This window comes from Mesoplodon densirostris, chromosome 6, assembly GCF_025265405.1.
Source record: "Mesoplodon densirostris isolate mMesDen1 chromosome 6, mMesDen1 primary haplotype, whole genome shotgun sequence".
Lineage (NCBI taxonomy): Eukaryota > Metazoa > Chordata > Mammalia > Artiodactyla > Ziphiidae > Mesoplodon > Mesoplodon densirostris.
The window spans coordinates 7764514-7902911 of NC_082666.1; the positions used below are offsets into that span (position 1 = coordinate 7764514).

The 138398-nt window shown below is 52.1% G+C and overlaps 6 protein-coding genes and 1 long non-coding RNA gene across 17 annotated transcripts; 4 read left to right on the forward strand and 3 right to left on the reverse strand.

Moving 5' to 3' along the window:
* Positions 1–5565: 5565 nt before the first annotated feature.
* Positions 5566–22992, forward strand: CIZ1 (CDKN1A interacting zinc finger protein 1). 4 transcript variants are annotated; one of them, XM_060101179.1, is made up of 18 exons: positions 5566–5681; positions 6403–6526; positions 6789–6904; positions 8422–8493; positions 10353–10579; positions 13175–13268; positions 13449–13557; positions 14058–14394; positions 14497–14716; positions 14977–15086; positions 15716–15913; positions 16658–16782; positions 19357–19444; positions 19888–20001; positions 20200–20349; positions 21847–21916; positions 22142–22263; positions 22633–22992. In XM_060101179.1, the coding sequence occupies exons 2-18, from the start codon at positions 6408–6410 to the stop codon at positions 22846–22848; spliced, it is 2487 nt and encodes an 828-aa protein (XP_059957162.1). In that variant the 5' UTR covers positions 5566–5681; positions 6403–6407; the 3' UTR covers positions 22849–22992. The 4 variants fall into 4 exon arrangements, with proteins under 4 accessions (XP_059957162.1, XP_059957160.1, XP_059957159.1 ...); XM_060101177.1 differs by having other exon boundaries at positions 5566–5842; positions 14058–14716; XM_060101176.1 differs by having other exon boundaries at positions 14058–14716.
* Positions 22993–24055: 1063 nt separating this feature from the next.
* On the reverse strand, positions 24056–27551 carry BBLN (bublin coiled coil protein). Its single transcript, XM_060102317.1, has 2 exons — positions 27357–27551; positions 24056–24540 (listed from the first exon to the last, which is right to left on the reverse strand). The coding sequence occupies exons 1-2, from the start codon at positions 27433–27435 to the stop codon at positions 24368–24370; spliced, it is 252 nt and encodes an 83-aa protein (XP_059958300.1). The 5' UTR covers positions 27436–27551; the 3' UTR covers positions 24056–24367.
* Positions 27552–27744: 193 nt separating this feature from the next.
* Positions 27745–33800, forward strand: LOC132492189 (uncharacterized). 2 transcript variants are annotated; one of them, XR_009532787.1, is made up of 3 exons: positions 27745–27899; positions 28386–28560; positions 32072–33800. It is a non-coding gene; the product is annotated as an uncharacterized LOC132492189 (long non-coding RNA). The 2 variants fall into 2 exon arrangements; XR_009532786.1 differs by having other exon boundaries at positions 28386–28532.
* On the reverse strand, positions 31018–40368 carry LCN2 (lipocalin 2). Of its 3 annotated transcripts, none has more exons than XM_060101501.1 (8): positions 40191–40368; positions 34681–34856; positions 34023–34159; positions 32736–32815; positions 32421–32540; positions 32083–32184; positions 31307–31336; positions 31018–31203 (listed from the first exon to the last, which is right to left on the reverse strand). In XM_060101501.1, exons 1-7 carry the CDS (start codon positions 40240–40242, stop codon positions 31314–31316), a joined length of 690 nt encoding a protein of 229 aa, XP_059957484.1. In that variant the 5' UTR covers positions 40243–40368; the 3' UTR covers positions 31018–31203; positions 31307–31313. The 3 variants fall into 3 exon arrangements, with proteins under 3 accessions (XP_059957484.1, XP_059957486.1, XP_059957485.1); XM_060101503.1 differs by having other exon boundaries at positions 34681–34714; positions 40148–40368; XM_060101502.1 differs by lacking the exon at positions 40191–40368 and adding an exon at positions 40148–40169.
* A 300-nt stretch (positions 40369–40668) lies between these two features.
* PTGES2 (prostaglandin E synthase 2) lies at positions 40669–49065 on the forward strand. Of its 3 annotated transcripts, none has more exons than XM_060101592.1 (7): positions 40669–41618; positions 42806–43003; positions 43693–43751; positions 44123–44272; positions 44541–44741; positions 45071–45188; positions 48716–49065. In XM_060101592.1, exons 1-7 carry the CDS (start codon positions 41349–41351, stop codon positions 48791–48793), a joined length of 1074 nt encoding a protein of 357 aa, XP_059957575.1. In that variant the 5' UTR covers positions 40669–41348; the 3' UTR covers positions 48794–49065. The 3 variants fall into 3 exon arrangements, with proteins under 3 accessions (XP_059957575.1, XP_059957574.1, XP_059957576.1); XM_060101591.1 differs by lacking the exon at positions 48716–49065 and adding an exon at positions 45656–46326; XM_060101593.1 differs by lacking the exon at positions 48716–49065 and adding an exon at positions 45656–46326 and having other exon boundaries at positions 41297–41618; positions 44127–44272.
* Positions 49066–55872: 6807 nt separating this feature from the next.
* Positions 55873–88289, reverse strand: SLC25A25 (solute carrier family 25 member 25). Of its 2 annotated transcripts, none has more exons than XM_060101011.1 (10): positions 87933–88289; positions 63898–64024; positions 63718–63805; positions 62630–62741; positions 61258–61416; positions 59489–59641; positions 59040–59147; positions 58773–58940; positions 58057–58207; positions 55873–57945 (listed from the first exon to the last, which is right to left on the reverse strand). In XM_060101011.1, the coding sequence occupies exons 1-10, from the start codon at positions 88185–88187 to the stop codon at positions 57761–57763; spliced, it is 1506 nt and encodes a 501-aa protein (XP_059956994.1). In that variant the 5' UTR covers positions 88188–88289; the 3' UTR covers positions 55873–57760. The 2 variants fall into 2 exon arrangements, with proteins under 2 accessions (XP_059956994.1, XP_059956995.1); XM_060101012.1 differs by lacking the exon at positions 87933–88289 and adding an exon at positions 66329–66618.
* Positions 88290–88917: 628 nt separating this feature from the next.
* Positions 88918–94100, forward strand: NAIF1 (nuclear apoptosis inducing factor 1). Of its 2 annotated transcripts, XR_009532766.1 has the most exons (3): positions 88918–89892; positions 91540–92065; positions 93292–94100. XR_009532766.1 is itself a non-coding variant. In XM_060100914.1 (2 exons), the coding sequence occupies exons 1-2, from the start codon at positions 89382–89384 to the stop codon at positions 92010–92012; spliced, it is 984 nt and encodes a 327-aa protein (XP_059956897.1). In that variant the 5' UTR covers positions 88918–89381; the 3' UTR covers positions 92013–94100. The 2 variants fall into 2 exon arrangements, 1 of the variants encoding a protein (XP_059956897.1); XM_060100914.1 differs by having other exon boundaries at positions 91540–94100.
* The last annotated feature ends 44298 nt before the right edge of the window (positions 94101–138398 follow it).

Consider the following 138398-nt stretch of genomic DNA (forward strand, 5'->3'; position numbering starts at 1 on the left):
AGCACAGGCTCCGGACGCGCAGGCTCAGCGGCCATGGCTCACGGGTCCAGCTGCTCCGCAGCATGTAGGATCCTCCCGGACCAGGGCACAAACCCGTGTCCCCTGCATCGGCAGGTGGACCCTCAACCACTGCGCCACCAGGGAAGCCCGCAACCTATACACTTTTAATGCACATGAAATAAAACCCTAGTCCCTTCTGATGGGGTTTTTGTTGGGCATACAGCAAGTGCTCAATAAATGCTGATTGTATTAAATTGTGCAATGGCCTTATTGTGCAGCCTTGACCCTATAGTTCCTGGGTCAAGCCATTATATTTAGTCACTAAGTCTGCTCAGGGTCTGGCCCTTTGGATTCATTCATTCATTTATTCTTCAGCAGGTATTAATCAGTGGCCACTTCATGCCAGACCTCAAGCAAGACATAGCGGGATGAGAGGTTAATAAGATGCAGGACTTGTCCTGCTAGAATGCGGATCCACTGTGAGAAGAAGACAAACTAAGCAGACCAGGTGCATGAAGCCAAGACACCTGGCCGTGTCTGGGGCAAGGTCACTGCTGAAGAAGCATCTGGGCCAGGCTGGGGCACACAGGGTACCCTCCTCTGTGTGGCTGGAGGATGGGCACCAAGATTTCCCAGGGGCTTTGGGGCACCGATGGTCCAGGCCTCTGTGCGTGCACTGCCCCATCTTACAATGAGGAGCTCCCCATAAGCCTGGAACAACAACATAAGCCTAGATGCCTTGTATGCTGAGGAGCAAGGGCGCAGCTCCAAAGCTAGATTGCCTGCTGTTCAAATCCCACCCCTACCACTGTCTAACCCAATGACCTTGGGCAAGTCAGTTCACCTCCCTGGCCCTCAGTTTCTGCATCTGTAAAAGGGGATAAGACTATTACCTAACTCATAGGGTTGTGTGAGGAGGATTCAGTGATGTAATAATTCAGGTAAAACATGAAAACTGTGCCTAAAACAGTGAATCATTAGAACTACGATTACTATAATTATAAACATCATTACCGTTGTACTGTCTGAAGAAACTTCAGCCTCATGAAGGTAGCAAAGCATGTCACCTCTTGGTGGGAAGGATAAGGGATCATAAACAGGCCAGGATTTGTGGGGGAGAAACAGAGCTAGGTCTGGAGGTGTGGATTGGGGGCCAGCTCTATCCCTGGATGGCTCAGCTTGTGGAAATCCCAGGCCCCAGGGGGCCCCAGATTACCCAATTATTCCCCATGTGGACAGAGGGCTTTGAAGGTATATCTGGCAATCAGGAAAGGCCTCCTGAAGAGGCGATGTTTGAACTGAGCTGGGAAGACTGGACAGGGATCGGCCTGGTGACGAGTGAGAGGAGGGGGGAACATTGTAAGGGGAATTTAGTTCCTTTGGGGACAGAAGGCAGCCACTGAACCTGGTAAGCGGTGGGGAGACCCTAGTACACATAAGCCAGTCCTGTCCAGCAGAGATGGCCAGATCCTAAGTCGGGAGAGGTCCTGCCCCAGGTCACTCTGGAAGGTAGGGGCAGGAACAAGGCTGTGCCCACCATGCCACTCCCACCTCTGTTCTCTGTTCCCCTCACCCTGCCTAATAATAGGTAAAGGCACAGGTGGATGACAGATACTGGTGAGGCCACATGATAACCACATGGCCTTATATTTTTCTCTGCTCTAGTCTGTCCGGGAGCTGTCGCTAAGCATGGACTATTCCTGGGGTTTCTGAGCTGGGCGTCTGGTTGTGGGCATACTCTGTGAGCCTGCATTGGTGTGCTGTGCTGGGTGCCTTGATGGGACTTGCTGCTGTGCGGTGATGGACATAGATGTCAAGAAGGGAAGAGCTGCTGTGATGAACACCAACCCGGGGATGGAAGCAGGAAACTGCATCCTGGAGTCATTCGTTCATTTGTTTGCTCATTAATCAACCTTCCCCAAGCAACCATGATGTACAGGGCTCTGAGCTGGTGTCCCAAGGACATGGGGACAACTCAGCAGCTGCTTTCTACTGTCAAAGGGCACGTGACATTACTGAGGGCAGAAATAAGAGGAGGAAGTAGCAGGTTACAGGATAAGGACACTATAATCAATAGCTGGTTACAAAGTGTACTGGGAAAATAGCGACAATAGCCACTATAGAAACTGCGCAGATGCTAGATCAAGAAGCCTGCAAAACCATAACATAACGCAGTGCTTGAATAGATGGAGATGTTTACCTCATTCTTAAACTGAAAAACTTGGGATAAAGTTGGCTGTGTTTCTCCAACTTAAACACATTTCATGCAACACCAGTCGAAATTCTGATGGGATTTTGGCATGGGTGGGGGAGGGAGAAGTTTTGACAAAAATCACTCTGTAACTTACCCCCCAAAATTTACATGATTGGGAATTGGCAAGACATCTAAAAAAAAAACAGTATCATGGGCTCGTGTTGTTAGGTATTAAAATATATTCCAAAACTATAACAATCACACTATGTGATATCATCACGGGAAAAGACAAGTAGATTCCTGGATCAAATAGGTCTGGACATAGAGCCACATGAGTATGAGTCCATTTCATGATAAAGGTGCATCTCAAAGTGGAGGCAGGAATGAAGTCTCCAGGTAATGCTACATCGTCAGACTTCATTTGGGCAGAGAGATGGGGCCTCTCTTCTCCCTCTGAACGTACTTCATTGGGGGGCTTTGCCTGTAAGGGACTGATTAAAAGCAATTAACATGAGTCTAGCCCCAACCAGTGTCCCCAGAGCATTTCCATCCACAATCTAGTCTGGTCTTCAAGGAGGCAGCACAAGGTCATATACATTAAAAAAAAAAGTCCACTCCCTCCCCATGATAAAGTCATCCAAATGGTCACAGCAAATTAGCAAAAAAGGAGAGAAAGTGAATGCCCCCCAGCCTCCTACCCATGAGCCCACTACACACATTTATTCTTTCCAAAATTGGGGTCATAATGTGTATGCACTTTTGTAACCTACTGAGTTCAATTCATATCATATCATGAGTGTTTAAATATCCTTTGAAGACATACTTTCTGAAGGCTGTGTGCTATTCCTTAAGAGGCAGACACCATGATTTATTTAGCTGTTCTCCAGGTTGATTATTTTCCAGACAGCTATTATAAGTAATGTTTCTGTGAGCGACCTGCTGGCTTTTTAAAAAAAGTATACTTTAATTTTATTGGAGTATAGTTGATTTATAATGTTGTGTTAGTTCAGGTATACAGCAAAGTGATTCAATTATACATATACATATATTCATTCTTTTCTAGATGCTTTTCTCGTATAGGTTATCACAGAAACCTGCTGTCTTTTTAAAAAATAAATTTATTTATTTTTGGCTGCGTTGGGTCTTTGTTGCTGCACGTGCGTGGGCTTTCTCTACTTGCGGCAAGCAGGGGCTATTCTTTGTTGCGGTGTGTGGGCTCTTCATTGCAGTGGCTTCTCTTGTCGCGGAGCACGGGCTCTAGGTGTGCAGCCTCAGTAGCTGTGGCACATGGGCTCAGTAGTTGTGGCTCGTGGGCTCTAGAGCACAGGCTCAGTAGTTGTGGCACATGGGCTTAGTTGCTTTGTGGCATGTGGTATCTTCCCGGACCAGGGCTCGACCCTGTGTCCCTGCATTGGCAGGTGGATTCTTAACCACTGTGCCACCAGGGAAGCCCAAAACCTGCTGTCTTTTTTTTTTTTTTTTTTTTGCGGCTTGCGGGCCTCTCACTGTTGTGGCCTCTCCCGTTGCGGAGCACAGGCTCCAGACGCACAGGCTCAGTGGCCATGGCTCACGGGCCCGGCCGCTCCACGGCATGTGGGATCTTCCCGGACTGGGGAACAAACCCATGTCCCCTGCATCGGCAGGCGGACTCTCAAACACTGAGCCACGAGGGAAGCCCCCTGCTGTCTTTTAAAAGGTTTGTTTCTGATTATTTTCTTGGGCTAGATTCCTACAAGTGGGGACCAGGTCAAGGGTCAGAACACGTTCAAGAGTCTTGATAGAGAATTTTCAGATTGCTTTCCAGAAAGATGAATTAGCACAGGAAGGCACCGCTGCCTTCCCTACCTTCACCAGCATGAGCATTATTTTTAGTTGTTGTGGTTTTTTTTTTTTTTACTTTGGCAATTTGCTAAGCTCCCCTGTGCCAGGTGCCAGTGCTAAACATTATGTAATATCATACACAGACACACACACACAGACACACACACACAAAAAAAAACCCCGGGAGGGGGTACTCATTTTACAGACGAAGAAACAGGCTCAGAGAGGACTCCTGCATCAGCCAGGTCGCCTAGCCAGAAGGCAGTGGAGCCCCAATTCAACACCGGGCCTCTCCAAGGCTAGCACCCAGATCTATTGGTTGCAAGCTTAGGCGATCTTGACTCAACCCACCCCTCCGTTCCCATTGCCTCTGTCTTGGTTCTCACCAGAGCCGAGTGATCTAATCTGGGCGGATATGATGCGGTCACACTCTTCCCTAGCACTCCCTGCCCTTCATGGGTAAAGCCCAACTCTTCAGGCCCGCCTTCAAAGCCCGCATTGTCCGGGCTTCCCTTCCACTCAAAGGCGCAAAGTCCCCTGAGCCCGACCCCGCCCCGCCCTCCGGCCACTCCAAGCCGCGTTCGCGCCTCTAAGTCCAGGCAGAGTTAGGCACCTGTGCTGCCACCTGGGGCTGTAGTAGAGCCGGTCCCTAGCTTTAGGGCAGCGCTAAAGTCACATGACTGCAGTCACATGACTGCAGTAACTGGTGGACACTCGGGTCTCCTCTGGGCCGACCTTAGGTCTGCGCGTCCCTAGCGCCACTGTGCGCCGTGTGGCACACAGTCGGCGCCTAATGCAAAGTGAGCGCATTGCCTAGGGCTGTTACAGCTGTGGTCGGTTCTGAGCAACAGAAAAAGCAAAGGGGATTGCTCTTACTAACTGCGGATTGTTTGCCTCAGTGCTTGTGTGGGGTCCGAGGAGAGGTGCACCGGGACGCGGGACAGAGTCGAAATTAAAGGGTCCTTGCGGGCAGGACCGTTCAGGGACAGGATGAGCGCCGTTTTTTACCATTAAACTCCGCCCTCCTCACCCGCTCCCCAGCCAAACCGGAGAAGCAAACAAACAAACAAACAAAAAAACACTTTCAAACCGATCTCCCCACCCCTTCCAGGGCTAATTCTTCTGCCCCGTTGTGCCGGTCGTCCTCTCGCTGGGTCTCGGTCCCCAAATGTACAGCCGGCGGCTGCACGCCCCCTCCCACCCCAGCCCCGCGCGGGGTCTCCGGATCGCGGGACAGTGGCGGCCGCGGCAAGGTCTGTTGGGGATGGCCCTCCTCAAAGTCGCCCGCGATGTCCCTGCCAGACGAGAGACCCCTCTGGGCGACAGACGGACCTGAGGCTCAGAGCCGCCCCTTACCGAGGCGGAGGACGCGGGGCAGAGGGTCTGCGCTGCCCAGGGTCCCCTAGCAGCTCGGAACCACTCCCACCGCCGCCCAGCAGCTGGGCGAGCAGGTGCCGCCCCTGCAGCGCGAAGGGTGCACGGGGCGGGATCTCGCGGCGCGGCCGTGGGCACCCGGACCTCCTGTCCCCCAGAGGGCGCTGCCCTGCCCCGCCCCGCAGACTGGCCTTCGGAGCGGACAGGTCGTTACGGAGCCGCGGGGACCCCGGGAGCTGCGGGGACCCCCGGGAGCCGCGATCCGGAGCGCGCGGCCCGCCCGCCCCCCACGGTGGGGGCTACGCGACTGCGGAGGGGGTGCGGGGAGGAGGCTGTGTGGTTCCTGCGGCCAAAGCCGCGCTGGGAGGCCAAGTGCGCGGGGCCGAGCGCGGCTGGGGGGACGGCGGAAGCCTTAGGGGCCACTTGAATGGAGGCCGAGGGCTTCGTTGGCAGGTGGGGACACCGGCTTTGACGTGTGATGCTGGCTCTGTCTGTAGAGGAAGGGGTCAGCGGAATGGGGGGGATTAGAGTGGAGGGAAGCCTTCCTCCTACTTTGTTCGTGGAAGAAAGGGAAAGGTGGGGGTGGGGCGGCGCTGACGTTATTGACAGAACATGTGCACAAGGGACAGGGTGGGAGTATCAGAGGGGTGTGAGTGGACAGGGGCTGGCTTCGCTACGTGATTGGCGCAGAGAAAGGCTGAAGGGTGGGGTGGGAGGTGTATTTGAGTCGGACGCTCGTCCTGGAGCTGCGGAGCGGAGGGAGTCGGAGGGATGGAGGGTGCGGTTGGGCATTTGGAGGAGAGACTATTGGGAAGATTTGGGGGAAATTGGCGGGAGGGTGGTTGAACTCTGCTGCTGGTGGAATTGGAGGTGTATGGAGAGGATGGGGCGCACGCGTGGCACGCTCTGGGCAGGACCGGGAGGGTAGCTGTGAAGCTCGGTCGGCAGCGTGTGGGGGCCGCGGGCTGGGGGTGGGCGACGAGGACCCGGCCTGACTTCCTCCCTTCCCGCAGCCGCCATGTTCAACCAGCAGCAGCAGCAGCAGCTCCAGCAGCTCCAGCAGCAGCAGTTGCTGCAGCTCCAGCAGCTGCTCCAGCAGTCCCCACCGCAGGCCCCACTGCCCATGGCCGTCAGCAGGTAAGCTCCCCACTGGAGGGGTGGGCGGCTCTAGACCTGCCCCTCTGACCCATGCCTTGGAGACCTCCTCCCAGCCCTTTCTCTCAGGGGCATCCTGAGAGATGCCCTGAGAGATGTCTGAGTCCTGGAGGTCGTCAGTTCCCACCCTAAGGGGATGCTCTGTCTGCGGTAGAGGGGGGCAGAGAATGGAGGTGAGGGGTCTCAGGGAAGAGGGAGGGTTTGACTCTCCCCAGAGCCCTCTGACACCGCTCTCAACACCCAGGGGGCTCCCCCAGCAGCAGCCACAGCAGCAGCTCCTGAATCTCCAGGGCACCAACTCAGCCTCCCTCCTCAATGGCTCTGTGCTTCAGAGAGCTTTGCTTCTGCAGCAGTTGCAAGGTATGACTGCGGGCCCTGTCTCGCTCCATCTTAGCGGGAAATCCCCAGCAGCCCCACGGCACTGAATCTCATCAAATCCACACAGTAACCCTGAGAGGGAGCTGTGTCAGCGTCCTGGTTCACAGATGAGGACACTGAGGCTCCAGGAGGTGGAAGTCCCTAAGTTGCTCAGCTGAATGCAGGTCTGTCTGATCACAGAGGTGTACCCTTGGCCATGGTGTTAGCTCTGTGGGTGCTACTCAGCACAGTTTGCTGACATTCAGATTAGATGATATGATGGATAGCAAGATCTATTTTGACCGCCCTCCTCTGCATCCTGTTTGACAGATGAGGATGCCGAGGTCCAGAGAAGGGAAGTCATTTGCCCTGGGTCACATAGCATCAGCAGTGGCTGAGCTAGACAGAGACCTGGGCCTCCTGACCCCCTGGGTCTCTGAGTGGGTGTCTCTAGCCCTCTGCGTTAAGCCTGTGTCCTTACCTGAGTTTCCCCATGTGGAAAGCAGTCTTTCATCTCTTCCTTACAAGAAGCTGCTCCTGGTACCTTAGCCCCTGCAGGAGTAATCCAGGGGTCCAGAAACGTGGGGCCAGCTCATCTTCAGACCCAGCCTCTCCCGCACGGTAGCTGTGGCTTGCTGGCTGGTTCCTCAGGGCTGGGCAGTGTGCTGAGGCCCTGACGAACCCGATTCCTTGACTCTGCTGACAACCCTAAGGGGAGATACACTCATGATCCCATTTTACAGATGAAGAAACTGAGGCCCAGGTGTTGATTAGTGGTCTTACTACAGAGCTGTGTTCTGAGACACCAGGCTATCCTGCCTCCCAGCAGGGTATGCAGTCAGGTCAGAAGATGTGATGGTCATCACTCTTCAGCCCTCCTGGGGCCACATGGGTGTGGATGGTCCTGAGAGCTGGCTTATAAATGATAGATGGATGGGTAGAGAGATAAAACCACCCACAGGGACCCACAATGTATATATATATTTTCACTTTTTCTTACTCATTTTAAAAGTCATACTCTCCAAAGAAGAGTGAAAGAAATATTTTTAGAGGAGTATAAGAAAACCCAAATTGTCATATGCAGATTCACTCCTAAAGAAAAAACCACCCTTTAAAATGTTGGTGTATTTCCTCCCCTTTTTTTCTAGGCACAGACTTGGGGACTTGTGTATGACTGTGGTTATTGATATAAGTGAAAGGCTGTATCTTGTTTCTTTTTCACTGAATATAGTGGCATGATCATTTACCAAATGATTTGAAAGTCTCTGTAAAGATTGTTTTTGAACAGCTGTTTAATATTCTACTGGAGGTGTGTGCCCTTGTGTCCCTAAACTTCCTCAGCTGTTTTCTTCTACTTCTTTTCTTTTCTTTTTTTCTTTTTTTTTTGCTTTAAATAATGGAATGAATATCATGTTTGAGAATATTCTCTTAGAATGGATTCCCAAAAGTAGAATGACTGGGTCAGGGGGGATGGATATTTTATGGCTCTTGATAAGTATTGCCAAATTGCTTTCCCAAAGGACTGGACCAGTTTGCAATGCCACCAGCCACGTATGACAGTGCCGGTCTCACCATGCCCATGGCAACATTGGGTATTATACTCTTTATATATATATATATGTATATATACATCTAATCTACTAATTTGCTTGGCAAAAGCTATATCATTAATGTTTTAGTTTACATTTCTTGGAGTGCTAGTGTGGTTGAATATTTTATATTTGTCTGTTAAACATTTGTAATTCTTTTTGTGACTTGTCCACGTGCTTTGTCTATTTTTCTTTTAGAGTGTACCACCTTTTATCTTACTGTCTTTAAGAGCTGGTTAGCGTTCTCTCTGCACATATGTGTATATGTATTTGTTTTAAGTTAATGTTAATTAAACCCTTAGTAAATACCAGGCACACTTGTATATCTCATTGAATCCTCATAAAACATTGTGAGTCAAGCACTATTACTATCCCCATTTTACAGATGAGGGAACTGAGGCTAAGAAGGGGAAACTGATTTGCTCAAGGTCACAGATCTTGTACTATGGAGTCCGCATTTGAACCAGTTCTCCCAGCACATCTGACCCATGCATGCCCTTAACCCCTGTGCCTCCCATCCCAGCACTGGGTCAGGGATTTAAACTGTCCTTTATTGGGTCACACAATTCCCAGTGCTGGACCTCTGAGTCAGATGAGGTACCTGCCCTTAAGGAGTTCGCAGGGTGGTTAGGTGGTGGGCAATGGGAAGCAGACAAGGAAGTTGTGCAGGTGGTCCTAGAACAGGGAAGCTGGGGCCTCTGGGGATACAGAGAGGGTCTCCCAAAGGAGAATCACCTAAAGGGAGGAATGAAGGATGATTGGGATGTAGAACAGTCCAGACAGAAGAAACAGCATGTGCAAAGGCCCAGAGGCAGGCAGAGGCCAGGCTTGTTTGAGGGATGCATGGGAGCATGTAGCTGGAATAAAGTGGGCACGTGTGTGGGGAGAATTGCGAGAAAGGAGGTCGGGGAGGAGCGCAGGGCTGGACCTTGCACGGTGAGTAATGGGCTTCATTCCTGAGTATCAGGGAGCTATGGAAGGGTTTAGACAGGGGGAGGGGCGAAGTCAGAATGTGGTTTTTGAAAGATCACTGTTTGCTGCTATCCCGTGGAAAAACCATGGCTGAAATTCACACAGGGGATGAAGTGGCTTTGGAGGAAGGGGGCTAGTAGGAGTGGAGATTTGAAGGGGGGTCAGGCTAGACTGCGAAGAGGAGTAGGAGTCAGTGTTAATAGAATTTGGTGTTGGCTTGGATGGGGGAGGGTAAAGAGAGGGAGGAGTCAGGAGGATGCCCAGAATCCTCTCTGGTAGCCGGCTGTGGACAGCAGTGCCGCTCCCAGAGACCCTGGACAAGCCACTCCTTCGCTTTGTGTCTCTATTTTGTCATCAGTCGAGAGGATAGTACTTACTCTGATGGTAGCTGGGCGGGGTGACTGAGGCCATGCATAGAAAGTGCTTAGCAAGTGCCTGCTTCCCAGGAAACTTTTGATGAAGGGTAGCTGCTATTGGTAGGAGAGTATCTTATTATTCCAGGGACCAGTCATAGTCATCTTGCTGGTTCTCCCTTTGGGTCCTGTGCTGAATCTTTCACATACCTTAAGGTGTACACTAAAGCATGCCTGAGGGTGAGCGGAGTTGCTGGGGGTGCTTAAGCCACTGACCAGGGAGGCATTTGGGGTGGGAAAAGGCCCCCTTCCTTCCCCAGCTGGAGCAGAAAACGCTAGCCCTAAAGCCCCCTCTCCACCAGTGCTCCAGGTGGGACTGCGTCTTCGGCTCCCATCTCTCCCCTCTGGCTGCCCTTGGGTGGGGAGGGTCCCCTTGGAAGTTAACTGTGATGATGCTTTGGGGGACTGACCCCTGACCCTAGCCTCTACCACCCAACCACAGTTGTAATCCCTCTTCTCCCCTCTCTTCACACACAGGTAACCTCCGTGGCTACAACCTGGCAACCCCAAACCTGACAGCTCCCAGCCTCACACCCCCTCAGCTGACCACCCCAAATCTACAGCAATTCTTTCCCCAGGCCACTCGGCAGTCCCTGCTGGGCCCTCCTCCTGTTGGGGTCCCCATAAACCCCTCCCAGCTCAACCTTTCAGGGCGGAATACCCAGAAACAGGCCCGGACCTCCTCTACAACCCCCAGTCGCAAGGTGAGTGGTACCTGGACTGGAGCAGGCAAGGATGGGAATGGGAGAGGGTGTATCTGGGGATCAACCCAGCTCTGCCCTCTCTGGCTCACATTGGCCTTTGGGCAGATCATACCCCTCTTTGTACGTCAGTTTCCTCATCTGTAAAATGGGGAAGGGGGCAGGAGTTAGACTTGCTTAGCGTTTCCCAAACTTTAAATATTCCTGAACCCCGATGTGATTTTTACTATATCCAAACACCACCAGTACTATTATTTATTCCCTTTTTAATTACTAATTATATTATTTACTAATATTACTAATATTATTTATTAATATTTCTCTCTTTTTGAAAAAACTGATACGTAACTGACATATAACATTGTATTCATTTTAGGTGTATTCTACCAATATTCTTTAAATCAGCTCTGCCCAGTAGAAATAAAATGTGAGCCATACATGTAATTTAAAATTTTCTAGTAATCACAGTAAAAAAGTAAAAAAAAAAAGGTGAAATTAATTTTACTCGCATATTTTATTCAACTTAATATATTTTAAAAATTATCTTTTCAACCTGTAATCAATATAAAAAATGAACACGGCATTTTACATTCCTTATTTATTTATTTATTTATTTGTACTAAGTCTTTAAATTCCGGTGTATATTTTATGCTTACGTCTCAATTCGGCTTCCAACATTTCCAGGGCTCAAAAGCCAGGCACATGTGGCTAGTAGCTACTGTCTGGGATAGCACAGCTTTAAATGAAGTAGCTGCTTCTCTGTTACATTTAGTTAAAAAGGAAACATTATATCACTGTCTGAAATTTTTAAAAAAAGCTAAATTAATTGCCGTACATAGAAGTAAAAGAAAAGTGATTGGGGGTAAAACAATGTTATAAAATCCTAAACTCTACACTGTTGCCAGCTGAAGGTTCTGAGCCTCTACAGGCCTTTCCCTGACAAAAGCAGGAAGACTCCGAGAGATTTTCAAAGGGAATAATATCCCCCCTGAGTCTGTCCTGTCCCCGAACGTCCTGGCAGCTCCTCACACACACCACACTCCTGAGAGCATCCGGCGGTGGAGGGGTGGCACACCCTCCTTTTCTGGCTGCTCTGGCGCCAGCCCACATCTGGAGGTGAGGCATTTCCCTCCAGAGAGGGGTCCAGGCGGCCTCTGACTTTACGGTCGGGCTTGCCCTAACACAATCTAGCCTAGTGTTTACCTCCTTACCCCCATTTTACATATGGGAAAACCGAGGCAGTGGGGTGGAGGTTGCCCTGGACTGCACAACTGTCACGACAGACCCAGAGTCCAGCCCTCCTGACTCACAGGCCAGTGCCCATGTCGTGCAGAGTGAGAGCTGGGTAGTTTCTGAAGGGTGTGGAGTCCTGATGTGGTGCATGTTTCCACTCATCCCTGGTTCCTCGGGCTTAGTAGGAGGGAGGGAAGCTGCATGTGGATTCCTGAGGCTTCCTGGGGTGCCCTGGAACCATGTGGAGCTGTGTGTTCATTTCACAAATGTCTGTTAAGTCCTGCGGAGGACTCACTGGTGCAGAGAAGGCATCTGGAGATGCTCTCCTGGAGATCTTGGGCTGGGGAGGGGGTGGTGGTAGTGGTGAGACCTTAATGCAAATAATGCTCCAGCCAATGAATTATGACTATGAAAAATGCCACATAAAGGAAGCCTGGGGCCCCTGGGGGCCTGTACTATGAGTTAGGAAGGCTTCCTGCAAGAAGTGACTTTGAGGCTCTGGGCGAAGGCCTGGGGCTTTGGGGAAACAGAGAAGGCCAGTGTGGACCTAGAGAGGGGGAGGGGGAGCGTGGGGAGAGCTGAGGCTGGAGGGGTGGGCATGGGGTAGGGGCCAGATTGTGCAGGGGGATGGGGCGGGTGGGTAGTTTCAGGCTTGGGGTAAGGAAGGAGTCATCCAGGGCTACGGGAAATCATGGGAGGGTTGCAGCCTGACAGAGATGAGAGACATGATCAGGTTTGAGAAGGGTCCCTCAGGAATTCCCTGGTGGTCCAGCGCTTTCACTGCCATGGCCTGGGTTTGATCCCTGGTCTGGGAGCTAAGATCCCGCAAGCCAAGCGGCATGACCAACAAAAAAAAAAAAAGAGAGAGAGGGCTTCCCTGGTGGCGCAGTGGTTGAGAGTCCACCTGCCGATGCAGGGGACACGGGTTTGTGCCCCGGTCCGGGAGGATCCCACATGCCGCGGAGTGGCTGGGCCTGTGAGCCATGGCCGCTGAGCCTGCGCGTCCGGAGCCTGTGCTTCGCAACGGGAGAGGCCACAACAGTGAGAGGCCCGCGTACCACAAAAAAAAAAAAAAAAAAAGAGAGAGAGAGAAGGATCCTTCTGGCTGCTTTGTGGAGAATGGGGTGGGGAATCAGGAGGCAGCACCGTGGACCACGTGAAGGCATTGCATCCCCCAAACCTGCATTTACTTAACCGGCAGGCAGCTAGATGGAACCCCCTGGACAGAATTCCTGGGGTGTTTAGGATCTTCTCTGGGGCCAGGCCCCGTCATCCCTTGGGGGATGTGTTGCAGCCGCTCTTGGGCAAGGGAGTATTTACTGGGGTGGTTGGCAGGTATCATAAATGGTTTCTGAAAGGAAGCAGGATTCTTCTTCTCAGACGATGCCTGTGGAGGACAAGTCGGACCCCCCAGAGGGGTCTGGGGAAGCCGCAGAGCCTCGAACAGACACACCTGAAGGTGAGAGAGGGAGGTTGCTGGCCCTTTAGAGGGGACGCGGGTTAGGGCAGTGGGGTGCAGGGGTGGTCATGGAGGCAGGGGTCTTGCAGGGTGGGTGGGGGGGTGAGCCCAGGCCCCATCTCCTGGAGCTCGTACGTGCTATATCCAGCACGGCAGTCATTCACTTGCCCTCCATTCCAGACCAAGAATCTCCCCACTGCCCAGATGGCATCACTGAAGAGAAACGCACTGCAGCACCTGAGCCTGAGTCTTGTGTGGTGTCTGAGCCACCAGCTAAAAGGTCAAAGAGGTAACTGATGCTGAAAACCTGCCCAGGGCCCAGGTACCCTGTACCCTGATTCCTGCAAAGGCAGAGGGTAGGGGGTAGGTGGGGTGAGATCCTTCAAGGAAAGGGCCTCGGTTTCTGGCTTGGAGGAATGTCAAACCTAATTCTTCACCTTACCTGGGAAGGCCCTCAGCCAGACGGACTCTGGCATCTTCACTGTGACTGAACCACCTGGAGGCAGGTGAGGTGGCCAGCTTGGAGGGGTGAAGATGTGAACCTGGAACCTCAGAGTGTGGGCAGAGGGTAGGCAGGCTTACAGGACCTCGGATACATATTAGCAAGTTGTGGGAGGTGGGAGCAAGTGATCCAATTTATTTAGGTGAAACTGGGACCCAGAGAGCCGAGGGGGCTTGTCCAAATCCCTAGCTTTGTACGTGGCATAGCTAGTACTGGAGCCTAGGTCATGGCCTTTCTTGGGAGCCCCTGGGGCCAATTGAATTTGATCTTCTTTTGATCCTTCCTAGCTCAGAGGAGCCCACAGAGAAGGGGACCCCAGGGCAGCTGCAGGCAAAGGTCCAGCCACAGGCCCGGGTGATGGCACCGAAGCAGACACAGACGACCGAGCTGCTGCCTGAGCCACTGGAAGCTCGAGTGATGCCACGATTTCAGCCACGAGTTCTGCAGATCCAAGCCCAGGTGCAGCCACAGACTCAGCCACAGACTCAGCCACAGGTGCTACCATTGAAGGCCCAGGTGCAGCCAAAGCTGCAGAAGCAGGCACAGACACAAACCTCTCCAGAGCACTTAGTACCGCAACAGGAGCAGCTGCAGCTGCAGAAGGAGGTAGAGCCGCAGAAACAGGTGCAGCCACAGGCACATTCACAGTCCCCAAGGCAGGTGCAGCCACGGCTGCAGAAGCAGCCACTGCCGCAGAAGCAGGCACAGACGCAGACGTATCCACAGGTCCAGACAGAAGTGCGGCCGAGGGCCCAGCCGCTGGAGCAGCCGCTGGAGCACCCACTGGAGCAACCTCCAGTGCAGTTGCCAGTGCAGCCACTGGAGCCAAACCAGAGACAGCCTCAGACTCAGCCACAGGTGTCGGTGCCGGCACTGGAGAAAGCCCCAGTTCCGGTTCACTCCGCAGTGCAGGAGACGCCACCCGATACACTGGAAGCTGGAGCAGGTAAGTGAGCAGTGGCTCCCAGCCGGCCTGGTGACGGGACAGCTCTACCTGAACCCTTCAGTCCTACCCTGGCACTGTCCAACCCTGACTGGGTGCTGCCTGGGACTGAGGGGTGGGCCTGGATCTAGGGTTCGGGGCCATCTGCGCTGGAGGCTTCAAGGTCCTGGATGTGGGCAGAGAAGGCGGCTCTTGGGCCTGGGTCCCTCAAGGCCCAGGTGGGAGAGGCACCCTGGGGAAGCAGAGCACGTCTGTCATTTCAGGCCTGGAGGAGGCCTCGCCGGAGCCAGTGGGCGCCCAGGAGAGCCAGGAAGAGTTGACCAGTGGCCTGGATGTGGGAGAATGTGAAAAAAGAGCAAGAGAGATGCTGGGGGTGGGTAGAGATGCTGATGAGGGCCACGCGGTGCCCCAGTGGTGGGAGGGCCTCCCTCTGCTTCAGCGCCCCCCCGAGTTTCCCCTCCTGTGAAACGGGACAGCAGCCCTCCACCTGGGTTCATGGGCGGACCAGACTGGGTCTGACAGTGGTTCAGTGGCAGTGGTTCAGCAGACTCTCATGTGGTGCCTTCACATGCCTTTGCTCTGATGATCTGGAGGTACTTTTAGTGATAAGGGTCCCTTCCAGCCGGCTCGCCCCGAAACTAGAGCCCCCAGAGCCCCCCACGGGTAACATTGCTCCAGCGGAGAGGGCGCAGCATGGAAGCCTGTGCCTGGGGCTCGGGGGCCCAGCCCTGCCTTCTGGCCACACCCCCTCCCTTCTTCATGCATCTCCATCTGTCATGTGAGGGGTGGGGTGGGTAGACATTAGAGTGAGGTGGACCTGGGTTTGAATCCTGACTGTGGTGCTTCCTGGCTGAGCGAGCTTGGGCAATCACCTAACAGCTCAGAGCCTCAGTCTCCCCACTTGTAAAGTGGGCTGTCAGGAGGGCTCCTAGATGTTCAGCACGGGGCTGGCCCACTGTAAGCGCCCAGCTGGTGGTAGCTCTGCTCCTGCTTCCGGTGCAGGTGTGGGGTGCCGGGGGCTCCCTGAAGGTCACCATCCTGCAGAGCAGTGACAGCCGGGCCTTCAGCACCGTGCCCCTCACACCTGGGCCCTGGTCCGGCGACTCTACCTCTGCCACCCCTGCGGCGGCCAGCACGCCCTCTAAGCAGGCCCTTCAGTTCTTCTGCTACATCTGCAAGGCCGGCTGCAGCAGCCAGCAGGTACCGCCCCCAGCGGGTGGGTGGGGAGGTCACGTGGGCGGGCGGAGGGTTTGGGGTCTGTATGTGATGCCTAGCCTGCCCTTCCCACGGCTGCCTCTGTGGCCACGTGGGCCCTCAAGCCCCACCCCCAGCAGCTGTACATTTGCTCACAAAACATTTCCTGACCAGCCAAGGGGGCAGGATTTTAGAGTTGGGTGGACCTGGTTCAAATCAGCCCTGACTGGCCGTGTGGGTTTCGGAAGGTGAATTCCACCCTTTGTGCCTCGGTTTCCGCATGTGTCAGAGGAGGAAATATTTAGAACCCACCTCTAGAAAAAAAAAAAATAGAACCCACCTCACTGGGAAGTTCTGGGGATTCAGCAACTTGGCACTGAAGTCATAAGCCCCAGGCCCGGCCCAGAGCGAGTACAGCATTAATAACACCATCATACTGGTATGATTACTACTATCGCTGTTGTTACCTTCGTCCCTCTGTGCCTCCTCTGAGCAGAGTCACGGGGACCTGGAATTTGATCAGACGGCTCCTCACCTTGGAGGCGCTCAGTCTCCGGGGGAGCAGAGACTCTCACTCCGTGCCTCCGTTCACCATCCTTTGGCCCACACAGGGTTGTAAGAGAAACGGCCTCCCAGCGGAGGTGGGGTGACCATGAAGCTAAGGTTGGAGGCCTCTTCCCTGGGCCCCACTCTTGCCCACCGTTCTGGGGCTCACTCCTCATGCCCCTTCCTCCCTCCCGCCTGCTGCAGGAGTTCCAGGACCACATGTCGGGGGCCCAGCACCAGCAGCGGCTCGGAGAGATCCAGCACATGAGCCAAGCCTGCCTCCTGTCCCTGCTTCCTGTGCCCCGGGACGTCCTGGAGCAAGAGGACGAGTGAGTGGGGGATCTCAGAGCCGCTGTAGGGGGGGTAGGCAGTCTCGCAAGCCAGCCCCAGCAGAGAGGGACCCTGAATCTACCATCCACAAGGTCTGCCTTTGGGTTAAGCATTGCCCTCCCCGAGACACCTCGTCACACCACTAACTGTGTGGCCTTGGACCTCAGTTTTCCTTATCTATAAAATGGCCTCACGAGGGATGTAATGCAGGAACTCATGAGCTAGACAGTCTCTTAAGGTTACATCCAGGCAGGAACAGTGTGACCATCTATGTGGGAGGGAAGTGGGTTGTGGCACAGACCCCTGCTCCCCTGGCATATGTGCTGACCCCAACCACAGGGGCCTGAAGGTCAGGATCTGCTCATCTTGTGGCTTGAGGTTAGAGCTTCCCTGGGTCACCCCCTTTCTTTGTCGTGGGGGCTTGGTCCATCAGAAATGTCAGCCCTCCCAGAGTCTGGGACTGGCTCTTGGGGTGCTCTGTGGGCAATCACTGAGGCCTGCAGGGGCTGGGGGGCATCATCAGGGAAAGAAACAGGATGGTGCTGGCTCAGGACACCCTGGGGGATATGGGCTGTGTCTCACAGGACAGCTGCCACTCAGCTCCAGACCTCCTGGTTTTTCAGAGGCATCTAGAAACCTAGATTTGTATGTGAATCTCCCGATTTCAAAATGTTAACAGCTAGTTCAGAATTAAAACAAGATGAAACAAGTCCTGTGCAGGCCAAATCAGACCCTTTCAGAGGCTAGATAGGCCTTGGGTCAATGGTCGGGGACTGTGCCATGAGCATTTATAGAGGGTCACAGCTGGAAGCTCCCTGCATGGGGTGAGGGGACAGGAAGGGCCCTCGGGTAGCTTCAGCTTGCATCTCCTGCGTGACGGGGAGCGCTCTCTCCAAAGGCTTCTGTGTCTCTGTTAGCCAGTTCTCACTAAGAGAAGAGCTTCCCTGTGGCTTTGTAGGGTGTTCTCCAGCCTTAAGGCTCCCTTTGCTTGCTGATCTAGGAGCTATACTTAGGCCAAATCATCATAAAGACAGGAGAAAGGTGACTCACAGAGTTGTTCCTTGCAGAGTTAATGCAACGGTGAAAAAATTTAGTTGGAAATGGTCTATCCAAAACTAGGGGATTAGGGCCTCCCTGGTGGCGCAGTGGTTAAGAGTCCGCCTGCCGATGCAGGGGATACGGGTTCGTGCCCCGGTCTGGGAGGATCCCATATGCCGCGGAGCGGCTGGGCCCGTGAGCCATGGCCGCTGGGCCTGCGCATCCGGAGCCTGTGCTCCGCAACGGGAGAGGCCACAACAGTGAGAGGCCCACATACCGCAAAAAGAAAAAAAAAAAAAAAAAAAAAACTAGGGGATTAGTCAGATCAGTTTACGTCTTATCCACTTGGTGGTAGAACTAATTCTAGGGAATTAGTTCTTGGTGGTAGAACTAATTCTAGGGAATTTCTGATAATGTGGAAACATATGTGTGATGCAATGTCAAGTTAGAACAGGATCCAAAATAGCATTTGCAGAATGAGTTTGATTATATTCAATATAAAAATAGATCTTGGGCTTCCCTGGTGGCGCAGTGGTTAAGAATCTGCCTGCCAATGCAAGGAACACAGGTTTGAGCCCTGGCCTGGGAAGATCCCACATGTCGCAGAGCAACTAAGCCCGTGCGCCACAACTACTGAGCCCACGTGCCACAACTACTGAAGCCCGCGTGCCTAGAGCCCATGCTTCGCAACGAGAGAAGCCACCGCAATGAGAAGCCCGCGCACTGCAACGAAGAGTAGCCCCTGCTCGCCACACCTAGAGAAAGCCCGCATGCAGCAACGAAGACCCAACACAGCCACAAAAATTAAAGAAACAAACTAATTAATTAATTAATTAAAAAAGATCTTGTGACAGAAGAAAACTGCAGGGATGTAGCCCAAGCTATAAACAAGCTTCAGGTGGAGGGGATTCTGATTACACTGTCTTCTGATGATGTCTGCCCTTGAATCTTGACTTGGCCCTGTACAGAACATGGCAGTCCTTCCGATAGGCTGTGTGTCGTTCTGACACAGTCAGAAACTCTGGGCTGATCCCATGCCAGGCCCCGGGGATGCTGGGGTGGTGTCCTGGCTTCCCAGAGCTCGCAGTCCTGTGGGGGCAGAGAAGGGATCAGGTCCTCCCAATCCATCGTGGAAAATGCTGTAGCAGTGGCACTTTGGGGTCCCAGACGGGGGGCCTGGCTAACTGGGATTGGGACGGGTCCAGAAATGGGGGGAGGGGCAAGAACAGCTCTGGGGAAGAGAGGGCATCTAAACTGAAGGATAAGAGATCTCAAGGCCAGATATCCTCAGTTCTGCCACCGTCCTGGTGGCCTCCTGGTATCCCAGATGCTTCTAAATCTCATTTCCCCCCAAGTTTTCTCTCTTATTCCTATTTAAGTATTCTTCCAGATGAGCCTCAGGACCATTTTGTTAAGTTTCCAAAAAAACAATTCTGTTGGAATTGCATTCCGTTTATGGAGCGTCTGGACGAGCTGCTGTCTTTCCAACAAGAATGCGGTGTCACGCTGTACTTGTTTTGATTGTCATCATTCAGAGAGCCTCCACCCAGGCGCTGGTGCAACACCTGCCAGCTCTACTACATGGGGGACCTGATCCAGCACCGGAGGACGCAGGACCACAAGGTTTGAGGGCCCACCTGCTGCGAAGGCGCCCAAGCCCAGGGCTGGGGAGGAGGGAGCCCAGGTTGGGAGCAGAAAGTAAACGTCAGCCTTTGTCACTGCGTGGCCGTAACTCATGACGAGTCAGTCATGTTTCCTCTTTGGGCTTCAGTTTCCCCATCTGTCCAATGTGGGCAAGGCACCATCTCACCCTGCATTCAGCCTCGGGGCTCGTGGGGTCCTCAGGTGCCTGCCCTCTCTCCCTGTCTTCCGACGGTCCTGTCTCTGGTACCATCTGTCATCCTTCCTTATAGCACAGGGACGGGATGTGTTTGCCTGTGTTCTGTGAAGCACAGCCAGCTGATTACAGAAGTGGTGGGCCTGCAAGTGGGAGGCAAGGCTGGGCCCTGCCTGGCTGCACCTGGGGATGCTGCCTGCCGCCCACTGGCCTGCCTTCCTGTCCCCAGATCGCCAAACAATCCCTGCGGCCTTTCTGCACTGTTTGCAACCGCTACTTCAAGACCCCCCGCAAGTTTGTGGAACATGTGAAGTCCCAGGGGCATAAGGACAAAGCCAAGGAGGTAACCCCAGCTCCCTCAGAGGACATGGGCCCAGAGAAGTAGAGTCTTGGCCAAGGCCACACAGCAAATTGAGGTGTATTCCAGTCCAAATTCATAGCAGGTCCAGAGGGACTGGAGTTCTCCGGGGTGTGGGGAGGATGGGGGCTCACACCCTGGCTGCCTAGAGCTGACTTGAGCCTTCACCCACTCCCTGGGAAGCTGAAGATGCTCGAGAAGGAGATTGCCAGCCAAGATGAGGACCACTTCATCACGGTGGACGCCGTGGGCTGCTTTGAGGGTGATGAAGAAGAGGAGGAGGATGACGATGATGAAGAAGAGATCGAGGTTGAGGAGGAATTCTGCAAGCAGGTGCTTGGGGGGAGGTGGTGTGGAACGGAGGCTGGAGGTTGGACTCCCAGCCCAGGAGAGACCTCACCCCACCTCCCAGGGGCCAGGAGGCACTGTGCTGGCCTCTTTGGGCACTAAGGCCTGCCACGATTTAGTATCAATAGGAACTCTATTCAATATGACGATATGTAAATATACATCATGACGCCTGTAGGGTGGCAGGTGAAATATGCAAGGTCTTCAAAGCCTGGCTGCAGTTTTTACTTGTGGAAGAGAAAGGGCATCCTAGGGCAAGAGAACAGCATCATAAAGGCATGGAGAGGGGAGCTATGTGGTGCATACAGGAAAAGTCAGTGAAAGATGATGAGGAGGAGGATGGCGAGAGCAGTCAACATTTTTTGAGCACTTACTATGTGCCACGCGTGTACCAAGCACTTTCCTGGCAGAATCTCACCCACTTGGATGCCAGGAGGCGAGACTGCAGAGCCCGTGCTCAAAATACCCCAGCTCTGCTGCTTCCCATGAGCGAGGAGCTGGAGGAGATTTTCCAGAGCATCCAAGTGTTTCCAGAGCATCTATTCTGGGCTAGGCCCTGGTGCTGGATACCAGGGGTACTTGGGGATGAAGTCCTGGCCCCTGTCCTCACAGAGCTTGTCTGTTCCAGTCCAGGGTGGTGAGGGGGCAGCCAAAGGGGGTGGTGCATAGTGGGGCTGTGGATGGAAGGTTGCGTGGGTGGCCTCCAGCCCTAAGCAGGTTGGGGGAGATGCCAGCTTTGCTACTCAGCGTTCAGCAGTGGCATGACCCTAGGCAAGCCCCTTGGCCTCCATAAGCCTGTTCCTCTGCTTAGAATAATCCCAACTCAGACTGTAAGGAAGGGTCACAGCCCAGGGGGTGGTCGTTACTCTTAAAAGCCAGATTTGTTTGCAAGGCACTGCTAGGCATGGCCTTGTCTGGAAGGGGCTCATGTCCAGCCAGTGAGACAAGGGATCCTTGATCACTTGAAACCTACCCCCTAAGACTGTGGTCGCTGCAGCATTAGGGAGCTGGCGGGGGGCTCACGGCAGAGTGTAACCAGGGCTGGAGGCTCACCAGGGCTCACTACCCTCCACCTCCATAAACCTGCTGTATGACCCTGGGCAAGTGAGTGAATGTGCCTGGGCCTCAGTTTCCTCTTATGTAAAATGGGCAAACCATAGAAAGTTGTGATGAGGATTCAGCGAAATGACACGTGTGATGTGTTGGGCATACCTGGCATGGATTATGGCCAGTGTGGGAGCAGGAGGGCTTCCTGGAGGAGGGGACTGATTGAGCTGAACCTGGAAAGTATAGATCGGGAAAGGCACTCGGGGGGCAGGATCAGCATGTGCAAAGGCTCAGAGCATGCCACCCACAACCTCCTGGAAATCAAGGGTGGGCTCCTTGACTGAAGAGCATGGGTGGGTTCCAGTCCCTGCCTGCGTTTAGGAGGAGGCTAGGGGAAGCCGGAACCAATGGAGGCCCACACCCGTGTGTTTCCAGGTGAGATCCAGAGATATATCCATAGAGGAGTGGAAAGGCTCGGAGACCTACAGCCCCAACACGGCATACGGTAAGACCCCAGCCCTGACCCCACCTGCAGGAGTTGTGGCCCTCAGGTTGCCTCCAGGCGACCCCCCCAGATCCCAGCCACAGCATCCTGGCCAGGCAGCCTGTCCCCTCGTCCTCTTTTCTTTTCCCATCTGGAGGGTGGGGGGGGGTGGCAAATGGGCCCCTAGAGAAGGGGGGACACCTGGCTGGTGAGGCATGTGAGTGCACAGACCCTGCTGTCCCACAGGTGTGGACTTCCTGGTGCCCGTGATGGGCTACATCTGCCGCATCTGCCACAAATTCTACCACAGCAACTCAGGGGCGCAGCTCTCCCACTGCAAGTCCCTGGCCCACTTTGAGAACCTGCAGGTGAGTCAGGCCCCCTGCCCGGCTCTGCCCTGCCCAGGGAGTCAGACTGTGTCCTAGCTGACGGGGACAGCCAGTGGCCACCTCCCTCCTGTGCTTGGCCTTAGCCCCTGGGTACAGCCCCCAGTGAGAGGCTCTGCCCACAAAGGGAATTAGAGCCACGTTGGGGCCAATGTCTTTCTGCAGTTGTTCTGGTGGGTGCTGAGGGCTGGGCTGTTAGCTCTAGAGCCCTGGCCCAGAGGGGCTGAGCACATCACACAGGGTCACACAGCATGTCTGACGCTGTCTCACCTGGGCTGGGGAAACAGCCTGTGGCCAGGAGCACACCAGGTGGGGAGGAAGCCTGGCCTCACCTGCACTCTCTGTGTCCAGAAATATAAGAAGGCCAAGAACCCCAGCCCCACCACCAGGCCCCTGAGCCGCCAGTGTGCAATCAACGCCCGGAACGCCCTGACTGCTCTGTTCACCTCCGGCAGCCGCATACCCACGCAGTCCAGCACCCAGGACACAACCAAAACCCCCAGCAAGGTGACAGCCCAACCCGCTCAGCACCCACTACCCCGGCGCTCAAGCCGCCTCAAAACCTGATGGAGGGGGCGGCCCACAGCTGCCCCATCTGGGTCTAGATCTGCTACGCTTTTTAGGAGTCTGTGTGGAGACTGTGACGTGGTTGGTGTTTTTACTCAAAATCCAATAAAAGAAGGTAGTTTGGCTGTATAGTCCCCAGCAGCACTTCCGTCTGGGTGGACAGGGAAAGGGGGCACCCAGCTAGCTCTCAGTCAGCACCCAGCCCCTGTGGGTAGTGTGGTGGCAGAACTGGAAGGCTGAAGACAGGCTCCCTAACCAGGGACTCTGGGATTACAAGGTGTTTCACCTCTTGAGCCTCAGTTTCCCCTTTAATAATGTAACCAGGTTCGGAAAGTACTACCTTCAAGTAAGATCTCATTTAATCTTCACAATGTCCCTAGGAGGTAGGTCTTGTTATCCCCAAATTATCCCATTATCCCAGATGAAGAAACTGAGGCCTAGCAAGGTCAAGTGCCTGCTGAAAATCATGTATCTGGTGAGTGGCCAGGATTTGACCCCGAGCCTGAACTCTGACCTGGCCTCTCCCAGCTGGACCCTACAGAAGTTGAAGGGCAGGAGTGGGGGCCCTCGCTGCTCAGGCCCTCTGGTTCCAAGTTCATGTTCATTAGCGGGGACCCCACCCTTCTTGTCAGGAGACCTTATGATGAATCATTAGTGAATGGGGCCCAGGCTGAGCTGGCTCTTTAGTTCCACTTCCCCATTTGGAAAGACCCTTAGAGACAAGATAACCAGACCAGCCCTATTATTGGCCAGCTGGAGAGACTGAGGCCAGGAGAAAGAGGGTGGAACCCAAGGTTGCACAGCATGTCTTTTTTTTTTTTGAATTTTATTTATTTTTATACAGCAGGTTCCTATTAGTTATCTATTTTATACATATTGCACAGCATGTCTTGGTGTTGGTTGTCTTAGTGAAAGGCCCTAGAACCCAGAGAAGCTGAGCACATCACACAGGGTCACACAGCATGGCTGACGCTGTCTCAGCTGGGCTGGGACGCAGCCGCTGGCCAGGAGCACACCCGGTGGGGAGGAAGCCCTGACTTCACCTGCACCTCTGTGTCCAGAGATACAAGAAGGCCAAGAAGCCCGGCCCCACCACCATGCCTATGAGCCAGTGTGTGATCTATGCCTGGGATGCCTCCACTGCCCTGTTTACCTCTGGCGCCACTGGGGTCCTCATCCCGGGATACAGAGGAGAGAGGAGGCGCAGTGGTGTTCAGACCAGTTTAATGTGGACGCTCAAGGCCTGGGCAGTGTAGGGAGCGTCCAGGAGTTGGGCAGGCAGGCAAGGTGGGTGGGTCGCTGGCCCACACCTGGCCAGCAGTGGGGAGGAAGCCCTGAGGAGGGGGTGCCGGGAGGTGGGGCGGGCCTAGGTACACCGAGGGAAGTACCAGAAGAGTGGCCTAGGCCGGCAGACACCACCCCTGCCCCGCCCCGGAAAATCTGTAGGCCAGCCCTTGAGAAGGTATCTAAGCCAGGTAGTGAGTGCTCAGGCCAGAGCCTGGCCAGGGGCTCCCAGAGCCTAGGGGCTGGCATCGCTGGGGGCCTCCCCGAGCTGCTGCTGGAACTCAAGGCGCGTCTGCCGGTTGGATTCAAGCAGCTCCTGGAGGCGGGCGTGGAGGTGGTCATTCTTCTCCTCCAGGTGGTCCAGACAGGAGTTGATCTGGTCCAACATGGAGTTGATGGCAGCGTATTCTGGGAGGAAGGGGAAAGAGAGTCAAGGTCCCATATCTCCTCAGGGATCAAAGGCACACCCCGCCCCCCCCCACCACTGTCCCCCAGCCTCTAAAGAGTTTTGGGCAAGTCCCTACTCCTTCCTGAGCCTCACTGTCACCAACTGGAAAATGGGTGGATATCAAAAGAGGAAAGGCTTTGGAGAAATATTTTAGTGTACCAGCTTTTTCTAGGGTTAGGTTGGTCACAGGGAGGTTAGCCAGACAGTGTCCTGCCTGGGAATTCCTGCCAGGTGCCAGGTCTCCTCTCTACTTCCTGCATCAGCTGCCTAGAGGCCAGAGCCCATGCTCCTGAGCCAGGCAATCAAGGCCTCTGTCCCCAGGCAGGCTCTACTCTCCAGCCCTTTCTGGCTCCCCCTGCCCTAGCTCCTAGCAGACTCCAAGGCCCTGCTCCCTTCTCTAGCCCCACCTCCCCTGCCTTTTCCTTTCCTCTCTCACACCTGCCTTTGCCCACCTCAGGCCCATTGAACATGCTGTGGCCTCTGCCTGGAATGTGCTGGGTCCTCCTTCTGTCTTCCTTCCCTCCTCTCCTCCTGGATGAGCCCCACTCATCCTTCAAGCGTCAGCATGGATGTTGCCACAGGGAGCCCTCCCATGCCCCAGCCTGATCGGGCCTCTATTCCTGATCCCCTTGCCCTCTCACACCTCCACGGCCCCCACCTCCGGCTCGGCTGCTGGGACTGTGTGCTAGTCTGTCTCCCCCACCAGACTACAGTGAGCGCTGTGTGAGAGGTGGAATGGTCTTGTGTTCACTGCTGTTTCTCCAGTGCCCTCGGTGTCACACAGTAAGCATCTGTTGAATGAATGAATGAAGCCTGACTTTCCAGGCTTTCTGCCTTTCCTTAACTGTCCCTGCCACCCAGAATGCCTCAGCCGCTCAAGGACCAGCTCCAAATGCCTCCTCTTCCAAGAATCCTTCCCTGGTCTCCACCAGAAACCATCACTCCCTCCTCCACAGACGCTCCTGACCTGCCTCTCTCAGCCACACAATGTCCCCTAGGACCCAAGGTCTGGGCCTGTGCCCACTGCGGGACCCAGTTCTGAGCCAGCCCATGACTCAGATACACTCAGCTGCCAGCCTGGGACAAAGGGGAAGCGGCTGGCGGTGTGTGGAAACGACCAGGGCTAGAGGAGAGTGTCTGGGATAAGGGTGCAAATGTGTCTGCATTCTGGGGGAAAGGTACCCATTGCCCAGAGCTGTCCTAACTCACAGAGGACATGGTCCTGGAAAGCCTCTGCTGGATCCTGGAGTCCAACTCCCTTGTGGTACAAATGGGGAAACCGAGGCCCAAGAAGGAAGAGACCTGCCTAGGGTCCTCCAGATGGTTGGTGGCAGAGCCAAGATTCAGACTTGGGGCGCAGGGGCACTTGGGTCTCAGTCCCACCTCTGCCCCATCCCAGCAAGTTACTACGCCTTTCTGGAAAAAGGGAATAAGAACTGGGTTATTGTGAAGATTCAAATACATATATCAAGAACTCAGGGTCTGGCCACAGCAAGCACTTAGTAGATGGTCGCGATTATCAACGTTTCACATTCCGGTCAAGAGACACAAGTGGGGAGAAAGATGGGGGAGGCAGCTCTCTCCGCCACTGGGGCTAGGCTTTGTCTGCGTCAAGTGTCACGGGTACCTCCCCGTTCCAAGTTTTTGCCCTCCATTGGGGACACCCTCCTCCCCAATGCCCTAAGTCCTGTGAATCTGCCAACTTCCACTCAGCGTGACTCCTGGGAGGCCCTTCTAGAAGCCCCCAGCACAGCTGCCAGCGTGATACCACACCTGGCCTTTGGTCACCAGCAGTGCCCCAGGCAAACCGGGCAGCCCACCACTTACCCCACTTACTCTACCTCTTTATTAAATGCAGACCTTGAGTGATGAAGTGTTCTAAAACTATTGTGGTGATGGTTGCACAACTCTGTGAATATCCTAAAACCCACTGAATCGTACAGTTTAAATGGGTAAATTGTACAGTGTGTGAATTATAGCTCAATAAAGCTGTTACCCAAAACAAAACCAAAAGCAGACTCCATACTTACCCCACATTTACTAAGTCCTGCCCTCTAAGCTAATAAACTAAATTTTATTACACTAAAGGGAATAATAACCACTTACAGAACACTTGCATGTTTGGAGCCTGCCATTTTCCATTCACTTTCTCGTTTAATCCTGATACATCTCAATGCGGGAGACATTACCATTATTGTTATTTTACAGATGGGGAAACTGAGGCTGCAGAGGGGAGAAGGGAGCTGATGGTTCTCTCTCCTTCCCCCCTACCCCCACCCCCTGCAGTGCTGTGTAGGCAACAGGCTTCTCTGTAAGCAAGTCACATTCGCCAGGGCTCCAGGCCACACCAGCAGAGGTGCCTGGGGTTGCTGACTCAGCAGGCCGGCACGCCCACCCTGATAGCCCCTCCTGCCAAGCCACGACGGTCCACTCCCGGCCCCGGCCCTTTAGGAGTCTCCATCTCCACAGGGGCTGAAAGAAGTGTCTGGAGCAAATCCCAATCCCAAAGGGCGAGTGACCTGAAGCGGCCTCAGTTTCCCCATCTGTAAAACGGGGCCTGTCGCCCACAGTTCTCGAAGGCTGCGGTTTCCAGGGACCCGCTCGCAGGTGCTCGTCCCAAACCCCCGGAGGGCACTTGCTGCTCCGGAACCACCCTGGGGCGGGGGGATGGGAGGGCTCTGCGGTTTCTTCCCGGTCCCTATCCCGGCCCCGATTCCCCTTCCCAGGAGGGCACCCCGGAGAAAGCAAAGTCGTTTCAGCAGCCCCCCTGGGTCACCTGCTTCCTCGAAGCCGTCGTCCTCGCCTTCCGCGCCCCCCTCCACCGGCATGCCCAGGTCCCCGTTGGGGCCCGACATTGTGGGCTCGGGAGCGGCAAGTGCAGCGCGACGACTGAACGCGGCGACGGTCGCGCTGACAACCGGCGCGGGGCGGAAGAAGGAAGCGGTGGATGGAACTCGAGGCCGGAAGGGCGGAACGCCGCGACGGAACGCGCCCAGTAGGCCGGGACCCCGCCCCCAAGGCGGAGCCCGGCGGCCAGAGCTCCGCCCTGCCCCGCCGCCAGAACCCCGTCCCCTCCCGTCCGCAAGACTCCGCCCCCACACTCGAGCCCCGCCCACACCCTGCTTCACAGTCGAGCTCCGCCCACTTCCGCCGGTCCCCGGGCCCGCCCCTCTCCCGGCGGCCGGGTTGGACCACCAAGGGATACCCCATGAGAATCTTAGGCGGCGGGGGCTCGGCCCTCAGGTCGAGCAACCCGGCACAAGGGCAGGGCAGCCTGGGACCCCCCACTCTGCCCCATCCTGCTGCTGGGGACCTGCGGGTAAGCTAGCCGGCGCCTCTGCATGGGCGAAATCTGAGACGAGTTGTTTCTAAGGCCCCCAATGTGTAGGGAAGATATCCGTTCACAGCCTACTTGAGAGTCACGGTCAGCAGAGTGCAGCTTGTGGCTGTCAGTCAAGGAAGGCTTCGGGATAGTCTGCCCAGCTGCCATCATACCCGACCCTTTTTACCAGCTGGGAAAGGGGGCCCTGCCCAAAGTTACCCAGCCGGAAAGTGTCGCTCCTGAGCTGGAACCAGACGTGTGATCTTGGTCAGGGATACAGCTGAATGAGGCCCATATCCAGGGGAGAGGGGCTCACTTACTGGGACTCCTGTAGCTGGGCCTCCTGGAGAAGGCCACATGGCTGCTGCAGCCTGGTGCTGGTCTCACACTGGTAGTTCCTGAGAGCAGGCCATCCCTGGGTGGCGGTCAGACCGAGCTATGTGCCCCGATGATGACAATGGGAAGGGATCCTCTCTGTCCCAGGAGCTGCCTTACCGTTTCACTGAGGAACGTGAACCACCACTGACTTGGATGACGGCAGCCCCACCTTCTCCTTGAAGCAGGTTGAGTGGAGGCAAGGCCTACGCTGAACCAGTGCAGGAAGAATTGCAGTGAAAACCCCTCACCCAGGTCAGCTGACCCTCCTTGACTATAATGGGTGGGTACCCTTCCTCCCATCCCCCCAGCTGCCCTCCTCCAGCCAGGCATCCACTTACTTCCCACCACCTGGGGCTACCACAGTATTTCTATTATTTCTTCCCACTACCTGGAACTGGACACATTGGCCAAATAAAGTTGAAATTTTCTGCCAAAAAAAATAAAAAATAAAAAGGTACTAGGCCTATGGATGGAACAGATGGCAGACAGCACCTGGGCCATTCCTGGAGAGGGGTGAGTCTTTGGCTTCAGGAGGGTGATAGGAGTGAGCCCGGGCGTAGCCAGGCGCTCTGATGGGTGGACACATGCATCAGGTATCCCCATGCAGGCTGCATGCATGAGCGCTCGCATCCAACTGCTATGTCTGTGTGGTGTGTATCTGTACGTGCCTCGGCATGTTTCTGAGAACCTGTATGTCTCTCTGAGGGTCTGTTGCCCGTCCCTGTGTGCCTGGGAGTCTTTGTGTTTCTCCCCTTGTCTGTGGGGTCCTGTGATCTCAGGTGTGATTTCATAACTGGGAGAAAACATGTGCCTGTGCTTTTCTTTGGGTGTTCTATGCTTGTAGGGATAAACGTGTTTGGATTGTGTCAGCATGTCCACATATGTGACCTGTGTTTCTGCCGTGTCTCTGCGCACTTGTGTGCTACACAGACACAGGTGTTTCTGCTTCCATCAGAGGACACAGGGCTCTTCTGTCTTAGTGAAATGTCAGGGCCTCAGGGAAGGCCTCTCACTGATCAGCCAAAGGCGGGTGCCCAGCCCTCCTTTCTCAGCCCTGCTCACACCTCTGCCAAGTGTTGACCCCGCACAGCTCCTCTCTTTCCCAAGGAGACAGCGCAGCCCCAGAGAGTACCCCCTCCCCGATCCTGGGGTGCCCGTCCCATTGTGGGGACCAGGCAGGGAGTCACTTAGCTTGTCCTGTTGAAAGTCAGACTCCACGGAGAGCTGGGCAGGGTCTGCAGGATGCTGCACAGCCCTCAGCAGGACCCCACCATAGCATTCAAGGAGTGGCCTTTCTCCTGGGCCTGAGCGTGTGCCTGGGGCCTGGGGCTAGCGGTGTGGGCAGAGGGAGGCAGGCGGGAGGAGAGGAGAGGAGAGCCCGGCCAAAGCCTCATCCCCCAAGTGGCTGAGTGAGGGCGGGAGGATGGAGAGCTGGGTGGCACAGGTGGTGAGGCCCCTACCTGGCTGGCCCCTTCTCTACTCCCAGAACCCAAAGTGAACCTGGACTCTGCCCACCCTACTCCTGTGGTCAAGGTCCACATAGCAGACCACAGGACAAAACAGCCACTACCCCAGCCAGCCCTGATGGGGGGAGGGCGTGTGCTTTGGTGCTACCCGGCCTCTGGCATCCCTGTTCACCTCTCACTCCTCATCTCACGAGCCCTGCCATCACTTCCTCTGCAAGCCCAGTGTGGAAGGCTGCATAACAGTCCCCAAAGATATCTGGGTCCTAGTCCTTGGAACCAGTGAATGGTACCTTATTTGGCAAAGGGGCCTTTGCAGACTTGATTACACTGAGACTTTGAGATAGAGAGATTATCCAGGATTATCACAGCTCCAGTATCTCCCCTTCCCCCAGCCAAGGGTGAAGGGGTAGGTGTGCAAGTCTGTGGGTGGAGAAGCCTGGGTTTCTTCAGAACCGCACCCTCTCTGACCTCTGACCTTGCAACGGAAGAAGAGGCCAGGGAGGGGGTTCCCGTGTGTGGTGCAGACAGGGAGGGGCTCCAGCTGCGGCCTGTGGGTGAACATGGGCTTGTTGGGCCCAGCCAAGCGGAGGGTACAGGTCTGCAGCCCTCGAGTCTCCTGGAATCTGAATTCCCGGCAGCGTATTCCCCTCCCTGCCGCCCCCGGCTCTGCCCGTAGTGGTCTGGAGGTCATCATAGAGGAGAGGTGTGGGTGAGGACGAGATGCTGAATGGGGTCAGCGTGGACACTGCCGCCCGCCAGTGGGAGCCAGAGAGTGAGCACTGGGCCGACAGGGGGCTGGGCGGGGCGGTCCCTTACGGGCAGGGGACCACCCCTGGCGACCCTCAAGCTGGGCATGCCTCTGCCCCACCCACTGTGCACCCCTCCTGCCCTGGCTGCTGTCTTCCAGCATCCACAGGAGTCCTGGTGAGTTGGGGGTGTCAGCACCTCAGCCCTCGCAGCCCCCATCCAGCTCCCCGGCCCTGGCTGGGCCTCTGCTGTGGCACCTACTGCAGGTGATCGAGTGTGGGAATGAGGTGTGGCCCCGTCAGTGTTTCTGTTGGGCCAGGCATCCCTCAAAGGCAGGGACAGGCCTGGGGGTGGGGTGGGGGCAGGTGGAGAGCTAGGAAGTGTCCAGCCAAAGCTGGCCATGGGTTCTGCGGCCACCATCACTTGCTGAGGACCAGCAAGTGGGGGGTCCAGGAGTGATGCTAATGTGAGCCCATCCTTTGCCTGTCCTCCTCCCAGGTGGCCCGGGGGTCAAGGAGCACAGATTGGGGACCGGGGCATGTGTTTATTTAGCCGGCAAGGTGGGGCTCCAGAGAGCAGCTGGTGGGCAGTGCCATGAGAAGGGTCTCTGGACTCTCCTGTCACTGGTGTCTGGGCTGGTGGGGACAGCTGGGCACCAAGCTGGGCAAAGGCTGACAGGAGGGCGATGGGAGCAGAGAGACGGGAGGCACCTGAGAGGGAGACGGGGAAGTAGAGATAACAGCAGTCCTGGGCGGGGGCAGAGGCAGGCCCGCACCCTGGCTCCCATCAGCCCCCTCCCCCAGCCATACTCACTGCACCCTCACTGGGCATCGATGCACTGGTCTGTGGGGGAGAGAGTCTGTCAGAATGGGCAGGTGTGTGTGTGTATGACCCCTGCCCACTGGGACCCCTGCACTGCCCCTGAGCACCCCAGACTCCAGCCTGGCCCAGCAAAGGCATATCTGGGGGTTCCCTTCAGGGCTGGGGGGCTGGGGCAGGGGATTGGGCGAAGGGCCTGAGGACGAGCAGACCTGGGGGACTCCCGTTCTCCAGAGGAGGCAGGTGAGGCCCGGCCACACATCTGCTTGGGCACCCAGGCCTCCTGCCTGTTTACCTGCTGACCCTGGCAACCCTTCAGCTTTGGGGAGCCTCTGGCTCCCTGAGTGGCCTAGCTGGAGCCCCCTGCCCAGTCCAGGCCACCTGAAGACAAGGGCACTTTTCAAGTCAGTGGTGAGCCGGCCTCAAGGCGAGGAGGAAAGTGGCCCCGGATGAGGGGGTGTGAGGAGGAAGTGGTCTAGGATGGTAGGGCCTGGGGTGTCGGGGAAGTGGCCTGGGGCAGGGAGACTGGGGAAATTTGGACCTGGGCCTGAAATTCTCCTCTGTCAGGGAGGAACCCTTGGGGCCCGGATCCCTGGGCGCCCCACGGATCCTTGGGTGGGGCAGGGTCTTCCTAAACCCAAAGTGGCTCCCAGGGGCTCCAGTGACTGCAGTAGAGTACCGAGCCCCTCCTCCCCCCCTTTCCCTGGTGGGGCAGCCTCAGGCCTGGGTCATCCCCACATCCCCTTTTCCTCTCCCCAGCTGGCCATTACCGACTGGAACAGGGAAGAGGATGTACTCATCGGTGAGGCCCAGGGATTTGGCGAAGTGGATGAAGTTCTCCTTCAGTTGAGGGGTCAGCTCCTTGGTCCTCCCTGTGGCCAGATGGCCAGCGAGTGGCCGGCAAACACTCCATAAATATTGTTGAATGCGTGAACAAGGCCTCTGATCCCTTCCTCATGGAGGGTCTGCAGAAGGACCTCCCTCCCTGGCCGCCCACAGGGACTGCGAGCTGACACTGAGAGAGGACCTGGGGGGCTGGGTTGGGATGGGCCTCTCCCCCGACAGTGTGACGCAGAGCCGGGTCCCCGAGGCGGTGGGGCAGACCCACCGTAGAGGGTGGTCTTGAAGTACTCCTGGTTCTTGTAATCCTTCTTGAAGTACACTATGGCAAACTGGTTGTAGTTGGTAGTCGCCACTCGCACGGTATAGCTCTGAACCCCGGGGAAGCCTGTGGGGAGGACGGCGAGGGGTCAGCCTGCCCAGGCTGGGAGGAGGGAGCCGTTCCTTTCTCCCCGGCCCATCTGCAGGGGCCTCTCCCACAGAACAGCATCTGTGTGGAGGGGCAGGGAGGTCTGTGCCCCTTCCTGGAGGACCCTGCCCCCCCAGAAGCCCAGCCCCAGGGCCCACCTCATTCAGGACTCACCCTTAATATTGCCCAGGGTGAACTGGCCAGGCCGGGAACTTGGGACAAAAGTTCTGATCCAGTGGTCACAGCGCTCGTCCCTGTGGGAGGGAGAGATGGGTGAGTGAGACCAGAGGGGACACAGGCTTGGACTCCTTGGGCTGGACGAGGTGGGGGCCAGGGCCGTAGCTGGAGGGGGTGGGATTCTGATGCCCCTGGCCTGGCCCAGCCCAAGACAGTCCATCCCCACCACAGCAGGTGGTCCCTACCCCACCCAGCTGAGATGGGCCTGGGTCTTCCCCTCTGAGCCTACCACTGTCTGTCACTGCCTGGTCTGCCCTGGGACATCTGACCCTGCTCAGACCCTCCCTCCAGCACCCACTGTCCTTTCCTCTTCAGGGCTGTCTCCCCTCGGTGGCCTTCCCTACACACTGTCCCCCTACACCCAACCCCAGGCATTTATCCCCTGCTCCTATCTACCCTCTGCTGCTTCCCTGTCTGTCACCTCTCCTGGGGGAGTCACCCTCCAAGGTTCCAGTCTGCTCCCTGCCAAGGACTCCTCTAGCTCCTGGGCCAACCCTGACCTGAGTCCCACCCTGTCTCCTGGTATTCCACAGCTGATCTCCCCAAACCCATCCTTCTTCTGCTTCTTGCTCCACAGATGCTCCAGCCTCAATCCCCCTGGGTGCCAGAGCCAGAAACTCATAGGGGCTGGGCGATCCTTGGCACCCTACCATTTCTCTCTCCGCCACCCCCAGAGGGACCCTGCTCAGACCCACTCCTCACCAGATCGCTTCTGTGCTGGTGCCTGAGGCCCCTGGCAGTGTGCTAGTGTCTGGGCACAGTTGCCCCCCTGCCAAGCCACTCAGCTGCTGCTCAGGACAGCTGTACGATGGCTGCTTCCTGAAGGAGTGCTTCTCTCTGACTCAGAGTCACCAGCCCCTGCTGTGGACGCCTCATGCCTCCTTCTGAGGCAGGTGGCTCGTTCAAGGCCCAGTTCCTGAGGCTACCTCCCTGTAAGCCCTTGATGAAGCCCTGGGGGGGGGGGGGTTCCAGGCTCTCTCTGTCTTGTTTTCTGAATGACTGTGTCCATCCCCAGCACCCTCTGTGTCTGCTCTGAAGTGACCAATAAATGCTGATCTAATGAAGGAAGAAATGAACAAATGTCTGAATCCGGGGCTGAGCAGAAGGATGAATGACTGTCTCTCACCTTCGGTCAGCCCTTGACTGTGACATCAGTCTGCTGCTAGACCCTCAAGCAGCCCCTCCAGTCTCCCCCACTTTCCCCAAGGAGGTGGCGGCTCTCACCTGAGCAGCGTGGAGGTGACATTGTAGCTGTGATCTTCTTTCAGCTCGTAGGTGGTGGCGAACATCTTAAACTTGCCTTGTTCTTCCTTCTTAAATGCATTCCCTGCCAAGCCTACGACGTACCACTTCCCCTGGAACTACAGGGGGCTGTAATAGGCAGAGCCCACAAACGAACCTAGGGCCCCCGCCACTGCAGGCCCTGAACCAGGGGCCCCCGTAACTAAGCAGCAGAGCCTGGGACTGGGCATTCAGTTCCTGCACTGATGAAGCCAGTGGGAGCTGGAGGCAGCCAGGCCAGGAGGGAGCCCTGAGGATGGCAGGGAGGGGGCGACCCTGGGCAGGGTGGCCAGCTGGCCTCCCTGTGCCTCAGTTTCCTCCTCATGCAGAGGAACTAAAGGTGTTCCCACCACGCATGGACTACAGCAGTTGTGGGAGACAGACTGGATCTAGGAAGGTCTGCCCAGGTGATCCTCTTGTCAGCAAGGTCGGGGTCGGTGTGGGACAATGGAGCGTGGCTTCCATCGGGGGAGCCAGGGCAGGCTAAGCTGAAGCCTGGGCGTCCTGCCTTTACCTGTTTGCTAGGACTCTTCACCTCTCTTCCCCTCTGCTTGCACTCTTCCCTCGGCACCCCCTGCAGCTCTCCCTCCAGGGCCCTTACCTGGTCAGGCTGGAAGTTGGGCTGTAGCGGGACCCTGAACAGAGGTGGGGCCGGGATCAGGTTGGGGGTGGAATCCTGGGCTTGGGTGTGCAGGGCCCCCAGCAGGCTGAGGCCCAGCCACAGGAGACCTAGGGGCATGGCTTCAGGGCTGAGCAGGCTGGCGTTCCCTACAGCAGCTGAGGGGGGAAGTGAGTGCGGAGGCTGCCTGGGCAACCCTATTTATGGTCCACCTGGCTCATGGCCCCTTCCAGGGTGGAGTGATTCATATTTTGCCAAATCCAGGAAGGGTGATGCAATTGCCAGCACTCCTGCTGAAACACCTGGCAAGATTTCTGCCCCTTTCCGCACTGGTCAGGATTGTGCAAGACCAGGGGCAGAAGGTAGGGAGGGCACATTGCCCAGATCTCTGCACGTCTGGCAGGCACGAGGGCTCCCTCCACTCTCTCTGGGCCCCTTCCCTTCATTCTGGTTGGCTCTGTATATGGTCGGTGGTCCCCGATCAGGACAAGCTGTCATCTCTGACTTTCAGGGGCCCCTGCTCAGCCCCAGCCCAGGGTGGGTATGTGTGGTGAGACCCCCTTCCCACATCCGAGGAACACAGACAATTGCTCACCCCGGCAGCCTGTGTGCTGTGGCCTGGTTCTCAGAAGGGACAGGGAAGGGTGGGGCAGCTGAGAGGGAACATTCCTGACCAGGAAGGACAGTGTGTGTGGTGTGTGCCCTGAGTTCTCGGAGCCCAGATCCTGGCCCTCCCGGGGGCCGCACACCAGGCCAGAGGCTGAAGGAAGAGCCCCTCCCCTCCTCCATGCCTTGGACCTTAGCCAACCCCTAAAGGACTTGGTCCCTGCTGTGGGCCCAGGGGATGAGACCCCAAGCTGGGCACTAGAGCCCCACGCGTGGACACTTGGCAAAGCAGAGAGCAGGTGTTGCGGTCCCAGCGCCATGCTGGTGGGGGGCAGCGCGGGGCATGCCTCTGTGCCGGGTGAGGGGCACTGGGGCCTGGGGCCTGAAGGTGGGCTGTCCACCCAGCTGCTCCGGACACCAAGTGCTTTGGGGCACAGGGAATGCAGGGACTTGGACTTGTCTTTGAGAGGTCCTTGAGGCCATCTACTGTCTCTGGCCACAGCCTAGGAGCCCAGTGCCCTGGGCCTGGGACCCCAGAATTGTCCCTGCCATGGCTGATCCCATCTTTGTCCTTGGAGGGATGTAGTTTTCTCACTGGGGGCCTGGCCGTCCTTGGGAGGCAATGGTGGGTCCCAGGCCCTGGGCAGTGTCTCCCAGATAGCTTACCACAAAGGCCAAGGCTGTCTGGATGCCTGATCTGTGATTGAACTGAGGATCCGCTGGCCTCGCATGAGACTGACGGGGACCTCACTGGCTCTGCCTGCCTGCTGCTTGGGAATCAGCTTCCCCAGCCTAGGCTCTGGGGTGCCGAGCCCTGAGGGGAGGGGCTTTGGAGGGGTCCTGAGCTGGTGGGGAGGACACATCCTACTGAGGCAGAGAGGCCCCCACAGGACCCCTGCCCTCTCAGGCCCTGACCTGCCGGCCTGTCCAGGTGATGAAAGCACAGGAAGTAGAGATGAGCAAAGCCTCTTCGGGGATGTTGCCACTGAAGGCCGTGCCCTCTGCAGGCACCCGTGGCCACCCCCACCCCACCCCTTTCATCCCTGCTCGCAGCCCCAGGGCCTCTACCCCTGCTATTCTCTTTGACCTTAAAAGGTACCCTCGAGTCTGTGGTGACTCCTAGACGTTGGGGAAACTCATGGATGGAGGCTCAAAGAATTTTAAGTAGAAGAGGGACAGTACCCTGGATCACCAAGGAGCCATTGCAGGGAATATTCTAGATTCTAAAAGTCAGGGTTGGGACTTCCCTGTTGGCACAGTGGTTAAGAATCCGCCTGCCAAGGCAGGGGACACGGGTTCGAGCCCTGGCCCGGGAACATCCCACATGCCGTGAAGCAACTAAGCCCGTGCGCCACAACTACTGAGCCTGCACTCTAGAGCCCGTGAGCCACAGCTACTAAGCCTGCGTGCCACAACCACTGAAGCCCGCACACCTAGAGCCCGTGCTCCACAGCATGAGAAGCCACCGCAATGAGAAGCCCGCGCACCGCAACAAAGAGTAGCCCCTGCTCGCTGCAACTAGAGAAAGCCCGCGCACAGCGAGACCCAACGCAGCCAAAAATAAATAAGTAAATAAGTAAATAATAAATAAAAACAAAACAAAATTTTCTGTTGTTTATAAGCCATGTAGCTTATGGTATTCTGTTACAACAGCCCAAAGGGACTGATTCAGCCACCTGCCCACACTGCTGGGTCTCCCAGTCGCGGGCCACCTCTTCCCCACCTCAGAGGTCTCCTGCCCAGACACACTCTGGGCCTTCTCTCCAGAGCCTGCTTTCCTAACAGTGAATTTCATAGTTTTAGTATCTTCTGCAGTCTAGACAGGCTGAGAATTTCCCAAATCATCAAATTGCTGTAACAAATGACCATTGAGAGTTCCTTGGTGGCCTAGAGGTTAGGATTCTGGGCTTTCACTGCTGCAGCCTGGGTTCAATCCCTGGTCGGGGAACTGAGATCCCACAAGCCACGCAGCACAGCCAAAAAACAAACAAACAAATGACCATTTGTTGGCTTAAAATAATACATTCTAAAGGCCAGAAGTCCAAAATCAGAAATTCACTGTGCCAAGATCAAGGTGTGGGCAGGCCGCATGCCCTCTGGAGCCTCCAGGGGACCATTCCTTGCCTCTTCCAGCTTCTGGTGGCTGCCAGCACTTGCCGGCTGGTGGCCCCACCACTCCAGTCTCTGCTTATCTTCACAACGCCTTCTCCTTTGTGCATAATCTCCCTCTGCCTCATCTTTTTTTAAATTTATTTATTTGGCTGCGTTGGGTCTTCGTTGCTGCACATGGGCTTTCTCTAGTTGCGGTGAGCTGGGGCTACTCTTCATTGTGGTGCGCAGGCTTCTCGTTGCAGTGGCTTCTCTTGTTGCAGAGCATGGACCCTAGGCGCGTGGGCTTCAGTAGTTGTGGCACGCGGGCTCAGCAGTTGTGGTGCATGGGCTCTAGAGCGCAGGCTCAGTAGTTGTGGCGCACGGGCTTAGTCGTTCAGTGGCATGTGGGATCTTCCCGGACCAGGGCTCGAACCTGTGCATTGGCAGGCGGATTCTTAATCACTAAGCCACCAGGGAAGCCCTCTGAAGTCCTTCTGACATACCGCTTTCATTGTAGTTTTCGAGCAATTTGTTATGACATATATAAATACCCATGGAGCCACCACCACAATCAAGACAGTGAACATATTCATCACCCCCCAAAAATCCCTCACGCCCCTTCCCTCCTGCTCCTCTTCATCACACACCCCCTACCCCACCCCCAGGCAACCCCCAGGCTGCTTTCTTCCCATAAATTAGTTTGCATTTTCTAGTTGTATATAAGTGGAACCAAATAGTACATATGCTTTATTGCCTGGCCTCTTTCATTCAGCACAATCATTTTGAGATTCATCTCTTCAGTAGGTTTTGGGTGGGATGAAGGGGCAGTGGGACATTTGGGTGGAACCCACTGGGGTGTTAGAGAGGGGCGAGTGCTGGGGTCAGGAGGAGTGGCAGAGCAGGGGCTGGGCAGCCATGGAGGGTGAAGAGGTTGGCAGGACTCTTGGGTTCTCCCTTGACGACGGAGGCAGGAGCAGAAAAGGAGAAAATGGTTAGGTGGGAAAGAGAGCCAATTGGGTGGTTATGCCAGGATGAGGGTGGGGTGCCTGGGGGACATCCCGGCTGACCCAGAGGCAGTTGTAAACCCAGGATAGGGTTGACCTGAAACCATAGGCTGGGCATTCACGACACAGATGGTAACAGAAACCAGGGGGGGAAGAGGTGGCCAAGGCCACGTATATGGGGCCTCACCAGTGGGTCCAAGAATGAACCCTGAAGAACCCAATTCTTAAGAGCCAGGGCTAGGGCTTCCCTGGTGGCGCAGTGGTTAAGAATCTGTCTGCCAATGCAGGGGACACGGGTTCGAGCCCTGGTCCGGGAAGATCCCACATGCTGCGGAGCAACTAAGCCCGTGTGCCACAACTACTGAGCCTGTGGTCTAGAGCCTGTGAGCCACAATTACTGAAGCCCGCAAGCCACAACTACTGAAGCCCACGCACCTAGAGCCCATGCTCTGGAACAAGAGAAGCCACTGCAATGAGTAGCCTGTGCACCGCAAGGAAGAGTAGCCCCTGCTTGCCACAACTAGAGAAAGCCCACATGCAGCAAAAATAAATAAATAAATACATTTATTTAAAAAAAAAAAAAAAAAAGAGGCAGGGCCGCAGAAGAGAGGGTGAAGGAAAACAAGGAGGGTGAGGTCACGGACTCACAGAGGGACATGTGTCCAAGAGACTGGCTAGTAGGGTCAGATACCAATGCGAGGTCACAGAAGCTACAGCCTGGAATGGGGCTCCTGCGCTGGCACGATCTGGGCTATGCCTGGACAGAGGCTCTGTCTTCTCTTCCGTGTGAGAACCCTGGGTCTTGGCCACCTGTCCCCAGATGTCCCACAGCAACAGGGAACAGCACAGCTATCCCTAGGGTTTGCTCAGACTCGGGCCTAGAGATCCATCCAGCTCAGCCACAGACAGAAGGTTCCTGGCTGGAATGAACTAAAGAGGCCGTATAGGGACCCAGGGCAGTGAGCACCGGCTGGCAGGCCAAGACACGTGGGCCTGCCCTTAGGTCCTGCCCAATCCTGGCCAGGAAGACAAAGTGAGAATTTGCCAAGTATTTTGGTGGAGGATTGGGTTATTGGGTTTCCTTCCTGTATTTGGCAAAGATGGAGCAAGCTGCCAGGTGGGCAAAAATAGGGGTCTCTAAAACACCCCGGCCTCACTAGCCTCCAGACTCTCCCCATTCATTTCCCCATTTAATCCTGACAGATTTCATTGCAGGAGACACTAACCATTATTCTTATTTTACAGATGGGGAAACTGAGGCTGCAGAAGGGGAGAAGGGAGCTGATGGTTCTCTCTCCTTCCCCCCTACCCCCACCCCCTGCAGTGCTGCTCTGTAAGCAAGTCACATTCGCCAGGGCTCCAGGCCACACCAGCAGAGGTGCCTGGGGTTGCTGACTCAGCAGGCCGGCACGCCCACCCTGATAGCCCCTCCTGCCAAGCCACGACGGTCCACTCCCGGCCCTGGCCCCTTAGGAGTCTCCATCTCCACAGGGGCTGAAAGAAGTGTCTGGAGCAAATCCCAATCCCAAAGGGCGAGTGACCTGAAGCGGCCTCAGTTTCCCCATCTGTAAAACGGGGCCTGTCGCCCACAGTTCTGCGGTTTCCAGGGACCCGCTCGCAGGTGCTCGTCCCAAACCCCCGGAGGGCGCTTGCTGCTCCGGAACCACCCTGGGGCGGGGGGATGGGAGGGCTCTGCGGTTCCTTCCCGGTCCCTATCCCGGCCCCGATTGCCCTTCCCAGGAGGTCACCTCCGAGAAAGCAGAAGTCGCCTCAGCAGCCCCCCTGGGTCACCTGCTTCCCCGAAGCCCTCGTCCTCGCCTTCCGGGCCCGCCTCCACCGGCATGCCCAGGTCCCCGTTAGGGCCCGACACTGTGGGCTTGGGCTCCGCAAGGGCAGCGCGAAGATGGGACACAGCGATTGTAGCACAGAAAGCCGGCGCGGGGCGGAAGGTGGAGGCGGTGGGTGGAACTCAGGACCAGCTGGGCTGAATGCCACAACTGAACGCGCCCGGGCCCCGCCCCCACCCGCTGTCAGACTCCGCCCCACGTCCCGCCCCACTCAGAGCCTGGTCCCAGTCGCAGCCCAGCTCTTGCACCTCATCCCGGGAGCGGAGCTTTGTGCCCGCCTGGCCTTCAGACTCCACCTTGCCCCGCCCACAATCTGTCCAGCCTTCAGATCCCCGTCCACTCCTCGAGCCCCACCCCTCTCCCGGCCGCCGGGAGGGGCCATCCCGGGGCTGCCCGCCGAGAAGCCTAGGTAGTTGAGCCTCGGGCCCTCAGTTTGGGCGAAGGAGCCCGACAGAGGGGCGGGAGGGCTTGGAATCCCCACTCCACCCTATCCTGCCGCTGGGGACCTGCGGGTCGGCGACTCGGCGCCTTCGGGTGGGCGAAATAAATCTGAGATACGTGTTTTCTAAGGCCCCCGCTGTGTGTATGGAAAATTTTATGGTTCGGGCCACAGAAGAAACGGTGCAGCAGTGCGGGAGGGCAGAAAAAGCCCGATTCGAGGACGCCCACCTACTGTGGGTCGGGCTGGGCGGTTTCTGCGGCTCTCATGGACACGATGCCGTGACGCTTTCCCTGATAGTCTGAAGGGTTCACTCTCTTTCGATTGGGTGCGTATTACGGATGACGCTGACGGCCACATGGCGAGCTACGTGGCCGAGTTCCTGCGTTCGTCTCCGGGTCACCACCGAGACCAGTTACATCTACACTTTAGAAGCCGGGGCATTTAGCAGACATCCCTTGGTGTGTTTCTTCGGCTCTGACGGATGTGTGGAACTGGGCTCCGAGTATTCACGCGCAGTCCTACGAGAGCTGGCCCTCCCCACTCGGCATCACTGTCACCCCTGGCAACCTGCGGGGCGCCGGAGACCTGCTCCTTTAAGAGGAGCCTAAGCCCGGGCCATCTTTGTTTCTCGCGCCCTCCCGCTGCGCCGGCGGAGCAAACATGGCCCACGCTGTGCGGGCGCTGTGGCCCAGCGGGCGCGCTCTGACCTGGAAGCTGGGCGGTCGCCCCGCGCTGGGACTCCCCGCGCAGAGCCGGGCCGGCTTAACCGGGGCGGCGGGAGGCCCAGGCCCCGGTGCCACCACCCGCACGGGGGGCCCACGGCTCCTGGGGGCGGCGGCGCTGGCCCTGGGAGGAGCCCTGGGGCTGTACCACACTGCACGGTGGCACCTGCGCGCCCAGAACCTCCGTGCCGACTTCTCAGCCGCGCAGGTAAGCCCGGGTCGGGCCAAGCCTTGGGTAGGGGCGCTCGGGTCAGCGCCGAACTTCGGGACTACTGGGAACCGGCGGTGTCAGGAATCGCCTCCTCCGTCCGCTCTTGACCTTGGACCAGTGACTTGGTTTTAAGCCCTCGAGCCCTCAGCTTCCTCATCTGTGAAATGGGGCGCTACTGATGCCTGCTGACTAGAATTCTCGTTGTTTCAAAGTCGTTTTTCTAACATGTTCTAAGACTTTTTGATGGAAAGATTTGGAGATCACTGAAAAGGGAAAGCCTCTTGTACAGTGGGTGGCTTTACAAACATTTTATCGCGTCCCTCCCACTGTCTCCAAATCCCGAGGTTGTGTATTTATTAGTACTGTTATTAGTATTTTTACGGAACTGATAACCCTTAGACTCCAGGCCCTGAGACACGGAGGAACAAGGGTATGTCCCCCAAGCCGGGTGGTGGCCCAGCTGCCCTTGCGATGCTTTGTACACAGCACCAGCACCCCTCCACGCACACACCCACACCCACAGGCGCCCCTTTCCTGAACCCATGGGAACAGGAACGGTAGATGGGGAGTGGAATTCTGTGTCTCCCTGCCCGCCCACCTCCATGGCCCAGCCTCGGTCTCTCATCTCTGAACAATGGGGGAGCGGTACTGCAGCTGTGGCTTTCGAACATGAATATGCTGTAAGCCCACGTGAGGCTCTCCTGCCCTGTGCAGGCCAATGGCCCAGATATAACGCTCCCCTCTGGTAGATTTGAGGTAGAGCCCGCTCGGAAACACTGGGCTCTGCCTTCACACTCCTTGAAGGGGTCGGGGTGGGCGCTCCCAAGTTGAAACAGTTGCATCCGGGGAGGCACACCTGGCGGTGTCTGAAGTTCCCTTGGGACAGAAGGGAGAGGAGAGATGTCTGTTTAGCGTGGGACAGAGATGAGAAGATTCCTCCTACACAGAACAGACTTTCTACCTGGGGAGCCCACTGGATGGGCGCTTGGCTGTCCACTGCAGGAGCCTGCTCCGCACCTCCCTTCACCTCCCTTTCTCCCTGTCACCCATCCCCCATCTCCTGACGTTCTCAGATCATCCTAGAAAACTCTCCTGGGAAACTTTTGCTTGGGGGTGGGGCCTGGACCTGGGGGCGGGGCCTGGGCACCAGGCCTCAGAAGCGCCCCCCTCTGCTCCTCATCCAGCTCTCCCTGTCCAGCCGCCTGCAGCTGACTCTGTACCAGTACAAAACGTGTCCCTTCTGCAGCAAGGTCCGTGCCTTCCTCGACTTCCACGCCCTGCCCTACCAGGTGGTGGAGGTGAACCCTGTGCGCAGGGCCGAGATCAAGTTCTCCTCCTACAGGAAGGTGCCCATCCTGTTGGCCCAGGAAGGAGACAGCTTGGTGAGCCTTGGGGAGCTCCCCCCCTGCCCCATTGTCCAGGCTTGTCCTGGAATACCCCTGAGTTGGGCCCTGCTCTGCAGCCCTGGAAGGAACTTGGGCTCTCCGGGCCTCGGCTGAGGATTATGAACCCGTGAGTCCAAGGGAGACAGAGGACCACAGAGCTTAACAACATGGGTTCTGAAGTCAGGGTGGTCTGGGTTCAAGGTGGGGCTCACTGGCTCTCACTGGCTGTGTGACTTGGGGCCAGTCACTTAGCCCCTCTGGGTTTGCTTCATTAATCAACAGAGAACCATACTCTCCAGGGTGTAGGGCTTGGTTCCTAGTACGTAGCTTCTGAGTCTTCCCGGCCCCTCAGTGCCCAGGAGGCCAAGCGGGTGAGTGGGCAGGGCTCAGATCCTGGGTCCTCCCCACATTCTTCTCCCCATTAGCCACACTTGGGTCTCCCTTACTCAGGACAGGCTTCCCTGAGGGCAGGGAGTGGTCCTGGGGGAAGGGAAAGCTCAGTGGCCATCGATTTTAGGGGTGAACCTCCAGGGACAGACAGACAATGCCCAGGTTCTACCCGACCAGCTTCTGCAGAGTGCTTGGGTGTCAGGATTAGGAGCCCCTGGTGATCCTGCCAGTGGCCAGTCAACCAGTACCCCCCCCCCGCCCCCCACAATCTTGATCTAAACCATCCTCTTCTCCAGCGACAACTGAACGACTCCTCTGTCATCATCAGTGCCCTCAAGACCTACCTGGTGTCAGGGTAAGGAGCCCCTGAGGCCCAGGCTGGCACTGCATCTCATCCCATCTCCTATCTCAGGGAGGCCTCCCCTAGGTTCCTGCATGGGAGTGGGGTGGAGCTGCTGCTTAGATTTCCAGAATGGGCCATGGGCATCAGTCTGAGACTCGCCCTTCTTCCGCGCATCTCCCTCTGTTGGGGAAGTGCTTCTGGTATCTGCCCCAAGTCCCTCTTGCTGCAGGACCTCCTGTGTCACCCACAAGAGGGTGGGAAAGCTTTGGTGGGTCAGTCCTGGGGCTGGATCAGGCTGGGGTAGATATTCATCCCGAGGAGGTGAGGGCTTAGTCTCCTGGAGGAAGAGGGAGTCAGGGTGAGGCTCTGGCTATCTCCCAAAGGCAGCCCCTCGAAGACATCATCACCTACTATCCACCCATGAAGGCTGTGAACGACCAGGGCAAGGAGGTGACCGAATTCTGCAACAAGTACTGGCTTATGCTGGATGAGAAGGAGGCCCAGCGGATGTATGGTGGGAAGGAGGCCAGGACGTGAGTGGGGCCGGGGCCGGCCCTGGGGATGTGGGGAGGGGCCGGTCTCCCCCAGAGGGAAGCAGGCTGCGCGAGATACCGTGAGCGGGGAGCAGCATGGGAGACCACGAGGGCTGGGGCTGAGCCCCGGGCGTGACTGCCTCTCCTTGAGGACCTCCTGCTCCTGTCCGTACGCTGGGCTGTGTAGATAGTGCATCTGCTCCCCCGCCTCCCGGGCCCTGGCTCAGGGAGCCCACCTGGCCCGCCTTCTGTCCCCCCTTGCCCGCAGGGAGGAGATGAAGTGGCGGCAGTGGGCGGACGACTGGCTGGTGCACCTCATCTCCCCCAACGTGTACCGCACGCCGACCGAAGCCTTGGCCTCCTTTGACTACATTGTCAAGGAGGGCAATTTCGGGACCGTGGAGGGCGCCATGGCCAAGTACATGGGCGCGGCCGCCATGTACCTCATCAGCAAGCGGCTCAAGAGCAGGTGACAGTGCACACGTGTGTGCGTGTGCGCGCATGCACTCATGGGTGCATGCACCTGGGGGCCTGCCATCCCCAAGTCCCCAGCATTAGCCAAGCTGAGACTCAAACCCAGAACCCCTGATTGCCTCCCCCAACCCAGGGGAAGCAGGGCTGGCCTGGGAGTCCAGAGCTGGGTCCCTGCCTTGTATCTTCCTCTGTTTCCCTCTCCATGGTTGGGTCTCTTGTCCCGCTCCATCCCCCGAAGTAGCCTTGGCCTCCGGGCCTTCTCACTCTCCCCACCTGTGCCAGGTTTCGGAGTTCCCCTGATGGACTTCCCCCATTCCTACCTAGGCACCACCTCCAGGATGACGTGCGTGAGGATCTCTACGAGGCTGCCAACAAGTGGGTGGCAGCTGTGGGCAAAGACCGGCCCTTCATGGGGGGCCAGAAGCCGAACCTGGCTGATCTGGTGAGTGTGGTGGTGTCAGAGGGTGCACAGACCAAAGGGTCTGTCCTTGGGGTGGGGGAGACCCAGGCAGGCAATACCTTCATCTCACAGCTCCTCCATCCCAGAGGCATCTGCCTCCACTGGTTGTCAAGGGCTTAAGGAAAACCAGTGCTCCAGGCTTCTGCCCAGCAAAATTCCTGGGACAGTGTCTTGTTGGCCTGACTTCAATGCCAATCCTTGAAGCAGTCCTACAGCCAGGGTAGAATATATTGATTGCAAGGCTCTGGTCTTGGAGCGAGTGGTGGGGTCCCCTCTTCCCGAATCCTACAGCCAAACCACACACTTCATTCAAAGCCCTGCGTGCAAAATTGGCCCGTTAGTGGGTCATGGGGCTCCCAGAAAGGGGAGGTCATGGGCCCAGGGCACACAGCGGGCAGAGAGCGGGGCAGGCGTGGACACCCCCTCTGTACCTGCTCCCACTCCCCCAGGCAGTGTACGGTGTGCTGCGTGTGATGGAGGGTCTGGAGGCCTTCGACGACCTGATGCGTCACACTCACATCCAGCCCTGGTACCTGCGGGTGGAGAAGGCCATCGCTGAGGCTCCCCAGTGAACTGAGCATCCCTGCCGGGAGGTGGGAGGGAACAATGGAAGACACTGGCTGTGGGGGACCAGGGCCGCTGGGCCAGCACCTGCTGATTCTGTGATAACAGTGCAGCAGGGGACAGGATCATTCGACCTCTTGCCCACCCCACCCTAACTGCCCCCTTGCTTCTAACACTGGACATCTCCTGGAGCCCTGGGGCGCTGGGGGACAAAGCCCAGGCTCAGTTTCCATTCACAAATGTACCCCCGCCCCCCGGGGCATGGAAGGCTACGTCCCCTCACCAGCTGGACCCCCTCCCGGGCCTCCCTGCTCTTTAGCCTTCTCTGGGGCTCTCAAGGCTGCCCTGTTTACGGCCCATGGGTGGGAATCAGGTTGGGCTCCTGCCCTGGGCAAGGGAAGTAGGGACCGTCCGGTTTGGGGAGGCCCCATCCCTGGCTCCCCCTGGTTCCTGCTCTTCCCAGGTGTCCCCAGGACTGTGTGTCATGTTCACAATAAAGAAAAGGTTTTCTGCTCCCCGCGTGGCGGCACCATAGTGGAGGTCCGCAGCCAGTAAATACCGTTTGTCCAGTGCTTACTAAGTGTCAGACCTGAGTGAAAGGCTCAGTGGGCTTTGTGTCCCATAACCCCTGGGACACAGCCATGGGATGTGCAGCAGGGAGGTGCAGAGATAGCCCAGGGTGCAAGTCCAGTTCTCCCCACTGACTGTGGGGCTGGGCACCCCTCTCGGCCCGAGTCTCCTCATCTGTCAGATGGGCACAATGGTGGTCCCCACCTCAAGGGGAAGTTGTGAGGGCTTGATGACAGGTTACAGGTCAAGTGTGCAGCAGGGTGCCTGGCGCAGCAGGGGCCGGGGTTGTTCCAGTCCTGCTCTGGAGACCAGGAGACGAGGGTCCAGAGGACACAGTGCCTTCCAGGGGCCCCTCTGGCAGCACACAGCTACCCAGGGCTTCAAATCCCAGGCCTGGCACTTCACGGTGGTGGTGGTGGGGGACGCTGGGACAGGGGTCTATAGAGAGAAGCAGCTCTGGGAACGAGGCAAGGCTGTGGGGTCCCTGTTCCCCTAGTTTCAGCAGATGAGGGGCACACTGGTCTGCCGAGGTGGCCCTGCAGAGGCCCAACAGGCAGCCAGTGAGCTGAATTCTACCTCCCGGGCCCTCCCTATTGTACAGTGACTGGGCAACCCTCTCAGAGCCTCTCAGGAGAGTTTAAATTTTTTCTTTGTTAATTTTTTTTTAAAATTTATTTTATCTTTATTTTTGGCTGCGTTGGGTCTTCGTTGCTGTGCGCGAGCTTTTCTCTAGTTGCGGCAAGCGGGGACCACTCTTTGTTGTGATGCGCAGGCTTCTCATTGCGGTGGCTTCTCTTGTTGCAGAGCATGGACTCTAGACCCGCGGGGTTCAGTAGTTGTGGCACGCGGGCTCAGTAGTTGTGGCTCGTGGGCTCTAGAGCGCAGGCTCAGTAGTTGTGGCGTATGGGCTTAGTTGTTCCACGGCATGTGGGATCTTCCCGGACCAGGGCTCAAACCCGTGTCCCCTGCATTGGCAGGCGGATTCTTTTTTTTTTTTTTTTTTAAATAGATTTATTTATTTTATTATTTATTTATTTATTTATTTAGGCTGCATTGGGTCTTTTGTTGCTGCGCACAGGCTTTCTCTAGTTGCGGTGAGCGGGGGTTACTCTTCGTTGCGGTGCGCAGGCTTCTCCTTGCAGTGGCTTCTCTTGTTGCGGAGCACGGGCTCTAGGCACGCAGGCTTCAGTAGTTGTGGCATGTGGTCTCAGTAGTTGTGGCTCACGGACTCTAGAGCACAGGCTCAGTAGTTGTGGCACACGGGCTTAGTTGCTCCGTGGCATGTGGGATCTTCCCGGACCAGGGCTTGAACCCGTGTCCCCTGCATTGGCAGGCGGATTCTCAACCACTGCACCACCAGGGAAGCCCTGTTAGTTTTTTTTAAAACATAAAAACAATTCATGGTCTTTGGGGACTTCCCTGGCAGTCCAGTGGTTAAGACTCCGTGCTCCTAATGCAGGGGGCACGGGTTCGATTCCTGGTCGGGGAACTAAGATCTCACAAGTTGCAAGGCGTGGCCAAAAAAAAAAAAAAAAAAATTCATGGTTTTTGTATTAGCAAACATTCAAATAAGGTAGAAGCAACAAGCACTCTGAAGGCAGACAGTGTCATTTTGGGAGCAGTGGCCTCGGCTTCTGCAGGGCTGTCTGCCACCTGCTTGTTTTTGTTCCCATGGCAAGCATCTGTCCTTGTCACCGTGTCACACTGGCTGGGTCTTCATGGCTGCAGAGTGCTCCTTCCTCTGGGAGGAATGAGAGAAGCTGAGGCCTGAGGCCACACCAGTCTGTGGGATGAGGAGCCGTGGAAGCTGCCTCCATGGGGCCAACAGGTGTTGAGGTCTCCCGAGTCACCACTGTGTCCAGGATGCAGTTCCCCCTTCACTGATCAGCCTTTAAGTCCCAAGGCGCCTTTGCTCCAGGGACCTGTGATGGCCTGTGGACTCCAGAGTCTCCCTCAGCAGGGCAGGAACTAGGCCAAGAGCGCCTCGGGGCTGCATCCCTGCCCCCCTCCCCACTTTGCCTGCTCTTCACAGACAGCCTTTTCCTTGTCACCCCCCGGGGTTACTTGGTGCTTTTCCAGCTGCTCAAGGAGGCCGACTCGCCTTTCTCTGTCTCAATCCCAAATTCCCCAAAGGGAGCATTTGATGTGACCTGCTTGGGATGAGGCGTCCACCTTCAGTCCATGGCCCCGTGGCCCGGGGAGGGTCTCACATCCCACAGCCCCACCCTGTGCTCCCTGCCCTTTGTGCTGCTGCTAAATCCAGTGATCATGTCTCCCAGCCTCGGCTTCCTCTTGAGGCCTGGTCTGGCTAAGGAGGCACCAGGGGCAGGCCAGACCCCAGCTACTCATCACCACCCCTCTCCTTGTTTTCACAGAGATGTTTTCTTCTGTCTTTGCATTTCTCAGAGGAGGATATGGTTGATGGCAGAGCCATGCCGGGGATAGGGGCCTGACTGTTGACTGGGGCTTTATCCCTGGGGCTGTGGCAGGCAGAGAGGAGCCTGCCCACACCCTCTTCACCCACCTCCACTAAATGGTCACCTTGATGAAAAGTCACCTTGATGAAAAGGACTGTGCTAACTAGACCCATTCCCTGTGACGGGCTGGAGAATGGCCAGTCAACGCAAGGCCACCACGGGGCACTGAGTCCTGCTTCTGTCATGGAGTATTTCCCCCAGAGGTGACAACCTTGCCTCAGTTACCTTTTCCGATAACCAGCAGAGGGCGGTAGAGGATGCAAAAGCCCTGTAGGGGACGGCAACAAGACCTGGTGCTGCCACCTTGTGGCCAATTCTGGGATCGCACCTTCGGGCCATCTTCATTTTCCAGGGACTCTATTTGCTCATCTGTAAAATGGGTTTAGCCTGCAACGTGCTGAAGATGGGTAGGTAGGAAAAGTCACACCTTTCAGGGGAAAAGGCCGCACGCTAGGAACCCTTGCCGCATCTTGGTAATGCTTAGGTCATGGCTTGTGCCTGTGGGCATTGGTAGCAGCAGAAGGCCTGAGGTGGGAACTCTGCAGTTGTTTGCTGTGACCTTGGGCAAGCCCCATCCTTGCCCATCCATGGGCACACTCTCGGAGGTCAGTTACCCTTCATGGGGGTGTTGAACTCAGGGATGGGAAGGTTGCACACAGTCGATGTGCATTGTTGGTGTGGGAGGGGTGGTTCCTGCAGCCGGTGGGGTCTGCTGTCTCTTCCCAGAACACACTCCCTGCTGTTCCCTGCTGGGCTCCTGGAGTTCACGGCCAAGTGCTCCAGGAAGTAAGAAGGGAGGAGAGTCGTGAGAATGGCGAGACCCCTCCTCCCTGGGAGTCAGGGCGGGCTCCCTCGGGAGAGCAAGCCGCAGCAGGAGCTTTAAGGATTCGGATTCTGGTTCACTTTTTTTGTTAGATTATTAAATTTAAAATTTTCATTTTGATTATGCAAGTAATTGTTCATTGTGCGTAAATAGAGCTTGCGGATAAGCAAAAAGATGATACCAATTATTCACAGACCCATCACTGAGATTTAAAAATTTAAATATCAAAAATTTAAAAAGTTTTGGGACTTCCCTGGCAGTCCAGTGGTTAAGACGCCACGCTCTCAATGGAGGGGGCACAGGTTCGATCCCTGGTCGGGGAACTAAGATCCCACAAGCTGCGCGGCGGCGCAGCCAAAAAAAAAATTTTTTTGGGGGGGGAGAATAGCCTTCTAGTTATTTTTTATGTAGTCTGCATATAGTGTGTATGTGTGTGTATATATATATATATATATATATATATACACATAAAATATTTTATATTTATATATATAACATTTTATGTACAGTTTTTTTTATTTTATTTTTTTATATTTTATTTATTTATTTATTTATTTATGGCTGTGTTGGGTCTTTGTTTCTGCGCAAGGGCTTTCTCTAGTTGTGGCAATCGGGGGCCACTCTTCATCGCAATGCGCGGGCCTCTCACTATCGCGGCCTCTCTTGTTGCGGAGCACAGGCTCCAGACGCGCAGGCTCAGTAATTGTGGCTCACGGGCCCAGTTGCTCCGCGGCATGTGGGATCTTCCCAGACCAGGGCTCGAACCCGTGTCCCCTGCATTGGCAGGCAGACTCTCAACCACTGCGCCACCAGGGAAGCCCCATGTACAGTATTTATATCTAACAGTTAAATGGGGCCTATTTTGTGGCAAGCACCATTTGAAGCACTTTACACATATTACCTCATTTAATCCTTTCAACATCCCTATGAGGTAAGTACATATATTCCCATTTTACAGATGAGGAAGCTGAGGCATCAGAAAGGTTAAGTGAATTGCCTGGTGTCACACAGTAAATGGCACAGGCAGGATTTGAACCCAGATCTCCTGGCTCCAGAGTCGATGATCTTAATCACACTGTCACATTACTTCTCTCTCTCTAGATACATATTTTTTAAAATGAAAATTCAGATCACACAGTAGCTCCTGAATCACATTCCAGATCAGTAACTGTTCTCCCTCACCATTTCTAATGACTGTTCCACAGTATGCCATGCTCCACTGGATGACTCTTCCCTAATTCTTTTAACCAGTCCAATGGGAAGGATGTGGACGGGCAGAAGTGTCTAATGGGGAACAGGCCTGGTAGTGGGGGGACGGTGTGGTGTGGGCTAAATAATGGCCCCCTAATATATCCAGGTCCTAATCCCTGGAGCCTGGGAACGTTACCTTACGTGGTAAAGACACTCTGTAGGTGTGATTAAATTAATGATATTGAGATGGAGAGATTTTCCTGGATTATCCAGATGAGCCCTAAATGTAATCACAGTCTCTTTATAAGAGGGAGGCTGAGGGAGGTTTGACTAAAGAAGAGGAGATGTGAGAACGGAAGTGAGAGGTTGGAATGACGCCAGGAAGAGGTCGAAAGCCAAGGAAAGCAGCCGGCCTCTCAGAAGCCAGAAGAGGCAAGGAAATGAATTCTCCTTGAGAGCTTCTGGAAGGAACCAGCCCTGTGGGACACCTTGATTTCGGCTCAGTGAGATTGATTTTGGACTTCTGGCCTCTAGAACTGTAAGGGAATAAGTGTGTGTGTGTGTGTGTGTGTGTGTGTGTGTGTGTGTGTGTGTGTGTTTTGGCTGTGCCATGCAGCATGTGGGATCTTAGTTCCCTGACCAGGGATTGAACCCGTGTCCCCTGCAATGGAAGCATGGAGTCTTAGCCACTGGACTACCAGGGAAGTCGTGCTTTTGTGTTTTATTTATTTATTTATTTACTTACTTACTTACTTATTTATTTATGGCTGTGTTGGGTCTTCGTTGCTACGCACGGGCTTTCTCTGGTTGCAGCAACGGGGGGCTACTCTTTGTTGTGGTGCGCGGGCTTCTCATTGCGGTGGCTTCTCTCATTGCGGTGGCTTCTCTCGTTGCAGAGCATGGGCTCTAGGCACGTGGGTTTCAGTAGTTGTGGCACGTGGGCTTCAGTAGTTGTGGCACGTGGGCTTCAGTAGTTGCGGCACGTGGGCTTCAGTAGTTGCGGCACGTGGGCTTCAGTAGTTGCAGCACGTGGGCTCTAGAGTGCAGGCTCAGTAGCTGTGGCACACGGACCTAGTTGCTCCGCGGCATGTGGGATCCTCCCGGACCAGGGCTCGAACCCATGTCCCCTGCATTAGGAGACGGATTCTTAACCACTGCGCCACCAGGGAAGTCCCTGTGTTGTTTGAAGATGCCACGTTTGTGATGATTTGTAGCAGCAGCCGTAGGACACTAATACAAATGGTACAGACCAGTGTAGTCAGGGAAGAGAAGCGGCTACAGGGAGCCAGGTGACCCGGGGCAAGTCCCTTGCCCTGTGTCAGTTTCCTCCTCCCTAAAATGAGGGGCAGGGGTTGGGCTGTTTGGTGCAGCAGGGAGCCCCCACCCTGGCAGGCGTGGGTGGAGCCAGCTCATGGAACTTTCACAACTGCCATGGGGAGATAATGTTTGGTCCTCGGCCACAGGGACCGTGCTGAATGGCGATAGCAAATGGCCCGAAGAGACTATTCCTTTGTGCCACTCCCCCGCCAGCCTCTGTGTCATGGGACGCTGACAGCAGGAGAGGCCTAGGCTTGCCTGGCCCCTGTGGGCTGGGGTGGGCCTCTGGCCTTCTTGTTTCCTTCCTGCACTCCTGCATCACTCCCCTCCCGCTGGCCTTCCCACCCAGCGCCGTCCAGCCTCTCCAGCCACTATAACTGGGACTCGCTGGTCTGCTCCTGCTTCTTGACCCTGGAGGGCAGGGACCAAGGTCCACGCCTGGGCAGAGGGGCCCGGCAGGCAGGCTGTTCCTCTCCTCACCCTTCCCCTACATTCCAACCCGCCCAGACCAGCGACATGGGGACTGGGGGCAGCCCGGCCAGAGCTGAGGTTGAGAACAGGGCTTCAGAGTCAGCAAAACTGGTTTGAATCCTGGCTCAACATGTGCCCTTTTCTCGGGGGTGGGGGGACGCTGTGGCTTGTGGGATCTTAGTTCCCTGAACAGGGATCGAACCCGGGCCCTCAGCATTGAGAGTGAGAAGTCCTAACCACTGGACCGCCAGGGAATTCCCAACATTTGCCCTTTGTATGAACCGGAGGAGTCCCAGCTCTGAGCTGTAAGGTAAATATTGCGCCCATCTTGCTCATGAGGAAACTGAGGCTCAGAGAGGCATGAGATTTGCCCAAGATCACGCTGCCAGGTGCCAGGATTGAAGCACAGGCCTGCCCCGCTTTTCCCTGGTTCTCTGTGGCCTGGCCAGGAGAGCGGCCAGACGCCAGGTGTCACCTACCTGAGGTGAGGCAAGGAGCACCTGCCCCTCAGTGAAGGTCCCTGCAGGTGGGTCATGGCGTGGTTCCAGGCTGCCGGGCCTGCTCTGGGGGCAGGGGCCCCAGCAGAGCCCATGGCATCTTCACCCCCAAGCATGCAGCACGAGTGGGGTCCTCTGACCTGCCTTCGAGGCCGCGTCACCTGCTCACAGTGAGGCCCTGGGCAAGTCCCTTCCCCTCCTGGAGTCTTAGTTTCTGCCTCTGTAAAATGGGGACATGGCGGCAGGAGCACTTGCGCCCTGTGTGTGCAGAGTCCCAGCTGGCACTCAGCGATGGCGCTCCCATGACTAAGAGATGAGGTCTGGCTTCAGAAAGGAAGCACGAAGAGGATGGGCCAGATCCCATGGTGAGAGCTGCCCCCACCCCCATCCCATGCCGGATCCCAGGCCTCCTCACCCGGGGAAGGAGGGAGGGGGGACTGGAATGAAAAGCATTTAGGGGAAATCACTCTGTGAGTTTGGAATCCAGGATGGGGCAGGGGAGCTGCGAGATAAAACTCTCTATTAAGGACCCGCCATTTCCGTTTCCTGTCTCATTTCAACTTTCCAGCAGCCCTCCCAGGCTCATCTGGAGGTAGGACGGAGGTCTGAAATGCGTCTCGCTGGGCAAAAATCAGGGTTGTCAGCAGGAGAGCATTCCTTCCGCAGGCTCTCCAGGACTTGGTCCTTGCCTTTTCCAGTTTCTAGAGGCCGCAGCATTCCTTGACTCGGGGCTCCTTCCTCCATCTTCAAAGCCAGCGACCTCGGGCTGAGTCCTCGCTTGTCTCCCCGCCTCTCTCCCTGCCTCTGTCTCCCACATGGAAGGATCTTGTGACTACATTGGCCCCCTGGATAATCCAGGCTACTCTCCCTATTTTACGGTCAGCTGATTCGCAACCTTAATTCCATCTGTGACCTTAATTAGCCTTTGCCATGCCACCTAATTCACAGGTGGTGGGGATTAGGACGTGGCTGTCTTTGGGAGGGGGTATAATTCTGCTTCCCACACCATAGAACATTTGGATGGGTTTTATCTGATTAGTTAACTATTCATTAAGCATGTAGTGGGTGCCGGGCACCTACTGGGAACAGCAGTGAGAAAGCCAGCAAGTACACCCACCCTCTAGTTAGCGGGGAGAAGTGCAAGGGAGAAAAACAAACGGGGTGGAACAGGACTGCCATTGGAAATAGGATGGCCAGCGACAGCCTCTGTAAGAAAGTGACATTCAATTAAAGACTGGAAGGAGGGATGAAGGAACAAAGGAGGGAGGTTGGCTTGGTGACACATCAAGTGTCACCCACCTCAAAGCACCTCCCCAAATTAACTTCTGTGCTGGAGAAGCCCCACTCCCAGCTGGAAGGAACTGAGGACCTGGGAACCTGGGACCCGGCCACCGTCCCAAGGAGAAGCCAGGACGGGGGCGGCATGGGGGACGACCAACTTGACAAGACCCAACCAATGGTTGGGAAATGGTTTATGCCCGTTACCCTGGTAACAGGCTGACGCAAGTGGCATATTAGTTTCCTACGGCTGCCGTAACAAATCACCATGAGCTTGGATAGCCGAAAACCATAGAAATGAATTGTCTCACGGTTCAGGAGGCCACAAGCCAGAAATCCAGGTGCCAGCAGGGTTGGTTCCTTCTGGAGGGTCTGAGGGAGAAATGGTTCCTGCCTCTCCCCTCGCTTCAGGTGGCTGCCTGCAATCCTTTTTTTTTTTTTTGGCCGCACCCGAGGCTTGCGGGATCTTAGTTCCCCGACCAGGGCTCGAACCCGCACCCACTGCAGTGGAAGCATGGAGTCTTAACCGCTGGACCACCAGGGAAGTCCCAATCCTTGGCATTTTTTGACATGTCGATGCATCACTCCAACCTCTGCCTCTGTCCTCACGTGGCCTTCTCCCTGCGTGGTGCTCTCTTGCCTGTCCAGATTTCCCTCTTTTATAGACGCCAGTCATTGGACTTGGGCCCAGCCTCACCCAGGATGACCCCATCTTGACTTGATTACATCTGCAAAAACCCTACTTCCAAATCGAGCAACATCTGAGCTTCCCAGTGGACAAGAATTTTGGGGAGACACTGTTCAACCCAGCACAAGTGGTATATGCGTTTCACGCAAGGGCACACTTCTGTGTCTCCCTACAGCCTCTGAATGCCAGGGCCCCCTGGCACGTTCCCCAGGCTGCTTCATACAGTCCCCCACCAGCTAGTGTTACCAAGGGCTGTCAGTGGGGGGATGGGGACTGGGGTGTCGAGTTAGTTACTTAATGAACATTTCATTGAGCACTCTGTGCACTGGGCACTGCCTTAGGTGCTAGAGGTACAACTGCAGACACATTCCCTTTTCCCAGAAAGCGAATGAAGAATGTCCAGGGGGGCCCTCCAGCATCTCTAAGTCAGAAGGATGGGCAGGAACCAAATCTGAGGCTGGGGAGGGGCAGCCAGTGAACTGAAGAGAGGCACAGTGGTGTCTGGAGGTGCTTCAAGCAGGAGACAGGGATCAGCTCTGCTCGACATGGGCTGAATCAGGTGAGGGCTGAGGAAGGACCAGACTCACTATCTCCTGGGGCGCTGGAGACCTGTCAGAGCACCCCAAATCCAATGAACATCCATTCTAAAGAGGGGGTGCCTCCAGAAGCCCAAAGCGGGTAGCTACTCTGAGGGGTAGCTTTCTCATGTTCTCTCACGAGAAAAAGGGATTTGTATTCTAACATGTAAACAGCCCCATGCCACGCAAGCCCAAGTCAGGAAAACCATGGCTCCATCATCAGCTCTGAAACTTTATTAGAAGGCTGTTTTAAATGACAACTTCCAATTCTTTCTTAATTTGCTTTGTCACCAATTCCAGTTATAACTCTATTTATATATAACAATAAATCTTGCATTGATCTTTGCATCCTATTTAAATTGTCCTCATCAGGCCGTTCCGGTGAATGGAAGTGTGGCTGTGCAGTTGCACGCTGACCAGCATTACTGAGCAGGGGTAGCGGGGGGCCCAGGACAGAGGGAGCCCGCTTCACAGGTATGGGTGGGGAGCCGGCCGCCCTCTCCTCTGGCCCCCACCCCAAACTCACAGTGATAGGCACCTCACTGCCTTGTCTTTCAAAAAGGGTGAATAAAGAAATCCCTCCCAGTCCAAGAAATGATTTGGACTTCCATCTTGAACAGGGTTGAGACTTCCCCCACTCTTCCTGGCCCCTGATCAAACCCTCAGATCCTAAGGCTTCCTAGGTGCTGGCCCCGCCCTGACCTGCCAAAGGACCGTCTCTCCGTGATCAGGGCCCTTCTGCCTTCTTGCCTTTCTTCTGTCACCAGTTCCGGAAGGAATTTCTTTGGACAGACATGGTGCAGCAGCGACAAGGGTCACTCCCACGGCCCCCTCCTTCCCCTTCCCACCCCACCTCACAGGTGTTGGGAAGGTGCGGTCAACCAGGAACATAAATATGAATAAAAAAGGAACTTGAAAATGACAGGCTATTAATTAAACACATCTATAAAAATAGTAGGACATAACTCTGTTCAAATAAATACAAAATAAATAGGCTCCAAGCAGTGTGGTACGTTGCATCAGTGGAATGTGAGGCTGGTCCCACTTTGCCCCAGTTGGGATTGGACACGAATCCCCGGGGCGTCAGAAACAGACTTTAACGCGGTCAGCCAAGCCATTGGCTCTCTTTGTCTTCCCCCTGGAAGAGCAGAACTTGTACATTTGTCCAGCTTGTCTTTCTGAACAAAAACCCTTTTTGCAACAATACATAATTAAGGCCTTGAACACCTTTTCCTCCTCTCACCAGGGCGTGCAGACTCGGGGCAGAAACTGCCCTTCCTGCTTCAACACAACGCCCACTGCCCTCATGCCAGCGGGAAGGGAGAGGGAGTTAGTTCTGAGCCGGTGTCAGTCCTGCCAGAGGCTGGGGCCCGCTCAGAGCCCCATGAGCCCCCCAGCAGCAGGGAGCAGAGGCCCTCTGGGTCCCAGGACCCATGAAGCCACGCGCCAGGACGCCAGGCAGCCTTGCCCTCGTCATGCACACGGGCATCCAGGTACCCGTCTGCGGGGCAGCTCAGAAGCCAGACTCCTCCCTCTTCCCTGCCAGTGGCTGCGCTGCCGGTTGGGAAGTCGGGCTTAGGTCAGGTAGAACCACCCTTCCCCATGGACTGCGCGGAGAGGAGCAGCGTGGCGGGGGGAGTGGGCTGCGGGCCCTCCTCCTACCATTTAAAACAGCAGCAAGGAAGGAAGCAAGGTGGGCCCGGGGAGGACGCTCAGCAGGCCTGAAGGCCCCCCGCGCCAATGGTCTGGCTGCGAGGACGCGATGGAAGAACTAAGCCAGCCTCCCAGCCCAGCTATGCGGCAGGCAGCACGGGAAATGTCCTGTCCCCACGCACGCGAGCCTGTGTCCTGCTGAGCCTTGGACCCTGAGGAACACCCACAGGTCTCCCCTGGAATGGACACGAGGGTCAGCCAGGGTCAGCAGGACAGACCCAGCGGGCCTGCCAGCTCTGCCCCCACCCCTGCAGGTGCATCCCAGGGTTTTCACAGCTTGGCTTAAGTCAGCTTAGTGTTGGCACATTCACAGAATGAGATGGCTACACATCCCGGCGCTGCGGGCCCAGGATCAGCGAGTCCGCGGGCGGGATGGCCTCCCTCCCGTCACCGCGACTGCACGCCCAGGGTGATCTTTAGGTTCTCGTACACCACGTAGCTGATGCTCACAGCCGGAATCACCTTCATGAAGTTGGGGGCCAGCCCCCGGTACAGGCCGAAGGCCCCCTCGGTCCGCAGGATCTGTTTGAAGAGGCTGCTCATGGTCACCTCCGGGGCGCCCTCAATGGAGGCTGCAGGGAGCGAGGTCGCCTGTCAGGGGCCTTTCGCCGGCTCCTCCCTACATCCCAACCTGCCCGGGGAGACGGGCCCCTGGGGACTGACTGGCCTAAGACCAGCCTTACCTTGGGCCTGCATCCGGGTCCTGACCAGGGCCAGTGGGTAGCTGGCCAGCTGGCCACAGGTGCTGGACATGGTGCCACAGGCCAGGAGCACAAACACGCCGGGGTCTGCGCTGTTCACTGCATAGCGCTGCAGCCAGGCATTCTTGAGTGTCTGAAAGGGCAGAGGGGGGCGGGGATGAGCCAAAGGGCCTGCAGGCCCCAGGAAGGAAGGGCTTGTGAGGCAGTGAGAGACTGGGGGGGCTGAGGGGACAGTTATCGGATCCACACAGGAGGCGTTGCCCCATCACATGGGATCCGCGAGGCCACTGTAACCTGATTCACTTGGCCTGGGCCGGCCTGGGGCTGGCTGGGCTCCCGGCCTGCCTGACCTTTGTTTCTGCTGTCACTGGGGATTTCTGGATAGGATGGGGAGCAGGGATGCCGCAGGGGCAGCCCCTCCCTTCCCTCCCCCGAGAGCCGGACTCCTGTGCTCCAGAGTCTGCTGGGGGCCCAGGGAGCCCCCAGGGCATCGTGCTCGGTAGATCTGCCTGCCAAGCCCCTGGGGGTACAGAACCTGGGGGCTGCCAGGGGCAGGCAGTGTGACAGGACACCCCTGCAATGAACAGATGAGTCTGGAAGGAGACAAAGCGGGGCGGAGGGGTGACACATGGCCAGGAGGGGGTTTCTGAATCTCTCCTGCTGCTCAAGGGGCCTGAGTCAGTCCTCTAGGGCCTCACCTCGTAGACGGCCAGGTCTATCCCAGCGTAGGGGATGATCCCCAGCATGTTGGGAATATAGCCTTTGTAGAAGGCGGCCATGCCCTCTCTGGCCAGGATCTTCCTGGCGCAGTCCAGCATGCCTGAGTACTGGCCTGTTTTGCGCAGGGCCATCCGGGTCTTCAGGACCTGCAGAGCCCAACGGAAGTGACGGAAGTGTGAGCCCAGCCCACTCCGCACCCTCACCTCCACGCGCACTGCCCGCCCCAGGACCAATGTGGCCCTCACCTCCATCGGGTAGATGCTGCTCTGGGCAATGGCCCCGGCCAAGGACCCTGCCACAAGCCTCTCGTGAATCCTCAGAGTCTCCTGGTCACTCCCAATGAGACGCTTGATCTGGAACAGGGAGCAAACAGACTGATACCCTCCAGAGACCAGCATACCTGCTCCTGCCCCGCCCTTCCTCCCGGAGCCTGTCAGCTTTAGCCAAGACCTGCTGTCCCTGGCACTTTTGATGCTGCCCAGAAATGGAAGGAACTGGCCCCCAGTGGAACTGGTTGGTGGCAGAGCTGGGGTCAGGCTCAGGCCTTCCCACCCCCCAACCTGGCCCTGCTGTCCCTCAGGTACAAGGACTGGTTCCAGGTTCCAGGGAATCAACAGGGCAAGGACCTCATTCCAGAGGAAGCTCAGGAAGCAGCTGCTGATGGGTGACTCTCCTTGGGGAGCTGGGTCCTCACCTGTTCATAGGCCATGAACTTGATGGCCGACTCGGGGGCAATTTTGAGGACATTGATGCCATTGCCGCGCCAGAGAGATTTGGCCCCTCCTTCTCGAATCATCTGGGTGAAGCCACCCACGATGCACATGTTGTTGCTGCGGGAGGCATGGACCTGGGGGGGAAGGACAAGCGGTCAGGAGCTCAGCAGCCACAGGGCCACCGTTGCCTGACAAAGAGCCAAGATCGAGGTCGGCAGGCAGGCTCCGCCCTCGTGGTACTCTGAGGCCAGCTCGGTACCCTGAGAGTCTAATGTGGCTGCTCTAGGTCCCACTAGATTCTGCTGTGCACCTGCTGGTGCCAACCCCATGCTAAACACCTCCACGAGGACTACTTTTTAAAAAGTTGAGCTTTTTGGACTTCCCTGGTGGCACAGTGGTTAAGAATCTGCCTGCCAAGGCAGGGGACATGGGTTCCAGCCCTGGTCCGGGAAGATCCCACATGCCGCGGAGCAACTAAGCCCGTGAGCCACAACTACTGAGCCTGCGTGCTACAACTACTGAAGCCCGCGCGCCTAGAACACAGGCTCCGCAACAAGAGAGGCCACCGCAATGAGAAGCCCGCGCACCACAACGAAGAGTAGCCCCTGCTCACTGCAACTAGAGAAAGCCCGCGTGTAGCAACGAAGACCCAATGCAGCCAAAAAATAAATTAAAAAAAAAAAAAATTGAGCTTTTTATTATGGAAAATTTTCAAACATATATAAAAGTATAGAGGATTACATAATGAGCTTCCATGAACCCATAATGAGCTTCAACCATCATCAAACCAGCCAACTGATGACCCCCTCCCCCTGCTCCCCTCCCCCACCCCCATTAATTTAAAGCACATCCCTGGCGTTTTGTCATTTCACCCAAGGACAGCTTTTAATCTCTACAGCATTCCTGAGGATTCGGCTAAGAAAAACAAACTGATGAGGCAATTTGTTCGAACCCCTTAGTTTCCAGAGGAATAGAAGTCCTGGGGGTGAAGTGACTCGCCTGAGGTCACCCAGCTGGGACGGTGGGACCCCGGGTCGGGTCCCAGGCCCAGAGCTCGTCTCCCCGAACCACTGGCCTCCCTGATTCAGCACCAGAAGGGAGTTCTCATTCTTCCATCCATAGACCTCAAACCAAGGCAGGCCCAGGAGGCGCAGAGGGGGTAAGGAAAGAATGACACCTTTTCCGAGCAGGGTTCCTGGCACAAAAAGTGCCAGAACGCAGGTCAGGGGACAAGGGGGTGACTGGCCACTGTTCAAAAGACACTGGTGTGTCCTCTGGCAGCTCGATTTCACAACCTTGCTCCTGACTTGGGATCAGCATGAGCTGAACCTGCCCTGTGGACGTGGAGCTGGGTGCCCAGCCAAGGGAATGGTGTCCAGGCCAGGTGAGGATCTGCTCACACTACCCGCCACGTGGTGGCCTACGGGAGATGCGCCTAAGGAAATAGGTTCCTGCCACACCCCAGTTCTCACTGGGGTCATCTGCCCCCAGGATGGCCCTGTAATGTGACTCCTGGCTTAAGGGCCTCAGATAAAATTAGATCAGGCCACCTAGGCCAGGATCTAATGTGCAAAAGGCCACCTAGGCCAAGATCTAATGTCACCCTTGTCTGAGCAATAATTCCAATCTGATTTACTGGGTTAGAAAAGTGTAAGCCCAAAGCAGGGCCCCAGATAAGGGAGGGGAAACCAACCCACCAAAGAAACCCAAGGTGGAAACCAGGTAGCTTGGGGCCTGTTTTCCTGCGTACCTGCATGAGCACCTTGAGTCTGTCCAGGGGGGCCGTGCAGGTTCTTGATACGGCCCCCGCCCCACCGCCAGCCACCAGATGTCTCCACCACATCCCCGTCTGCCTCTCCTCCACCGTGAACTCGTCGGGGACCGTCAGATTCTCACCCACGTCAAAGATCTGTGAGGAAGACCAACAACGATAAATCTAGCAGGCTCCCGACGCCTGTGGCAGAACTGCCGGCAGACAGCGAGGTCCACAGCCTTCTGCCGCCTAGAATGGACCCCCCTACCCCTTCGCCATGTGGAGGCAGCAAAGCTCTGAGCTGTCTGTGGCCTTGGAGAGGCCCAGGTTAGAACTGAGAGCGCAGCTGGAAGAACGCAGGTAGAAAACCACGCGGACAGCCCTTTGGGACACTGCCAGGGGCTCCTGCAAGAACAGCTTACAAAGGCACTTCAGCTGAGGATCACCAGGTTGGCTGTACTGGAAGGATCAAGTCAGGGATAAAAATTCTTCTGAAACCCGATGTGCAACCGGATCACGTTGGCAAAACATTATGCAAGATATCTGCAAACACGAGAGGGCTGTGCTGCCGGTGTAGCGCCCTCTCCCCCAGGCGGCCTCCCGGCTCGGCAGGCGGAGCCAGCTCCGCTCCAACCCCGGGGCTGCAGGCCAGACCCACGGGGCAGCGGCTCCTACCCACGGAGCGTCCACCTAATGTCACCCAACGAAGATGCCAGGCGTCCCGAGGGCACCTCGGGAGACTGAGGAGGAGGAGCACCTGTGGCCTCCTCTTCTGGGGTCGACGGTCCGGGATGGATAAGACTGCCACCAGGGGATACTCAGCCAGGACCAGCAGAAGGGGATGCTCGTGCATGAAGGGGGCTGGCGGGCAGGGGGTCAATGGGGCCACTACCAGTGGGGGTGCAGGGCCCTGTGTGTTTCTGACCGGGGGTGGAAGAGCAGTGGGGAGGTATTCTCTGCCCATAGAGAGAAATGACACAAAAACTGGGGTGGCCGGGGGGAGAAACTGAACAGCTCTGCTACTGGATCTCTACAGAGCCGCCCTCAGGAGGCTTTGGGAGAACAAGGAGGCTCAGGGAGAGGGTGCTTACAGTGGACCTTGAAGAACAGGCAGCACATGGGGACAGGAGGGCATGGTTTCTAGCAGAGGGAGCCCCGTGTTCGGGGCATGGGCGGGCCGTTCAGGTTGGCCGGCATGAGGGAGATGGAGGGAGCATGTGGAGGGCTGGCAGAGAAGTAGACAGCCCTGCCACTGAAGGGGAGGTGGGCTGGGAACCCTCACCAGGATGGGGGCTAATGCTGGGCGAAGGGGACCCTATGAACGGACGAGGGAGAAGCCACCTTCCGGCCCCGGGAGCACGGGGCTCACCGTGGAATGCTTCCAGTACAGGATGATCTCAGGGATGTTTTCCACGGGATGCAGGAGGTGATAGTCTCGCCACTCGTTCCAGTCGATGGTCATCGTGCCATTCTTGTCCATGCTGCAAGACAAACACGTGGGTCGCCCAGCTGTAAACAGGCCTCATCTGTCAGCCGCACTTCCCACCTCTAGGGGAGCCGAGGGCAGGCGCGTGGCCACCAGGAAACCACAGAAGGTGCCTCTGCCCCGGAGGAGAAAAGGCCAGGTGGCTCCACATCCCACCTGGCACAAAAACGGGATTTAATGGCCCACGAGAACCTCGTTCTGATCGGGCACAGAGGTCAAGGAGGGAGGCGGTCCCGAGAGTGACACGGATACTTACTAGGTGACAGGGCCCCAGAAGTGGCCCGTTCGTATTCTGACAGACAGACAAAGATGCAGAGGAGAGAGGAGAAACAACACAAATAAGTGCTCTGAGCGGAGGTTAGTGACGCAAGCACATGCCACGACACAGCACGAGGACACACCCTCCACGTGGAGGGGAGCAAGGGCCAGAGGCTGCCGTCCCTGACCAGCCGGCTTTGGGCCCCTGGGACTTGGGGAGGCTCGGGAGGACAGGAAGTGGCTCTGGGGCTGTTCTGTGTGAGTTCCCAGCATAGCAACGATGCCAGTCCCCAGGACCACCCCTGGCCTGTGGGATGCCTTTTGGGGCAGCACATCTGAGCGCTGTGTCAAGAGGAAGTTCCCCACAGTGGAGGGCGGCCACGTGAGCCCTGCCCTTACACGACCGGGCAGAGAAGGGTGTTCCTTGCTGGCCTTTCACCTACTGAAATCCCCCACTAGTCTTCTCTCTTAGCAGGTGGCTGGCGCTCAGGCACTCTGCCAGGTGATCTGTGATTCTACCACCGGAGCTGACCAGGAACCCGGGGAGCGGCTGCTCTCTGGGAGGGGTTACTTATTCATCCCTTCCAACCACCAGAAGCCAAAGTTTGCGGAAACAGGGTCAATACAGTGAACGGCACGAGGGAGTGAGTCCAAGAAACTTTCTTTCGTCACACTTTTGTTAAACCAAATGCAGGGGCTGGCTACGCACTCACCTCTTGAGGATTTTTTCCGCCTGCTGTTCAGATATCTTGACTCCCAGGTCCCGCAGGGACTGCATGATCTCCTGCGCGTCGATCCGTCCTGGAACAACAAAGGCCGTGAGCCGGGAGCCAGCCCTGCGGAGAGGCCCAGGACCGCTGGGTCCGCCGCTGGCCCCCAGGGGCAATGCTCACCATCATTCTTCTTGTCCAAACTCTTGAATACCAGCCTCAGTTTCTTCTCATGATCTTGGAGATAATGGACAAACTCTTCAAAGTCTAGCTGCCCATCGAGGTCTTTGTCGCCAGCTTGTACAATTTTCTATAAAACAAAAGTAAGGTTTTGTCCTTCAGCTTTTCCTGTCCCTCATGGTGTCCCGTTCCCAGGAAACAACTGCTCAACCGTGAACAGAGGTTGACCCCATGACCCGAGACACTTCCCCTCCTCCACTCCCAGGGCCACCACCTGGATCCCCTAGGGCCGGCCAGAACCCAGCCAAGAGCCCGCCGTGTTTCCCTCATGAGCAAAGAGGAAAAAGAGCCCGCACGAGGAGCCCTTCTGACAGAGGCCGGCAGCAGTGGGCTTGGACTTCCACCAGGCCAGCTGCCCGGCTCCCCTGCAGCACTGTCCCTGGTGCCAGGCCTCAGCCCCACATGCTCTCTGCCCAAATGTGGGGTGGCCCTGGAGCTCCAGATTCCATCAGAAACTCTGCAGCTTGCTCTTTTTATCCCTAAAAGCGTCACTGGCCCAAGAACAATTGGGGGCGACCAGGGTAAAGGTACAGGGCAGAGCTGGCCCCTGCCAATGCCTGCTTGGCAGAAATACTGCCAGAGAGAACTCTGGAGGATGGAGAAGTGGTAAGAGCAGTGGGAACTGTTCTGGGGCCTGTGCTTGATGGCGCTGCCTGTCTCTGATCTCAGGGGAGCCAGATGCTATAACCAACCTCAGCTCCCTTAACCAGGCACTGAAAAGCAGGGCATCTCCACCTAGGAATAGTTCAGTGACCCAAGGAAGCTTTAAGAGACCCTTTCCTTGGCAGTGAGGTTCCAAAAATCTGCGCCTGTCCTTAGAGATGGGCTCTGTTCAGCAGCTGCAGTCTGTTTTGGATGCTCAGCAACTGGAACTTTTCCACAAAAGCACAAGCACTTGGTTTGTGCCCGGGGTCCTGCTAAATGCTTTACCTCTAGTAACCCGCTGAATCCTCACAAACAGGCCTAGGAGGTGGGTACTATCATTTCCCCCATTTTCCAGAGAAGGAAACAGAAGGTCACAGAGGTTTAGTAATTTATCCAAGGTCACACAGCTAGGGAAGTGGTGGGCAGGATTCAAGCCAGGCCTGATGGACTCCAGAGCCACCTCTCTATAGAGTCTGCTGCCATTCTAAAGGTTAATCTCAAGAAGGTGGGGAACATGCATGAGTCACTCCAACCCAGCAACACCCCAAAACTAGGACCATAAATCTCCTAAGGAAAATGGTTATAGTCTGTGTTGCCCAATTCTCTCAACAAGAAATACAGTCACTATCCACAAACCAATGTGGGTTTCAAAGTCTTCTGAGCCAGCGGGTTTGGAAATTGATGGGCCATTGGCTAGCTGGTCCTCTCCAGATACTGTGTCACCTAACATGATCCAAAGAACAACGCAGGGAGAGTGTGGCTGGAATGTGAGACAGAGGCTGGCGCGCGTTCTATCGGCTGTCTGGAGTTATGTTAACTTCCTGCAGACATTTGTGCTCTCCACCAAAATACAGATTACATATAGGTTAGCACCCTAGATTTATGAGAGGAGCGGAAGTCGAATCTGCATGTCATTTAGAGAGGAGGCGAACACCGGGCACGAAGCTCGTTGGTATCTGGATTGCTCTGGCACCAACGAGCTCCATGTGCCTTGTTGGGTGGGTGCCCGTGATACAGGCAACTCAAGGACATGCGCATGCAGCTGATTTCAAACTATTCTAAGTCGTTGCTTCTACCTCAGTCCGGTCTCCTTCCTAGGATATGCAAATCACCACCCCCTGCATACCCTGACCTTCACTGCCATCGTGAGCACCGGGGGACAGCACAGGATCTGATTAACGGAGAAGTTGGGGTGTCCCTTTAGGAGGCGGGCGACGCCCTCAGACTCTAGCCGTTTCCCCATATTTAAAATAGTAATGACTTCTGCTGCCTCTTGCTCCAAAGGGATGCCTAGGAAGGTCCCCTCACCCCTGCCTGTGGGTTTGTTTCACCCAGGGCACAGCCTCCGCAGCCACGGTTCCAACTCCTGGGCCTCCAGTGAGGGGCCACTCCCCTCCCCTCCTGTCCCCCAGCTCAGAGAAAGCAGCTAGACTGTGCCCCCACTTCCTGGCCCTGCACTGCTTAGAGCCCCGCCCTCCGCAAGAAAATTCCTTTCCATCTCCCACAAGTGCCTTCCCTATAATTCCAGCCTTCCTTGGAAGTCACATGAGAGCCAGTCACTCCCGTGACGTACGTAGCCCTTTAGCCACCTATAGTTACACGACAGCTGGGGAAAAAACTGGCACGCTTAGAAATGGTGGGGACCTTTGAGGTATGCGGACCCTCTACCAGCTCATCCATTCACTCAACCAACACTGATGAAACACCCGCTGCCTTCCGCGGTACAGACCTGCTTCCACTGGCGGTAGGTGGAGAACTCCTGGGAAGGGATAAAGACACTGAGTTTGAAGATGGACTTCAGCTCGGCGGGAAGCCCCTTGGACTCGAAGTACTGGAACTCGGTCTGGGCCTCCCCGATGAGGGGCACGTACAGGCACAGGCAGAGCATGCTGGTGGAGCTGTTTCGGGTGGCGTGGAGGCTGGAGAATGCTGCCCGGCCCAGCACACTTGCACAAGGTATGCTGAGACGCCGCCGTCATTGGCTGCCTCCACCCTGTCCTTTCACTTAATTGAAAAAAGTCTGCTCACTGTACCTCCAGCCCACAGCCAATGAGCACAGAGCCCGGCAAGGAGGCCTGCGTGGCCCGAGTGCAGAGGGATAAAGATCAGGACTGACGTCACCTGCTCCCCGGTTAACCCTTCGGAGACAGGCAGAGCATTCTGTCCTGCCCTGGGATCTGCCCCAGAAACCTTCACCCTCTGGCTGCCAATCCCGCCAAACCAACAGCCTTTGGCCTGTTTTTCCACAAGGTCCCCAAACGCGTCACACAGTACAGTGGTTTCTCTGCTTGGTAAATCATTCCCAGCAGAAAAATAAGTGGAGGTAGAGAATGAATCAATGCTCACCTGAAATGGCCCCGTCGCACTGTGAGGGTAGAAGTCAGTGGCGGGGAGGGGGTGGGGGGAGTAGTCCTGGAAGTAGCCCCCGGGGGGTGGGGAGGGGTCTTTCACTTGCAGGGGAGCTGCCCCTCAGCCGGCTGCCTGGGCCACACGGCCTTCCAGGCACAGCTCTGGCTGGCTCTAGTGACCTTCCCCAGGCCACCCTGCACATGAGCACCCCCTCTCCTGTAGGCTTTGCCTGGGGACCCCACAGCACCGAGAGGCTGAAATGATGGGGGCAGGAAGAGGACACTCTAGGCCACAGGTCATTGTGCCGGGGCACTCCTCAGCAGCACCAATCTGGGGTCAGCCTGGGCCTCACTTAAGATCCACGGATGTGGTCTTCAGAGCCCACATTCATTCAGGACACTCTAAAGTTCAGTGCACCGGAGCTTTCCGGCCTACAACTGTGCTGCTCAATACTTTTGTTTTATTTTATTTGCCATGCCACGCAGCATGTGGGATCTTAGTTCCCCGACCAGGGATCGAACCCGTGCCCCCTGAACTGGAAGCGTGGAGTCTTAACCACTGGACTGCCAGGGAAGTCCTCAATTTTAAATAAACTAAAATTCAATGAAACTAAAAATTCATTTCCTTGGTCGCATGGCCACACATTATTTCCATCCTCACAGAAAGTTCTAGTGAGCAACACTGCCCTAGAATGTCCCTTTTAGGTGAGGAAGAGAGGAAACTTCAGGTCTTGAAGAGTCAGGATCTGATCTTTATTTAAGGGCCATCCTGCCACCTCCACCTCATTCCTTCCCAAGGAAGATGTCAGATTCGTGCTGCAGAGGAAGAGCCCACGTCACAGAGATGAAAAAGGAATCCGTCTCACTGTGTTCCATCTACAGTGCACCACTTCCTAATATAGACGAAACCTTGCGACCGGGATGGATTAAAAACAGATGGATATCACTTGGGGATCCACCAAAGTAAAAGGAACTTCTTTTTTTTTTTTTTTGCTGTACGCGGGCCTCTCACTGCTGTGGCCTCTCCCGTTGCGGAGCACAGGCTCCGGACACACAGGCCCCGCGGCCATGGCTCGCGGGCCCAGCCGCTCCGCGGCATGTGGGATCCTCCGGGATCGGGGCACGAACCCGTGTCCCCTGCATTGGCAGGCGGACTCTCAACCACTGCGCCACCAGGGAGGCCCTAAAAGGAACTTCTTAAATTCACTAAAAAGCTTTTTGTTAAGAACTTGAAAAAGGTTCTGAAAATAAGATGTTGATGCTTATATACATCATTATGAAACAGATTTTAATAACTTATATGATATTTCAGCCCTTCTAAAAGAGATCTGATGGTGAGTCTGTAAAAACAGGTCTTGGGCTGTTTCATCCATCCACTAGGGAGGATCCGAGGAGGTATCCAGAGGCAGCTCAGGATTATTCAGGCAAATTCCTGCTCAGCCGCCACCTAAATCCATGATACTCAGCTGTCTCTTAAGCTACCCAATCCAGAATGTTCTGCTTTAGGGCTATTTTTACGTACATCGTATCTCTACTGCTGGGGTCCTGAAGGCAGGGCCTTTGTACCTCCTTGTCTGGAATGAGCCCTTGCCTTGATCACGGAGGTGCCTGACATAAGCAGTTTCTGAATGAATGAATGAATGAATCGTGCTTGGCAGGCCTCTGAGACCCCAAAAAACAAACATGACCACTCTTGATGAAGACCTTAGGTTTGGTTTCCCAAGTGCCAGCAAACAGAGTCCTCAGGGTATTTTGTCCACCTCAACTCAAAAAGATACTGTATTATTATTTTTATTTTAAAGGAAGGTCACATTTATAAATAAAAGAGCTGAATTTTAAATGCTGATCTTCCTTTTTAAAATTATTCATGACTGCTTCCGAAACAAAAACAAATTACACAGATCTGTTGAAGTGTCTCATTTCAATGACAACTGCAGTCCTTCCAATACAAAATGGCAAATATTTTGACTGAATAAATAAGTTGTTCAATTGGAGATGTTCCTTTCCTACTAAACTATGTTTTTCAAATAATGTTGGTAAACATAATTGTACCACTGAGGGTTTTTTTTTTTTGGTACCATTGAGTCGTATGATGTATTTACAAGACAAATCTGAGAAGAGATTTGAAAACAATACCAAATGAAAGTGAAATCAACATTCAATATATAAGAAACAATTATTAAAGCATTATCAAACAAGGGCAACTATCTTCTAGAATAAACAGAATGGAATGTCCTTGATTATAACAGAGCTCATTACTCTACAGACCAATGGTATCACAGGACCAGGAAATGTTCTCTGAAAAGTCCTGCATGTGCTTGTCAAGATGCTATTTTACAACGCTTACATTAATTGTATCCCAATGTTAATCTTTAAGGGCTCCAACGTATTTCTATTTTGCAACTGTGTTTGAGTCCAACAGAATGTCTTCATTGGACAAACATAAACTGGCGTTTGCTTATTTATTTAAACCACCCATCTTCCTGAGTTGCATAGGTCATGCAGAACTCTGTTGTCACACAGAAACCTCTACTTCTCAGTTGAGCCAATCTCCAGGCACCTGGTGTCCAAGGTGAATGCTCTCTCCCTGGAATTACAGACACTGGGCTCCAGAGGGGCCCTGGGGTCATCTCTGAATCTCCGAGATGAAGAAACAGACCAGGAGAGGCCACCTGGTTTGCCCAGGCCCCAGAGCCAGTTGGCGGAGGCTCACCAGAGCCTGGCTCCTGTTACAATGGCCACTTAAAACAGCATCCAAGCCTGACACTGCCATAAAGAGATTTTAGAATTCAGCTTCCAAAGAACACTTGTCAGCCTGACCCTGAGAATTACAGTGAGCAGTACCTCACATGGGAAGGCAGCAGATGCGGGGGAGTAATGTAAGCCTTAGCTAAAAAAAAAAAAAAACCACACAAAAAAATGTATCTGTTACAGCTCTGAACACATACGTGAGAAATACAAATAAGGAAGAAGAATATGGCAGGGCTCAGGACTACCCTGGCAGTCCAGCGGATAGGACTCCGCGCTTCCGCTGCAGGGGGCACGGGTTCTATCCCTGGCTGGGGAACTGAGATCCCGCATGCCACGTGGCGTGGCCAAAAAAAAAGTTCATAAAGCAGGGCTTGTGCTCCGTTCCTGATGTTTCACACCAGGTCCCGGTGCTCCTGGAGGCCTGAGTAAAGTACTCTCTCCCACTCCTGGCATCGACACGTCTTCTCTGCTATCTTTACCTGTTCTAATTTTGCGACCCAGATCTACTTTTGTTTCCTTTCTTCCAATGTCCATTCCTGTAACAACTAGTACTCAGAAACAATGGCAGCCACTCCAGATGCCTTAGAATTCAGTAGCATTCGATTTCCCTTAATCTGCTAAGTAGCAGTTCCTCTCACAAGCATCTTCTCACCCTCAGATCTGCGCATGCCCCCACCCCACCAGCTTTCCTTGTTCTACCACTGTTTCATGCCAAAGATCCCCGTAAGTGCCGGAATACCATGAGTAAGAACAGGGCAAGTAGAGTACCTCTGGGAGTGTGGCATTAGCTCATACAGTATTTCCACCGCCCCGCCTCCCCCCCCCGCCCCCGCCCCCGCCCCCGCCAATGACTCAGACCAAGCCAAAAATATTAATATATTGCCAGCATCCAGCTATTCTAGCCCCACCCACCCGTAAGGCCCTCAAGCCTCATTTGCTGCTGTAGCCGTAGTGTCATTTGATGATCGGGTTGCCATGACAGCCCAGTGGAGCCGGTTTCCAATGAAACCTGCCTGCACTTGGCAATTAGACACACAATGAGCAAAATTCTCTGAGCTTCTGAGAAGACGGCCCCTCAGGATTTGAAAGCTTGAATGCCGCTCAGGGCACCTCCCACTCCAGACTAATGGCTTTCTTCTCCAACTGCAGATCGACTGTAAGACAAAGATAAAGGGGGAAACTGGAACAGTTCCGAGAATAAAAGCTTGCCGGAACCTGACTCACCAGCAGACATATTTAAGAGAGAAATGAGAGTCGAACAAAGTAGCGCCACTGGGAAACTGAGAAGGCTGAGAACCAAAGTGAACGTCTCTACGAGGTTTCCATGAGGATGTGGCAGCGTCTGCCGGAGAGAAATGGCGAGCCAGGCCCCACCGGCCCGCGATCCCAACCTCCAACCCCTACCTTCAAGAGCAGCTGTGCTGGAAAAGGACGCACGCTGCTGAAACACTCTTCCAGTTCTTAGTTTGTCTGCCTTTAAAGGGTCCACACTGCCCAGATGTGCTTTCTTGCTTGTTTCAAACCAAACCAGCTGACGCACCTCCCTCTTGGGGCTCCCCACACCCCCAGGCAGCTGATCCATCTCCCTTCTGGGGAGAAGTGTCAGTGAGAGGTGTGGGTCTCAGGTTCAGCCTGCCTTGCTCCCGATTCTGTAGGCCAGGAAAGAAGCCGTTCAGAACAGTCCTGATGCCAGGCCAGCCCAGGGGGAGGGCTGGCAAGAGCTGCCAGTCGGTGTGAGTCTGGGAAGTGGAGCAGTTAATTATTAAAGTCAAAAGTGGGTGAATTTAAAAGGAGCCAGCCAGTCCCTTAAGCCCTTGGCCATAAGGCAAGCAGTTCTGGAGATAAAAGTTCCTCATAATAGATAACGCCACGGCCATTTCCGAGCTCCTGTAAAATGATCAAAAGGTAGAAAGCGACACCTGTCATATCTCAGGCACAGTACAGATGCCGAGACCTATGTCGCCCTGGATGAGCCCATCACAGACTAAGGATTCTCCTCAACGCTTAGCCTGAAACCACTGCAAAAGTTGTTGCATCAAAAGTCCCTCTCACTTAGCAAAGGAAAAATGAACATCCATTTCTTAAATGCAGTAGTTCAATTCAGCAGAACCTTTTTTTGACTCTACAGTGTGCCACACACAGGGCAAATTCTCCTTCCTTTTTCCAGTTGATTTTTATCCTGAGAAAGGAGAAAAGATTCAAAATAACCAAGCCTCAGGAGGTGAACAAGGTTCTCCTACCCCAGGCAGGAGAAATCACAGCCAAATAGCCTTTCTGTTCTAATCCTGAGAACTCGACTGGTCCCATTAAAAACGGCTTTCTTAAGGGAAGATGAGGGCAGTACCTGGCAAAGTTCCAGGTAGACTGAAATGAAATCTCACCTGTACCCCTTCTTAACTGTTTAATCCCAGGCAAATTACTTAACCTTTCTGCACCTCAGTTTCCTCATCTGTGAAATGGGGGTGCTACCACTTACCCTGGTTCTTGTGAGGATCAGATGACATAACCCACGCTCAGGGCACGAAATGGACGGAAGGCCCCAGCGCTCAGCAGACCTGCAGACCCGTCAGGAGCGCCGGCCTCCGTGCACTGAGACTCCAGCCTCCACTCTGCCTCATCGCTCCCTTTCTTCCAGAAAGAAAGGCAAGACGGGTCCCCTGCCCACCAAGGCAGAGGGTCTGACCTTTGGGATGCAGGGCAGGCTGGTCCTCCCCGGCTCCCGGCAGCCGGGTTCACCTTTGAAGGTTTGCTCTGTTGCCGCTGAGCTCTGTTCTCCCTGTGCTGTTTAAACAGGCTAAGACCTAAGACACGGTGAATTGTTGGTCCCTGCCTTTCAAATGGCTTTCTGGGGCCAAAGAGACAAATCCTAAGGTAAATCTTCCATTGCATTCAACCTTCCTTCTTCAAATGGCCACACTGAAGTGGTCACAATAGGGTAATAAAGCTTTTGCAGTGGCCACAGAGAGATTCTGGATTGGAGTTGGGCTTCTTCATTGTCTAACACTTCTCCCCAGGCCCCCGGTACCAAACGGATTCATTCATAAGTCCTCTCTTCCTCCCCCACACTCCAGCTTTTTCCAGGAAAATGATCCTAGGCTAGCCCCTAACCTAGGAGGTCCTCTCGACATTGCCATTACCTTTGGAAACTGCTCTGCGGGTCCGACCACCAGCAAGATGGTGGGTCTCTTTTCCGTGGCCTCAGCCCTTCCGTCCTGTTTCCCCAAAAAGCTTGGCATCTGGGCTCCCCGCGCCGGAGCCGGGGTGCCTCTGACTTCATTCCCGCTCCCCTCTCTGGAGCCTTGGCACCTGGCCCTGGGGAAGAAGCTAGACAGAAAATGCCACAGCATCTGCAACATCACGGCTTCCTCCCCACGTCGCCGACGGTGACCGTTCACTTTTGAGGAGGGACGTGACCACAATACCAAGGGTCTCTGGCTACACAGCTGCTTGGACGACTAGCCTGGGGAGTTGTAAGGCTGGCAGCTCTGTATGCAGTGGCTGTTTCCTGCCTTCTCAAATTTGCTAGCACTGCTGTCGTGCCTGGCCTGAGAAGCAGCTCACTCTGAAAGCCCCGCCGGGTCGCTGACAACGAGAGAGCAGCTGGAGCTTCTTCAATAAAAACTCACTTTTGCAGGTGGACGGTGATCAAATGCTTGGCTTTTTGGAAAAAGGAAAAAGCGATAGCCCAACAGACCTCTCCCGGAGGCAAAAGCAACTTCGAGCTCCCAATTATTCCGCTGTCCTCGCTCAACTAATGATCATCACGCAAGTGAGGACCCGAGCATCCAGCCTGCATTCTCACTGCAGCAGGGCGCGGCCAATCACCTCTGCCGACACTACGGAGTTCATTATCGCCACCAGCAACATCCCTCCAATCACAGCCGACCGATTCCCTGCATGCAGCCGGCAGTTCTGCAGGGAGGTGCCCGCGGTCACCTCCAGAGGAGCTTCCAGTCTCGCAGAATCCACCTTGAGCTGGCTGGTCCTCAAGAGTCCAACTTCCTTCTCTCCACCTAGCTGTTTCCGGGATGACATTCCCCATCAAGTGTAGCACAATGAAGAGATCCTGGCAACACTTCCTAAGACATCTAGCAACACTTTCCCTTGTTCCATTATCCCATTCTCTGCAACTGTGTGTAGTAACACAATGCACACCATATCATAGCCACTTCTCTGTGTCTCGCTCTGGGGACAGGGACCAAGTCACAGATCTTTCTACCCTTAGTACCCAGAACCAGGCACAGACGAAGTCTGTGGACTGAAATGAGTAAATGATCATGAATAAAAGGGAATTAATCTTTGGTCATTTGTTTCTTAATTTACTGGCAGACAAATGCAGTGCCGGGTCATCCCTCACAAAGGTAACCCTTTGATACGGTGTTCACGGCCATTATTTTGAAAACAAACACAGCATGAAAAAAGCTTAATCGCCTGTGTTGGGGAGAGTATGGAGAAACATATACCCTCATACGCTGCTATGAGAGTGTAAATCAGTATAATCTCTCTGGAGAGCAATTTAGTCACAGCTACCAACATATCAAAAGCACAAATGCTCTGACACAGCAATTCCAATTTAGTGATTTATCCTGCAGATAGATGTCCACATGTGGGAAATCACACATACATATGTGATATATATGGGATACATAGGTGTGATAAAATAGAAGGATATTTTTTGCAGCCTGATTTACAATAGCACAGGTTTGGAAACAATGTAAAATTCTTTAGAAGGGGAGTAGGCCGTAAATTAATGCACAACCACAATGGAGCCCTAGGCAGCTGTCAAAAAGAGTAAGGCAGCTCTACACCTACTGTTATGGAATGACTTGAAAATATCTTGTTAGATGAAAAGAGCAAAAAGGCGCAGAAGAAAGGGGAGAGTTTGCTGCCATCTACTTCTAAGCTTGTGTACGTGAAGAATCTCTCTGGAAAGACAAACTAAAATTGAAGAGACGGTTTGGGGTGGGGTGGGGGGTAACTTGGGGGTTTGAAGGAAGAAAGATAGATGGGAGGTTTATTTTCATTGAATATCCTCTTATATCTGGTGAAACCAAATCATGAGCATGTATGACCAGGCACACATATGTGCATACATACAACCGTTATTTAAAAAGAAAACATGACAAGGGAAAGCAAGATGGCATGCTTGTTTGAAAGCTGAGGAACCCGCATCAGTTGCCTTCTCACTGGATAGACAGAACAACTTTACCTGGAAGCAGTTTTGTGTGTTGATTAAATGTCTAGTCTTTGGAGCCAGACCCCAGGTTCAATCCTGGCCATCACTTACTGGCTGTGTGATCTTGGTCAAGTTACTTTACCCCTCTGTGTTTTAATAGCCTCATGTGCAAAATGAGGATAGTAACAGAACCGTATCATTACTTCACAGAGTCGGTTAAAGACTAAATGAAATAATGTACAAAGCTCTTAGAACAGCACATATTAGCTATTTTATCTAGAAAATGATTGTGAGGGACTTCCCTGGTGATCCAGTGGTTAAAACTCCACGCTTCCACTGCATGGGGCATGGGTTTGATGCCTGGTGGGGAAACCAAGATCCCACATGCTGTGTGGTGCAGAAACAAAAGAAAGAAAGAAAAAGAAAAGAAAATGATTGTGAGTTCAGGGTCTTCCCTGGTGGCACGTTGGTTAAGAATCCACCTGCCAATGCAGGGGACATGGGTTCAAGCCCTGGTCCGGGAAGATCCCACATGCCACGGAGCAACTAAGCTAGTGTGCCACAACTACTGAGCCTGCACTCTAGAGCCCGTGAGCCACAACTACGGAGCCTGTGTGCCACAACTACTGAAGCCCGGGTGCCTAAAGCCCATGCTCCACAACAAGAGAAGCCACTGCAATGAGAAGCCCGCACACTGCAACGAAGAGTAGCCCCTGCTTGTAGCAACTAGAGAAAGCCCACACGCAGCAACAAAGACCCAACACAGCCATGAATAAATAAATAACTAAATAAACAGAAAATGATTGTGAGTTCATAGAAATAAATAGCTTTAATACTAAAGAAGAGCCAGTCCAGAGCAAAAATCCCTATATAAATGAGTAATCCTTTAGTGAAAATTAATCTTTTTTTAGGCACTGAAAATCTGGTGAGTTGGGGGAGATGGTGATGTTTTAGGCCCCCATCTACAAACATGAGATAAATCCCTTATTGAGTAGCTTACTGGCTTTTCATTTATTGGACTACTCTGTACCACGGAACTGAGTTATGAACTCGGGGGGTTCTAGCCAAGATGGAGTAACAGGAACCAGTTCACCTTCCTGCCTGTAACAACTTAAATTTCTGAAAAAACAAATTAAATTTCTGAAACCCAGTGATAAAAAGGAAAATTTTAAAAGCACCTTAAGAAAAAGACCCATTACAGAAGAACAAAAACAAGAATGACAGGGGGCTTTCCATCAGAAACTGTTAATCCAGAATTTTATACCTAGAAAAATACCTTCCAAAAGGAAGGCAAAATAAACACTTTTCAGACATACAAAAGCTGAAAGAATTTACCACCAGCAGATCTGCATTACAAGAAATGTTAAAGGAGTCCTTCAGATAGAAGAAAAATGATAACCAGATGAAGAATGGAATGAAAGGAATGAAGAGCACTAGAAATGGTAATTGTGTGGGTAGACAGAAAGAACTTTTTCTTATTATTTAAATCTCTTTCAAAGATAAGTGACAGTTGGGACTTCCCGAAGTGGTTAAGAATCCGCCTGCCAATGCAGGGGACTTAAGTTCGATCCCTGGTCTGGGAAGGTCCCACATGCCATGGAGCAACTAAGCCCATGAGCCACAACTACTGAGCCTGCGCTCTAGAGGCCGTGAGCCACAACTACTGAGCCCACGTGCCACAACTACTGAAGCCCACGTGCCTAGAGCCCATGCTCTGCAACGAGAGAAGCTACCGCAATGAGAAGCCCGTGCACCACAATGAAGAGTAGCCCCCACTCGCTGCAACTAGAGAAAGCCCGCGCGCAGCAACGAAGACCCAACGCAGCCATAAATAAATAAATTTATTTTAAAAAAAGATAAGTGACAGTTTAAAGCAAAAATAAAACAATATATTGTGGGTTTATAACATACGTAGAAGTAAAAATGTATAAGAACCATTGCACAAAGGCTGGGAGGAAAGAAATGAAAGCATACTGTTTAAGATTCTTAAACTATTTATAAAGTTGTATAATATCAGTTGAGGTAGGCTGTGATAAGTTAAAGATGTATATACTATAATTCCGAAAGCTACCATTAAACAGAGAGAGAGTTATAGCTAGTAAGCTAACAAAAGAGACAAAATGGAATCATAAATAATATTCAAGTGACCCAAAAGAAGGCAGAAAGAGAAAGGCAACACAGAACAGATGGCGCACATAGAAAACAAACAGTGAGAAGGCAGATTTACACCCAATCAAACCAATAACAATAGATGTAAATGGTTTAAACATCTCAATTCAAAGGTAGAGATTGTCAGGTTGGATAAAAAAAAGCAAGATCTAGCTATACGTTGTCTATAAGAAACACATTTTAAATATAAAGATACAAGTAGGTTAAAAGTAAAAGAATGGACATAACAATCCTAAATGTTTTTGGACCACATTACAGAGCTTCAAAATACTGGAAGCAAAACCCAACAGAACTGCAAGGAAAAGGAGACAAATCCACAATTATAGTCCAATCTTAACACCCTCATCTCAGTAAATGGTGGAGCAAGGAGGCAGAAAATCAGTGAGGACATGGAAGACTGGAACAACACTAGCTATCTACCAACTTGACCTAACTGGTCTTTATAAAACACTTCACCGAACAAGACTAGAAAGCACATTCTTTTCAAGTACACACAGAACATATTCTGGCCCATGAAACAAGCCTCATTAAATGTAAAAGGATTCAACTTGTACAAAATGCTTTTTGACCACAGTGGAAATTAACCTAGAAATCAATGACAGAAAGGTATCTGGGAAATTCCTAAATATTTAGAGATGAAATAACACAATTCTAAATAATCCATGTGTCAAAGAAGAAATCAAAAGAGAAATTAGAAAGTATTTTGAATGGTGTGAAACCACAACACAGCAAAACTTGTGGGATGCAGCCAGAGCAGGACTTAGAAGGGAATACCTACATCAGAAAAGAGGTATCAAATCAATGACCTCAGTTTCCACCACAAGAAACCAGAAAAGAACAAATTAAACCCAAAGTCAGCAGAAGAAAAGAAATAATAACTAGGAGAGGAAGAGACCAGGACTTATTTATCCTAAAATCTCCCTTGACCAGCACCTAAGACAGCGATCAATGAAAATCGGTTCAATTTGCATACTTTGCCAATATTTTTATTTTAAAGCACCTTTGATTTCCTTGTGGGTTAATGCAGTACATCTCTTTCCTTACACCACAGCATCGCCTAAACCACCAGTATCTGGTAGAGATCATTAGTTTCTTTTGTTATTACTATAATACAACTCCACCTCACTTAACTTTCTTGGGTATGAGGGACCACCCATATCCAGAGTCAGGGCTGGCAAGTATAACCCTCCAGTAACTGCAGATTTATAAACAACCACAGAATCCGGTTAAGCTGAGGATAATCACCTGCAGAAAAAACCCACTCTTCCAAGAATCTAGAAAATAGAGACTTGGGGGCTTCCCTGGTGGCGCAGTGGTTGAGAGTCCGCCTGCCGATGCAGGGGACACGGGTTTGTGTCCCGGTCCGGGAAGATCCCAGATGCCACGGAGCGGCTGGGCCCGTGAGCCGTGGCCGCTGAGCCTGTGCGTCTGGAGCCTGTGCTCCGCAACGAGAGAGGCCACAACAGTGAGAGGCCCACGTACTGCAAAAAAAAAAAAAAAGAAAGAAAATAGAGACTTGGGGATAAAACTGTGTCACAGGATCTCCCGTACTTTTCAGAGAAAACAAATTCTAATGGAATGAACCCCCGGCGGGAACCCATTCCAAATTATCCTGATGAATTGCCCAGGGTATAAAAGCCCCTGGGACATTACACAGAAGGACAAGTGGAGATTCCTGAGGGCGTCTTATAACAGGGCAGAGAGCTCTCCCCATGTCCGCTGTTTACAAGTTTCACTACCTACTACCCATCTATCTATCTTAGAATTACAATTAGCATTCAGAAGAGATGTTGTCAAAGGGAAGACCACTAAGACTTTCTTTTTTAACTGAAAAATGAAGTCAGATTTTATGTGACAGAGAGCCAAATGGACTTGATTTGAAAATGAAGACTGGCTTGGCCAATAGGTTATATGGAAGGCATTTTCCATAAATTGGATGAGTCAAATCTGCAAAACTCTAAGGTTTTGATCAAAACCAAAATCGACAAACTAAAACATTTAAAGGCAGATACACAGTATGCCAGAAATTATATCCTCTGCAGCTATTAAACTTATGACAAAAACGTTTAGATGTCAACTTAACGTGCAACGGGGTACACTGTTTTTTAAAATCCTTTCCGGGGACTTCCCTGATGGTCCAGTGGTTGAGAAACTGCCTTCCAACGCAGGGGACACGCGTCCGATCCCTGGTCGGGGAACTAAGATCCCACATGCTGTGGGGCAACTAAGCCCACGCGCCGCAACAAAGATCCTGTGTGCCGCAACGAACACCCGACGCAGCCAAATAAATAAATAAATAAATATTTTTTTTAAAAAAAGAAAAGAATGAAAGAAAAAAATAAAAAATAAAATCCTTTTCGGGTGGTACAGGAGCAAAAGAGTTTGAAGGATCTCTTTATACATTGGTAGTAACGATTTGTTATTTCAAAGGCACCACTGTGGCAGGTGACTATCCTCTGAAATAAGTCAACCAGAGAATTTAAACAGATCCTGGGTGCTGTCCTGTGCCGTCCCATGGCAGCAGGGGTTTCAGGATGTCAGGCAGGACTATTAAACAGCCTCATGCCCTCGACTCAGCCCACAATTAGACAATGAAGAGGAGCCAGGCACCAGCCTCATGTGGCACTGAAGACGACAAAACTGCAGTAATGAAAAAGGTGAAATCCCCTAATCTATTTCCATTTTAGGAAGTAAAACCAGAAAATCTAGCTTTGGCCAAAACTCCCTGAAGGGGACTCCTGTGACTATGGAAAAGAGAAGTGCCCCACAGAGAAAACAGTCTCTTGGACGCTTATTTATTCCTGGTGAAAAGCCAGTCTCCATTGAGGTCCCAAGTTCAAGGTCAATGCCTGTTAACAAAGATGCCTTTTTCTTTTCTCTAAAAGAAAGTCAGGGGCTTCCCTGGTGGCGCAGTGGTTAAGAATCCGCCTGCCAATGCAGGAAACAGAGGTTCGAGCCCTGGTCTGGGAAGATCCCACATGCCGCTGAGCAACTAAGCCCGTGCGCCACAACCACTGAGCCTGCGCTCTAGAGCCCGCGAGCCACAACTACTGAAGCCCGTGCTCTGCAACGAGAAGCCACTGCAATGAGAAGCCCACGCACCGCAACAAAGAGTAGCCCCCGCTCGCCACAACTAGAGAAAGCCCGTGTGCAGCAACGAAGACCAAAGGCAGCCAAAAATAATAAATAAATTAAATAAATAAATTATTTAAAAATAAAAGAAAGTTAGGGGTGTACAAAATTAACCTGATTTTAAGTATAGGATTTTGAGATGTAGCACATAAATTAAAGATCTGTAGAAACAAGAGACCACATAGAAACACAGCATAATTTCTCTTCTTTTTCTGCTCTTATAGGAGTCTGATTCTCCTTTCAGATTAGATAGATGCCAAGGCGGGCAGGGGGAGAATATGGGAGGCCGGCATGTAAACACCCAATCACCTTAAATGATCAGAATTTCGCAACCAATCCCAAATTGACCCGTGGGAGCCAAACCACTGGTTCATGTTCAGCCCGCTTGTGGCAGCCACGCCTTCCTTATTCGCTCTTTCTCTGCTCCCACGTGAAAAGGCAAACTAGCAGATTTATTATTAAAGCAACACTAAATGTTTGTGGTTTCTTAAAGCTGATTTCAGGATCACACTCTAAAACTGAGATCATCTGAATGAGTGAGAATGGAGCTGTCACCAGCTGCTTACTCTGTCCTGGGGGAGGACCTCAGAGAGAAGAGCCCAGACACAGGCTTGAAGCCCACCGGATGGACAGCTACCTTCAGCAAATACACATCAGAGCTGCTCAGGGTGTGAAGGGCATCTGTGCAAGAAGGACTGGTTTATATTGTCAGCACTTAGGAACAATTCAGAAAAGGCATTTTTTTAGCTGTAGAACTATTTACTAGATCCTATTTTTACTGCTTATATAGGTTAAAGAAGAGACTCGAGCAAAAAAAAAAATACATCCAAGACATAAAGGAAAAAAGTGAACCACGTCCATAAATGCATCACTGAAGGCTTTTATAAGAATGTAATCTCTCCCTGTAGTGCTTCTGTAAGACCCTGGACAAGTCATTTAACCAGAAACGACGGTGGGGAAAGGCCAACAGGACGGTCGAAGGTGGGCACAGTAGCGAGTTGGTTTTAACCAACAGGAATCTTCACTGTTACAGACCAAAGACAAGGATTCAACACTTTGTGCTCATTCTGGGTGATCTAAACCATTCCCTGCCCCCTTTTTTTCATCACTGGCATTTCTTTTTTTTTTGCGAGTTTTCTCACACAATGGAGGTGGTTTTCCCTGTGTCTGGTAAGAAGAGTCACATCAGACTCCAGCCCAGGAGGAGGGAGGGCTGGAGGAAAGGAGGCGCGAGGCCAGGGGGAGATGGAATGTGGAAAGCTTCACAAAGCAGCAGCAGGAACAGGGACAGCCACCGCTCCAGTTTCCCCTGGACCCTGGGAAAATAAGCCATGACTCACCTCCTTTTCAAGCTTCCCAGCCAAGAGTTTAAAGCAGATAAGAAGCTCCTTCTGTCCTACCTTTGTTATTCATTTATTTTAAAGGAAGGCGCACTTTAAGACAACAAATTCTTTTTTTAGGTATTGTGTTGAGTCTTTTATAGCCCAGAGCATATCTATCATTTCAGGCCCTGCTTCCTGAGCACCATGGGGGTCTTAAAACGCTCAGCTGGTGTCATGGCACAGGTACTTCCTTGTCACAAACTGTGAAAATAAAGGCCTCAAAGTTTTTTTATTATTATTATTATTATTTATTTTTATTTTTTATTTCTTTTGGCTGTGTTGGGGCTTCGTTGCTGTGCGCGGGCTTTTCTAGTTTCGGTGAGCAGGGGCTACTCTTCGTTGAAGTGCACGGACTTCTCATTGTCGTGGCTTCTTTTGTTGTGAAGCACGGACTCTAGGCACGCAGGCGTCAGTAGTTGTGGCACGCAGGCTCAGTAGCTGTGGCGCACGGGCTTAGTTGTTCCACGGCATGTGGGATCTTCCCAGGCCAGGGATGGAACCCGTGTCCCTGCATTGGCAGGCTGACTCCTAACCACTGTGCCACCAGGGAAGCCCAAGCCTCAAAGTTTTAAGGATTAGTTAAGTACCTCCAGGGACGGGAGGAAGGAGGCAGTGTATGTTGAGCTAAATTGGGCAGAGTCCAAATCCTGGGTTCTGCCACTGCCTTTGCTTTCAACCAGCCTCAGTCCCACTTCTACACACTAGTGAGGTGAGTGACATAATCTCCAAAGGTTTTAATTAAGCTCTACTTGAAGCTTCCATTTTCACAACCTCAAAGTGAACTCTATATTTGAGAAAAGACCATCTATGGCTCATGAAACGGGCAAGAGGCTGACAAGAGCGGTGCTCAAGGGGGGCCCATTTCCACCCAGGGAAACATTTGGGCCAAAGACATCATTGGGTGTAGAGTGACTTGACCACTTCTTAGAAATCTCCTGCCACTGGGGTTTCTTTTTCTTTTCTTTTCTTTTTCTATTTTAATCTTCCTAAAAGCTACAGGGCCCAGGCTTTCCGCAGCCCTGTCAGCTGACAGGAGACTGTGCTCTCCCTGGGTGCTACACACCCTTTATTACTGACACACCCTTTATTACCCACATCCCCCAGACCTTCTCCTTCTTTCTAGCCCACTTTTCACCTTAGCAACCTAAGAAAATATGTAGAGCATACGACCAACTGTGGGCATCTTATTTTCAGGCTCGATGGGGGAAAATGTCACTTTGTATCGAACCCTGTCCCAGGTTCTTTGTACTTCTTCTAATTCAATCCCACAAAAACCCACTGAAGTAGGTATTCCTACTACCAAGATAAGGAGGCACTGATAAGACTTGGAGAGGTTGGGTAACTTGCTCAAGGTCACATAGCTCACAAGCAGCACAGACAATACTTGAACCCAGGTTAACATTATACCACAAAGACGGTCCTGGGTTATTTAAAGAAGTCTAATTGAGATATAATTTGCATACCATACAAATCACCCATTTGAGTGTACAATTTGATGGCTTTTAGTATATTCATAGATATGTGCAACCACCACCGTGGTCAATTTTAGACCATTTTCATCACCTCAAAAAGAACCCTTGGGCTTCCCTGGTGGCACAGTGGTTAAGAATCCGCCTGCCAATGCAGGGGACACGGATTCAAGCCCTGGTCCGGGAAGATCCCACATGCCGCGGAGCAACTAAGCCCGTGTGCCACAACTACTGAAGCCCGCGTGCTGCAACTACTGAAGCCCGTGGGCCTAGAACCCGTGCTCCGCAACAAGAGAAGCCACCGCGATGAGAAGCCCACGCACCGCGATGAAGGGCAGCCCCCTGCTCGCCGCAACTAGAGAAAGCCCGCGAGTAGCATCGAAGACCCAACACGGCTGAAAAAAAAAAAAAAGAATGCACCCCCAAAAAAGAAACCCCAGACCTATTATTAGTTATTCCCTTCCTAGATCTCCGTTTCCCTCCGCTCCCAGGCCTAGGCAACCATTAATCTACTTTCTGTCTCTACAGCTTTCCCTATTCTGGACTTTCATAGAAAATGGATCATGTAATATATATGGTCTTTTGTGACTGGCTTCCTTCACTTCGTGTAATGTTTCCAGGGAAAATCTGTAGTCTTAACTCCAGGGCACACTGCCCCAGGGAAGGGACCATGGAGTGTGGACAGCATACCTTGGAAGAAGTGCATGGTGAAATCTACTGCTTTGAGCAGCAGCAGAGATTACAGGAGGATAGCTGTTTTCAGATAAGACAGCTGTTTTCAAGGACCCTTGGATCACATTTCTGGGCTGTTCCTGAAGGTACCCTTGGGGCAAATGGGTAGCAGATGCAAGCAGACTGGACTTCAGTCTGATCTAAGAAAGAACTCACAAGGGCCCCGACTAGGTTCACAAAGGAATGGGCTGGGTGACCCTCTGTGAAGGATGCCACAGGAGGAGTGCCTCCCACACTGGGTGGGAGGCTGGCCTATGATGGCCAGTGACCTGTCTGAGACTAAATTCTTCGGTTCTGCGAAATTCACACTGGTAGAAGAAATGGTTAACAAATGAAAAGTCTGCTCAGATTTAGTTTAATGAGACTAGTCCTCTCTGAGTACAGTTTTGTTCACTGAATTCACCCCGCGGCTGTGTACTCAGCTGGGCTAGAAATGAATACCAGCAAAATATTTGTTCTTCTCATTCCCCCGTGGTTTCTGTGAGGCTTCAACAATTGATGGCTCTTTGAAGATCAAAGGAATTCATCCACTGAAGGTCCAGATCAGGCCCACTCTGGTATATTCTTATTTATTACTCAGTCTTAGGATCAGGGTACTTGGCTCCACTTTTCCAGATATCAATTAATTTTTTGAAAAATATTTATTTATTAGTTATTTTGGTTGCACCGGGTCTTAGTTGCGGCATGTGGGATCCTCGTTGCGGCATGTGGGATTCTTAGTTGTGGCATGCAGACTTCTTAGTTGCAGTATGCGGGATCTTTTAGTTGCGGCATGCATGCGGGATCTAGTTCCCTGACCAGGGATCGAACCCGGGCCCCCTGCATTGGGAGCATGGAGTCTTACCCACTGGACCACCAGGGAAGTCCAGATATCAACTAATTTTTAAAAATATCCTCTAGTTGACTTGATAATTTCTCCAAGCCAGAAATTTTATAATACAACACAATCAGTTTAATATGTGAACTCAATCCAGTCTGCAAAGAGCATTTTTCTTTTTCTAATGTGTCATTCTATTATACCAAATTATGTCTGCCCCTTTTCTATGGAAAAGGCTCTTTTTCTGTAGACTGTCTTACCTAAGTCCAGCTACTTATGCAAATACCTGCCCCACAAATGGCCAAACACTGAAAAGGTATAGAGTTCAACAGTTGTCTGATTAAGCAATACCAACTTGATATTAACGACCTTCCATTCGATTATTTCAGGTCAACAGAGACTGCCTCCTATACACTGCTCTGGTCAAGGAGAGATTTAGGGCAGGGCAGATTCTCATTTTTGACAGGATAATCTCTGGATAATCCTGAAATCTATTTTGGGAATAACAGGTGTGGTTCTAAAAGGATTGTTCCTCAAGTTCTCCCCAAAGCCCAGTTTGTGAGGCTCAAACTAGATGGCACATATGCAACCTCAACCCCTCCATCTTCTAGAATCCTCACCTGCATCAAACACCAGCCCCTTAGGAGAGCCCCACAAGCCTCAGCTGAAGGAACAACTGATGACATGTAACTCAGCTTGTGTTCTCTCCCTAATTGGCTGCCTGAGTTCTAACCTATGTTTTAAATTTGTTTCAGACAGAGATTTTGTTTGGTCACATGAAAATGCCTTAAATAGGCAATGCTATAATTAGCTCTAGCTGAAGTCTCATCTCCTAAAGTTGCTACTGTTGTCATCATCTTTTTTCTGTCATTAATAAACTCTTCCCTTCTTTTGTCCCAGGACAGGCCTCTTGCTCACATGCCCTTTACAAAGAAAATTTCTCTGGCTGGCTGCCATTGGTTTCTCTGCCCACTGCCATTTTAAGTAAATTTTTCTCGACTGTCCCAATTCCTTCTGAAACAAAGGCAGATGCCAAAAATCGCTGGTTCTTTTCTAAAGAAAACTTGACCCAGTGGTGCTTAGCTAGTGGGAGGCTTTGTGTGTAGTCACAAGGCCTTGGTTCACCCATCACCCACTGATAAGCCCTCACAGCTGATTCCCGTGCAAACCCTAGCACCTCAGACTGGCCCTGTGGGTTACATGAAGCAGCTACCGAAGTTTGATGTTGTGTTTTTCAATGCCTATTCCCATGGCAGATAACCCATTTTGAACTGAAGGGCCCCCCAAATTCTCTTTTGCCTTTGCTACTTCTGCAAAACTGCAGCACTACCTTTCCTGCATGTAGCTAATACTGATACTATTGCAACAGGAAGTGGTATGGGGTTCATGAGGCAGGGTGTCTTCCTGTTGCCCAGCTATTCACAAAAAGGCAGGTTCTCTCTCTAATACTTAAACCATTCGCCACAGACTAGCCTGTGCTCCGCCACAGGTAATAAACAAATAAAATGGATCATTCCCAATCTCTCAAAGCTGTATAATTTCACATTCATAAGCTGAAAGTAGAAGTAGTCCATACTAAAGCCATACACCGAAAGGATAAAAAAGAACTGTTTCAGATGGTAGAACTTAGCCACAGAGTTAAAGATTTTAGAGCCAATGTGACCCTGACGGGCTAGGCTCCCTTTGGCTAATCTAAAAGGTTTCCTTTCAATACTGGAAAGAAAAATGATCACCTTCTCCTTATTTGCCCTTAGAAATTTACTGCCAAAAAAATGGATTAGGACCAATATCAGATGTGCCATGAACTGAAAAAACACTGTGACTCCAGGTGAGGCACAAAGCATGGTATAAACACTGAATACACTCCCGTAGCCAAGAACCTTCGATGCTCTTGGTGGCATATGCCAGGTGGGTAGGTTCATAAAAGCAGAAAGGCTCTCCTAGGCCCACACCTCCCTAAGCCCATAAGACACAGACCCTCTGAGTTCAGCCATCCTATCTTCCCAAGTGACTTATTCATCAGTTCTGGATTGGAAAATATCCAGCTCACAACACCATTTTGTGTAAAACTCACTTGAAAAGACTTCAAAAAAAACATGTCTCTAAGCCTGTTGGACTTAACCCAATGATTCTACCTTGCACAGTGTTAACCTTGGTCTTCCTAGGCTTATCCTAAGTAGGTTACATAGCTTGGATGTTGATCCAAGATATTCTGGACATGAGTTAAAAATTTTATGTAAAATTTTATGTAAAAGGTAAAATTAAAAATTTTATGTACACCTACACCTAGTTAAACAAACTAATTGGTTTAACTCACTGGCGTTTTACCAAAAAAATTTTTCACACTTAGCTATGAGATTCTGTAATTGCGGTATGTACAAATGGACCAAAGGAACTAACTTAGAAGAGAAACAATTTACTTAAAATACTCAGTAGTCTTCCTCCAGGTTATAAATCAGGCTAAGCCACAATAAATAAAATACTGGAAAAGGGCAGCTACAGCTACAAAGTCAGATAGGAAAACATACCATGAGAGACAGAAGGGGAAGAACCAGCCTCTGCTTGAGGTTTTTATACAGAAAGGACAGCACATCTCTGTCCCCGCTTCCCCCTTGGCCAGGTGCCCACTCCAGGACAAGGGGAAAAAATCCGCTCTTAGGTGGGCCACACTTTCACTTTTACGACGAATTTTCCCCTAGATTCTTTCATTCTAATCTGCAACCCTGTAAGAGATCATGATCCCATTTTCTGGATAGGCATGTCAATGGGGATGAATCTAACCCATGAGAACTGTCCGTTCTCACCACCCACATGTCACGATCTGCCTGAAACCTCAGTTCCCATTTTTTCCAACTCCCACATGCTTCTGAGAGGAACCAGATCAGGGCCCATCACTGGCATGGAAACGAGAGGGGAGGGAGGGGTGCTCCTGGACGAGGATGGATGAAACCATTAACGATGGGTAGAGGGGAGCATCAAAGCTTAGTCCTGAGGTCAGAAGGTGACATAAGCCGGACTCCTGCGACTTGGTCTTCTACTTGGGGAAAGCCCCAGCAAAAAGGGGCTTTTCTACCATCAGAATGCCCAGAAGGTGCCCACCTGTACCCAGGGAGAGCCTTTCCCCCTGGCCCAAGCGCCCACAGAGGCCAAGAAGGAGCTCTACTCCCCACAGGGCATAAATGGGGTGTCCGTCTGTCACTCCGGAGGTCCCAGCCGGTCCGAGAGGCCGTCCACCAAGCCTGCCAAGCTCCAACGTACTGCCAAAGAAGCCGGTCGTGCAGACCAGACCTGTCACCTGGACCTCCCGGAAGTGCAGGGGTCCCCTCCCCGCCCATGCGGACGGTGCGTGTTGCCTACCTGGAGCTCGCCCTCTGTGCGGTGCAGTCCCAGCCGCCGAAGTCCAACGGCCAGGTCGTTGACACACAGGCCGCCGTCGCGGTTGACGTCGAGAGTCTGGAAAAGGCTCCAAAGGCGCAGCCGGTGGTCCGGGCCCCCGCAGACGGCGCCGCCGCAAGGGTCCACGGACGCCGGCGATGAGGCGGACGACGAGGCGGTGGCGGCGGCGTCCGGCGGCGGGGAAGCCACGCAGCGGCACAACACACTGCTCACCATCGGGCGCGAGGCAGGGGTGACGGGCCGGCGGGGAGAGCGCGGAAGACACGCCGGTGTCCTCAGTCCACTAGCGCGGGCTCCGAGGTGCCGGCAAGCGGGCGGGATGGGCAGCTTCCGGTAGCCCCGCCCCGCCGCGCGCCGCCTGGATGGCCTTGCCCCCAGGCACGACGCCGACCAGTCACAGACCCGGAGGGCCACCCGGAGGGGCGGAACCTCCCATCGAGGACTGCCCATGCAGCCCTTGACTACCCGAATCAATGGAGAGGGCGGGGCGATCCCGGCTCAGCCTGGGGCCATTCAAACTGAGGGAGGCGGGGATTGGCTGAGCCGGGCCGGAGAGAGGAAATCACTGTGCGATAGGCATAAGTCATGTGATTGGCAGGCGGAAGGCCCCGCGTCCTATTTCCATTGAGAAACGCTGTTTAGACGGCGAAATCGTAAGGATGGGAGGGGCCGTCGTGTAGGGAGAGATCGCACTCTCCGGTGGGAAGTAGGATTTGCGTGAGGAGCAATTGTGAGCTGCGGTTGCAAGGCAGAGTTTGCGCCATTGGGTGGAACTGAAAATTAACTGGCTAACGGCTCAAGACCGAAAGCACTAGGAATCCTCAGGAAGCCGGGTTTTGGTAATCTAACTCCCTAAAACCACCAGTAAAATAGCTGAATTTAACGGCGTAAAAGTCGTAATACTGATGATTGAACGACAGGACAACTTTCCAATGGAAGTGAGTAAAGGCTAGGTTGGGTGGAGCGCTCTGTAGCGACAGACACACCTTTAGACCAATGATCAGGCCAATTCCAGTAAGTAGGCATGCTCTTTAGCTGAGCGACAGATCGAAAGAACTAGTGATCGACGTGATATCTGAGTCGCGACCAACCGGGAGGGCGGGTCCCCCTGGAGAAGGGCTGCGAGGCGGGAAGAGGGGAAGTGGGCGGATCTCCGCACATCCCGGCGGAAGAGGCAGATTCAGGAAGCCATTACGCAGCTGGCTGGCAGCAGCTGGGCCGGTCGGGGCTGGGCCCTACGCACTTTGCGTAGCAAGGGGGGTTACCAAAGGCCTGGTACTTGGCCTTGGACAAGGCCGGCCTATCCCCTGTAGGGGGGGTGGGTGAGGAGCAAGGCCGAGGAAGGCGAGAAGGGGAATTGGGGCAGTTAGGGGATTATAGTTTCTTTAAAAAGCAAGGTGGGGAGAGACCATGGCCGTCCCAGCCAAGAAAAGGAAGATGAACTTTTCTGAGCGAGAGGTGGAGATCATCGTGGAGGAGTTGGAACTGAAGAAGCACCTGCTGGTGAACCACTTCAACGCTGGGGTCCCTCTGGCTGCCAAGAGCGCGGCATGGCATGGCATCCTGAGAAGGGTCAACGCCGTGGCCACCTGCCGCAGGGAGCTGCCTGAGGTCAAGAAGAAGTGGTCTGACCTCAAGACCGAGGTCCGTCGCAAGGTTGCCCAGGTCCGGGCGGCTGTGGAGGGTGGCGAGGGCCCAGGGCCCACTGAGGAAGACGGAGCTGGTGGGCCTGGGACAGGTGGTGGCAGTGGCGCTGGTGGCCCAGCTGTAGCCCCCGTACTGCTCACCCCCATGCAACAGCGCATCTGCAACCTGCTGGGTGAGGCCACCATCATCAGCCTGCCCAGTACCACAGAGATCCACCCCGTGGCCCTTGGACCCACGGCTACTGCAGCCGCAGCCACGGTCACCCTGACACAGAGTGAGTGACCTCTCCCACCCAGTCTGGCGTGCCTAAATGGGAAGGGCCAGCAAGAGCTGGGGCAGCCCAGGGAAGGTTGGCTGCCAAGGGTCAAAGGTCAGATGGGAGTCTTGGAAGACCCTGAGGCCTTCCAAGAGATCCCCAGACAGAAGTGATCCTGTTCTCTCTGAGACTTCCTCAGCACGCAGTCTGGACTTCTGACGGGCTGGCTTGCTCTCCACTGTTTTGCCACCATTCATGTCCATGACTGAACTGTGTGGTCCTTGAAGACAGAGACGATGTTTATATCTCCACAGGACTTAACACAGGGCCTAGCACCTAGTAGGCAGTCAGGACATATTTGTTGAATAAATAGGTAGGTGGACATCAATTCTGGACAAAGACATTCTGGTGTTCAGTGTGGTGGACATTCATCAGGCACTGCTGAGGAACCTCATGGTTCCAGGTGTTAATCTACCCTTCTGTTCACTCATCAACCATTAGGGCAATTCTGTGCCAAACTCTGGGCTCGGCACTGGGATTACCAAGGTGTCTAAGAGATAGGCCGGTTATATTCTAGTAAGACAGATAAGACGAATATATGAATAACTGCACTGTCATTTGGGAGAACCTAAGGACTCAGAAGAGAAAGGGGGCTTCCTGGTGGGGTTGGGGGCACACAGTGGATGTTGGCATTAAAGGGTGGAGAAGACTGACCTTTCCCACATGCTTGGAGGCCCAAACAGCCCAGCTAGAATGGCTTCAAAGTTTCTCGGCTATGAATGACATCAAAACTGGTTGGTTGGACTTTTTAGTTCAGATAAAGGTTTGCACCAATGACTGTTAAGTGCTCTTTGTGATGGGCTGGGAACTGTTTCGATCAGTGATTCTCAATGGGGCTTGGGGGAATTGGGTGTGTGTGTGTGTGAGTGCCGTAACCCCACAGTGTCATATTTCTCAAGGATATGGAGGTGGGAAAGGGGACCAAACACTGGTCTAAATCAGTTGCTATCCTGGAAGAGGAAGGACCTTTAGGTATTCCATTGACCAAGGTGGTCAAGGAGACAGGGAGGCATTTATTGGGCACTTTAGCTACTGCCTTCCCACTCCCACCTCCTTTTCTGCTTAGCCATAAAAGACATGGAAGTCAAGAAAGCACTGAAGGAGGCTGGACCAGTGGGGCACTTCGGGGAGCATGTGGCTCTGCCTTTATTAGCCAGAAGCAGCTCAGTGGGGGTGATTATGAACACATCAGACTCTGATTGGGGGAGACCTGCATTTCTTCCTGGACCTGATGAATCCGCTGACCTTAGGCAAGTCATTCCATGTTTCTGAGTCTACCTCCTCTCTGAAAATGAATGTGACAGTATCTACCTCTTGGTGTCATTATGAGGATTCATGGAGCTAAAGAATGCAAAGGGTTAGCACATAGTAGGCGCTCTACATTTTTTGCTGGTCTTACTATTAGCATCTTTGCTTTTGCCAGATCTGGGGCTGGCCCTTTGGTTATTAAGTAGATTAAGATTCTAAACCCCTTAGATTCTAGATTTATATATGAAAGGCTATAAAGCCAGGAGGCCTTTAATGGCCTCCTCCCCACCCCACACGGCCAGCCTCACTCTTTCTAGAAGGTGACCTGCCACTGCCTTTGCTCTCTCTTCCCCACAGTCCCCGCAGAGACCGCCTATCACACGCTGGAGGAGGGAGTGGTAGAGTACTGCACGGCCGAGGCCCCCCCACCCCTGCCAGCGGAGGCCCCCGTGGAGATGATGGCCCAGCATGCTGACACCTCAGTCAAGCCGCAGGCGCTCAAGAGCCGCATAGCCCTCAACTCAGCCAAGCTGATCCAGGAGCAGCGGGTCACCAACCTGCATGTGAAGGAGATTGCCCAGCACCTGGAGCAGCAGAATGACTTGCTACAGATGATCCGTCGCTCCCAGGAGGTGCAGGCCTGTGCCCAAGAGCGCCAGGCTCAGGCCATGGAGGGCACCCAGGCGGCCCTGAGTGTCCTCATCCAGGTCCTCCGGCCCATGATCAAAGATTTCCGCCGCTACCTGCAGAGCAACATGCCCAGCCCCACCACTGCCTCTGACCCTGGACAGGTGGCCCAGAATGGGCAGCCAGACAGCATCATCCAGTGAGGGCAGGGGTCGAGCCAGCCTTCTGCTGTGAATGGATGACACCACGTGGTCTTGTAAGTGGTTTGTGTGGTTGGCCTCAGTCTAGGCCTGGCCATGTGGACGGCTCCCAGTTTGATAGACATTTAGGGGTCCACGGTTTCCTAGAAATGAAGCAGACTGGGAAAAAGAATTTGTTGGGTTCCTGGGACCCAAACTCTCTTCCCCCTACCCCTTGAGCTGTCCTGCTAAGAACCTGAAGATTGGATAGGTGGGGGTCAGGTGCTGGTGATGGGACCCATATTGTCATGAGCCAGGGCTTGTGACATGACCCAGACTTGGACTAGAACAACTGTCGGCCCTCACTGGGGACCATCTCACAGCTTGGGGGTCTGTGCGGAAGTATCCGCCCCCCACCCAGGTGCCATCCTTTGGAGTAAGATAACATCAGTGGTGCTGGCAATAGCACAAAAATATCTTCTTCCTCCCCTTGGGAGGCAGAGTGACAGCTGGGCCTGAGGAGGAAACCCCACCCTTTTCTCCTTCTCACTGTGCCTCAGTTCTCAGGGGACTCTAGTTAGTGCTGTGCTGTCCCCCCACCCCACTGCACCCGGGCACAGCAGGGGCCCTGTTAGTGCCCTGGGCTGCCCCTGCCGTACACCCATACACCCAGGCTGTAGCCCGTCGGGCTCAGGAATTCTGTGTGTGGTGGGGACAGCTTGGTCGCCATCTGGTCTTCCACTGCGTCCCCGGGCAGCCCTTTGGTGGTTTGTCCCAACAGCTTTTGACTCAGGTCAAGCATCAGGCTTTGGGTGCTGTAAATTTTACTTATCGCCCCACTGCAGTGGGTCTGAGGCGACCTGTTGGCTTCTTCCAGAAGGCTTGCTGCAAGCCAGTTGTATTTATTCTGTTCATGAACCCCTCTGGGAAGGCTTCCGAGGGCAACTCTGGCCACGCCCTTCCTCCTTTCCTCTCTACTGACTGTGCATTTCCAAAACTCAGTGCAGAAAACAGCCTGCTCAGCATCGCACCCTGGACTCCGTTCTCACAGTATTCAGCGCCTTGTGTTCTTGTGAGATTCCCACTGACTGGTTAGGTGACTCTGAAGGCCTGATTGGCCCTGAATGTATGCAGTGGGAGAATTGAAACTGACCTAAGAAGTGGGACCTTGGACTTCTGTGCTCGGGGAAGAGCAGACCGACCTCGGAGTGCCGAAGGAGGTGGTGTTCACTGTTCTGACTTGATGCTTCCTCCCCATTTGTAAGGACTTTACCCAGATGGCATTTGTCTGTTTCATTTTCAGAATCGCCATCAATTACCGAGACCCTTGCATCTTTCCCGATCATTTCCCAAGTTTGCCATTTTGCTGCCGAGGCCTTGGCCACACGTGACCGATGGTTAAAGCTCAAGGCTTCAGGGCTTCCCTGGTGGCGCAGTGGTTGAGAGTCCGCCTGCCGATGCAGGGGACACGGGTTCGTGCCCTGGTCCAGGAAGATCCCACATGCCGCGGAGCGGCCGGGCCCGTGAGCCATGGCCGCTGAGCCTGCACGTCCGGAGCCTGTGCTCCGCAACGGGAGAGGCCACAACAGTGAGAGGCCCGCGTACCGCAAAAACAAACAAACAAACAAAAAAACTCAAGGCTCCAGATCTCAGCTAAACAACAAAGGTGCTGCCCTTCTGGGCACGTTAAGAATCGTTCAGCTCCACTGTTGCAATTATGAGAAGATGCCCCCAAAGGTGGTTGGGAGGTGACTGCTTTACCACCATCCTCTCTGCGGGGGACATGTGCAGTGCCAGCTACAGAGCAGTGGAGAGGAATCAGGCTGGTGAGGGAGTTGGGTTGCAGAAGGAGAGGTCTTCTCAGTGTGGCTGGAAAGCAGCAGCCCCTGGCAGCCTGGGTGCCCTCCCTCCGTGGAGCCTGATGGCCCCATCAGGGTAGCTTCGGGGGCTTCCTGAGGGTTTGCAGCTTGGTTTGGTTTTTCTCTGGGGTTGGCAATCTGAGCCAGTATTGTGTCTGTTCCAACTGGGTATAAAGAAGAAGCTTGGATCGCTTCAACTGACTGGTTCTTTCCAGATCATAATTTTAAATTAAAGAAATATCACTTTTTTGATATACATACCTGTGTCTTCATTGGTTATATATAGAAGAGATAGGGGCTGGCAGAGAGCAGAGGCTCACAGGTCAAATCCGACCCCCCCACCTGTCTTTGTAAATAAAGTTTTACTGGAACACAGCCATACCCCTTCTTCTGCTTAATGTCTGGCTGTTTTTCTGCTACAATAGCAGAGTTAAGTAGTTGTGGGCCTCCCTGGTGGCGCAAGTGGTTGGGAGTCCGCCTGCCGATGCAGGGGATGCGGGTTCGTGCCCCGGTCTGGGAGGATCCCATATGCTGCGGAGCGGCTGGGCCCGTGAGCCATGGCCGCTGGGCCTGCGCATCCGGAGCCTGTGCTCCGCAACGGGAGAGGCCACAACAGTGAGAGGCCCACATACCGCAAAAAGAAAAAAAAAAGTAGTTGTGACAGAGCATCTGGCCCACAAGCCAGAAGTGTTTACTCTCTGGCCCTTTCCACAAAGGGCTGCCTATCCCTGGTTTAGGGCAGTGTCTCAGACTCTGGATGAGAATTACATGGGGTGTTTTTAATATAACCAATCCCTGGCCTCATCTAAAACCTAGAAGAGACTCCTGGAGGGAGAGCTCTAAGAATATGCATGATAAACAGGTTCTCTGGATGATTCTGATATTTTCTGAAGGTTAAGAACTTTGGCTCAGAGACTGGAAGACAAACTCAGATGGAATCAGGATAATGGCCCAGGGAGGGCTGGTTCTCAGGAGTTTCTCTTCCACAGTTGAGCAGTCCTGCTAAGCAGAGATTCTCACTTGAGATTGGCCTTCATTCTGGAGGGAGCCCAGCCTTTCTGGACAGTTACCACTCTCTCCAATATTTAGTGATAATAAAAACTGACAGTTACCGAGCCCAGGCGTTATAGGCATTACCTTATTGACTTCTTGCAACAGCCCCATGAATTAGGTACTAATGCTGTTCTCAGTTGGCAGATAAGGTCACTGAGGATCAGAGAGGTTGAACAATTTGCCTAAAGTCGCACAGCTATCTTATACCCTGGGGTGGCCCATCTCTTTAACCGCTGTTCTTTTTTTTAAATTTATTTTTAAATTTTTATTTTTGGCTGCGTTGGGTCTTTGTTGCTGTGCCCGGGGTTTCTCTGGTTGCGGTGAGCAGGGGCTACTCTTCGTTGCGGTGCGTGTGCTTCTCATTGCGGTGGCTTCTCTTGTTGCAGAGCATGGGCTCTAGGCACGTGGGCTTCACTAGCGTGACATGTGGAATCTTAGTTCCCCAACCAGGGATGAACCCACACCCCGTGCGGTGGAAGCATGGAGTCTTAACCATTGGACCACCAGGAAAGTCCCAAAACTTTTAACATTTTTGATGGAAGTCTCAGTGCTTCTGCGTGGAGAGACCCTGTGATCAGGCAGGTTCGGGCCCGAGATCAGCTCCACCCCTTATTCACCTCATCTCTGAAGTTTTCTGGGCCTCAGTTTTCTCAGTTCTAAAATGGGGATGATGAGGACTTCCCTGGTGGTCCAGTGGTTAAGACTCTGCACTTCCACTGCAGGGGGCATGGGTTCAATCCCTAGTCGGGGAACTAAGATCCTGCATGCAGTGCAGCCCAGCCAAAAAAAAAAAAAAAACTAAAAAAAAAAACTTAAAAAAATAATAAATTGAGAGTTTCTTCCCTGGTGGTGCAGTGGTTGAGAGTCCGCCTGCCAATACAGGGGACACGGGTTTGTGCCCCGGTCTGGGAAGATCCCACATGCTGCGGAGCGGCTAGGCCCGTGAGCCATGGCCACTGAGCCTGCGCATCCGGAGCCTGTGCTCCTCAACCGGAGAGGCCACAGCAGTGAGAGGCCTGCGTACTGCAAAAAAAAAAAGGCACGTTGTGGAGGAAAAAAAATAATAAATTGGGGATGATGAATAATAGTCCCTACTTGACAGGAGTGTTATGAGGTGTTACAATTTATTGAGCACTGACTATATCCATAGACTGTTCTAAGTACTGTGTGTACTAACTCATTTCATGAAATCATGTACGTAAAACACTTAGCATGAACCGAGGAGGACATAGCATGTGCCCAATAAATACTGGCTGCTGCCGTTGTTATTACAGTATCTGGTACTCCAAAGGGCTAACTAGTGCATCTTTCTTTCTTTCTTTTCTTTCTTTCTTACTCTTCCTTCCTTCCTTCCTTCCTTCTCTCTCTCTCTCTCTTTCTTTCTTTTTCTTTGACTGCACTATGTGGCATGCGGGATCTTAGTTCCCTGACCAGGGATCAAACCAATGCCTCCTGCAGTGGAAGCTTGGAGCCCTAACCACTGGACCACCAGGGAAGTCCCCGTGCGTCTTTTCTTGACATCACAATGGGAGCTCTGTCAAAAGTGGCTGGGGCAGGGCTTCCCTGGTGGCGCAGTGGTTGAGAGTCCGCCTGCCGATGCAGGGGACACGGGTTCGTGCCCCGGTCCGGGAGGATCCCACATGCCGCGGAGCGGCTGGGCCCATGAGCCATGGCCGCTGAGCCTGCGCGTCCGGAGCCTGTGCTCCGCAACGGGAGAGGCCACAACAGTGAGAGGCCCGCGTACCGCAAAAAAAAAAAAAAAAAAAAAAAAGTGGCTGGGGCAGATTACAGAAGGTGCACAGGGAGCAGAGAGTAGAAAGGATTGAAGGTAGAGTGGGACGTGGGAACCAAGGCCAGTGTGGGGGAAGGGCTGCACACAGGAGGCTCTGGCTACAAGGGCTCTGAAAGAGGTGGGCTGAACAAGCTGTCAGAGCTGAGATGCAGGAATTCCCTGGCGGTCCAGTGCTTAGGACTCGGTGCTTTCCCAGCCAAGGGCCGGAGTTCAATCCCTCATCGGGGAACTAAGATCCTGCAAGCTGTCCAGCACAGCCCAAAACAAAAAAAAAAGCTGGGATGCCGTGTGTCACAGTAGACAACAAGCCCAAATGAGAGTAACAGTCAAGTTTGTTTGTTTGTTTGTTTTAAATTTATTTATTTTTTGTTTTATTTTATTTTTGACTGTGTTGGGTCTTCATTGCTGCACGCGGGCTTTCTCTAGTTGTGGTGAGCGGGGGCTACTCTTCGTTGTGGTGCGCGGGCTTCTCACTGCAGTGGCCTCTCTTGTTGCAGAGCACGGGCTCTAGGCACGCAGGCTCAGTAGTTGTGGCACACGGGCTCAGTAGGTGTGGCTCACGGGCTCTAGAGCGCAGGCTCAGTAGTTGTGGTGCACAGGCTTAGTTGCTCTGCGGCATGTGGGATCTTCCCGGACCAGGGCTCGAACCCGTGTCCCCTGCATTAGCAGGCAGATTCTCAACCACTACGCCACCAGGGAAGCCCAACAGTCAAGTTTTTAATCACTTACTATGATGATATAAGCAAGAGGAGAAAGTGCCAGCTCTCTCGGTGTTGCATTTTTCCCCATGGGACAGTGCTGGGCAGGGTCAGATGTGTTGCAGATGAGGAATCATTTCACTGTTGAGGGAAGCCCCTGCTTTACGGACTTGTGTGTGTATTGGGAGAATGAGAGCAGGAAGGGCCAGGAATGAAAAAGTACGGAGTCAGAGCAAAGTGTTTCCCCACTCCTCCTGATATGAAGGTCTTGGCCGAGGCAACTGAGGCCTCAGAATGGAAGCTCCTGGGCTAGGAATGCAGCTTTGCATAAGAGCACATGAGGCCTTCCACATAAAGCCTTTGAAATGGCCTGTGATTGGGCCTGAAAGCTCACACATTGGTTTGTGGCCAGGAGCTAAACTCCTCACAAGTGTGTCCCAGGTCTTTGGAGTCAGCCTGCTTCTTACTGGTTGTGTGCCATGGCATGAGGTCATTTACTTTCTCTAAGCCTTGGCTTCCATATCTAAAAATCCCTCTCTAACGAGGTTGATGTGAGAAGTTAACAAGTTAATGCCCACAGAATACTTAGCATAGTGCCTGGCACATAGTAGGTGCTAAATAATGGTAACTGCTTCAGTGAGCAATTGCTGTGTAACAAATCACCCTAAAACTTAGAGGCTTAAAACAATAATCATTTATTTGCCCATGATTTTTCAGGATGAGCAGGGCTCAGAGAGAACAGCTTGTCACTGTCTTGTCAGTGTCGGCTGGGGCAGTTCTACTGGACCTGGGGGCCCATCCACTTTCAAGATGGCTCCCTCTCATGTCTTGTAAGCTGATGCGATATGAGGGCTAGGCACTCTGCTGAATCTGTCATCTGGGGCCAGGGGTGGGGTAGGCACCTCAGTTCTCCTCTACCTGGGCCTCTCCATGCAGCTGCTTGGGCTCCTTCACAGCATGGTGCTTGGGGGTTCCGAGAATGAAGAAGTGGAAACTGCTGGTCCTCTTAAAGGTTAGGCTTAGATCTGGCACAGCTTCACTTTGTAATATTCTCTTGGTCATGCAATCCTAGGCTGGCCCAGATTCGGGGGAATGAAGGAATAGACTCCATTTCTCTCTTTTTAAAAAAAAAAAAAAAAAAAAATTATTTATTTATTTGGCTGGGCCAAGTCTTCGTCTGCCGCATGTGGGATCTTCATTGTGGCATGCGGGATCTTTTTAGTTGCGGCATGCAGGGTCTAGTTCCTGGACCAGAGATTGAACCCAGGCCCTCTGCATTGGGAACGTGGAGTCTTAGCCACTGGGCCACCAGGGAAGTACCTAGACTCCACCTCTTGATGGGGGTGTGGCTACTGATACAGGGAGAGGAGGACCTGATGGTGGCCATCGTTGGAAATAAGCTAACATGCTGCTTTTATCATAAATTGGTGTCAGGACTCCAGACCCACGAAGGATAACCTCTCCTCCTCGTTAAGGACTCCTTGCAGTCCACCAGTCAGGAGGCAAGGGAGCTCCCCAAGTTTTGCAAGGGAATGTATTGAAGTTATTCCAATTCCTGTAGCTTTGAGTCAAGATATTAGAAGGAGAAAATGGAAGGAGAAAAACGTTGGCAAGACCTGGGTCACTTTGACTCTTTTAACTCTGGAAATCCTTATACATTAGAAGGGAGTCCGGGGCCAAGGTGGGAACCATCTGTGCAGACCCACTTGGAAATCTCACTGAAAAGACTTCCTGATTCCGGGAAAAATTCTAGACAATCAGTTAGGGCCTTGGAGGGTGGCAAGGTGGCTGTTGAGAGGAACAGGCAGGGACAAACTCACTCTCTTGGTTAGGGATGAGCTGAACTTGGTGTGGTATTTACAAAGGGGTACGTGGTTCTCAGAATGGCCTGTCCAGCGACAGAGGCCTAGAGGCTGAGCTGCAATGTACTGGTTCTCTGCTGACTCAGGACGGTCACCCTCTCTGCCCGCCTCTTCCTGGGCAGCCCTCAGGGCTCAGCCTGGATGTCACTAGCTCAAGAGACCCTTCCCCAGCCCAGGGAGGCTCCCCGCTGCTGTGCACGCCCATAGCCCCTGCCGTCGGCTCCCTAACTCTCATCCCACTTGGACTTGCTTGTCTTCCAACTGACCCCTCACTGGGAGCCTCTTGGCTTCAGCGACCTTGTCCACTTTGTTACCAGCTATAGCCCAGCTCTGCGAATGGCACCGCCCTCCCCTGGTTGCCCAGGTGACATCCTTGGCTCCTCCTACTCCCTCACCTCTCACATCCACTATCTGTTAAGAGTCCTCCTGGACGTTCCTTAAATCTGTCCAATCTGTCTCTCTCTTCCCAAATCCAGCCCTGCCTTCTCTCTCACCTGGGTTACCCACAGCAGCCTCTTCACTGGCCTCCCTGCCTCCAGGCCTTTCTGAGGATGGTCTTTTGAAGCAAATCTAACCAGGCTTCTCCCTGTTCTATCCCTTCAATGACTTTCCTTAACTCCCGAATTGAAGTATAAGCTCTTGAACGTAACCTACAGACATGGTCTGATGCTGCTTCCTCCCTTGGACTCCTTTCCAGCCACACTGAAAGTTTACTTCCTTGTCATTTATATCTCAATAAAACTGGGGGTATGGTCGGGGGCAGAAACAAAAGAAAATTTACTTCCTTAAAAATGCTGGGCTCTTTCTACCCTCCACACCTTTGTCTTTGCTGTTCCTCTTGCTCAGAACAACTTTCTTGCTCATCCCTTTCCTAATTCCTATTCATCCTTCCCAGCCAGCTTGGGTGTCAGGGAGCATTATTCGGTCACACCCCGTGTTTCCTCCCTCACACTGTGCTGTAATCTCACTTTTATTTTTTAATTTGATTTTATGGTTTTTTAAGATTAATTTTTATTGGAGTCTAGTTGATTTACAATGTTGTGTTAGTTTCAGGTGTACAGCAAAGTGAATCAGTTATACATATACATATATCCACTCTTCTTTAGATTCTTTTCCCATATAGGTCACTGCAGAGTATTGAGTAGAGTTCCCTGTGCTGTAGGTTCTTATTAGTTACCTATTTTATGTATAGTAGTGTGTATATGTCAATCCCAATCTCCCAATTTATCCCTCCCCCCTTTTTTAATTTTAATTTTAATTCTTTCACACTTTTAAATGTTTGGGTCCTGCTAGAGGAGGGTTTCTCAAGCTCAACACAATTGTCATGTTGGGCTGGATCATTCCGTGTTGTGGGAGGCTGTCTTATGCGCTGTAAGGTATTTAGCGGCATCCTGACCTCTGTACACTGGATACCAGTAGCACGTCCCCCCCTCCAGTCGTGACAATCAGAAATGTATCCAGACATTGCCAAGTGTCCCATGGTGGGGAGAGCAAAATCACCCCCAGTTAAAAACAGCTGTCCTGGGGATTTCCTGGCAGTCCATTGGTTAGGACTTGGCACTTTCACTGCCATGGCCTGTGTTCAATCCCTGGTTGGGGAACTAAGATCCTGCAAGCTGCCCGGAACAACCAAAAAATAAAAATAAGAAAGAGCAACTGTCCTACGGCAATAACATCTGTCTTATTCATAGTTTCTTGTCAAGAACCTGGCACAGTCCCTGGATATCTATTTAATCCACATTTTTAAAAAGTAATTTTATTTATTTATTTATCTATCTATCTATTTATTTATGTTTTGGCTGCGCTGGGTCTTCATTGCTGTTTGCAGGCTTTCTCTCTAGTTGTGGAGAGCGGGGACTACTCTTCGTTGTGATGCATGGGCTTCTCACTGCAGTGGCTTCTCCTGTTGCAGAGCACAGGCTCTAGAGCGCAGGCTCAGTAGTTGTGGCCCACGGGCTTAGTTGCTCCACACCAAGAGGGATCTTCCTGGACCAGGGCACAAACCCGTGTCCCCTGCATTAGCAGGCAGATTCTTAACTACTGAGGCACCAGGGAAGTCCCTAATCCACTTTTTTTTTTTGCGGTACGTGGGCCTCTCACTGTTGTGGCTTCTCCCGTTGCGGAGCACAGGCTCTGGACGCGCAGGCTCAGCAGCCATGGCTCACGGGCCCAGCCACTCTGCGGCATGTGGGATCCTCCCAGACCGGGGCACAAACCCGCGTCCCTGCATCGGCAGGTGGACTCTCAACCACTGCGCCACCAGGGAGCCCCCTAATCCACTTTTTATTGCGGTGTTGGTTGAATTAAATGTCAACAGCATTCCCATAAGATGTTTTGCATTTCCGCATTTGATAGATGAAGAGACTAAAGCCAGGACTCACCTGGTGGCACATCGTTTGTAAAAGGCAGAGCTGCGAGTCTATCCCAGGTGTGTCTGGCTACACAGCCTCCTCCTTATGAGTCAGCCTCTCATGAGAGGCTGAGCATGAATCAGCCTTCTGGAGCTGTGGCCTGGACCCTGGACCTGTGACAGATGTGTCAGGAACCCCACCCTGAGTGGCCCTGCCCCACCTGAGTGTTGTGACTTTGGGCAGGTCACACCTCCCCACTGGGCTGTGGGGTTTCCCCTCCTGTGCAGTCCCCTTCTGCTGAGAGCTGATGAGAGGATTAAATGAGATAAATGGAGTAGTGATGCAGGGGCTGTCTGTACAGCTCCACACAGGGCCTGGCCTGTAAAAGGTAATGGAGATGAAAAGAGGAAGAGGCAGGAAGGGGCCTTCCTGAGGACTCCTGACAGCACATCGCCCAGGATTCTGCTGACCCTGAGGCCTACAGCCTACAGCCACTCAGATAAGAATCCCTTGGCTCAGATAACAGGTTCCTGCCTGCATCTGCAGGAGGTTAGCTAGATAGAGGCTGTACTCCAGGCTTCAGGCAATCCTGACAGGCAGGAATGTGGGCCCGACCTTCCAGGTAGTCCCATTTTACAAAAGCAGCCAGAAATCTGGGCTTTTATGAGAAATCTCCCAGTTTAAATATTTCAACTACTAAATATTTGTAAACCCTGTGCAAGGCGAATGAAACACACCTGTGGGCTAAAGTCAAGCCATGGATGTCAGGTTGCAAGCTGTACGTCCCCTTTGGGGGCCGGTCTGTACCCCTCAGGAGGAGCCAGAGGAAGGCAGAGGTTGGTAGGCAGGAGGTCTGGGCACCAGATCCCTCTTTCTCTTGCGCCTCAGTCTCCCCATGCATATGATGGGTGTGGGCCATCCTAGCTGGAATGGTTCCTAGGAAGGTGGTCCCTCCTGGATACCCCTCCTTTGCCCAGGCTGGGCCTGACTCAGTGGGAGGATCTGGCCTGGGCTCTTTACTTGGCTCCGAGCTGAGTCAGTCGTGACACATGTGGCGGTGACAGTCACGTGCCACCTGCCTGTCAGGAACCAAGTACAAGCGGGGACTGGCCACTGCAGGGAATGCCCACCAGGGCCGAGGCTGGCAGAAGCACTGTTTCCAGCCGGGCCTCCAACAGGGTCCTGTCCAGATGCGAGTTTGGGCCAAAAGGCCTCCATGATCTCCTATGGCTGTTTTTAGTGCCTGCTCAACACCCAGGGTTCCTCCTGGCTGTGGTACTCTGGTTTTTCTTTGAGGAACCATCCCTCCTCCAGTCTCAGTCCATTCAGTTTGAGGGAGAGATCCCAATTCTGGCTGCAGTGGTAAGGATGTGGTGCAGGACTGGTCCATGAGAGGAACAGCATCCTTCTGTCCACAGTGATTGGTTAAGGGTGAGCATGTGACCCAATTGGACCTATGGGAGTCTGCCCTGGGACTTTTGCTCTTTCCATTGCTGTTTCCAAGCTGGTGGGATGAAAACCCGAGGCTCTGGGAAGGTCACCTAACCTAAGCCCACCTAATAATGAAGCCAACCAAGGAAAGGCTAAGCAGCTGAAATCTAAGAAAGATTTCAACTGGGGTTTGAGTACTTGAATCCAGCAATTTCTTTTTTCTTTTTTAATAGATCCTTATTGGAGTATAATTGCTTTGCAATACTGTGTTAGTTTCTGTTGCACAACAAAGCGAATCAGCCATACGAATACACATGTCCCCATATCCCCTCCCTCCTGAGCCTCCCTCCCATCCTCCCTATCCCACCCCTCTAGGGCATCACAAAGCACCCAGCCGATCTCCCTGTGCTATGCTGCTGCTTCCCACCAGCCAACTGTTTTACATTCCGTAGTGTATATATGTCGATGCTACTCTCACTTCGCCCCAGCTTCGCCCTCCCACCCCATGTCATCAAGTCCATTTTCTATGTCTACCTCTTTATTTTGTTTTATTTATTTATTTATTTATTTATTTATTTTTATTTATTTTTGCGGTACGCGGGCCTCTCACTGTTGTGGTCTCTCCCTTGGCAGAGCACAGGCTCCGGACACGCAGGCTCAGCGGCCATGGCTCACAGGCCCAGTCGGTCCGCGGCATGTGGGATCTTCCCGGACCGGGGCACGAACCCATGTCCCCTTCATCGGCAGGTGGACTCTCAACCACTGCGCCACCAGGGAAGCCCTATGTCTACCTCTTTATTCCTGCTCTGCAGCTAGGTTCATCAGTACCTTTTTTTTTTCTTTCTTTATTTTAGATTCCATATATATGCGTCAGCATACAGTATTTGTTTTTCTCTTTCTGACTTACTTCACTCTGTATGACAGACTCTAGGTCCATCCACCTCACTACAAATAACTCAATTTCATTTCTTTTTATGGCTGAGTAACATTCTATTGTATATATGTGCCACATCTTCTTTATCCATTCATCTGTCGATGGATATTTAGGTTGGTTCCATGTCCTAGCTATTGTAAATAGTGCTGCAATGAACATTGTGGTACATGTCTCTTTTTGAATTATGGTTTTCTCAGGGTATATGCCCAGTAGTGGGATTGCTGGGTCATATGGTAGTTCTATTTTTATTTTTTTAAGGAACTTCCATACTGTTTTCCATAGTGGTTGTATCAAGAATCCAGCAGTTTCTGAAGCTAGATCTACCCTCCTGGATGTACCAGCTACAGCACCTGCAAATCTCCAGTCATTTTAAGCTGTCATTAGCAGCTGAAAGAGTCCTAATGCTTTTGCCTACCCTAAGGGTCTATGATTCAGATTCCAGGTCAAAGTATCTTCAGAGTACTGGCCTAGACTAGTTGTTTCTCATGCTATAACCCGAGAAGATTTACCTTTAGGATCATCTGGGCTGTTAATGCACATTTCTGAGCCCCACCTCAGACCAACCGAAACAGGTACTGGCGGTGTTGGAGTGGGAATAGGCATGTGGATTTTCAGCAAGCTCCCACTTGACTCTGACTAAACCTCAAGGTGGAGAACACTGGCGGTCCCTGTCCCTCCTTTTTCCACCCTCCTCCCTCCATGTCTGAATCATGTGATTCCACCAATCTGGCCACAGCTGATTGGACGAGGAGAGGATACCTGGTCCAAACTGGGCCAATTGTCTTTCTTTCCCCCAAATTTGGAATTGGGATCCAGAAACCTGCTCAGTTTTTGTGGCTGTTTGAACTTTCTTCCACCTCACACTCCAAGAAGTAGAAAAGGTTGCCCAGGGAATTCCCTGGCGGTCCAGTGGTTAGGGCTGTGTGCTTCCATTGTAGGGGGCATGGTTTCATCCCTGGTGGGGGAACTGAGATCCTGCATGCCTTGTGGCGCAGCCAAAAAATTAAATAAAAAACAAATTGTTGCTCAGAGGAGGGAGAGGAAGGAGAGAACACGGGAGGGGAGGCGGGGCTGAGAGAGTTCAATGGAAGTGACCACGGTACCATAAGTTTCCCCGCCCTGACAGCCCTGCGCAAGTCCCCCTTCCCACTGCCTGCGGGACCCCGTATTTTTAGAGCCCCTTCCACTTTCTGCAGTAACTAACTTGGGTGATTTCTGCTACTTGTAACCAAGAGACCTTTACCTAAGCTGTAGTTTATTTCTCAAGATCTCAGTTTCCTTATCTGTAAAATGACTAGCGCCATGATACATAATACCCTTCCCGGTTATGCAGCGAGTCCTCACAGAGGAGCCTCTGCTTAAACCACTCCTTCCATCAGGAGAGGTCTTGGTGACATGGGGTGTAGGTGGCAGAAGGATTTCACTGCAACAGTGCTTCTCAAAGTTTGATGTGCATTGAAATTGCCTGGAATCTGTTTAAAATGCAGATTCCTGGGGCCTCCCTGGTGGCGCAGTGGTTAAGAGTCCGCCTGCTGATGCAGGGGATGCGGGTTCGTGCCCCGGTCTGGGAGGATCCCATATGCCACGGAGCGGCTGGGCCCGTGAGCCATGGCCACTGGGCCTGCGCATCCGGAGCCTGTGCTCCACAACGGGAGAGGCCACAGCAGTGAGAGGCCCGCATACCGCAAAAAGAAAAAAAAAAAAAAATGTAGATTCCTGGATCCTGCAGATCCTTGGTGCTCCTTTAAAATCATCCTTCCCTCCCTGCTCCCTCTCCCCAAACAATCATGGGTCTCCTTTCTGTCACTATAGATGAGTTTGCATTTTTCAGAATTTTACCTAAATGAAATCATGCAGCGTGTACTGTTCTTTTGACTGGGTTTCTTCACTAAGCCTAATTATTTTGAGAAGCACCCATGTTGATGTGTTTATCAATGCAGTAGTTCACTTTTTATTGCTAAGTAGGATACACTGTAATTTGTCAGTTTTTTATAATTTATTTATTTTATTTATTTTTGGCTGTGTTGGGTCTTTGTTGCTGCGTGAGGGCTTTCTCTAGTTGCGGTGAGCGGGGGCTACTCTTTGTTGCGGTGCACGGGCTTCTTACAGTGGCTTCTCTTGTCGTGGAGAACAGGCTCTAGGCGCACAGGCTTCAGTAGTTGTGGTGCAGCACAGGCTTAGTTGCTCTGCTGCATGTGGGATCTTCTCGGACCAGGTCTCGAACCCGTGACCCCTGCTTTGGCAGGCGGATTCTTAACCACTGTGCCACCAGGGAAACCCTGTAATTTGCTTATCTATTCAATCACATACTGATGGACCTTTCAGTTGTTCCAATATTTAGCTATGCGAGATCAAGCTGCTGTGAACCTTGTGTTGTCCTTGTGTACAAGTCTTTGTGGGTACCAATGCTTACATTCCCTTGAATAAATACTAGGAGTGGAATGGCTGGATTATATGGCTGGTGTATGGTTAACATTTTAAGAAACTGCCAAACTGGTTTTTTTTTTTTTTTTTTTTTTTTGCGGTACGTGGGCCTCTCACTGTTGTGGCCTCTCCCGTTGCGGAGCACAGGCTCCGGACGCGCAGGCTCAGCGGCCGTGGCTCACGGGCCCAGCCACTCCGCGGCATGTGGGATACTCCCGGACCGGGTCACGAACCCGTGTCCCCTGCATCGGCAGGCGGACCCTCAACCACTGCGCCACCAGGGAAGCCCTTGCTGGGGTTTTAATTTTAACCATTCTAGTAGGTGGGAAGTAGTACCTCATTGTGGTTTTAATTTGCATTTCCTTAAGACTAATGGTGTTGTTATTTTCCATCTGTAGATCTTCTTTGATGAGGTGACTATTCTCTTTAAATTCTCCTCTTATTAATAAGTGTTGAGAGTTCTTTATCTAGATACAAGTCCTTTGTCAGCTATATTTTTGCAAATATTTTCTCCCGGTCTGTGCATGCCTTTTCATTTTTGTAACAAATGCCTTAGATTACTTTCATACACATTGAGTCTGAGAACCTGTCTTCAATGACCAACAGTGCAAATTCAAACAGCAGTAAGAGGTGCCGGCCCATCCGACTGGCAAAAATAAAAGGAGGGTCCTCAGGCATTGGTGATGGGGAGTCGCGGGAACACTCCTGATACTCTGTTAGAAGGAGTGGAAATTGGTGCAAAATCCTAAAAGGACTATTTGCTGATAGTTCATCAAAATCTTTAAATATGGGCTCCTATGACTCAGCGAGTTCTGTTCTAGGAATTCTTCCTGCAAAAGTAAATAAACAATAGCAGTAATTTGTCTGTTCCAGGATCTTTGGTCCTGGGTTTGTGCTGACAGGAGGGGGCTGCAGACATGCCTGGCTGGCCTCCCCGGGATCTTGATACTCTGCCCTGTGAGCTCAGAGCCCTGGGTGGAAGGCTCAGAGGGACTGGGAGGTCAGTGAGGCTAAAACTTGACGGGTCCCCAGCAGGGTGGCCGGAGGAAAGTGCAGTATAGGTCTCGCCCGACTGCATCAGGAGTCTGGGTCCACCCTGAGCCTGGCCTGGCCTCGGAGGTTCGAACCAGCCACCACCAGTACAGACTAGGAACAGGGGGACACTTGGCTGACACAGCTACCTGGGACCTAAGAAAGGACAGCGCTTTGCTCTAAATACCAGTAGTTTCTCTGGGACACAGGGAGGTGGGGTCTTGGTCAAGGCAGGCCAGGACTTGCTGGAGCCAAGCGGGAGAAGGGAGCTGGGAGCCTGGAGACCAGGGCTCTAGATTAGCGCCTGTCTCCTCCTCTGCCACTTGGCCCCGTCTTTTCCCCTTCTGAGCCCCCAGTCTCCTCTGCTGGATAGGGAAGAGGTGGATCAGGTAGTCAGTCCCCTCTGGCCCCTCCAGCGAGGACTGAAAGCATGGGTGTGGAAACCTTCCAGACTTGAGTTCCATTTCTGTCTCCATCATTTTCTGTGATGTGGCATGTTATTTAGCCTCTTCATACCTCCGTTTCTTTTTCTCTTTTTAAAAATTTTTTGTTGAAATATAGTTGATTTACAATGTTGTGTTAGTTTCGGGTGTGCAGCACAGTGACTCAGTTATCTATCTATCTCTTCATTTTGGATTATTTTCCACTATAGGTCATTACAAGATATTGGGTAGAGTTCCCTGTGCTATACGGAAGGTCCTTGTTGGTTATATATGTTATATATAACAGTGTATATATTTTAATCCCAAAGTCCTAATTTATCCCACCCCCCACTTTTCCCCTTTGGTAACCATAAGTTTCTTTTCTATGTCTGTGAGTCTATTTCTGTTTTGTAAATAAGTTCATTTGTATCATTTTTTTAGATTCACATATAAGTGCTATCATATGATGTTTGTCTTTCTCTGTCCGACTTACTTCACTGAGTGTGATCATCTCTAGGTCCATCCATGCTGCTGCAAAGGGCATTATTTCATTCATGTACCTCAGTTTCTGTCTCAAATTAAAACCCTGCAATGGCTCCTTAATTTGCTTTGGGAAAAGGCCCTCATGATCTGCCCCTTCCCTCCTCTCCAGCTCCACCTGCCACTCTCCCGGTGCCCCCCACCTCATGCATCACACTCAGGTCACAGTGGAGCCCCTAAACTCCTCCCCCCTGACCCCAGGGCCTTTACATATGCTCTCACCTCTGCCTTGCCTGTCTTCAGCCTCTCTCCCCTGCTTGGTTCTACTCATTCATCAGAGCTCAGATGCCACTTCCTCGGGGTTAGCCTTCCCTGACCCCAGACACAGTCACTCCGGATGCTGATCTCTGTCATCGCACAGCTGTGGTCATTAAACAATGATGTCTGTGATTATTTGTTTGATGCCTGTCTCCCTGTGGCCCTGGGAGCTCCCTGAGAGCAGGGAGGATACAGTCTTGTTTGGGACTGTGTCTCCTGCCCTTTACATGGGCCAGGTAGAGAGTAGGCACCCCAGTTACTCTGTTGAACAAGTAGTGCTAAGCCCTATATCATCCATTCTAAGATGTGTTTTCACCCCACATTTTAACATCTCTGAAATCAGGAATTCTTTTTTTTTTTTTTTTGCGGTACGCGGGCCTCTCACTGTTGTGGCCTCTCCCGTTGCGGAGCACAGGCTCCGGATGCACAGGCTCAGTGGCCATGGCTCACGGGCCCAGCCGCTCCATGGCATGTGGGATCTTCCCGGACTGGGGCACGAACCCGTGTCCCCTGCATTGGCAGGCAGACTCTCAACCACTGCACCACCAGGGAAGCCCCAGGAAATATTTTATAACTGCAGTGACCAGGTAGCAACTGAGACATTTTCTCCAATACCTGCACGTGTGCATCAAAACTTGCAGCTTGGAAGGGCAACCCGAGACAAGAGTGGAACACTCTGAAGAAAAGCTGCATCATCCATGCTCTTGATGATACAGGACAATATTGCCTGGGACAACACAGACCTCTGACTCCCAACAAAAAAGTGACATAGAAAAGTCAGATTCTAAATCCACTATACTTCAACAAAAATAAATAAATAAATAAAATCTAAAAAAAAATTCAGATTCTGCGTGTACAAAAGTTTCAGGAATATCTTCACTAAATTATTTTGATCATAGCTTCCTTTTTATGTAAACCCAATAGTGATATATGATTAAAATATCTGTTTAAAAGAATGCATTTGGGGCTTCCCTGGAGCAGTGGTTGAGAATCTGCCTGCCAATGCAGGGGACACGGGTTCGAGCCCTCGTCTGGGAGGATCCCACATGCCGCGGAGCAACTGGGCCTGTGAGCCACAACTACTGAGCCTGAGCGCCTTGAGCTTGTGCTCCGCAACAAGAGAGACCACGACAGTGAGAGGCCTGCGCACCGCGATGAAGAGTGGCCCCAGCTCCCCGCAACTAGAGAAAGTCCTCGCACAGAAACAAAGAACCCAACACAGCCAAAATTAAATAAATAAATTTATTTTTTAAAATGCATTCAATAAGTATAAAAATAAAATTTCTAAGTGATAAGGAAGTGTGTCATATTTTACTTAGTGCTAGAGACCCCTGTAGGGTGCAGAGCTCTGGGAGGCCATAGGGGGCGCTCTATCCACGGGCGCCTTCCCAGTCCAGAGTTTTGGGAATCGGGGCCGGAAGCCTTGTGGCATGTCGTTCTCCGTGTTTCCTGTAGGTGGCACTAGACAGCCACAGTCAGGCGCAGCCCTGGGCACAGCCTAGAGGAAGTCCCATGCTGGAGGGTGGGGACGGGTGAGGCTGGAGGGAGGCCTCAGGAGTGTCCTATCCTGGAGGGGAACAGGCTCTTCCGCCTCCCCAGGGAGAAGCCATGGCCAGTTCTACCAGCCCGTCTAGCTCAGAGGCAGATCTGGGTGGGGAGAGAACTTAGGAACAGAAGTCCGCAGCCCTGCCTCGCCTGGGCAAGCTGTGTGGTTCTGGCTCCCCTTCCCTTTATGGCCCCAGTCTTGCTCCCACGCAGTGGGGGCGTGAAAGCCTGCCACATCTGACCCCTAACGGTAAAGGTCTGAGGTGGCTGAAAGTCCTCCACCAGCTGCCCAGAAGGCCACTGGCTTACCTGCAGAGCCCCAAGCCCTGTGACATCTCTCTCCTTGTCTGACCTTGCCACCTGCCCCTGAGGTCAAGATGTTTCCCTTACTCCCTGGATTGGGAAACAGAGGCCCAAGGAGATTAAGTGACTTTCCCAAGGCTACAGAACTGTGAGTGGTTGGAGCCATGTGTGAAAAGTAGATCTGTTTGCTCCTTCTACCATATCTGTCTGACCTCTTGCAATGGAAGGGCATGCAGAACAGGGTGGGAGAGAACTTCCCATCGAAGAAAATGAGCTAAGAGAAGTTCCTTGGTAAGATGGTGGATTAATCGTACATGCCTAATTTGTCTCCCTCCTAAAACTACAGTAAAGAGATTTTTTTTTAAGCCATTGATTTTTTAAAGAAAAGACACGAAAAACACAAATTATAAAAGAAAAACTCGGACTTCCCTGGTGGTCCAGTGGCTAAGACTCTGCACTCCCAATGCAGGGGGCCTGGGTTCAATCCCTGGTCAGGGAACTAGATCCTGCATGCAGCAACTAAGAGTTCGCATGCCACAACTAAAAGATCCCGCACATGGCAATGAAGATCCCGCATGCCACAACTGAGACCCAGCGCAGCCAAATAAATAAATAAACTTGATAAATTAGACTTTTAAATTTTAAAAACTTTGCCCTTCAAAAGTTGCCATTAAGAGAATAAAGAGGGCTTCCCTGGTGGCGCAGTGGTTGAGAGTCTGCCTGCTGATGCGGGGGACGCGGGTTCGTGCCCCGGTCCGGGAAGATCCCACATGCCGCGGAGCGGCTGGGCCCGTGAGCCATGGCCACTGAGCCTGCGCGTCCAGAGCCTGTGCTCTGCGGCGGGAGAGGCCACAGCAGTGAGAGGCCCGCGTGCCGCAAAAAAAAAAAAAAAAAAAAGACAGCGGTATGTGCTTATTACTTAGAAATATGAGATGTGTAAGTGCTAGAAAAAAAACGAGCTCAAAGACTCAAAAGTGGTTGCTTCTGGGGTGGGGTAGTGTGGGGAGACGAGGGAGGGGCAGACAGGAAACCGATGCATGTTGTTATCTTCCTTTTAGCACAGGTTGGTTTTGCTTCCCATGCCCAGACAGAATTGCATCAATTCTAAGATGCCCATTTATTTACATGTTTAAAAATTGAAGTATAGTTGATTTAAAATATCGTGTTAGTTTCAGGTATACAGCACAGTGATTCAGATATATATATATATATCTTGTATCTATCACTTACTGGCTGGGTGACATTAAGGAAGTCACTTAGCCTCTCTGAGGCCCAAATTCTTCACCTAAAAAACGTGATAATACTCCAGAATTGTTTAGAATACTAAGTAAGCACATGGGCAGGAAGCCCAGTTCTTGACCTACACTAGGAGTGCAATAAACAGCAGCTGTTCCAATTAGCTCTTTTTAAATTTAAAATAATTGTTATTTTATCAAAATAATGCCATACTTCAATGAATCTAAGACATCACCAACTGTAACACGCACCATTACTTATGCACCATCAAGAAAAAAACACTGCCAATTATAGCTGTCAGGTGCACCACTGATTGTGAAAAGATTCATCTTGATTTTAAAGATTTTAAAAGTGAATAAATGAAATTATCATACTAAGTGAAGTAAGCCAGACATAGAAAGATAAATATCATATGATATCGCTTATATGTGGAATATAAAAAAAAAAAAATGCAAATGAACTTTTTTCCAAAACAGAAAGAGACTCACAGACACAGAAAACACACTTATGGTTACCAAAGGGGAAAGCGGGGGGGAGGGATAAATTAGGAGTTTGGGATTAACAGATACACACTACTATACGTAAAATAGATAAACAACAAGGACCTACTGTATAGCACAGGGAATTATAGTCAATATCTTGTAATAGCCTATAATGGAAAAGAATCTGAAAAAGAATACCTATATATCTATCTATATCTATATCTATATATCTGAATCACTTTGCTGTACACCTGAAGCTAACACAACATTGTAAATCAACTATACTTCAATCAAAAAAAAAAAATTAGGGGCTGCCTGACTCCTGAGTATGTTACCTCTGTTTTGATTAGTTTGAAAGTGCTCCATCTATGGTCCCTTCAGTTGTAAGACCCAGCGAGAGACAGGGGGTTGCTCAAAATCACACAGCAAGACAAAGCCAAGTTGGGTCTAGACCTGGGCCTTTAACCCCCAGTCCATTGTCCTTCTCTGGAACCTGGTCTCTCCCTTACTGTTACCCTGATACTCAGGACCCCACTGAGAGCTTGGATTGCAGCTCCTATATGCAGGCAGCATTTATGGGGCGCAGGGAGAGCCCTAAGAGGTGGACTCTGGGAGGGCAAGGCAGGGCCTTGTACCTGGAGGTGCTCAACAAACTTGTCACATGAACGTCGCAGTGAGTTCCTGGATCAGCAGAAGGGCCAGGCTGGCCTCAGGACCAGGCGACCCCACAGGAGGAGTCTGGGGGCACCAATGTGGAGGGACACTGTGGGCGGAGACCAGGGGCTTGTCTGGATGCTGGGGCAAGCTCACTCTTTTTAGGCAATGGTGTGCTTGTTCAAGGTCTCCAGGGCACAAGGCTGCTGGTGGTTCTCACGATGGGGAGGGGGATAAAACCAGCCAAGCAGTCCTTCGGCTTTGCCTCCTCTTTTGGCAAAGAAATTGCTCCTACCTCCCAACACTGAAAAGAGCCCTTGTCACTATTTACTGAGTGTCTCACCAGCCCTCCTAACAGAGGCCCAGAGAGGTCAAGCCAAGCATCTGCAGTCACACAGCCAGGAGCCTGTCTGACTCTAGAGCCTGTGCTCTAACCCTTAGCAGCACTGCCTCTCCCACGGTGTTTCTGTGTATCCGATGGTACACGTTCATCTGGGGCACCAGCCTCTTAAAGGGAAACGTACATCCTGTTTCCGGTTCTGTCTCAAAGATATGAATTGTCGATAACAGTGCCTCAGGAGCTAATCTCTCACGCGAAGCCCTGCCTCCTCTTTCCTTCCTCTCTCCTCTGGCCCTTCGCACAGACCCCGGCAGCCCCCAGCCTGCACGTGGCCATGGCCTGCCTGCAGGTTTTGCAGCATTTTCACACCTTGTGTCTCGGAGCCTCATTCTCCTCTTCTGTCAAATGGGAAGAAGAGTAAAACTGACCTCATAGTTCTTCTTTAGAGACTGGAGGGGTTGATATGTGTTCTGTATGGTGCACGGCACCTGGTGGGAATCTAGGAGGAGGGTCTAGGAGTCAGGGGACATAGGTGTGACCCTTGGGTCTGTCACTGACCAGCTGTGCAGCCAGAGGCAAGTCTCTGCCTCTCTGAGCCTCAGTTTCCTCATCTGTATGATGGGGGTGGCGGCCTTGCTCCCGCCATCATTTACCTACAACAGGTCGAGGGGTGAGACTGATGTACTGTGGTTCACGGTCGTCTTCACTGTTCAGCTCCATTGACCCTCTTCTCGCATCAAAAGAGCCCATCTAGAAACCTCATCCCAAGACTCTTCTGTTCCCGAGGGTGCTGGGAATCCTCATGAGACCGAGCTGAGGGACCCCTGTGAACATCGAATCCTTCATCTGTGAAATGGGCACAATGACAGTATCTGCCTAACTGCCGTGTGGGGAGAACTTGGTGAGTTAATACGTGTAAATTGCCCAGCGGATCTTACCCGATGGAAAGCTTCCCTTCCACAGGCGTGCAAAGGGAAACAAGCAAGGAGGTTCGCGGCAGCAGGATTTGGGATGGAGAGAAGGGGGGGATCTCCATGTTCCATCTCCCATATAGCCTCAGAGCGCCTGAATTCCTGGGGTTCCACCTTGGGAAGCCCCTCCCACATGCCAAAGTTGCTCTGAGTCACAGAGATGGCAGAGTGGCCGGCCCTTGCAGTTATTATAACCACTTCCGAGGTGAGGTTGTAAAAGACTGTGGCTTCCATCTCGGGCTCTCTCCACTCACTCAGGGGCAAGCAGCTGTCACATCATGGGGACACTCAAACAGCCTATGGGGAGAACTGAAGTCTCCAGGCCCAGCCAGCAAGAAACAGACGCCTGCAGCAATCACAGGAGTGAGCCTATAAGCCGATTCTCCAGTCCCTACAGAAGACGGCAGCTTGACTCCCCAGCGACCCGGAACCAGAACCATCCAGCTGAGCCACTCCCGGATTCCTGACCCCCAGGACCTCTGAGTTAGTAATGTTTGTTTTTTCTTTTTTTTTTTTGGCCACACTGGGATCTTAGTTCCCTGACCAGGGATGAACCCGTGCCCCCTGCAGTGGAAATGCAGTGTCTTAACCACTGGACCGCCAGGGAAGTCCCTAAATGTTTGTTTTTCTAAGGTGCTGAGTTTTGGGGTAGTTTGTTATACAGCAGTAAATAACTTGACACAGGGCCCCATTAGATCCATTTTCGTGTACACGTGTTACAGAAGGCTAGACCAATGTTAAAAAGAATGAGGTGGATTCCTGTGTCCAAACATGGAAAGATATCCAAGGTATGCCGCTAAGTGAAAGGAAATCTTGCAGAGCAATATGTATCATGTGATGCTTTTTGTATAGAAATATGCTGTCATTGCACAGCCAAAAAATCTGGAGGCATTTATCCAAACTACTAATAATGGTGTTCTCTCTCATTGCAAAAGCAGGGAGGGTGCACAGGAGACCTTCACTCATTATTTACGTCATGTTTGAACGTTTTATGATGTAACCATCTTAGTTTGGTAAACTGGTGGGGAAACAATATTTTTAAAAAAGATTTGCCTAAAATGAGCCTGGTAGAAAAACATATTAGAGTAAATTGGCTTCAATAACAAATAACGCTTGAAATCTCAGTGTTGAACAGATTAAGAGTTAATTTCTTAGTCTTGTAAAGTTCAATCAGCAGCAGTGAGGGGTGGGTGGGAAGGACTTTGCTTCACGGAGCTGTCAGGGGATCTGGCTGGCTCATGGGGCTCTGTGTTTTCACACGTGGCTTCCCAGGCGGCCCTGGGCACAGACATCCAGCTGGCTCACGGGGAAAGAGAGGGCAGAGGATGAAGTGGGAGAATTTTTCGTGGGTCAGATCTGGAAATGATGCTCAGTCACTTCTGACCACATTCCTTTTTTTTTTTTTTTTTTTTTTTGCGGTATGCGGGCCTCTCACTGTTGTGGCCTCTCCCGTTGCGGAGCACAGGCTCCGGACGCGCGGGCCCAGCGGCCATGGCTCACGGGCCCAGACGCTCTGCAGCATGTGGGATCTTCCCGGACCGGGGCACGAACCCGTGTCCCCTGCATCGGCAGGCAGACTCTCAACGACTGTGCCACCAGGGAAGCCCTGCCCACATTCCTTTTAGCCAGAACTCAGTTATCCTCTGGCTGTGGCTCTGAGTGCGTGACCTCAGGACCATCTACCCTTCGGCCGCCCAGGATGACTGTCAACTTTCATCGTGCTGTCCCATCCGAGAACCTCAGCCACAGGAATATCAGGGCAAGGCCCTCCTGCTGCCCCCAGATGCTACCGACCACCCAGAGGAAGGAAGTGCTGATGCACCACATTCTAGAACTTTACCTCTCCGCTGAGGGGGGGCCCAGCCTGTCCGGTGTGGTCCGGTCCATCACTCAGGAGCACAGCCTTCTGACCTGGTGCCCCCTCCTGCCTCCCCTCCCAGGGGCAGGGCTCATCACCTAGGGTGGGGCTGTTTGAGGATGAACCCGGGGTCATGGAGCCCCAGGAATTGTTTGCAAACTGCCATGTGCATCCGCACGTATCTGCAAGCCGGCAACACCAGGCTCGCCAAGGTCAAGAAACATGTGGCTGCTGTTCCCTGTTCCCTGCCCGCACACCAAGCCCTGTGCTGAGGGCCCGCCCCGCAGGAATGTGTGTGGGAGGGACCCTCCCCGCAAGTCTCTGAGGAGCCCCAGATGGGCAAACTGAGGCTCAGAGAGGGGACATCACTCACCCAAGGTCACACAGCTCCTAAGGGGTGAGACTGAGAAGAGAGTGAAAGCAGGTCTGCTGACTCCAAACCCAGTGTTCCTTCCTCATCCTTACTCCACTTCATTCATTCATTCATTCATTCATCCCTCTACTGTGTGCCAGGCTCTGTGTTAAGGATAGAGTAGTGAGCAAAACTCCAATCTAAGTCCTTTCCCTCATAGAGCTTATGCTCAGGGGTGGTAGGAGACAGAGAATAGTAATAACAATAAAAATAATAGCAAACATAAGAGGTTATCAGAAAGTAGAGTGTTCCTATGAAACCTTTCATAAGCTGAAATGGCATAAAGCAAAGAAGCGATTACTTTGGGACACGTCTTGCTAATGGATGCACAAAATAAACCGAGACAAAGCACAGATGCTCACAGACGCAGTTCAAATCTTTGGTGGCTTGACGCTGAGGTGCTGAGTGTATTTCTCGGGTAAGGAGCTTGGCGGTGCCACTGTTGCTGCATGGGGTGCGCGCTGCCTCTATAGCGGCTTGCTGCAAAACAAACACTGAATGCTATTTTTTATTTTCTCTTTCGTCTTTTTTGTGAAAGCGAAAATCCTCTTCGGATTTCTTTCAGTTAGGGAAAGCAAGTACTCATGTAGGTCTTTTGTCAAAGCAAAGTGGTGTAGAGCGAACTTTCAAAAAGCGAGGGATAGGGCCTCCCTGGTGGCGCAGTGGTTGAGAGTCCGCCTGCCGATGCAGGGGATACGGGTTCGTGCCCCGGTCTGGGAGGATCCCATATGCCGCGGAGCGGCTGGGCCCGTGAGCCATGGCCGCTGGGCCTGCGCATCCGGAGCCTGTGCTCCGCAACGGGAGAGGCCACAACAGTGAGAGGCCCGCATACCGCAAAAAAAAAAAAAAAAAAAAAGCGAGGGATACCTATATGCAGGGCACTTGCGATGTGCCACGCACAGGCCAGGCATTTTACATATTCTTTAAATTCCTCCAACAGTCCTTTTATCATTACTCCAATGAGGCAGCTGAGACCCAGAGAGGCTAGATAACTTGTTCAAAGGCAGAGCTTGGATGTGGTGGAGACAGGGTTCCAACCAGAGTCCAAGGCTCTTAACCAGCACACTCATGAAAACAAAACAAAAAAACCCACAGGAAACACGCACATAAATAAGCAAGACAATTACAGAGAGTGATCAATGCTATGAAGCAAGGAATGTAGAGAGATGTGTTTCAGGGTGCCAGGAGACGCAGGGGACAGGGAGATGGACAATCATGGTCAGTCTTTCCTAGTTGGTGACATTTGAATGGAGGCCATGGGAAGTTGTGCGGAAAGACATACCAGGCAGAGAACACGGATGTGCAAATGTCCTGAGGCAGGCATGGACAGGGACAGGGAAGCCGGTGGTCAGGGGCCTAGGAAACAAGGGGGAAACATAGAAAGTGAGTTCAGAGAGTGGGTAGGGGACACCCCAAGGGCCTTGCAGGCCACAGTAAGGATTTTGGATTCTGCTTGAAGAACAGTGAGAGAATATCAGAGGGCTGAAACAGAGAAGTGGTATTTTTCAAACTGTGGTCCCTGCGCATTTTCAAGTTATTAATTTTTATTTCACTAATCCAGTAAAATCACCAGCCTCCATACTGGACTGGGGGGAGGCTGGAGCCTGGCCTGTGGTAGCATTCCTGCTTGTGTCTGAGCCAAGTAGAGCTATGTCAGGAACAAGGAGAAAATAACGGAGAAGAGAGGGGAGCTGTATTAGTTACCTACTGCTATGCAACTTATCACCCCCCGCAAATGCAACATCTTAAAACAAGAAACATTTACTATCCCAGAGTTTCTGTGGGTCAGGAATCTTTGACTCAAGGTCCCTTACAAAACTGCAATCAGCAGGGGCTGGGGGTCCACCTCAAGGCTCAGTTGGAGGAGGATTTGCTTCCGAGCTCACTCACCTGCTTATGGGCAGCATTCAGTTCCTTGTGTTCTGTTGGCCAGGGCCTCCCTCAGTCCCTTGTCACGTGTGCTTCTCCGTAGGATGGCACAACATGGCAGGTGGTTTCATCAGGGCCAGCAAGTAAGAAAGCAAGAGAGGGCAAGCAAGACGGAAGCCTGTGTCTTTCTTTCTTTTTCTTTTTTAAAATATTTATTTATTTATTTATTTTTGGCTGCATTGGGTCTTAGTTGCGGCACGCGGGATCCTCTGCTGTGGCATGCAGGCTCCTTGTTTTGTTGCATGGGCTCCAGAGCATGTGGGCTCAGTAGTTGCGGAGCACAGGCTTAGTTGCCCCATGGCATGTGGGATCTTAGTTCCCTGACCAGGTATTGAACCCGCGTTCCCTGCACTGGAAGGTGTATTCTTAACCACTGGACCACCAGGGAAGTCCGCAAGCCTGTGTCTTTCTATAACCTAGTCTCAGAAGTGACATCCCATCACTTTTTTTCTTTTCTTTTTTTAACATTTATTTATTTGGCTGCGCCAGGTCTTAGTTGTGGTACTCGGATCCTCGTTGCCACGTGTGGGAAATTTAGTTGCAGCATGTGGGATCTAGTTCCCCGACCAGGGATCGAACCCAGGCCCTTGGCAGTGAAAGTGCAGAGTCCTAACCACTGGACCACCAGGGAACTCCCATTTTCTTATTAAACTTTAAAAATTTTGGAATAATGTGAAATTTACAAAAAAAACCTGCCAAGATTACACAGAAGGTTTCTGTAAATCCCTCACCCAGTTTCCCCTAACGTTATCATCTTAATTCACCATGGAATGTTTGTCAAGAGAAATCTGCTTTGGTACATTGTTATAAACAAAATTCCAGCCCTTATTCAGATTTCACTCCTATTCACACTGATGAACAGGATCTGTTCCAGGGTCCAATCTAGGATACCACACTGCATTTTGTCAAGTCTGCTTGATTTCTCCTGGTCTGTTTCCTCTGTTTTTCCTTGCTTTTCATGACCTTGAGTTTTGAGGGGATCTGGCCAAGTATTTCATAGAATGTCTCTCAATTCGAGTTTGTCTTTGTTTTTCCTTTGATTATGTTGGGGTTATGGATTTGGGAGTAGGAAACCGCAGAAGTAGATACAGTGCCCTCCTCATTACATTATATTAGGGGGACTCATGATCCCCATGTGACATCACCTAGGAGATTAACCTTCATCTCTTGGTTCTCTTGGTTAAACTGGCTTCTGATATGTCTCCCCACTGTAAGGGTACCGTTCTTTCCTCGTACTCTATTCGTTGGAAGTGAGTCACGAAATCCAGCCCATACTCAAGGAGTGGGGAATTAAACTCCACCTGCTGGAGGAGTATGGTAAATTAGTTGGAATTCTTCTGTAAGGATGATTTGTTCCTTCTCTCCCATTTATTCTTTTTTTTTTTTTCTTTTTGCGGTATGCGGGCCTCTCACTGTTGTGGCCCCTCCCGTTGCGGAGCACAGGCTCCGGACGCGCAGGCCCAGCGGCCATGGCTCACGGGCCCAGCCGCTCCGCGGCATATGGGATCCTCCCAGACCGGGGCACGAACCCGTATCCCCTGCATCGGCAGGCGGACTCTCAACCACTGCGCCACCAGGGAGGCCCCCATTTATTCTTTATTCAATCAATTTTTTATATCAGTATGGACTTGTATACTTCTTTTATACTTTGAGTTGTAATCCAATACTGTTATTTATTTTGTTGCTCAAATAGTTCCAGCTTTGGGCTTCCCTGGTGGCACAGTGGTTAAGAATCCACCTGCCAATGCAGGGGACATGGATTCGAGCCCTGGGCCGGGAAGATCCTACATGCTGCAGAGCAACTAAGCCCGTGTGCCACAACTACTGAGCCTGCACTCTAGAGCCCGTGAGCGACAACTACTGAAGCCCACGTGCCACACCTACTGAAGCCCGTGTGCCACAATTACTGAAGCCCGCAAGCCACAACTACTGAAGCCCGCAAGCCACAACTACTGAAGTCCACGTGCCACAACTACTGAAGCCCGGGCGCCTAGAGCCCCTGCTCTGCAACAAGAGAAGCCACCGCAATGCGAAGCCCGTGCACCGCAACGAAGAGTAGCCCCCACTCGCCACAACTAGAGAAAGCCTACGTGCAGCAACGAAGACCCAACGCAGCTAAAAAAAAAAAAAGAAAAGAAAAAAGTTGCTGTTATGCCGAGTGAAGGACAAAAAGCTGACAATTTCCCTGTGGTTTGGAAAGGAAAATCTAGCGGGCAGGCTGGGGCCCCCGGGGAGCACAAGGGCTGGACTCAACACGGTGGAGGGGCAACCTCATTTCCACAAAACATCATCATCTGTCACACTCAGTTTGTCCAGTAGCTTGAATGCTGTTGTTCTTGTAGTTTGTTTTGTGCTTGATTTGTAGCTGTGTGGTGTAGGGTCCAAGGATACAGGACTCAGGACCCTGACTGTGTATGTCCAAAGCCTGGTTCTCACAGCTGGGTGATTATGGGCAAACAACTGATGTCTCTGAGCCTCAGTTTTCTCTTCTGTATAATGGGGACAATAACAATCCCTATCTCACAGGTGGTGGTAAGAACTCGGTGAGTTAATACATGTCAGGGGCACAGAGCAAGGGCGCAATAAATGTGAGCTAGTACAGCTATCAAGTTCATAGATATTTAGGGAAGAGAATAACTGAAATAATCTGTCACCTCTGGGGCTCTTGAGGTTTTCCCCCTTTAAATGGATGTTTATAATATTCGAGCTGGAGGAAGTTTGGGCTGCCATGAGTGTATGGCCCATGTCCAGCCCAGCACTGTTCACGTGTGGCCTGGCATTGTGTGCCCCATCCCCGATTCTCTCCCCTCCCCCAACCCAGACTGAGATTGAGCTCTGCAGGGCAGGGAGGGTCCGTTCACCCCACATCCCCTCTGTCCAGCCTAGTGCCTGGCACAAAGTAGCCTCCAGTAAGCACTGGGTGAATAAATGAATGCAAGCAGGCATGAATGAATGGAAAATCCAGCGGTGTGCATGTGACTTCATTACTGAACTTCCTCTCAGGTGATCAGGGAAGGCTTCCAGGAGGAAGTGGCGGGGGGGTGGGAGTGTGGTGAGGGGGGTATTCTAAGCAGAGGAGTCAGCCTGTACGAAGGTTTGGAGACCAGGAAGCATTTTATTCCTTCGGGGAAGTGAAAGCAGATTAATCTGGGTGGAGGGAGAAGGTGAGGGCGGGAGGTCATGAGGGAGGAGGGAGCAGGCAGGTGAGCAGGGCCCAGATCACTCACCTTCAGGAGCGGGTAGACTTTGCCCTGAGCAGGAGGGGAGGCAGGGCCTGGGATGGGACATCAGAGGCTAGGTGGGGAGCAAAGAAATCCCAGCTGGGCTGGTGCCCCACCCCCAGGGCTGCATATTGCTGTGTTGGCTTTGGGCAGGTTGCTTCCTCTTTCTGGGTCACAGTTCTTCCATCTGTGAAATGGGCACTGGGTTCTTATGAGGGTGGACACCAGACTGGACCACAATGTACATTCCCCTAGCCTGCTGATGGGCTGGGAGAGTCTGTCTGCCGGTTGGCAGGACAATCTGGCTTAATGTATAATTACATCCTTACAATGTTCCTAACCTTCAACTCAGCAGTTCCTTTTCTTAGAACTTATCCTGAGATAACAATTTAGGACTTGTGAAAAGATTTGGCTCAGAGGATGTTCTTCAGAATGTGCCTGCGACGGCAGAAAAATTGGAAACAGCCTAAATGTCCTGCATTAGGGAAATGAACGTGATGCTATCAAAACTGGTGCTGAAAATTTTCATCTAATGACATGCAAAGGTTTTCATTGTACATTATGAAAATTTTTTACTGCAAAAATAACACATCTCACTTTTAAAGTATTCAAATCCTGAAGAAAATTATAAAATAAAAACTGAAAGGTCTCCCTCTACTCACCAATTTCTACTCTTGAAACTTAACCACTATTAGCAGTTTATTAAATTGTCTTTCAGACTTAGATCAATGTGTACACAAACATATAAACATATATACATATCTGTACATGTTAAACAATACATATGTAAGATGGTATCTTATTAAGAACATGCAGAGTTTCTTAAAATATTATCTAATTACGTACATGGTGCTAGATTGTTATTGTAATGGCCCCCAAAGCATCTTGCCTTCCAGCATCCACGCCCTAGGGTAGGCCCCTCTCATGTCGAATTTGGATCTGATCATGTGACATCATGATCAGGTCCAAGGGACATTAGCAAGCATGGTGCAAGCAAGAGCTTGATGAGGGCTTGCACTTTGAGGCTTGTCCTTTTGAAATACTCATTCTTGGGATCCAGCTGCCATGCTGCAAGAAAGCTCAGTCTAGACTGCAGAATGATTAGCAGGTACGTGGAGAGGGGCGCTGGAGGATGAGAGGCCACCTTGGAAGTTCCAGCCCAGCTAAGCTCCCAGTTGAAGGCATCCACATGAGTGAGCCCTGCTGATGCCTCATGGTGCTAAAGAACTGCCCTGTTTCAGAGTGGTAACTGAGCAATAGATGATAGAAACATGGATTGTTCTGCAACTTTTTAAAAATCTTAACAATACATATATATATCGTGAACATCCTCCTAGGTCGGTTCATATAGATCAGCTCATTCTTTTTTGTGACATTTCTTTTTTTTCTTCTTAATTAATTAATTAATTTTTATTTTTGGCCGCGTTGGGTCTTTGTTGCGGCGTGCAGGCTTTCTCTAGTTGTGGCGAGCAGGGGCTACTCTTCCTTGTGGTGTGCAGGCTTCTCATTGCGGTGGCTTCTTTTGCTGTAGAGCACGGGCTCTAGGTGCGCGGGCTTCAGTGGTTGTGGCACACGGGCTCAGTAGTTGTGGCTCGCGAGCTCTAGAGCACAGGCTCAGTAGTTGTGGCGCACGGGCTTGGTTGCTCCAAGGCATGTGGGATCTTCCCGGACCAGGGCTTGAACCCGTGTCCCCTGCTTTGGCAGGCGGATTCTTAACCACTGCGCCACCAGGGAAGTCTCTAGAGTGTCTTTAGGATAAATTCCCAGAAGCAGAATGGCTAGGTCAAAGGGTATGCATTTGAAAAGTTTTCACAGATATGGTTAAACTGCCCTCCAGAATGGTTGTACCAGTTTGTGTTCCTATTCACAGTGGGTAAGTGGGTCAGGCCCCCAACCCTTATCCAAGCTTGAAAAGCCACTTAAACAGCATCATTAGGAAGCATGAGTGCGTGAAAGTGTTACAGAAGTGGCGGGGGGAGGGCGGTGAGGTGCCGGACCGTGGGGAAGATTCTGTTGCAGCTGCAGGGAGCAGGGTCTGGGGCCCCAGCCCAGCCCCACCTCAGTTCCTTCCTCTTCTGCTGGGGCAGCTGTGCTCAGCACATCCTCTTTCAGTGCAGCCCTTGAAGGCACTTCCCCAACAGACGGGCTTCACGGGTAGGCTCAAGTTCCTCCAGCTTTGACCCCCTGCTCACTGAAATCCTCTGGCTCAGAAGGCCCCCAGCCCCAGTCCCCACCTCCTGCAAAGAGAGGAGCTTTCCAGGTTTGCCTGTGACTTTGGACAAACCTCTGATCTTTTCGGAGCCCATAAGTGCTTTTGAAAAAATGTGGGGACTTCCCTGGTGGTCCAGTGGTTAAGACTGCACTCCCAGTGCAGGGGGCCCAGGTTCAATCCTGGTCAGGGAACTAGATCCCACATGCCACAACTAAGGGTCCTCATGCCACAACTAAAGATCCTGCATGCTGCAACTGAAGATCCCTTGTGCTGCAACGAAGACCTGGCGAAGCCAAATATATAAATAAATAAATATTTTTAAAAAAAGAAAGAAAAAATGTGGATGATAACAATACCAGTCTTTGGGTACTGTTCTTTATTCCTTCACTAAACGTTTCTCTCTCTCTCTCTCTCTCTCTCTCTTCCTTCTGAAAACATCCTAAAGAAGCATCCTGGTCTCTTGGTCCCCATGGTCTAATGGGAGTCAGAGCCAGACCAGGTAACTGCATAGGCATCTATTTTTATGTTCTTGTATGTGGGGAATATGTCATCTGAAATCAAGTGCAAGTACGCAGGAACCTGATTTAGCTAGAGGGTGGGCAACGAGACAGCCATTGAGTTGAGACCATAGGATGAAGCTGCTAAAAGAGTGGAGAGCAGGGTAACTGAATTCCTGGTGGGTGGAACGCCTTGTGCAAAGGCCCTGAGGTGGGAGGGGCATGTCACATTCATTTCTGGGACTGAAAGAACTCGAGTGTAGAGAGTGAAGGGAAGAGAGGACTCAGATAAGACCCAAGGGGTTAACAGGATCACACTCTCCTTATGGACCAGTGTTGACCTTTAAACTAAGAACACTAGGGAGCCATTGACTGATGGTGAGAAGATTAAATGAGATAACATCTTGTAAATTTCTTAACCCACAGTTAGGGCACAATAAATGTTGTTGTTATTATTATTAATTTTAACTTTCTCCACCCTCTGGGGTATCAGGCCAGAAAATTCTCTTTGATCCCCAAAGGCCCTGACTAGTCTGGGTCAGGTGTGTCCCTTGACTGGGAAGGACCCCAGAAATAGCCCTAATGTTTTCAGAAATTGGAGTCCAAATCCAGAAAGCATCAGTAACTTGTCCCCAAGGTCACCCAGGGAGGCAACGCTGGGAACCCAGTTCTCAACTCCACGCCCAGTGCTTTTGCCAAAAGCAAGTTCTCATCACCTCCCTGCCCTGCTTGAAAACCTCAAGGGCTCCCCACTGCCTCCAGAAAGCCCACAGCCTGGCACTCAAGGCCCTCTGCTTGCGGTTATCTCTCCCTGACATGAACCTGCACCAAAGTGAAGGGCACTGTTCAGTGTTGCCCAGAGGACGCCCGAGAGCCTGCTGCCCCACATTCACTGGTGCGGTCCCTCCGCCAGGAATTCGGGGAGTGCGGGTGCTCCGATCTCTTCCCCGGTCATTCCTGCAGCCCACGGGGACCCACCTGTCCTATATTAGTTTCCTACGGCTGCTGTAACAAATTACCACTTAGTAGCTTAAAATAAACACAAATTTATTACCTTACAGTTATAGAGGTTAGAAGTCCAAAATGGGTCTCACTGGGCTAAAATCAAGGTGTCAGCAGGGCTGAATTCCTTCTGGAGGCTCTAGGAGATGGTTCCAGCTTCTAGAAGTTTCCTGCAGTCCTTGGTTCATGGCCCCTTCCTCCATCTTCAAAGTCAGCTGTGTAGGGCTGAGTCCTTCTCAAGCTGCCATCTCTGTTTTTTCCTTCCATCTCTCTCTTTCTCACTGAAGGATCCTTATAATTACATTGAATGTAATCACACTCAGATAATCCAGGATAATCTCCCTATTTTAAGGGCAGCTGATTAGCAACTTCAATTCCATTTGCAACCTTAATTCCACTTTGCCAGGTAACCTAATGTATTCACACTAATCACAGGATTGGAATGTGGACATTGTGGAAATTCCCTGGCAGTCCAGTGGTTAGGACTCGGCGTTTTCACTGCTGGGGCCTGGGTTTGATTCCTGGTTGGGGAACTAAGATCCCACAAGCCCCGAGGTGTGGCCAAAGCAGTTGCCCCCAGGTAGGAACCCAGGAGGGAGTGGGTGCTCCCTACATTTCTAGAGAGGAAACAAAGGCTCTTAGCAGCACACCTTTGTGGAATGTGTTTGAGTTTGTAACCGAGCTTTCACATACTTGGGGGTAAGTCGTATTTGTTTTGCTCCACATCTGAGAAAACTGTGGTTAGAAAGGTCAAGTGGCTGACCCAAGGTCACAGGTAAGAAATGAATTTTGCAGGGCTCACCCCCAGGCATGACCCCAGCTCCTCCCTTCTTCCCCAACCCTCCCTGAATGGTCTCACCCTCCCCAGACCATCTCAGTGATTTTCCAAGGCTGCTCCAAGGGAGTCCTGTGGCCAATTCACCCTTATAACTGGCTGTTGGCCAAAAGTCAAGGGGTCATACTTGAAAGACTTCCTCAAACCCTGCAAGTCATGGCTCTGGAGGTTTCCGCCTGAACTGGAAGCAGGACTGTTTCCCTCACACTGCCAACAGGGCTGTAGTGGGTGCAGGTTTCCAGGGGAGCTTTTTGTCAATGCGTTTCAAAAGCCTTAAAAATGTACATCCCGGGCTTCCCTGGTGGTGCAGTCGTTGAGAGTCCACCTGCCGATGCAGGGGACACGGATTCGTGTCCTGGTCCGGGAGGGTCCCACATGCCGCGGAGCAGCTGGGCGCGTGAGCCGTGGCCGCTGAGCCTGCGTGTCCGGAGCCTGTGCTCCGCAACAGGAGAGGCCACAACAATGAGAGGCCCACGTACCGCAAAAAAAAAAAAAAAAAGTACATCCCTTTTACCCATGATGTCACATGAAGGAAATGAACAAATGCAGAAGGAAATGAACATCTAGGTTGTGCATCACAGCATTAGGGAGAATAGCGAAAAATCAAAGCCAACCTAGATGTCCATCAATAGTGTCTCGATGAAATAAAAGGGTGGATCCAATATTGTGGTCCCACATGGTGATTAAAAATGACAATGTACTGGGACTTCCCTGGTGGCGCAGTGGTTAAGAATCTGCCTGCCAATTCAGGGGACACGGGCTCGAGCCCTGGTCCGTGAAGATCCCACATGCCACAGAGCAACTAAGCCCGTGCTACTGAGCCTGCGCTCTAGAGCCTGCAAGCTCGTGCGCCTCAACGAGGACCCAACGCAGCCAAAAATAAATAAATAAAATAAATAAATAAAAATAACAATGTAGGACCCACCAAGGTCATGTGACTTTTCTGTACTGTTAAACTTCATTGTAATAAAATGAGAGGAAAAAAATGACAATAAAGGTGTATAAAGATGGCCTTGAATAAGCACATGAAAATATGTTCTGCTCCATAGTCACCAGGGAAACACAAATTAAAGCCATGACAAGATATTACTACACACCTATTAGAATAGCTAAAATTAAAAAGACTCACCATATCAAATATTGGCAAAGATGTAGAGTCACGGGAAATCACATATACTGCTGGTGGGGGTGTAAAATGGTATAACCATTTTAGAAAACACTCTGGTAGTTTCTTTTTTTTTTAAATAAATTTATTTAATTTTGGCTGCGTTGGTGTTCGTTGCTGCACGTGGGCTTTTTCTAGTTGTGGCGCACGGGCTTCTCATTGTGGTGGCTTCTCTTGCTGCAGAGCACAGGCTCTAAGGCTCTAGTGTGCCCAGGCTTCAGTAGTTGTGGCACATGGGCTCAGTAGCTGTGGCACATGGGCTTAGTTGCTCCATGGCATGTGGGATCTTCCTGGACCAGGGTTCGAACCCATGTCCCCTGCATTCGCAGGTGGGTTTTTAACCACTGCACCACCAGGGAAGTCCCACCCTGCTAGTTTCTTAAAAAGTTAAACATACACTTATCACATGATTCAGCCATTCCATTCTAAGGTATATACCCAAGATAAATAATAGTGTAGGTCCATACAAAAACTCATATATAAATGTTTACAACAGCCTTATTTGTAATAGGTCCAAACTGGAAACAACTCAAATGTCCATCAACGGATGAATGGGTAAGAAAACTGTGGTGTAGCCACACAATGGAATATTACTTAGCAATAAAAAGAAATGAACTATCAATCCATACAACATGGATGCATCTGAAGATAATTATGCTAATTATTTAGAAGCCAGATAAAAAAGAGTACATACTGTATGATTCCATTTATATAAAATACTACAAAATGCAAACTAATCTGCAATGACAAAAAGCAGGATCAGTGGTTGCTGGAGTGTGTGTTGAGGGGGGAGTCTGGGAAGTGGCCGGAGGAATTACAAAGTGGCACAAGGAAAGTTTTTTTGGGGGGGAGTATACATTCATCACCTTGAATGTGGTGATGGACTCATATACATATGTTGAAATTTATATCATACACTTTAAATATGTGTAGTTTATTGCATGTCAATTACTCAGTAAAGCTATTTTTTTTAGAAAAGATGCCCTCCTTCCGGTTTTAAATAAGCACTAGGGACGTAATGTACAACATGATAAATATAATTAATACTGCTGTATGGTATATATGAAAGTTAAGAGAGCAAATCCTGAGTTCTCATCACAAGGAAAAAAATTTTCTATTTCTTTAAGTTTGTAACTATAGGGATGCTGGATGTTCACTAAGCTTATTGTGATAATCATTTCTTTTAAAAAATGTATATTTTATTTTATTTTTTTGGCCGCGCCCCGTGGCTTGGCTGGGGAGGATCCTAGTTCCCGGACCAGGGATCCGTTCGGAATCCTAACCACTAGACCACCAGGGAATTCCCCAATCATTCCGTGATGTATGTAATTCAAATCATTATGCTTTACACCTTAAGCTTATACAATGCTGTATGTCAATTATATAATAAAACTGGAAGAAAATAAAGTGCGCTCTTGATACAATGATAAATTTTAAAAAGGGGGGCTGGCAGGTTCCAACGGTATACACAGTCTGATTTTCTTTCTGGGAAAAAAAAAAAGGCGTTTGCTTGCTGTGTGTATTTCCTGGGTGATGGGATCAGAAGTGAAGTAGACTTTTTTCTTTAAACTTTTCTGCATTGGCGTAACGGTTTTTAACAACCACACGTTTGCATTTATATTTTATAATAAATAAAACAACTTCCATTTTGCAAGAGGAAAATCGACTAAGCAGGGTCTAGCCCCGCCCACCCCCGGAGGCTCCTCCTCCTGCCCCGTCCGGTCCAGCTAGAGGCTGGGAGTTGACCGAGACCCAAGAACTGCCTGCGAGCTGGTCACCGCGCGCAGCGGTCCCCAGGGCAGTGACGAGAGCAGCCCTGCAGCTGCTTCCCGGAAAGCCCGAGGGTCAGCCTGGGCTAGACCAGTAAATCACCCCAGGAAGGGGCCCGAACATTTCCTCTGCAGAGGGAGGGCAGCGAGGCGGGGAAATGCGTACAGGGTTTGGATGAGTAAGGGGCCCCCACACATGCTTGGGTGAGGGATTAAGCTGGTGGGGATTTAGAAAGAAAAGGCAGTGCAGCCCAGCTCCCAAGGAACCAAAACAGGCACCTGGAAAACCAGCAGGACCTTCCTGAGTTCTTGGTGCCTGGGGCTCCCCACTTCACCCTCTGCTTCCCTGGGCCTGTGGCTGGTGGGTAATTCACCGGCCACTGAAGAGTAGTTCTGAGCCAATTTCCCAAGAGAGAACCTCACTGGCCCATCTTGGGTCACGTGGCAAACAGTCGATCCAGCCAATGGGGAAGGGTCAAGTATACTAAGATGCCTTCCAAAGGGTTCTCAGGGAAGGAGCAGGCGCCGGCTGGATCGCTCCTCAAGGGCTGTCCACTACACACCACGAGCACACAAGAACACAAAAAAATCTGACTGGGTGGTTTAGCCTCCAGACAGCATGGTGCCTCCCTATGTGGCAGCTGTCCTAAGGGGCCCAAGTATTAGAAGGACAGCCTGGTCCAAGCCCCCTCCCATGGAGCGGATCCCCACCCAGGTCTGTGCACATCCCTGGTGACAGCTGCTAAGTCACTTCCCCCAGGGCAGCAATGGCAGAAGTCCTCTGAGGAATCTGAACAAGGCTATGCGGAGAAAGGTCAGCTATGTCAGTAGGAGCAGGAATGAAAAGATACGCACGGGGTGGACAGAGGAGTCAAGATAATGGTGATGGCTCTTGACCATCACCAGAGCTGCAGTGTCATTGCGGCAACGCTGATGGAGCAACCCCACAAGAAGGCACAGCAAGTCATACTTTCGACAGGCTAAGCAGTTTCCACGCAGGAGGACCCTGAGTAGGAAGCCACCAGTGCCTGCTACACACAGACGATCAGAGCCCCTAGTCCAACTACTAGCGTTTAATGCTAACATTCGCACTGATCCAGCACGTTCAACAGGCCAGGCACTCATTCTAAGCACCTCATATATTGCATCCTCTCATGCAGCCCTCCTAACAACTCCAAGAGGTAGGTACTATTACCCCCATTTTATTTATTTATTTGGCTGTGCCATGTGGCATGTGGAATCTTAGTTCCCCAACCAGGGATTGAACCCGTGCCCCCTGCTGTGGAAGTGCAGAGTCTTAACCACTGGACCGCCAGGGAAGTCCCCTATTACCCCCATTTTACAGATGGGAAAACTAGGTACAAAGAGATTCAGTAAATTGCCCTGGTTCACAGGGGTGGGATTCAAACCTGGGCAGCCTGGCTTTATTGTCATGCTCGTAACGACTGCCCCTTCAGGCGCTGGCATGTGTCTGACACTGTTCCAGGCACTGGGGTACCGACATCCTCCTTATGGGCCTGGGGGAAATGATGCAAATAGCAATGACCCACATCAGGAGCTGTCGCTGTTGTTTTAAGAGCTGCAAGCTTGGTACTCTAAGAGAATCTAGAAAGGGACCATCCTTGCTTGGAGGGGTCAGGGAGGGCTTCCCTGCAGAACTGATGCTGATGCTGAGGTCTACAGAGTGACAAGGAGTGAGGGAGGCAAAGCGGAGAGGGCAGAGTGTATGGTAGGAAGAGGTCCAGGTGAGAGGGAGCCACATGTACAGCATGCCCGAGATTAGGCAAGTGCTTTGCTGAGGGTCACCCCAGGCAAAGGTGAGAAGGCATGATAAGGACCCTGCCCTGGCCTCCAGGTGACCTGTGACCCTGCCTCACCTCCCCACTGGCAGTCACCGTCAAATGCCCTCAGCTGTCCGAGGTAGCAACAGGACAAACCCGTGGATGTATTCAATCGCTGTTTGCTACCAAGTGGCCCGGAAGGACGCTAATCACTTTAGTGCCCAGTTTGTGGGAGTCATGATGATTCAGGGAAAAAGCTACTTGCTGGATTCTGGAAGGGTATTCAGCCGATCCGGCTACCCAAGCGTAGAGATGCTAATCAGAGGCCAGTCTGGCTACTGGTCACCTTGAGAGTGGGGCCCCAGTGGTCTAGGGAGCAGCCCTGGCGTCTCTCCAAGGGCTTATTGTGGTCACTGCTGGCTTTCCTAAATGAGTTCAAGAGCAAATGCTGGGGTTTTCGAAAAGTGCTTCAGCCTCAGCATCTGATGACGTTCTCGACAAGAATGGTCAATTTCTGGACCCTAACGGCAACAGAGGGGCTGTCAACACGGGAGGCTGGGTCACTCTTGAGGGTCAGGCACCACTCAACAGGGCAGGACAATGGCTTGGGCTCATACTAACCAGCTGGGCAGAGGTGGCAGCAATTATATGAGGGCAGGGAACTCACCGTCTCCTGCTCTTCAGGCAAAGCTGGTTTTGTCTTCTTGGAGGAAATGTTTAAAATGCTCTTGACTGTTGGCCCAGAGATTTCACATCCGGAAATTAACCCTCCTGGGATCCTCCATCAGCACACAGGGGGCGTTTACAAGGGTGCTCACTGCAGTGGCTTGAAGTAGTTAAAAACTGCAGGCACTGCAAACATATCCTGATGGAACTGGCTAAATGTAGTGTGGATGTCCTCACCATGGACAACTGCAGTCCCCAAAGAGAATGTTCCAGCAAGGGGAAACCTCTAAGAGTCACTTTTAAGTAAAACAAAACAACCTAAAAGTGACAAAACAATGTGTATTGTATTATTCCATTTTTCTTTCTTTCTTTCTTTCTTTTTTTTTTTTAAGATGCCAGTATTACAAGCTTTAAAAAAACTACCTGAAGCATCTTAATGGAGGTCATCTCTGGGAGGGGGCATCACAGGGGACTGTCACTTTTTAAACTTTCACTTTCTAGAGCATGAAATTGTGCTGCTTGAATTTTTTTTTAACATCCTTACTGGAGTATAATTGCTTTACAATGGTGTGTTAGTTTCTGCTCTATAACAAAGTGAATCAGCTTACATATACACATATCCCCATATCTCCTCCCTCTTGCATCTCCCTCCCACCCTCCCTATCCCACCCCTCTAGGTGTTCACAAAGCATCGAGCAGCTCTGCGGCTGCTTCCCACTAGTTACCTATTTTGTGCTGCTTGAATTTTTCAAAGATGTGCATGTATTACTTTTGTTCGAGATCTTTTTTTTTTTTTTTTTGGCCATGCTGTGTGGCTTATAGGATCCTAGTTCCCGACCAGGGATCAAACCTGGGCCCCTACAGTGAAAGCACTGAATCTTAACCACTGGACCTCCAGGGAACTCCCTGAGATCTTTCTTTTTTAATGTAAGCATTGACCCCTGTAAGCTTCCCTCTTATTACTGCTTTCGTTGATTCCCATAAGTTTTGGTATGTTGTGTTTTTGTTTTCATTTGTTCTCAAGATATTTTCTCATTTCCCTTGAGATTTCTTCTTTGACCTATTGAGTGCTTAAGAGTGTGCCGTTTATTTTCCACATATTTGTGAATTTTCCAGTGTTCCTCCTGCCACTGATTTCTCACTTCAGTCTGCTTCAGAGCATGTGCTACATTTGAGATGAGCAGAGCAGTGACTAAAAAGAGAAAGAGAAAGTCTGGATAGCACGGTGGTGAAGAGCTCAGGCCCAGGGTCCAGACTGCCTGGATTTGAAGTCAGCTCCATCATCGATTACCCATATGACCTTGGGCATGACATCACTTGTCTGTGCCTCAGTTTCTTCATCTGTGAAATGGGACATACCTCATGGGACTGTTGTGAGGATTGAAAGAGTTCATCTGCTAAAAACCTTAGATCAGTGCCTGAAGCACATACTAAGGTTCAGGGAAGTGTCAGCTGTGATGATGGGGGGAAGACGGGACAGTGGCAACGGCACAGTCTAGAGGATGTTTCCGCTGAGCCTTGTATGGTGGCCACAAGCATGTACAATGGAGCTCCCTGCCCTCCAGGAGCAGAAGGGCTCCTGAGCCCCAGCATGATGATTACCCCGTGGAAGGATTAGCGTCAGTAGTGTTCTGTGTTCATTTGTTCCTTCCTTCTTTCTTCCACTCACTCACCGGCCCCCTGTTATGTGCTTGGCCTGGGAGGGGGAATGGACATGAACTCTTCTGTGAAATGGGGATAACTATTGTCTTAGTCTGTTCTGGCTGCTATAACAAAAACACCACAGACTGGGTGGTTTACAAACAACAGAAATTTATTTCTCACAGTTCTGAAGTCAGGGAAGTTCAGGATCAAGGTACTGGCAGATTCGGTGACTGGTGAGAGCCTGTCTTCTTGCTGTGTCCTCACATAGCAGAAGGGGCAGGGGAGTTTTCTGGGATCTCTTTTATAAGGGCACTAATCCTATTCATGGAGACTCCACCTCATGACCCAAGCACCTCCAAAAGGCCCCACTGTCAAATACAATCACAGTGGGGGTTAGAGTTTCAACATATGACTTTGGGGGGGTGGAAACAAACATTTGGTCTATAGCAGTGATGGAACCCCCTGCAGGCTGTTGGCTTTTGAGGAGAACTTAGGAGCACAGGGCTTAGCCTGGGGCATGGGCCCCCAGGGCGAGGTCAATACACAGAAGCTGTTGCTTAGACAAAGAGAAGTGATAGCATCAGAGCATCAGGGCCTCCTTGAAAGCCAACCCCCTTGCAGGAGAATGGTCAACACTGCCCTGCCTTGGGGCCGCATCACTGTATCGCTGTGCTGATTTCAACCCTCCCCGCCAACAAAACCTCACTGAGATCACCACTCTTACCCAATCGTTCACACTTGTACCCCCAGTGCTTACATCAGTGCGTGGCACAGAATGGGCACTCAGTTTTTGATCTAGTCGAACAGGCATTATTCTAAGCACTTCACAAAAATCATTAATCATAACATCCCTGGGAAATAGGTACTATATTTCCATTTTAGAGATCAGGAAACAGAGGCATAAAGAGGTTACTTAACTTGTCCAAGGTTACACAGCCAAGTAGTGGCAGAGTTGGAATTTGAACCCTGGGAGGTATTTGTTGAAGGAAGGAAGGAAGGAAAGGGTGAGGGGCAGGGTCTGGGGTCTGTAGCTCTGAAACGCAGAATCAGAGAACAGGGCCCTTAGCAAGCATCAATCTCCACCCCACTCCCCTGCTGTTCTACAAGTGGGCAGTGGGGACTAAGGTCTGGGAGGGTGGGGCCCTAAAGCCAAGCAGGAGAGTAAAATTCAGGATTCCCAGTTCCCAGTCAGCAGTTTGGGATGCGTTAGAAAATCCCAAGTGTTGAATTCCTCACTGTCACTGGAAAGAGTTTCATAGTGAGTTGAGTGGAAGGGACAGGTTACAAAACACGGTGTGATGTTAATAGCTAACATTTGACGAGTGCTTCCCCTGTGCCAGGTAATTTACAACGCCCTTTATGTACATTACTACCTTGTAGAATCCTCAAAAGGATTTCATGAGGGCTTCTTCCCTGGTGGCGCAGTAGTTGAGAGTCCGCCTGCCGATACAGCGGACACGGGTTCGTGCCCCGGTCCGGGAAGATCCCACATGCTGCGGAGCGGCTGGGCCCGTGAGCCATGGCCGCTGAGCCTGCGCATCCGGAGCCTGTGCTCCGCACCGGGAGAGGCCACAACAGTGAGAGACCCGCGTACCGGAAAAAAAAAAAAAAAAAAAGGATTTCATGAGGTAAGTATGGTCACTAAACCCATTTTACAGCTGTGAAAATGGAGGCTCAGTGTCTCCAAGCGACTGGCTCCAGGTCATGGAGCTAATGAGTGAAGGAGTCTGGGACTCATACCCTGGTCCCTGCTGCAGCCCCTGTCCCCCACTGATCCCCCAGTGCCTCACCACTAAATGGCACCACTGATGATTTTCACATTTAAAAATAATAGCTGTTATTATATATAGAATGGATAAACAACAAGGTCCCACTGTATAGCACAGGGAACTATATTCAATATCCTATGAGAAACCACAATGGAAAAGAATATATGAAAAAAGAATGTGTGTGTATATATATATATATATATATATATATATATATATATATATATATATATATATATGACTGAATCCCTTTGCTGTACAACAGAAATTAACACAACATTGTAAATCAACTATACTTCAATTTAAAAAAAATAGCTGTTGCTGACAGTACCACCAGGCACTGTGACTAAGAAATCATAAAATAAGCAGAGCTCAGCAAGGGCTAAAGGGCTGTGTGTATGCCTAAGAGGTAGGGAGTTACCTAAGAGGACAGGGAGGTGACCTGGGAACACCTCTTCTCAGTAAACACAGCCCTGATCACTGGGTGAAAGGTGTCGGACTCCTGACCAGTTACGTAAGTTCAGGGTCCACCTGCCGACTCCTGGCCTGCTGGGTGGGGGTCTGAAAAGGTTCAGAAGACCAAGTCTAGCTCTGGAGGTCCCCTTTGAGGTCGCCTAGCACACGGTCAGTCTGCCTGAGAAAGGCCTCAGCCAAATCCCTCCCTCTACCCTGGTCGAGGCCAACAGGGCCACAGTGATACTTCCCAGAAACGGGACTTCTGCCCTTTCAGGAAACCCTCAGAGCCCCCCTCCATGGCTTTCATTTGACTTTGCACAGAAGGAATTCAACTGGACTCTATTTCCAGAGTGGCTCTGTGCCATACACTTTCCCCTCATAACTGGTATAACTGTGCAAAGGTGTCATTATCTCCATTTTATGGGTGAGGACACTGAAAGAGGTTAATAACTTGCGTGAAGTGATAGGTCTGGGATTTTTCTTTTTTTCTTTTTCTTTTTGGTTTTTTAGGGCTGGGATTTGAACCCAGGTTGCTTTAAACAAAAGGAAGGCCCCGGGAACTGTGTGTTCATGATGTATCTTGAGATACAGGTGGCAGGCAGAGAAGGGAAAGTTAAAGAGGCTAAATTTCCTTTTTTTTTTTTGGCCACGCTGCTTGTGGGATCTTAATTCCCCGACCAGGGATTGAACCCGGGCCCCTGGCAGTGAGAGCACCAGGTCCTAACCACTAGGCTGCCAGGGGGTTCCCAAAATTCCTGAATCTTACAGGCCATGTAGGGAGCTGGCCTGGAATAATCACATCATCCTCTCTCTAAAACCTCCCATGGCTCCCCTTTACCTTTAGCATAAAGCACCACCTCATTAACATGGCCTGCAAGGCCCTCCTGTAGGATGGGGCCTGCCTACTTTTCTAGGCCTGCCCTCGTCTCTCACAGATCCTGGGCTCCTACATTCTCTCAGCTTAGTCTTTCCTCTCCACCAACTACCCTCTCTCCTGGCTGACTTCTACCCGTTGCTCAGGCTCAGACTTACATGCTACTTCCTCAGAAAATTCTGCCCTGACCACACACCCTACCAGGCCTCTTCTGTGTTCTCACTTCCCCCGAGCTCCTCCAGACCTCCAGGTGTATCACAGCTCTCATCACTTGGGCCACATCTACACGCCTGGCACTACAGCCCCAGTCCCAGAGCAGATGGCGTGATAAACATCTGTGAATGAAAAATGATGAATGAAGTGCTTGGCAGACCTTGGAAGGCTGGGATAGGCAAGAGACAGAGGGGGAAGGTGGTGAGGTGGCTGGGCTGACCTGCAGGTTGTATTAATGACAATACTGCAAGGGTAGGGCCAGCCTCAGAGGTGGGAACACAGGCTGAAGTTTGGACTTTGTCCCATCAGCAATCTGGAATCCTGGGCTGAAGGCATGCTGGAGCCGAAGAAGCCCTGGTTTAAGAAAATAAGTCTGGCCTTGAAGCTGTAGGGGAAGACGGGCAGCTCTGGAGAAAGCCACCCATGGGTCTCTGGACACGATGAAAATGGTGTAAACACACTCTCATGTTTCAACCTGGGAATCTGGCCTGAGTATACAGTGTCGGGTCAGGCATTGGGCCTTGGCCTTCACATACTCACTAATCAAATCTGGCCAACAACCCCAGGAGATAGGGACTGCTCTGGCCCCACTGGACAGATGGGAAAACTGAGGCTCAGAGAGGTTGAATGACCTTCCCCAAGTCACACAGGGACTCTCCATTGCTGCCTTAATTAAACTGTATTACAGCATACTCAGAGATGGGGGATCTAGACCATCCGGACTTGCACTGTGTAATACGGTAGTCATTAGCCACCTGTGGCTATCTAAGTTTTTAATTTAAATTCAATGGAGTTTAAAATTCAGTTTCTCAGTGACACTAGTCACATTTTTAAGTGCTCAATAGCCACATGTGGCTAGTGGTTACCATATTGAACAGTGCAGAGATGGAACATTTCCATCATTGAAGAAAGTTCTATTAATAGTGCTTGTCTAGACCATGGAGGTGGACAGGTCTACAGAGACCACTCAATTCAATGCTCTTATTTAGCAGATAGTGAAAGAGAGGTCAGGGACTGGTTCAAAGTCACACAGTGAATCAATGACAGAGGTAGAACTCAAAACCCGGGTTCCTGACTCCCAATCCAGTGCTCTCTCCACTGAAGTAGGTGGATTCCTATCTCTTAGCTGGGGTTTGGTAAGAGCTGCTGTGAGGCAAATAGACACCATAAACAAAGCCCAGTGACCACTGATTAAGTGGAAGTAATACTTTAACATTTATAACAGAGGTTGATATCCAAATATATAATAAGCTACTACAAATAAATAACAAAAAGATGACAACTCAAATTTTTAAAAATGGACAAAGGATATGGCCAGGCAATTTACAGAAATTCAAATTGCCAAAACAAGATGAAAAAATGCTAGTGCAAGAAATGCAAGCATGGTAGTAGAGGGTGTTTTGTTTTGTTTTGTTTTGAAACAGATTGGTAAAGATGGAGAAAGTATGGGAACGGGCACTGTCTTATACTGCTGGTGGGAGTATAAATGGGTCCAACTTTTTGGAAGGCAGTTTGGCAGCATCTCTCAGCAGTAAATATGTAAATACCCTTTGACTCAGTAATCCTTGGGCTGGAACCCAGGCTGCCTGACTCCAGATCTTGTGTTCTGAACCATGACTACTCTCCACAAGTGACGGTCAGGCTTGGGTTGGAAACGGCAGAGTTGGCTGATTAATGGGGAGACTTGTGGACTTGGCCGTGGGAGGTTTAAGCAGGACAGATCACCGTGGTGGGTGAGTTCTTTGGAGCCTTTATCTTCATGTGTGACTGGCTCAGATATTTGCCAGAAGCCTAGCACAAATCGATACGCCCTTGGTCAGCTGCTGGGGTGGCTCAGCTGCTATTCCAGTTCTGCAAATAACTGGAGCCGAGTCACCACTGAATCAGCACTGACCGCCTGTGGCAAGCAGCGCTGGGAAA

Coding starts and splice junctions, on each gene's coding strand:
- CIZ1 (XM_060101177.1), top strand. CDS start 6,408: ATGTTCAACCAGCAGCAGCAGCAGCAGCTCCAGCAGCTCCAGCAGCAG. Junction 6,905..8,421: donor GCTTCTGCAGCAGTTGCAAG/GTATGACTGCGG, acceptor GCTTTCCCAAAG/GACTGGACCAGTTTGCAATG. Junction 13,558..14,057: donor CCAGCTAAAAGGTCAAAGAG/GTAACTGATGCT, acceptor GATCCTTCCTAG/CTCAGAGGAGCCCACAGAGA.
- BBLN (XM_060102317.1), bottom strand. CDS start 27,435: ATGTCGGGCCCCAACGGGGACCTGGGCATGCCGGTGGAGGGGGGCGCG. Junction 24,541..27,356: donor CGACGGCTTCGAGGAAGCAG/GTGACCCAGGGG, acceptor CCTTCCTCCCAG/AATACGCTGCCATCAACTCC.
- LCN2 (XM_060101501.1), bottom strand. CDS start 40,242: ATGCCGGTGGAGGCGGGCCCGGAAGGCGAGGACGAGGGCTTCGGGGAA. Junction 32,816..34,022: donor GTCACCTCCACGCTGCTCAG/GTGAGAGCCGCC, acceptor TCCCTCCCACAG/GGACGAGCGCTGTGACCACT. Junction 32,541..32,735: donor CACCCTGGGCAATATTAAGG/GTGAGTCCTGAA, acceptor TCCTCCCCACAG/GCTTCCCCGGGGTTCAGAGC.
- PTGES2 (XM_060101591.1), top strand. CDS start 41,349: ATGGCCCACGCTGTGCGGGCGCTGTGGCCCAGCGGGCGCGCTCTGACC. Junction 43,004..43,692: donor CCCAGGAAGGAGACAGCTTG/GTGAGCCTTGGG, acceptor CCTCTTCTCCAG/CGACAACTGAACGACTCCTC. Junction 44,273..44,540: donor GGTGGGAAGGAGGCCAGGAC/GTGAGTGGGGCC, acceptor CCTTGCCCGCAG/GGAGGAGATGAAGTGGCGGC.
- SLC25A25 (XM_060101011.1), bottom strand. CDS start 88,187: ATGGTGAGCAGTGTGTTGTGCCGCTGCGTGGCTTCCCCGCCGCCGGAC. Junction 64,025..87,932: donor GCACAGAGGGCGAGCTCCAG/GTAGGCAACACG, acceptor TTTGTTTTATAG/AAAATTGTACAAGCTGGCGA. Junction 58,941..59,039: donor GCAGCATCTACCCGATGGAG/GTGAGGGCCACA, acceptor TGGGCTCTGCAG/GTCCTGAAGACCCGGATGGC.
- NAIF1 (XM_060100914.1), top strand. CDS start 89,382: ATGGCCGTCCCAGCCAAGAAAAGGAAGATGAACTTTTCTGAGCGAGAG. Junction 89,893..91,539: donor CACGGTCACCCTGACACAGA/GTGAGTGACCTC, acceptor TCTTCCCCACAG/TCCCCGCAGAGACCGCCTAT.